The sequence below is a fragment of the Budorcas taxicolor genome, chromosome 11, assembly GCF_023091745.1.
Source record: "Budorcas taxicolor isolate Tak-1 chromosome 11, Takin1.1, whole genome shotgun sequence".
NCBI lineage: Eukaryota > Metazoa > Chordata > Mammalia > Artiodactyla > Bovidae > Budorcas > Budorcas taxicolor.
Window position 1 is genome coordinate 8381972 of NC_068920.1, and position 142510 is coordinate 8524481.

General features: G+C 51.8%; 2 protein-coding genes across 2 annotated transcripts in view; both read left to right on the top strand.

The window, feature by feature from the left end:
• Window positions 1-60716: 60716 nt before the first annotated feature.
• DUSP22 (dual specificity phosphatase 22) lies at window positions 60717-102591 on the top strand. The gene is made up of 8 exons (XM_052648692.1): window positions 60717-60749; window positions 65226-65259; window positions 69934-70016; window positions 87153-87202; window positions 95433-95507; window positions 97634-97805; window positions 100621-100693; window positions 102545-102591. The coding sequence occupies exons 1-8, from the start codon at window positions 60717-60719 to the stop codon at window positions 102589-102591; spliced, it is 567 nt and encodes a 188-aa protein (XP_052504652.1).
• A 35953-nt stretch (window positions 102592-138544) lies between these two features.
• IRF4 (interferon regulatory factor 4) overlaps window positions 138545-142510 on the top strand; it is a 13831-nt gene continuing 9865 nt past the window's right edge. Inside the window, exons 1-4 of the mRNA XM_052649446.1 lie at window positions 138545-138760; window positions 139755-139941; window positions 140704-140792; window positions 141440-141584. Coding sequence (XP_052505406.1) covers window positions 138545-138760; window positions 139755-139941; window positions 140704-140792; window positions 141440-141584 — 637 coding nt within the window. The remainder of the gene's footprint in view (window positions 138761-139754; window positions 139942-140703; window positions 140793-141439; window positions 141585-142510) is intronic.

Genomic DNA, 142510 nt, shown 5'->3' on the forward strand with positions numbered 1-142510 from the left:
AAGACTGACAACCCTTCTATGACACTTGTGTTGGAAGAAGGGCAAGACAGAAGATGTACGCTAGAAGTTGTTCTCCAGAAACCAAAGGACAAAGGTGCCCAGTCACGTCCCTTCCCAGTGTCTGAAAGCAGAGAGACTCAGCCAGGCAGTGAGGGGTGGTATGTGGACCTAGTCTTACATCCCTGCTGCCGGGTGGGTCCAAACCAGTTTCAATGGTTTTGAAGTGAAACTCACCTGGGTGTATGTGGTTCGGCCTCATTAGTCGGTCAGGTTTAGATGCTCCCCTAGGTCAAAGTGAAACCCTCGAACTGGTGCCTTATAAGAGGCTGACCCTTATAAATTATGCAGTGTGTGCTTCAAATTCCCATCACCTGAAACAGGGGGACTCTCACAGCCCAACAGGACCCCCTTGCAGCCAGTGACCTCCTGGAGTTCTGAGCTGACAAGATGACTTTGTGTTTAGTGCTAACTCAGGGGAAGGCAGCTTGGACCCCAGAACAAACCCCCTTTACTCTAGACCCTGCCCGCTTTAACAGATTTCCAGTATTCAAAGACGATATACGTTCATCGAACTTATACCCAAAGGAAATCATTAAAACTGTACATATATATATATACATACACGCACACAGTATACATGTCCGCACGCATATGTGTGGTTCTGAATCTTGCTTTTTCACTTAATGACACAACTTGAAGACTTTTCCCTATGGTCATATTCAGATCTGCCTCATTCTGCTTCAGTTCAGTTCAGTTCAGTTCAGTCGCTCAGTCGTGTCCGGCTCTTTGTGACCTCATGAATCGCAGCACACCAGGCCTCCCTGTCCATCACCAACTCCCAGAGTTCATTCAAACTCACGTCCATCGAGTCGGTGATGCCATCCAGCCATCTCATCCTCTGTCGTCCCCTTCTCCTCCTGCCCCCAATCCCTCCCAGCATCAGAGTCTTTTCCAATGAGTTAACTCTTTGCACGTGGTGGCCAAAGTACTGGAGTTTCATTCCTTCCAAAGAACACCCAGGACTGATCTCCTTTAGAATGGACTGGTTGGATCTCCCTGCAGTCCAAGGGACTCTCAAGAGTCTTCTCCAGCACCACAGCTCAAAAGCATCAGTTCTTCAGTGCTCAGCCTTCTTCACAGTCCAACTCTCACATCCATACATGACCACAGGAAAAACCATAGCCTTGACTAGACGGACCTTTGTTGGCAAAATACTGTTTCTGCTTTTAAATATGCCGTCTAGGTTGGTTATAACTTTCCTTCCAAGGAGTAAGTGGCTCTAATTTCATGGCTGCAGTCGCCATTCTGTCTAATAGCTGCAAAATACTCCATGGCATACATATGCAGCGATTTGTCTAGTCATCTATTTTAGGGAATAAAATAGGCTTCTTTGTAAGGCTTCTTTTTTTCGGCCTTAAGAATGGTGCTGCAATAAACAGTCTTAGACATGGATATTTACAGATAGATACATAGATAGATAGATAATATTCACTTAAAAATACATATCCATGCGGTATATAGATTTGCCTTGAAAAGAACATTGCTTTTTAAATTCGGCAGGAATTGCCCACCAAAATTATCGTAACAATTTACTCTCCCAGCAGCACTGCAGGAACCCTCTGGGTAACCCTCACCAAAACTGGACTTTATCAAACTTTATTTGGTGCCATTGTTGGCACAGATGACCATTTGCATTGCATTGCTATTTTGATTTATGTCTTTAATTATGTGTGTAATTGAGAAATCTCTCCCGTGTTTGGTTGCTGTATACATTTTTATTATTATGAACTGGCTGTTGATACACTATTTTTCTGTAGAATTCTTCACTTTTTTTTTACTGATATAACAGCTCTTTGCATAGTAAAGAGAGAAGCCTGTGATCTACTGCGTGTTGCAAAATTTCCCCAGTAAATTGTTTATCTTTTGGCTTTGTGTATTTTTTAAGTAAAAGCTTAAAACACTTTTTTTTTGCAAAATTAATCACTATTTTTCTTTATTAATTTTGGCCTTCCTTTATCAAGATTATTTTTGAAATCAGCCATCTTTTCTTAGAACTCACAGTTATTACTAATTTTAACAGATCACAAAAATTTTAAAGGTGATTATATAGTCTCAGTGGCTCCTGGGCAATGTTCCTGTGAAAGTTTTAGCAGTTGTAAGCAAGCTTGCGTCTTAAGTGACCTTTTTTCAAGGATGACAAAGTCAAATGCCATTAGCTGCCTGTCCTTCCTACCATGACTTTCTGAGGAAGCTGAATGCCAGTTAAATGGTTATGTGAACATTCATGGTAACAACTATCAATTTTCCTAGTTTTCTTTAATTATGAAAGATTCCTGGGCTATTACGGTCCTAACTGAATGTGCAGTGTATCTTATTCAATGGTGGTGTCATTTATTTTTAATTGGAGTGATATTTCTTTTGCTGAAATACTTTGACAGTGTCCTCGGGGGCACACTGAGCATGCTCAGGCCCCGTGTCTGTGGGAAGGAAGGGGGAGGACAGGCTTGGCTGGGCAGCAGCATCTGCATTCAGCTCCTCTCTGATGCCCTGGGCCCACGCGTCCCTCCTTTGGAGCACAGCTGTGGCTCTGGAGCTTTAGAGATGGTCCAGGTCATGCTAAAGGCTGTGTGCTGGGAACACACACCACACAGCGACCGGGAAATGGTTCTCAGTCACTCACAGCAATGCTGTGCCACTTTTTCCATTTCTTTCCCATAATTTCAGTCCTTATGTAACGAACCAGTATTAATTTTACTTTTTAAAACGATAGTGGATGTGGGAAATAGTTAAATAACGATGGTGTAGAAATTCAACTCTTGTTGGATGAACAGAGAAGATTCCTGAGTTCGTTCATTTTGAAGCCAGTGTGGGAGGGTGAGAATACATGAGCTGACAAGGGTCCCTAAGGACCCCTGGCGGTCAGATGTCCTCATGGCCACTGAGGCGGGTTCTGCAGTGTAAGCCACGGGCCGGCAGGGATGCCCAGCAACCACCAGAAGCTGGAACAGAGACGTGGCCTTGCCAACACCTTGGTTTTGGACTTCTGGTTTCCGAAGTGTGGGACAATGCATTCTGTTGCTTTAATTTACCCTATTTGTGGCAGTTTGCTGTGGCAGCCCTGGAAGCTAATATACTCAGGCTCCTTAAGTAGAAAGTTTGACCAAATCCTCCCAGCCAGGATTCACACTGAGGTGCGCCTGATCCTGAAAAGACTCGTGTTTTTTCTCTACTCCACTCTCCCCACGGGGCCAAACGAGGGCTGGTGGTGGCTGGATGGTGCACCCGGCCTCCCCTGCGCCAGTGAAGACACCGCAGAAGGAGGCAGAGAGGAGAAACCGCCTCCGGGATGGTACTGCGTCTCTGCGCTTGGCAGTTCTGCAAGCAGGCTCTTTCTCCGAGCAATGGCTGACACACTAGAGTAACTGTAACTCCACAGTCTGGCTAAGAAATATTTATCTTAGGAATACAAATCAGCTTAGGAAAGGCTCAATAATAATAATAAGAGCTGTAGTAGAAGAAGGGTCAGGTGGAGAGCTTGCAAACACCGTGCTGTTTATGGCACCTTGTCCTCTAGCTAAGCCGACTTCTCAGTGTTTCTTTTATGAGGGACCTGAGTCCCAGGGAGTGTAAGTGACCTTCCTAAAGACACACAGCAGAAAGCCGGGCTGTGACTCTTAACCCTACGAACTGACTCTATGTCAAGCGCTAACCTGATAGAAAGTTGTCGTAAGCGCTGAGCATAGGAGACAGCACCGAGGGCCAACAAGGCCAGTGCCGCAGGGCTTCCGGACTAAGCGCTTGCTCGCAGCTCTTGGGGAAGATGCGCTTGTTATCCAGACTCTTGGCCCGGGAATCTTTTCTTTCACTAATTTATGTTGGAGTATAGTTGATCAGCAATGTTCTGTTAGTTTCAGGTGCACAGCAGAGCGGTTCACTTATACACACACAGGAGCCTATTCCTTCTCAGTTTCTCCCCATGTCAGCTACTGTAGAACATTGAGCAGAGGCCCCCGTGCTACACTGTAGGCCCTTGCTGGTTGTCTGTTTTATACGCAGCAGTGTGTGCGTGTCAGCCCCAAACTCTCGGTGTGTACCCCACGCCCTTCTCCCCTGGCAACCAGAAAGACCCAAAGGGAGTGGCTGTGAGGAGCTGGGGGCTTCCCTCGGGCCCCAGCCTTCAGGGAAGAGGGGTGGGGCCGGGCCTGAGGAACGCGATGGAGGAAGGAGGCAAAGCACCCCTCCTGCGCCCCCCAGCATTCATATTAATACTGACTAGTCCCTAATATCCCCTCCTTCCACAATATCTGGGGTTTGTTGTTTGGGACCGAGTACCCCGACATTTCCTTCTCTCCTCCTCTCTATTCCCCTAAAGCTAAACGTCACAGAAACGGGTAGCACTTGATGAGAGTGGAGTCGGGCAGGGGGAGATCCCTGCAGGTGGACGAGAGCTGCTGGCGCAGGCCCTGGGGGTGAGGGGCCGGTCCTCGCGGGGGTCCCAGGCCAGCCATCCAGGGTGCCAGAGCTTGCTCCACATCATCAGATCTTACTAACACAAGGGTGCAAAGCGATAATCCTCTAGCAAAAAGAAATGCCAACAGAGACTATTTTATTCATAAATTTCCTTCTCTTTTCCACAGTGAAACCAGGAAAGCCTAAAGAGGTTTTAAACTCAGGTTTAAATCAAACCTCTGATCAGTGAACGTGAATAATTTCCCATTTGAAAAAGAAAGAAAAACGGAAGGAAAAAGCTTTTGGAAACTTCCCTGGTGACTCGATTTTCCTTCACCTGTGGTGCTCTCTTTCTCAAGGCCTCATTTTCCATTTTTCAGACATCACAAAGCAGAAAAGAAACTTATCTCACATGGACCCATCCAGGACGAGGAACCCACCCACACACCGAAGGCTGTAAGGGGGATTGTGGTTAATCATTTCACAGAGAGAAACCTCTTTCTGGGGAGAGCAGAGAGAGAAGAGGTTGAAATATTTACTCACTTGAGACTGACAAAATAAAATTCGAGAATTGGGGTCCATAAGACCAAGAGGGACACAGAACTAATGAGCAAACAGCGAGATAGACTACCCCACCGGTACATGCCTCTCACAGCCCCACTGCCCTCTCCACGCTCCTGGAAGCCCAGGTCTCTGGGGAATTTTATCTGGGAGGTTGATAAGGAAACAATAAGGTTCTGGGAAGAACTGTTAAAACAAACAATTAAGAGTTTGCACTTCTGACCTCAGGCCTGTGTGGACAATAAATGGAACTTACTGTAACCAGAAGCAACTTCTGTTCGCAGACCCTGTGTCTTGCCTTTGGGAGAAACTTGTTCTCAGGCAAGGCAGGCCCTCACCCCTCCCACCCCAAGACTGATTCAGACACAAAGCAAAGCTCTGCTTCCAGCCCCGCTCAGCCGGGCCCTCCACGTTCAGGCGGTCGCCCTGCCGCCGGCACGCTGAGACCTGCAGAGGCCTGGCTTCTGTCTCCGTCTTCCCAGATGTGCTATTTCTATCTTTGCTTTCTTGGTGATTCCCTTTTACCCTCAGTCTCCCTAGACGTCACCTAGGGTTTCAGAGGAAAGTATATTGTGGCACAAAATGCAGTGGGAACTGTCTGCGAATCTGGCTTTTTGATCCTGTAAAGAGAGAGAAATCCAAGTTGCTGCCAGCCTGCTTGATTTTCCTGTCTTTCATGCTACTGCAAGACTCCAAAGCATCAGCTAAAAACGAGTCTTGCCACAGAACCAGTAGAAGACAACTTTCCCTATAATATGGAAAAGCAAACACACACACAGCAGCTCTCGGTGCTGACGCTGCAGCCCCGTGGGGGTCTCTTTACTCGTGGTAGAAATATAAATGGCACACAGCCCCTGTGATGAGTAATGTGGCAGTAGGCGACCAAAAACCTTACATGTTTCGAACACTCATCAATTAATTCTACTTGGAAAAAATTTTTAATTATATGTTCAAACTGACATGTATACCCCCAAATATGTGTGCACAATATTTATTAAGTCCAGTGAAGTGAAGTCACTCAGTCGTGCCCGACTCTTTGCGACCCCATGGATAGTAGCCTGCACCAAGCTCCTCTGTCCATGGGATTTTCAAGGCGAAAGTACTGCAGTGGGTTACCATTTCCTTCTCCAGGGAATCTTCCCAACCCAGGGATCGAACCCAGGCTTCTCACATTGTAGACAGACGCTTTACCGTCGGAGCCACCAGGGAAGTCCAATATTTATTAAAGTATTGTTTAAATAGTGAATGATTCAAAACCATTTGAAAATCCAAAAATGGACTCACTAAATATTTTATGGTATTTTTTTACAATGAGAGAAGTATGCAATCATTAAAATTTGTCGTAGATCAATACTTAACCACATAAAAATGTCACTGATACATTGTAAAGTTCATAGTACAAAATAAGATTCATAGTATTGTTTTTATAGAAATTTATATTACGTGATATGAATAAAGCAAAGACAAAAAAATTCCCTTAAAAACTAAAATTTATCACTAGTATTCCTAGATTATGATAAATTAAACTTTTTTTCCTTTTTCTAAAATGCTCACAATGTATTTTGTGTCCGTATTGTATACAATTATAACCTTTTAAAAGAAATTCACTGGAGGGCCAGTTATAATAGTTTTTATTTTTTAAATACTTTTTAGTATTTTGTTCTTCATCACAATGTTCTCTCCAACATAAAGCCCATAGAAGGCAGCACAGTGCTCAGTTCTACAGACTTCATTCAAACTTGAAGAGTACACTTCACAGAAATGAAAACCATTTGTGTTTCGCACACCTGTTGTAAACTGGAGGCTAAAGATAACAGCTCCTGCTGAATTCAAAACAAGTTCACAAAAAACAAAAGCAATCTCCTTAAGAAACAAACAAAACCCCCACCATCTACCACATACTGTTTCAGTGAACGTGAAATTCATTTTTTCTGGTTGATTGTCCAGTTTCTCCCATGATTCTTCCTGTAAAGTGATCACTCAAACTAGACAGCTTTTACTGATCACTGGCAACACTGAAATCCAAGAATATAGAAACTGCACAAACCTAAAACCAAACCTGCAAAGGACAACTGAGAGGGCGCCAGCCGAAGAAACTGCGTGTGCACAGAAGTGCCGTTTCAGAATATGAACTATACACGCTTTTTCCTTTATGAGTCTTTATTATACATGTGTATACATATGCATGTATGTACACATAAGAAAACAATCATCGCTGGAGTGTCTTCGTGAAGTAAGAGGGAGCTCTGACTATATATCATTACATTGCTATTTATTAAGTTTAATTTTGGGAAGAATGCACTTCACAGAAATAAAACCACTTGATGCTGCAAAATGGAAAGACCTGATGAAGCAGCATGTGTGTCTGACCTGAGTGGCAGCGCCTCTGCTCCCTGCTCCGCCGCACCCCCGCACACCAGCGTCTCCAGGAGAGGAGCTTCTGTACGCCTGGTGACCGACTCTGTGCAGCAACCACCCAGAAGGCACCCCTGATCCCCTGGCTCTGTAGGCCAGGGGGTCTCGCGTTCCCGGGTCCCATGAGACTGTGACAGCTGGAAGGGCAGTCCTTGGCAGACACTGCCCCCAGGGCACTATCAAGACCTTAGGCTGAAGCACACCCCAGTCTTTCTGAGAAGGAAGCCTATTCAGCTGGAGGGGTGGGCTCTGGTTTGCAACATTCACAGGGACCTGCACAGATGCTCCCAAGGAATGGAGACTGGTGGATACAGTCTTTGTACTCTGCCTTGCCCCAGATCACAGCATGTTACAGAGAGGCGTTTACACCCTTCTCCAGAACCCTGGTTTTTGTGGCTACTGCCAGGGGCCACCTGTGCTTTTCCTGGCCCTAATGTCCAGCAGGACTTCTGCTTCCAGGTGCCACAGGACTGTAACCAGCAGCAAAGAATACTTAAACAGCTACCACCCCCAGGACACAGCAAGAGGCAACAGACCCAGGAGCTCAGTCTTTCCAGGCAGAGGCCATTTAGCTAATCCTCATAGCTGTAGCTGGAGGGGCTTCTAATCCAGCACACATGCAAGGGCTGACTGATACCTCCGAGGGTGGGCACTCGGCACGCTCGCCTTCTGTCGAATGCCAGAGAGCCAGGGAGCTCTGACACGTGTCAGGTATCCCAGGCTTTGTGTCCACACCCTGGCATTTGCAGCTGCCGCTCAGGAGACGCCCTTTTGCCTTACTCTGTTGGCTGGGGCTTGCATCCCTGGGCCTCACAGGACTGCAGCAATCAGAAGGAATATTCCAAGAAGGTTGCACCACTGGTGCCCTGCACAGAGAGCAAAATGACAGAGACCTACTTCCTTGTCCTGAAGCTTCAGCTGTAGAGGCGGGCACACCTGGATCCGTGGCCATGCTCACGGGGGACCTCAGGTGCGGGTGCCATCCCTGTGCTCCCCCTCTGCCTCATGGCAGCTCAACAAGCTCCCCGGAACAGGGCCTGTGCACCCACCTGGAGCTCACCTCCCTGCAGCTCAGCAGACTCACCCAGAACGGAGCTTGTGCACTCACACGGAGCCCCAGCTTTGGCAACTGCGGCCCAAGGATCAGCTCCGGATCTCCTGGCTCCAAGGCCAGCGGGGCGCACAGGACCATATATATCTGCGTTATTTCAAAGCTGCTACCTGATGGCCTGGCTTCCAGACAGCCTGGTCTAAGTGTTGGCCGAGGTCAACGCTGAGCAGTCATGGCACACCTTCAGCTACTTGGAGATGTTAAAATACAACAGGTGCGTGGACGGTCACAAAGGCTTAGAGATACCCAAGGGCATGACTAAATGATAAGGTTCTCCTACACAAGGCCAGCCCTTTAAGACTGGGAAAAGCAGCTACTCTAACTAATGCGTAGAAACCAACAGGGAGTCGAGCAAAGTGGAGAAACAGTGGAATATGTCCTGAGTGAAAGGACAAGATGAAACCTTAGAGAAACACCTGAATGAGACAAACACAAGTAAATTACTTGATAGTGAATTCAAAATAACGGTCACACAAATGCTTTCCAAACTTGGGAGAAAAATGGATAAACATAGTGGGAATGTCAACAGAGAGATGGAAAATGTTAGAAAGTTCCAAATATATGTCACAGAACTGAAGAATGCCATAACTAAGTGAAGAAAAAATCACCAGATGGATCAACAGTTACTCGAGGAAGCAGAAGTAAGGACCAATGAGCTCAGAGGCAGGCCAGGGCCTTATTCACGCAAAGAAGCGAAAAGAGGACAGAATGGGAAAAACAGTGAGGACAACATCAAGCGAACCGACATTTGCATCACAGAGAGACCAGAGTGAGAAGAGGGAGAAATGAGCAGAAAACTTCTTTAAAGAAATAATGGCTGAAAACTTTCCTAACCTGAGCAAAGAAACAGAAATCCAGACCCAGTAGCCCAGAGATTTTCAAAGAAGATTTACCTAAAGAGACCCACGCTATAGACACATTCTAACTGAGACGCTGAGAACCAAGGCTCAGGGGAGTGAAGAAGCCCATGTTTCAAGGCTGAGCGGTCAGCTAGCCTCACAGCCAGAGCCAGCGTCTGAGTCTTCTCATTTCTAGCTGAGAAACACTCGCCTCCACCATCCTCTGCTAGATCGCATCTCAGAGCAGAGACACAGCTCCCCTACCTGGAAATGCTCTCCTCTGCATCACCTAGGCGCTCGAGGCTCTTGACTAAGTACTGCTGCCCAGGAGAGGAAGCGCAGTGACTCGGGGAGCAAGCCCATCACAGCTCACAGCTGGGAGTGCTGAGGAATCTCAGTGAGTATCGTGACCTCCCTACACACCTTGAGTTACCATGCCATCATTTCAGCATCCAGTTCAGTGGCTCGTTTCTTTGGGCAACACTATGAACAATGGCTTATAACTTCCTGTTACTTTAAAATCCACCTATTGATCTCCCCTGGTTGATTTCTTTGTGGCCTTTGACCTGGAGTTTAAAAATAGTATCAAAGGACCTCTCTGGTGTCCCATTGGATAATAATCTGCCTGCCAACGCAGGGGACACCGGTTCAATCCCTGGTCTGGGAAGATTCCACACGCCATGGAGCAGCTGAGCCCGTGCACCGCCACGACTGAGCTGGTGCTCCAGAGCCTGCCAGCTGCAGCTGCTGAGCCTGCGTGCTGCAGTTCCTGAAGCCTGGGCACCCAGAGCTTGTCTTCCGCAACAAGAGAAGCCGCAGCAATGAGAAGCAATGAAGACCCAGCACAGCCACAAATAAATAAAGCTAAAAAAGAATTATCTTTAAAAAAAATCTTATTAGATACAGTAATTCCTATACTTGGACCAATTCCGAGAACTGTGTTTTCCAGAACAGAGGATTAGTAGGGATTGCTTTGGCCTAAGTAGAGCCGAGCGTGCAGTGAAAGTGTTAGCTGCTCAGTTGTACCCAATGCTTTTTGACCCCACTGCAACCCCATGGACTGTGGTCCATCGGTCTCCTGTGTCCTTGGGGTTCTCCAGGCAAGAACACTGGAGTGGGTTGCCATGCCCTCCTCCAGGGGATCTTCCCAGTCCAGGGCGCAAACCGGCATCTCCTGCACTGTAGGCGGTTTCTTTACCATCTGCAGCACCAGGGAAGCCCTGTGTCTGGAGAAACAGTGCCTGCTATTGCCTGTGCCAGTGGCCAGTGGTCTGTCTGTCATCACAGAAGGGGGACATCCAGACATACACTACAGACCAGCCTCCAGGAGAGGGGAGGAGCAGAGCGACGGAGGGAGACGCTCCTCTCACACGGATTTTCTTCTTCTGTGCTCACGGCAGAAAAATGGTGATCATCCCCATGGTAGAAAAAAGGAAACAGGGGCTTGGGGAACTCATAACACCGCAGAGGAAGCCGAGGGTCGGGACCTGCCTCAGCCCCCTCACCTCTGACGAGAGCCCGCTCTCCCACAGGCCCGGGCGGCCCGGGGCCCAGGCCCATGCGACTCTGAGGACCCACAAAAATAAAATCAGAAGAACCAATAAATAATGGTAAGTGCGTAATGTCGACTCCAACCTGGACTTCACCATTGAATCACCACAACCATAAAATAAGTTTCCAAGCACTTACACGCCAGGGAGCCACAAAGGCCACAGCGCCCTGCACTGCATCTCAGAGGGAGCCTGTGCTTGATCGGAGGAGGCGCTGGCCCTGGACCCAGCCCCAGGCCCTAGCAGCTCCTGGGCGCCCAGGCCTGCCCCGCGGCTTTCTCATCGTGCTATCATGAGTCCCCCAAGCCCCTGTCTCCTTCTTTTCTCTAAGACGGGGATGATCAACAATCTTCGGCTCGGGGCTGCTGAGGATAGAAGAAAATACGCGTAGGAGGAGTAGCACCCCGCCTCATCCCTCCACGTCTCCCCTCTCCCAGCAGGCTGACCTGCAGCGTTTGCCGTGGATGTCTCCCTTCTGCGACCTCAGACAAGCTGCTGGCTGGGGGCACAGCTGTCAGCAGCAGCTGCCTCTCTGGGTCTCAGGTCGTCTTCCTCCCTCTCTCTAGTGAGCACATTCGGGACATCCCTAGAACCTCCCTGTGATGATGGCCACTTCACCACAGAGGAATTCACGTCTCCTGGCTTTTGCATAAACACAAGCTAACCTCCTGTATAGAGTAATCCACCTTGAGCATGTTTTTAAAAATTAGCTACATAACAGAGTTACTTCAACAATAAGAGACAGAGGAGAAATATATGTCCAATTAGTGGTGAAAATAATCAAGATTGATACATTCTGTAGTATCCTGAGGCCTGTCTTGCTCAGCTATTCATTTGTCATAAATATTTGTAAAAGATTTTCAAGTGGGGAGAAAGTGGGTGAATATATGCTGCAAGTGATTCTTGTCCACACAAATGCAGTTTAATTGAGCCCTTATTACAAGGCAATTGATCATTTTCCAAGAGAAGAACAGTTATAAGACTATTTGCATTATACACCACTCACTTTATAGTTCCTTATTCCCTCACTGCCTAGTTCTTAGAATTCTCCCTTGAACTGGTTGTAACATCTTACTGGTTCCCTTGTTTAATCACTGAGCACAACAAGACCTTTGGTGCACGTTCATTTCATATTGTGAGAGTCTCACTTTACTTTTCTGAAAATTATTGACGTATTTTGTCACCATTGATGAGATAGCTCTTGCCTCCTTTACACAATCTTATCACGTTCTGACATGGACCAAAGCCTAAAACAAGGTCTTTAAATCATAGGCCCATGATAGGCCTAGACTATCTGACAGAAGGAAAAGATGTCAAATAAAATAAGTGTTATAAGAGGAACGGCCTTGCTACAAGACATCTGGAAACCCAGCCTCTGATCACTGGTTTGAGATCATCAGATACAGGTACTCTGCTTTGATGCATGTTAGATGCGTGTGTGTGTGGCTGAACTACGTGAAGTTTCTATCTTACAGGTTGAAATGGCCAAACATAAGCACAGCCACAGCATTCAGTCATGTCTATGTACACACAGGTGCTCACAGCACACATTCATACAGAGCCAAGCCCTGAACAGCAGCGGAGTCTCCTGGGCTGACTTCGGAAAAAGCAGAGAACCACATGTCTTTGTGTTTCTCTGTTTCTTTAAGCTCTTATTTCTGAAACTTTCAGTGAAATGTCAAGAGAAGAGGCAGGATAGTATTGTAAGAAACCTATTAATCCAGGAATTAAAAGACTTTCAGTCTAACTCTTGCTTGAAAATGTATTCATTCCATTAGTACACATCACCTTAGAAAAACTGTCTTTGATGCGGAAAGATCTTAGTTTCTCTAGAGTACCTTTTTGATCGTCTGTTTTCCCTGAGGATCTGGAATGAACATGAAGTAGAGCTGGAGCTTGAAACTCTGCTTTACTTTTGGTTGGTTTGCCTCAGGTTTTGAAGAAGAAGATTCTTCATATGAACTTTTGTTCTGATTGAACTCCTTCTGCCTGAGAGGAGAGCGGCAAACACAGACGCTAACCGAGACCACCGAGACAGGGCTGCGGTGGTCCTGAGTTTGACGCTCCTGTATTTTCGTTTCGCAGAACACTTGCCCCACACAAACACGCTCGCCCGCATCCATCACGGTGAGTATGCCACCCGAGACAACAGTGGCTCAGGTGGCAGGGGGCACCGTGTCCTGCTCATGATACCACAAGTAGCCTTGGTTCAGTCGCGGCAGAGACTCTCACTGAGTCATCTGCACCTTCTCGCCTTTTCAGCAATGCATGTGACCTTCAAGCACAGACCTTAGAAAAAGGACTAGGTCGAGGGTAAGACAAAAGAGAAAGAGTAAGCACTCCTTAATATAATGGCTTCACTGGGGTGTTATTTGCATCTCATATAACTCAACCTTTCAGAGTGTTATAGCCAGTGATTTCAGTGCGTTCAAGCGGGTGTGTGATGATAGCCACTCGTTTAGAGCAAACCTCTCTGACTCATGAGCAGTCTCTCCCTGTATTCCTCCCCCAGCCCCCGACAGCCACCAATCTACCTTCTGTGCCTGTGGACTTGCCTAATCCGCGTACTTTATGTAAATGACTCACGCCGCGTGTGGCCTCTTCTGTCTGACTCTCTCGCTCGCTGTGTTTTCAGGGTTCATCTGTGTTGCCCCAAGTATGAGCATTTCATTCCTTTTACGGCTGAATAATGATTCATTGTGCGAATAAACCACATTTTGTTTATCAGTTCATCCATCAATGGACATTTGAACTGTTTCCATTCTTCAGCTGTTATTTTAAAAATGCTACTACTATGAACTTTTATGTAGGTGTATGCTTTCATTTCTCTTGAGTATCTATCTAGGAGTGGGATTTCTAGGTCATGTGAGAACTCTGTATTTACTTTTGTGAGGAACTGCCAACTGTCCTCCTGAATACTGTCTATCCAGATCCATTGTCCAGTTTTAAAAATAGGATTAGTTTTCTCTTTACTGTGAAGTTATAAAAATTCTGTATTTATTGTGAACACAAGTCCCATATAAGACATATGGTTTGCGAACAATTTTTTCATTGTATGGATGGTCTTTACACTTTGATGGTGCCTTTTGAAGAACAAAAGTTTTAAAATTTGATCAACTCACCTATTTTTTCTTTGTTCACTTGTGATTTGTTGTTGTATCTAGGAAGGTTTTGCCTCATTCAAGGATATAAAAATGTACTCCTTGAATTACTTCCAAGAGTGTTATAGTTTTAGCTCTTAGATTAAGCTTTTTTACCCAAATGGAGTTAACATTTGTATATAAAGTAGGAGGCCAACTTCCTTTTTTGGTATGTAGATAACCAGTTCTCTCAACGTTATTTGATGAAAAGGTTTCTCCTTTAAATAATTTTGGCACCCTTGCTAAAAATCGATTGACCACAAAGTGAGGGCTTATTTGCAGACTCCAAGTCCTTTCCATTCATCCCTGTGTTTACCCTTATGCCAGCACCACACTCTCTTGCCTTCTGCTGTTTTGTAATGGGCTTTTAAATCAGGAAGATGAGATCCTCTTTCAAATTTGTTCTCATTTTAGAAGATTGTTTTGGATATTCTCTGCCACTTGATTTCCATATGAATTTAATGCCACAAAGGAAAGCCAGCTGGGATTTTGACAGGCATCACATTGACTCTATAGATCAATTTGGGGAATATTTTCATCCTAACAATAGATATTGGGTATTTCAACCCATGAGCATGGAATGTCTTTCCATTAGTGTAGGTCTCATTTCATCTTTTGGATGATGTTTTGTAGCTCTCAGTTTGCAGGTGTTATATTTCTTGTGTTAAATTTTTTCCTACGCATTTTATTCTTTCTGAGACTTCTAAAAATTGAATGATTTTCTTAGTTTCATTTTCAAATTGTTAATTGCTAGTGTATAAACCGATTACCTTTTATATACTGGTCTTTCACCCAGTAACCTCAACGAGCTCATTTATTAGCTCTAACATTTTGCTTTGTGACTTACTTAAGATTTCTGTGTAGAGGATTGTGCCATCTGCAGATAAAGACAGTTCTAATTCTCTCTTCACAGTCTGGATGTCTTTCACTTCTCTTTCTGGCGCGGTTGCCCTACTGACCCTCCAGTTCAAGCTGGACACACGTGGCGGCAGCGGTCATTTTTGCCTTGATTCTAACCTGGGGGGAAAGCATTCAGCCTTTTACTGTATAGCATAATGTTAATTTTGAATGTTTATAGAAACTCTTTATAACATTGAAAATTTTCCTTTATATTCTTAGGTGTTTGGAGCTTTTCTTATGAAATGATGCTGAATTTTATAAAATTGTTTTTCTCCAACTATTGAGACGACCATGCTGCTGCTGCTGCTGCTAAGTCACTTCAGTCGTGTCCGACTCTGTGCGACCCCATAGACGGCAGCCCACCAGGCTCCTCTGTCCCTGGGATTCTCCAGGCCATGAAGTTTTGTTAATTATTTTTTTTATTATGGTGTATTACACTGATTGCTTTTACAATGTAAACCAATCTTAGATTCCTTGGATAAACCTTATTTGAATTAATCCTTTCTATAAGTTACTGGACCTAGTCGTTAGTATTTTGTTGAGGACTTTCCTGTCGGTATCCTTGAGGAATTATTGGTCTATAGTTTTGTTTTCTTTTCTGTGGTGTTTTTTGTACCAGTGTAATACTGGCTTCATGGAATCACTTGCAAGTTCCTTCATATCTTGTATTTTGAAAAGTTTGTCAGAAGTTGGAAATGGTAATGCTTTAACACTTGGTAGAATTCCTCACTGAAGCCATCAGAGTCTATGTGTTCATTGCGGGGAGGTTTTTCAGTCACTAATTCAGTCTCTTTACTCATCAGGTGCATGTTCAGATCTTCGTCCCTTCTTCCGTCACGTGTCCGTCACATGCATGTTCAGATCCTCGTCCCTTCTTCCGTCACGTGTCCATCACGTGTATGCTCAGATCCTTGTCCCTTCTTCCGTCACGTGTCCATCACGTGTATGCTCAGATCCTCGTCCCTTCTTCCGTCAGTGTTGGTCGTTTGCTTCCGGTGCGCACATGTGAAGAGAAAACCTTAATTTGAAACCTCTTTCTCTCCCTCCATCTACCTTGTTAATTAGGTTCATCTCCCCTACCGTGACTATAGAAAGAAAGGGAAGGAAAAAATACTATTTAAATATTTCAGATTCCTTTAGATTTTGCTGTGGTTTCTCTTCATATACAGGGCCTCCTTTTAGCTACTGCTCCTTGTCTTGAAAACTACTCAACTGTAGACGAACAAAAACACTGGGGTAGGGGAGGGGGAACCCATGGTGGGCAAGAGACGCTCCAGTGAGATCTGAGTCTATTTGCCCTAGCCATGTGGGTAAAAAATGGGCACATCAGATTTCACTAATGGGCCAGCCCACGTGGGCATTTTAAAGCTCTTACAGTGAGCAACTGTTAGAAAAGATGTTATGATTCATACTTTCAGCAGAATTGAGAACATGAAATTCTCTATTTCCTTCCTCTTTAGAAGTGTCCAGAGGAAGAGAATACTGCTTCTTCTATGAAAGTTAATTGCAAGTTTCCTTTCTTTCTGAATGGAATGTCACATTTATTGATGGTGAGTCACTTTCACAAAGAACTAGGTAAAAGAATATTACAGTTCTCATATAATACCAAGGTAATTGAGCAAAGAGGCCTTATTAGAAGGAGATGAATTATTTTCCCCTTATTGCACCTTAAAAAGCAAAAACTAACCACTACCACCACCACCAAATACTCCTCAAACTTGTGTTTAAACTGCAGTGAGAATAATTGTGTGTGACCCTAAGATAAATATTCATTTTTAAACTCAATTCTATAGTTTCTCTTACACTTTCTTAAAGCTGCCACTCTTTTGCAGTTATGAAAATAATGCTCGCTATGATGTCTAAGCCTCTGAATGAGGCTTTCACGTCGACTGTCAGTCTTGTTCCTCTGGCGCCTGTGTTAGAATTTTGCCTCGTTTATTTACTTATAGACGTTACTTTGAAATCAATTCAGATTTATGGAAAAGTTGCAAATATAGCTCAAAGGGCCCCCATTTTCCCTCCACCAGATGTACCCAGGTGTTACTATTTTACCAATCTATTTTGCCTATGCTCATGTTTTTTTAAAAAGCAGTGAACTCTAGGATGGATTATGGAACAAAGGTTCTCATTCCATCAAGCAACAATCAACTGCCAACGAAATGTAAAGCGTTAACAAGGCCATTGGCTGCTGTTCAGAACTCATCTCCAGTTCTCATGATCAGTTTTTTTCTTGTTTTCCTTCTTTCTTTGCTTCTTGAACCCTGTTTCAGAAAGTCTGAGGACACGTGTTCTCATTCATTTAATAAACATTGCAGGACCTGAAAATGTCAATTATTTCACAACTGAAACTAGCACAAGTTTTAGCCTGTCAAGCTGACACTGTAAGCTGCACACAGGAAGCCCACATTTATTGTGGAATGTAAACAAGGTGTTATTGCTTCTTGTATTCTACAAAATAAGGTTAATACTCACTTATCAGCACACAGAGCTTAACTCGGATATTAAACAAAATAAACAGACCTTTGTTTTCTACCTGACAGTGACAAAGTGACTGTCACAACAGCCAGAATAACAGTAAAGCAGAGACATCCTATGTCATAAGATGTTTGTTTTCAAGCAACTATATGCTAATAAAATTCAAATAGTAAATTTCTTTTCCTTTAGATTAAAAAAAAAAAAGATGTCTATTTCCTAGTTTGCGAGAAACAATGACCCTACTTGGAGACCATAATTACTCTTTCTTTTCCATTTTCTTTCTTGTCCATGGACATTATCTTCACAGAATTAGATTATTCATAATCCTTGGTTCATGACAACTCACCATTGGTCCGTATCTTGTTGTTGTTTAATTGCTAAGACATGTGCGACAATTTGAGACCCCATGGATTATACCTCATCAGGCTCCTCCGTCCACGGGATTCTCCAGGCAAGAATACTGGAGGGGTCAACCATTCCCTTCTCCAGGGGATCTTCCCAACCCAAGGATCGAACCCGCATCTCCTGCGTTGCAGGCGGATTCTTTACCATTAAGCCACCAAGGAATCCCTGGCCCACATCTGGCTCTCTTTTATTAACTTACTCACTCATGTACTTTTAATTATATAAAAACACCCATGGTCCCACTGCCCATCACCACCAGTACAGAAGCCAGCGATTTGGCGAGAGTAAACCCCTAGTGCTCTGGCCGTCTTAGGAATTGTGCCACCACTCTGTCATTCCCTTGCCTTTCTTTTTAAAGTAAACGTTTTCCTTCCTTCTCTTGATTAAGGTCAACTTATTATACTTATTTTGAGTTCTTCCTAGGTTTCACTCAGATATGCCTTTCACATAATTGTGTGTGAGAAAATGTTTTTGTTCATCACTGCTGAAGTAATTAGTTCTTCATTTATTCTCATGACTGACAAGGGTAGAGGAAAAGCCCCATCTCACTGGACGATAAAACCAGAAGGTGCTTCTGTGAGTTGTCCTGTTACCTCGTGTTGGGTCTGCTCATCACACACCAGCTTTGGGCAGCTCCTCCTCCCCCGCTGAACAGCATCTGTGGCTAGCCAAGCTCAGAAATGGTCAACACCATGAGTTTCCTTTTCAGGAGAGTTTCTATATGATGGCTGACTTTTGAACCCACACTGAGGAAGTTTGCAAGGGAGGCTGGTTTGGGGGCTATTGTCTGTGTCATCCACTGGGGTCAGTGGAGGCTGGCTCAGGTGGAGGGAGGCGCAGAGCTGGGGAAAGCACACCGGCTCTGAGCCTGGAGGCGTGAGTCGCAGGTTCAGCCCTGCTGCTCACTAGCTGTGCGACCTTGGCAAATGGTTCTTAGCTCTCTGGGCCTCAGCTTCCTCTTCTGTAGAATCAACACTTACATCCGAAGATTTCCAAGGGCCTTTTCAGAGAAGGAGCCTGGAGAAGGAACGGTTAAGCAAGCTGCTGAGAGTCTCGAGGCTCTTCTTTGCAGAGTCAACGTTCGGCCCCTTGAGTCCTGACAATGCAGCAGGAACACGGGGAAGAATACAGCGCTGTGGCTCCTGACTCAGGAGCTCAGAGTCTGGCTGCACTGGGAGGTACTGTGAAAGGTAGCTTCCAATCTGCATTACTGAGCAAAGATCTGCTCACGGGCAGAGCGTCGTGTTAAGACTGCTGATGTGAGCAGCAGAAGCACATTGGCAATACCTTAATCGAAAGAGGGCGCCTGTGCTAAGAACACAGGGTATGGAGTGCTTCATGAATCGTTAGCTGAAATACAATTTGGGAGCCAGAAAAGTCCAGAGACATCAGCTTGGTTGTAGGGGACACCCAGGAGACCACCTCTGTCCATCTTTATCTCCGATTCTCCTGTCAGCCAGCTTCTTTCTTCATTTTGCCAGTAGCTGCCACTTGACAGAAAATAGCTTTGACAATCACCCTGTTTTATATGGAAGGAGACAAGCCTGTTTCCTCTGGGTCTCAACTCTGAATTCCTAGGAAAGAACTGTGGTGGCCCACTTCCATCCAATCTACTGTGGCCAAACTGGAGTGGGGCTTAGGGAGGTTATATCACCCAGGCATGCCTCGAGTTCTTCCTCCACAAGGATGGGATATGGAGACACGCCTGCGAAAGGCCTTCTGGCGTCAGCTCTGAGATAGGCCCGTGATCAGTGCCGTCACGCACGTGTCCATGGGGCTCCAGCCCAGAACGGGTACTCACTACATGCTTTTTGAATGAATGCGCAAATGAATACTGCCAACTAAAAGTAAACATTTAAGGAAAGACTCACCGAGAGAACCTCATTTTTTCGCTTTAAAATGAAACTAAAAGAATATCAGCCTAAGAGAGTAAGCCACATGATTCTGAACTAGAAGTTCCTAGAGGGCAGTGAGACTTGACACTGCACACGTGGAACACTGTATGAATCCGTGTGATGGGAAGAAAGGCTGATCACGGCCCTTGGGACGAGCATGTGTTGTCTTCAAGGCATCTAACGAAAAGGAAGTGGGAATAGAATGACATCATTTCTGAGATTTCCGTGATTTGGAGGGCTTTCTCAAAGCTTGTTACATTCCTTTAAAAATGCAGATACTGGAAAAAGAACAGCCAAGGCAGACAGGGAAGCCTTGCAGCTTGTCTTCTAGTGGTCATGACCTTAAAGCCGAGAGAAGGCCACAAATGGAGACCTGTGGCCCTTCAGAGCTGGAATGAGCCCAACCCCACATCTCACTTTGCCCTAATTTTATAGAAGAGACTCAACTATTGACTGCCAGCTAGTGGCAGTGACCCAGCCTGGTTTTCAGGAATTAGTCTTTAGCAGCCACTGGTTTTACATGTGTTCAGTACTTAACAGCTGTCCTACTACTCAGAGTAGAGAGGAGAACCGAAGGTAAGTGCATAAACGAGGGCTGTTAGCAATCCGGTTGTTGCTGACATAGTCAATAGAACTCTGGCCCTGACCTGCACATGCTCAGAGCTGAGCATCATGTTTGCAAGAAGTTACTTGCTGTGTATTAGCTATATTCGTGCTGCTACAATGGAGTCGGACACTACTCAAGTGACTTAGCACTCATACTTGAGTACTCTCATTCTCCCTGGCCTGTCTAGCAAAGGCTTTGTTAAGCCAGGCCTGAGCCCTGTGGGCCCCTGTGTAGGCGCTCAGAGAGGGTCATGGGTCAGCATTTGTACCGTCAGCCAGCTGGTCAGCATACGAACATGCTGCGGTAGGAGAGCTGCGATACTGGGTGAACCCTTGTATTTACCTTTACAGACCGAGAGAGATGTGTATATAGATACGTGCTTACATAACGTATTTATATAGCTGTATATATTAAACATAGAGACGTAGATACATAAACATAGAGAGATACAGCTTGCGGCAGGGTATCCTTTCCCTAGAATGTATCTGTTTTGTACCTCATGGGGCCTTTTAGAAGGAAGGCATATTTGGCATTTTATTTTTAAAAATTTAAAGCTAATCACCTTAAACTAATAATTTCAAAGTTAACTTGGATCTAAAATTCATTGGGGAAGGAAGCTCATGAGAAATGTCTCTGCATGAGAATGCTCCCGTTTACAAAGTCGAAGACGTGTTTTCCTCCAGAATACTGAAAGTGTTCGCAAAACACACATGTCCTGGAGAAGCGGTTTCCTTTTAAAATTTTATTTTGCTCCGACTGACATCAGGGGCCTAATGTATGGGAAGCCTCCCCCTGGTGAGGTGACTCTGCCTCTGATGCCATCGCCACAGGGGAGAAACTCCTAATTTCTCTCCAGGAGGAAGGAGCAAGTGCCCAGGACAGAGAACCACTCCCCGGAAGGGACACCGTCTAGTGCTCAGTTGAATTTGTTGGCTTAAAACTCAATTTTTCAAAGCTTAAAAACTGAAACTACTGCTATAATTAGTGAAGTAGGTACAAAACAAAGACTATATTTGTAAGGTAAGCGTGGAAAGCAAATTTTATGGAAATGGAAACAAAAGACGTGGGCCACATCTTTTGAAAGCAGCCCAGAAAATGTTCTATATCTTAAACTGTTATAAGAGAGTCAACATGTAAAAGGCCAACAGTATTATGTACTTGACTATATGCACACGGTATGTAATTTATATCATTACTTAGTATGTAATTTGTATCTCTTTAAAAAAGGCAGAACAAACTAGCAAGCCAGCTAGTGAGCTGTGTAGAGAGCACCTCTCCGCACTTAGGATCAGCTTTAACCAAGCCCATCTCTGCTCCCGGCTCCAAACCACCCAGGTACACAGCAACTCCACTTGGACACTTGTCTGAAGGCAACTAGTAGGGTCTGCCCGGCTCTTGTTCTACTTTTATTGTTGAGCAGAAATGATTCTTACCCACTCTTGAATCCTTGACTTCTCTTGGGTTGGTTCCACCCCTCAGGTGACAGAACTTGGAAGGGGACTCTGACCGTGTGCACTGTGCCCCTTCTGCCTCCTTCCTCAGCACGAGGGGCTCACTGGAGGCCCCTGCCCCCCCAAGCCCCGCCCCCGCCCCTGCCCCTCCTCCCTGACTGTCCTGCAGGGACATGCCTGCCACAAGAGGGGGACTCTGACATCGCCTGTGACTGAACTGGGGGCCCGTACTTGCCTGCAAATAAAAGCGGTTTCTTTATTAATATATCAGCTCTTCTACCTGATTTCTTCATTGGCTCAAGCCTCAGGTGGGAACGAAATGTGCCAACTATCACATTCCTGCAGAGCCTGTGACACTTGTCTTCCAGGTGAGATGGATGAAAAGCTCCCCGCTTCTCTGAAACGAAAGCTGGCATGCTGGATTTGAGCCCTGCTAAAGCCTTGTAGAATTATTACTTAGAAGTACCAGCTTTTAAATATCTTTCATTTTTGAGGAAAATTGAATCCACTATTGTTTTTGATGTTTGAGAATGCTACTATATCACACTCAATTGACAAACAGACACAGAAGCCAGATGTGGGTCAACGTGTTGGCTTTGCTACTCGTACGGTCAGATCAAAAAGATCGGCTTGCACCCAAAGCCCAAATGGCCTTCAAGCTACCACACACCCACAGGCAGAACAGCTGTAGCCTCCCCCGCAGGGCAGCACCTGGCGCCTTGGGCCCCGGGAGGGGGGGGACAGGTGCATCCTGTGGCCAGGCTGTTTAAAAAATGAGAGAGAGAGAAAGAGGTGCAGGGAGGGAGAGAGCGAGAGCACCCCGAGGGGAGTGGGGGGGGGGGGGGTGAAGAGAGCTGTATATGTTGGACCTGACCTGTAATGGCAGCACCAGTAGCCATCATCGTTCAAGAGCCGGGAAAGGAGAGAGGAGAGGGGGAGGGTTCTCTCCAGCACTTGCGAAAAGCTGGGTTGAGGCAGGGATAGGTGGGGACAGGGGCATGTCTCTCTTGATCGACGGTTTCAGTAGGTCACTGAGAATGTTCTCGGGGGCCAAAACTGAAACTAGGCTTTGCCTAGCACTCCTTTGCTCATGTTGCCTCCAACACTGAGAGTCCAGCAGAAGGTTTAAATAACGATTGGGGAAGACTGTGCGTGCGTGTGAATCTGCCTCCCTGTAAACCTTCTGCCACCCACACCGTGGCCTCGGCAAAGCGGCCATGAGTCCAGACCCCGCCTGGGGCCAGCCTGGGGGCCAGCCAAGCCCACAGGGCCGGTGTCCTTCTGTGGGCGTGGAGAGTGTCCCTCTTCTCCTCTCCGTTGCCCTGCGGCACACCCTGCCGACTCTCCTGACTCTCCTTGTTGCTTGTCTCTAGCGTCCACGCTGGTAGTTCAGAAGCTGAAAGTAGAAGAATTCCATTCAAATGCTAGAATTCTCTCCGCACTTACCATGTGCTATTCTAGGCGCTAGAAGTGCTGCCCTAAATAGAGCGGTCCACATTCCAGCTCAAGGAAGCGCCGCGAGCGAGAGGGTGCTCCCCGGAGACGACTGCGCGTGTGCGCTTGCCCTCTACATGCTCTCACACGGACCGTGCCACAGTAAGACAGGGTCGTTTCCTTCGAAGATACTCATTGAGACAGTTCTTCGAGGAGAGACTGTCGTAAAGAGGCATGAGTGGCAAGTCACAGGCAGCAGCACGGACGCACGCAGCTGAGCTACTGGCCACTCAGGCTGTGCGGCAGGCACTTTCATTTTGAAGTTCCGTATGTTTCGGGAAGTGTATTAAAGCCACAAACTGGCTCCTTTTTAATGGTGGACAAGAAAGCTTGAGCTCACAGCTCTGCTTAGTTTTAATCAGATAACCAAAAGGGAACAGTAACAGATTTTGGCTTTTTTTTTTTTTTCGGATAAAGACAAGTTTGAGAGGAAGACGTTTCAAACTTCTTTTATAACCAAGTCACTGTGTTGGTCTCTGTCCAGTGACAGTTGCTTCCTGGAGCCCACTTCCTCCTGCTGCCTATGCCTTTTGCCCTTACCAGCTCTTTATAAACACCAATTTATTTTGTAATCCAAAGAAAAGACACTCACCGTACAGCAGCCTGCTGTGAGTGTGTGGATTTATAGGCTCAACATGGGAGGAGCCTGAGACTCATGCAGTCCAGTCGCACCTGCAGCACCGCGGAGAGATGGCCCCTATCACACGTGCTGGCTGCAGGTCCCCCGGGAGCAGCTGCACTTCTGAGGGGGAACGACTACTCCCCACTGCTGTCTAGATGGGCTTGTTAGGAAGTTCCTCCATATGCTGTGATTAGAATCCACGTCCTCGCAGCTTCAACATGTGAACCGACTCAGACCTACGTTCTCCTGGCGTGTGGACCCTTCAGAACGCAGCAGAGGCTGCAGATAGGCACTGGTGGTGTGTTATTCTTTCTGCATAAGGTTTAATTTTTAGAATAGTTGCCAACACGTAAACGTTGAAAGATTTCATGTAATCCAGCTGCTCTTTATAAACTGGAGAATCAGGTAACCCCAGGTCTTCAGCAAGCTAGAAGAAATGGATAAATTCCGAGATAAATTCCTAGAAACATACAATCTTCCAAGACTAAATCATGAAGAATTAGAAAATCTGAATAAACCTATTATTAGTAACAGAATTGAATGGGTAATTAAAAAACAACTCCCAACACATGAAAGCCCAGGTTCAGATGGCTTCACAGGTAAATTCTACCAAACACTTAAAGGAGAACTAATACCTATTATTCCCAAATTATTTAAAAGTGGAAGAAACACTTCCAAGCTCATTTTATGAGGCCAACATTACCTGGTACTAAAACCAAAGAAACCACACACAAAGAAAATTACAAGCCTATATCCCTGATGAACACAGACACAAACATTCTCCACAAAATATCAGCAAACTAAACTTCAACAGTACGTTAAAAATCATATATGATCATTAAGTTGGATTCATTTCAGGGATGTAAAGTGGTTCAACATTGGCAAATCAATCAATGTGATATACCACATCAAGAAGTTGAAGAATAAAAACCATTTGATCATCTCAGTAAAGGCAGAAACAAAGCATTTGACAACATTCAACATCAATTTACAATAAAAACTCTCCAGAAAATGAGTTTAAAGGGAACATACTTCAACATAATAAAAACCGTGCATTATAGTTGAGTTCAGTTCAGTTGCTCAGTCGTGTCCGACTCTTTGTGACCCCATGAATTGCAGCCCGCCAGGCCTCCCTGTCCATCACCAACTTCCGGAGTTCACTCAAACTCATGTCCATCGAGTCAGTGATACCATCCAGCCATCTCATCCTCTGTCGTCCCCTGCTCCTCCTGCCCCCAATCCCTCCCAGCATCAGAGTCTTTTCCAATGAGTCAGCTCTTCACATGAGGTGGCCAAAGTACTGGAGTTTCAGCTTCAGCATCATTCCTTCCAAAGAACACCCAGGACTGATCTCCTTTAGGATGGACTGGTTGGGTCTCCATAGTCCAAGGGACTCTCAAGAGTCTTCTCCAACACCACAGTTCAAAAGCATCAAGTCTTCGGCCCTCAGCCTTCTTCACAGTCCAACTCTCACATCCATACATGACCACTGGAGAAACCATAGCCTTGACGAGATGGACCTTTGTTCGCAAAGCAATATCTCTGCTTTTCAATATGCTATCTAGGTTGGTCATAACTTTCCTTCCAAGGAGTAAGCGTCTTTTAATTTCATGGCTGCAGTCACCATCTGCAGTGATTTTGGAGCCCCCAAAAATAAAGTCTGCCACTGTTTCCACTGTTTCCCCATCTATTTCCCATGAAGTGATGGGACCAGATGCCATTTTTCTGAATGTTGAGCTTTAAGCCAACGTTTTCACTCTCCTCTTTCACTTTCATTAAGAGGCTTTTGAGCTCCTCTTCACTTTCTGCCATAAGGGTGATGTCATCTGCATATCTGAGGTTATTGATATTTCTCCCAGCAATCTTGATTGGTCATCTGAGTTAAATTCACCCATTCCAGTCCATTTTAGTTCGCTGATTCCTAAAGTGTCGATGTTCTCTCTTGCCACCTCCTGTTGGACCGCTTCCAATTTACCTTGATTCATCGACCTAACATTCCAGGTTCCTATGCAATACTGTTCTTCACAGCATTCAACTTTACTCCCATCACCGGTCGCATCCACAGCAGGGCATTGCTCTTGCTTTGGCTCCGTCTCTTCATCCTTCTGGAGTTACTTCTCCACTCTTCTCCAGTAGTATACTGGGCACCTACTGACCTGGGGAGTTCATCTCTCAGTGTCCTATCTTTTCCCTTTTTCACACTGTTCATGAGGTTCTCCAGGCAAGAATACTGCAGCAGTTTGCCATTCCTCGCTCTAGGGGACCAAGGTTTGTCAGAACTCTCCACCATGACCCGTCCATCTTGGGTGGCCCTGCCTGGCAAGACTCACAGTTTCATTCAGTTTTAGAAGGCTGTGATTCATGTGATGAGTTTGGCTCATTTTCTGTGACTGTGGTTTTCATTCTGTCTGCCCTGGGAGGGATAAGGATAAGAGGCTTGCGGGAGCTCCCAAGCATCCTTACCACAAAGTTACCCCTCCCTTGTCTTTCTTCTCTTTGGAAGCGAGCAATCAAGCAGAGCCCATGCTAAAGAGGGGTACGGGGCAGAGAGGAAGAATTACCCTAACCTCCTGGAAGGCCAAGTGTCTACATAGATTTTTTTTCATTCTTCTGTGTATATGTAAGATTCTTTTCCTTCTTTCCTTCCTTTATTTCTTCAGTTATTCATTCATTCAACCACTTATTTATCTTAGTATGGAATCACAGATATTTACTTCACACCTTGGGTTACAGTCCAATTCTATGTTATTTATTCTGTTGCTCAACATACTCCTTTCCTAATTTTGAACCAGTCAGTTGTTCCATGATTGGTTTTAGCTGTTGCTTCTTGACCTGCATACAGGTTTCTCAGGAGGCAGGTAAGGTCTTCTGGTATTTCCATCTCTCGAAGCACTTCCCACAGTTTGTTGTGATCTACACAGTCAAAGGCTTTAGTGTGGTCAATGAAGCAGAAGTAGATGTTTTTCAGGAATTCCTTTGCTTTTTCTATGACCCAGCAGATGTTGGCAATTAGAATGGAGATAAATAAAATCAAGAACAGAAAAATAGAAAGTCAACAAGATCAAAAATAGTTTTTCCAAAAAAATGACAAAATTGGCACACATTTAGCTATACTGACAAAAAAAAAGGGAGAAGACACATATAACTAAAACCAAAAGAAAAAGTGGGGACATATATTTTACAGAAATAACAAAATTATAAGTGAATACTCTGAACAGTGGTAACCAACAAATTAGATAACCCATACACAAAAATTAATTCAAAATAGGTCATGATCTAAATATAAGGGTGAAAAGAATACAACTTCTAGAAAGAAAACATAGGAATAAATCTTTGTAACCTTGAATTTGGTAATGAATCCTCAGATAAGACACCAAAAATGCAAGCAACAAGAGAAAAATAGATAAATTGAATATCAAACATTTTAAATTTGTTCATCAAAAGGACATTATCAAGAAAGTAGAAGACATGCTACAGTAAATGGGAAAATATTTTCAAATCAGTGTCTGATAAGGGATAGATATACAGAATATATTAGCAACTCCTACAACTCAACAGCACAAAAACGGAAGAATAGATAAAATGAGTAAAAGGCTTGAACAGACATTTCTCCAAAGAAATACAATATAGAGAAATACAACTGGTCACCCAGTTCAATTACTTCGGTCACTCAGTCGTGTTCAACTCCTTGCAACCCCACGAACTGCAGCACGCCAGGCTTCCCTGTCCATCACCAATTCCTGGAGCTTGTTCAAACTCACGTCCATCTAGTTGGTGATGCCATCCAACCATCTTATCCTCTGTCTTCCCCTTTTCCTCCTGCCTTCAATCTTTTCCAGCAACAGAGTCTTTTCCGATGAGTCAGTTCTTCACATCAGGCGGCCAAAGTATAAAAGCAAATCAAAATGGGCTACCACTTTACACCTACCAGGATGACTATAATTTCTAAAATAGAAAATTACAAATTTCAGCAAAAACGTGGAGAAACTAGAACACTTTTACATTGCTGATGGTAATTTTAAATGGTTCAGTCATTGTTGAAAACAGTTTGGTTGCTCTGCAAAAGGTTAAATGTAAAATAGAATTACCACATTATCCAGGAATTCCAGCCCTTAGGTATATACTCCAAAGAATTGAAAACAGGAACACAGATAATTTATGTCAATGTTTATTGTAGCATTATTTACAATAGTAGAAAGGTAGAAAGCATTCAAGTACCCACCAATACATGAATGGATACATAAAATGTGGTATATACATTCAGTAGAATATTATTTGGGCTTAAAAAGACATAAAGCTCAGATTCATGTCACAACACAGAAGAACTTTGAAAACAATATGCTAAATGCAATGTCACAAAAGGACCAAAAAAATCACATGGTTACTCTTATTTGCAGTGTCTAGAGTAGGCAAATTCACAGAGATAGAAGTAAATTAGAAGTCATCAAGGGCTGAATCAGGGTGGAGAGCCAAAAAGGGGTTATAGCTTACTGGGTTCTGTTTGGAGCAATTGAGAAAGCTTGGGAAATAGTGATAATGGTGGAAGAAAATTGTGAATGTAATCGATACCACCGAACTGTACACCTAAAAATGTTTTAAATGACAAACTTTATGTGTATACTTTCCACAATAAAAAAAAAAAAAAGAATAAAAAGTGGCCTCAAAAAAACAAAAACACCAGTGGTTAATGTGTCATTTTTCCACTTGTAATTCTCAGCTGCTATTTGTAGTAAAGGTTTTAAACAAGCAACACATATTTGCTTATATACACATATGCAACTGAAGTGTATCTGGGACTCCATACAAAATTTGAGGACATGGGCTGTGTTTTGAAGGGAAGCAGAGAAGAGATGACAGGAATGCTTTTCATTATATACTATTTTGTTTCTTTGAATTTACTATTTGTTTCCTTTAAATACAAGTGGATCACAGTGAAGCTTCTGAAAGAGAAGCCTGCCTTGTGAGCAGTGAGGCATTAACTCAGCGGGTCCGGGTTATCCAGGCTTGTGCTTCTCAAAGGAAGGTCCAGCTACTGCTGGCCTCCTGGGAGTTAACTTCTAAGTTCTGTCAGTCCAGACTGCCTGAGGCCTCACTAAAGGGCTTATGTTGATATTCAGATTTATAGTTGGGGCCTTGAAACATGCGGTAATAGCTTGACCTCTGGAAGGAATGGTCATCTGAATTAAACGCACCCATTCCGGTCCATTTTAGTTCACTGACTCCTAAAGTGTCGATGTCCACTCTTTCCATCTCCTGCTTGACCACTTCCAATTTGTCTTGACTCATGGACCTGACATTCCAGGTTCCTGGGCAATATTGCTCTTCACAGCACTGGACGTCACTACCATCACCAGCCACACCCACAGCTGGGCACTGTCTTCACTTTGCTTCATCCATTCACTGTTTCTGGAGTTACTTCTCCACGTGCCCAATACGCTCTTCTCCAGTAGCATATTGGGCACCTACTGACCTGGGGAGTTCATCTTTCAGTGTCCTATTTGCCTTTTCATGCTGTTCACGGGGATCTCAAGGCAAGAATACTGAAGGGGTTTGCCATTCCCTTCTCCAGTGGACCACATTTTGTCAGAACTCTCCACCATGACCCATCTGTCTTGGTGGCCCTACACGGCATGGCTCATAGTTTCATTGAGTTAGACGAGTTGGGCAAATTTAATTCAGATGACCATTATATCAACTATTGTGGGCAAGAACCCCTTGGAAGAAACGGAGTAGCCCTCATAGTCAACAAGAGTCCGAAATGCAGTACTTGGGTGCAATCTCAAAAATGACAGAATGATCTCTGTTCGTTTCTAAGGAAAACCATTCAATATCACAGTAATCCAAGTTTATGCCCCAAGCACCAATGCCAAAGAAGCTGAAGTTGAACAGTTCTATGATGACCTACAAGACCTTCTAGAACTAACACCAAAAAAAGATGTCCTTTTCATCATAGGGGACTGGAACGCAAAAGCAGGAAATCAAGAGACACCTGGGGTAACAGGCAAGTTTGGCCTTGGAGTACAAACTGAAGCAGGCAAAGGCTAACAGTTTTGCCAAGAGAACACACTGGTCACAGCAAACACTCTCATCCAACAACACAAGCGATGACTCCTCACATAGACATCAGTTCAGTTCACTTCAGCTGCTCAGTCGTGTCGGAATCTTTGTGACCCCCATGGACTGCAGCTCACCAGGCTTCCCTGTCCATCACCAACTCCTGGAGGTTGCTCAAACTGATGTCAATCAAGTCAGTGATGCCACCCAATCATCTCATCCTCTGTCATCCCCTTCTCCTCTAGCCTTCAATCTTTCCCAGCATCAGGGTCTTTTTCAATGAGTCAGTTTTTCATATCAGGTGGCCGAAGTATTGGAGTTTCAGCTTCAGCCATCAGTCCTTCCAAGAAATATTCAGGGTTGGTTTCCTTTAGGATTGACTGGTTTAATATCCTTGAAGTCCAAGTGACTCTTTTTGTGACCCCATGGACTATATAGTCCAAGGAATTCTCCAGGCCAGAATACTGGGACAGGTAGCCTTTCCTTTCTCCAAGGGATATTCCCAACCCAGGTATCAAACCCACGTCTCCCGCATTGCAGGTGGATTCTTTACCAGCTGAGTCACAAGGGAAGCCCCACATAGAAATCACCTGATGGTCAATACTGAAATCAGATTGATTATAATCTTTGCAGCCAAAGATGGAGAAGCTCTATACAGTCAGCAAAAAGAAGACCTGGAGCTGACTGTGGCTCAGATCACGAGCTCCTTACTGCTAAATTCAGACTTAAATTGAAGAAAGTAGGGAACACTACTGGACCATTCAGGTGTGACCTAAGTTGAATCCCTTACAATTATACAGTAGAGGTGGCAGATAGATTCAAGGGATTAGATGTGACAGACAGAGTGCCTGAAGAACTGTGGGTGGAGGTTTGTGACATTGCATAGGAGGCAGGGATTAAAACCATCCCCAAGAAGAAGAAATGCGAAAAGGCAAAAGGTTGTCTGAGGAGGCCTTGGAAATAGCCAAGAAAAGAAGGGAAGTGAAAGACAAAAGAGAAAAGGAAAGATATATCCATCTGCACGCAGAGTTCCAAAGAATAGCAAGGAGAGATAAGAAAGCCTTCCTCAGCAATCAGTGCAAAGAAATGGAGGGAAACAATCGAATGGGAAGACGAGAGATCTCCTCAAGAAAATCAGAGACACCAAGGGAAGCTTTCATGCAGAGATGGGCTCGATAAAGGACAGAAGTGGTCTGCACATAACAGAAGCAGAAGATATTAAGAAGACGTGGCAAAAATTCATAGAAGTACTCTACAAAAAAGATCTTAATGACCCAGAGAGCCACAATGGTGTGATCACTCACTTAGAGCCAGACATCCTGGAATGTGAAGTCAAGTGGGCATTAGGAAGCATCACTATGAACAAAGCTAGTGGAGGTGATGGAATTCCAGCTGAGCTATTTCAAATCCTAAAAGATGGTGCTGTTAAAGTGCTGCACTCAATATGCCAGCAAATTTAGAAAACTCAGCAGTGGCCACAGGACTGGAAAAGGTCAGTTCTCATTCCAATCCCAAAGAAAGGCGATGCCAAAGAATGCTCAAACTACCACACAATTGCACTCATCTCACATGCTAGCAAAGTAATGCTTAAAATTCTCCAAGTGAGTCTTCAGCAGTACATGAACCAAGAACTTCCAGATGTTCAAGCTGGATTCAGAAAAGGCAGAGGAACCAGAGATCAAGTTGCCAACATATGTTGGACCATAAAAAAAGCAAGAAGATTCCAGAAAAACATCCACTTTTGCTTTATTTACTATGCCAACGCCTTTGACTCTGTGGATCACAACAAACTGTGGAACATTCTGAAAGAGATGGGGATACCAGAGCACCTTACCTGCCTCCTGAGAGGTCTGGGTGCAGGTCAAAAAGCAACAATTAGAACCAGACATGGAACAGACTGGTTCCAAATTGGGAAAGGAGTACGTCAAGGCTGCATATTGTCACCCTGCTTATTTAGCTTGTATGCAGAGCACATCATGTGAGATGCCAGGCTGGATGAAACACAAGCTGGAATCACATTTGCTGGGAAAAATATCAATAACCGCAGATATACAGATGACACCACCTTTATGGCCGAAAGCAACAAGGAACTGAAGATCCTCTTGATGAAAGTGAAAGAGAAGAGTGAAAAAGCTAGCTTAAAACTCACCATTCAAAAAAGTAAGATCATGGCAACCAGTCCCATCACTTCATTGCAAATAGATAGGGAAACAATGGAAACAATGACAGACTTTATCTTTTGGGCTCCAAAATCATTGCAGATGCAAGGATTTCATGCAACTGTGAAATTTAAAGCTGCTTGCTCCTCGAAAGAAAAGCTATGCCAACCTAGACAGCACACTGAAAAGCAGGGACCTTACTTTGCCGACTACGGTCCGTCTGGTCAGGGCTACGGTTTTCCCTGTGGTCATGTATGGATGTGAGAGCTGGACTGTGAAGAAGGTGGAGCGCCGAAGAATTGATGCTTTTGAACTGTGGTGTTGGAGTAGACTCTTGAGAGTCCCTGGGACTGCAAGGAGATCCAACCAGTCCATCCTAAAGGAGATCAGTCCTGGGTGTTCTTTGGAAGGACTGATGCTGAAGCTGAAACTCTAATACTTTGGCTATCTGATGGAAAAGACCCTGATGCTGGGAAAGATTGAAGGCAGGAGGAGAAGGGAATGATAGAGGATGAGACGGTTGGATGGCATCACCAACTCAATGGATGAGTAAGCTCCGGAAGTTGGTGATGGACAGCGAAGGCTGGTGTGCTGCAGTCCATGGGGTCGCAGAGAGTCAGACACGACTGAGCGACTGAGCTGAACTGAGCTCATCAGCAGTTACTCCCCATCCCCAGTTCCTGCCCCCCAGCCTGAGGCAACCACGAAGTCATACTTGGTGTGTAGATTTGCCTGTTCTGGATATTTCATGTGAATTGATTCACACAGTATTTATCCCTTTACGTCTGATTTCTTTCACTCTACATAATGTCTTCAAATTGTTTTCAGAATTTCCTTTTTGGATTTATTGCGAGTGTGTAGAAAAGCAAATTATTTTTGTGTGTTGATCTTGTATTCTGCAACTCTGTTGGAATTATATGTTAATTCTAACAGTTTTTGCTTCTCACTCTGTATGTATGTGTAAAAATTATAGCATTTTTGACCAAAAAATCCTATCATCTGTGAATAGATGTTTTCTTTCTTCCTTTCTAGTTTGATTATTTTTATTCCTTTTCTTGACTAACGGCTACGATTATATTATGGACCAAATGCTCCCCCCAAATTCATATGTTGAAGCCTTAATCCTTGATCTTCTGATATTTGAGAGGTAATTTGGTCATGAGGGTGGAGTCCTCATGAACGCAATACAAACCCTTATTTTCTACAAAAGACACAAGAGAGATTCACTCTCTCTTTCTCTCAGCAATGTGAGGAGGCAATCTGCAAACCAAAAATAGAGTTCTCATCAGGACGCAAATTGCCTTTGATCTTAGATTTCCCAGACTCCAGAACTGTTAGAAACAAATGTCTATTGTTTAAGCCACTGGATTTATGGTATCCTGCTCTAGCAGCCCAAACTGAAAAGAAAAAAAGTTTAAAAGGCCAGAACGTACAATCCTCTGCTGAACAGAAATGGTGAAAAGGAACGTTCTGGTCTTGTCCCTGATTTCAGAGGAAGAGCTCTCAGTATCATGCCATCGAGTGTGAGCTTAGTGGTGCATTTTTCATATATGACCTTTATTGTGTTGAGCAGTTTTCCTCTATTCCTAGTTTGCTGAGTGATCCATGAAAGAGTGCTGGATTTTGTCAAATGCTTTCTCTATGTTAACTGAGATGATCATGTAATTTCCCCACATTGTGTTAATGGGTGTGCTGCGTGAAAGATGTTCATATGCTGAAGCATCTTTGCATTGCAGGAATAACTACCACTTGTCCATGGTGTATAACACTTTCAGTATGCTGATAAGATCAGTTTGATTATATTTTCTAGAAGAGTTTTGGATCAGTATTCATGAGGGATCTTCATCTGTAGTTTTCTTTTCTTGTAGTGTTCTGTGGCTTAGGTATCAGAGCATTGCTAGCCTCTCCCTGATAGCTCAGTTGGTAAAGAATCTGCCCGCAATGCAGGAAACCCCAGTTCAATTCCTGGGTTGGGAAGATCCCCTGGAGAAGGGATAGGCTACCCACTCCAGTGTTCTGGCGTCGAGAATTCCATGGTCTGTATGGCCCATGGGGTCACAAAGAGTCAGACACGACTGAGCGACTTTCACTTTCATTTAGAATAAGTCTGGAAGTCCTCTCTTCTGAATTCTCTGAGTTTGAGAGGGATTCGCGTTATTTCCTCTTCAAATGCCTTCTCGTCCCGGGCTTCTTGGTTGGGAGACTTTTTATTACTGATTCAGGCTCCTCGCTAGCTCCGTCTCTATTCAGATTTTCTATTTCTTCATGATTCAGTCTTGCTAAGTTTTGTGTCTCCAGGTTTTTGCCCATTTCGTATAGGTTCTCCAGTTTGCTGATGTACAGCTGTCCGTGTGCCCTCTCATACTCTTCGGTATACCTGTGGTTTGGTAGCAATGTCCCCACTTTGATTTCTAGTTCTAGTGATTTGAGTCTTTCTTTCTGACTTACGCCAGCTTGCTTCAGGTTTGCTGATTTCGTTGATCTCTTTGAAGAACCAACTTCTGCTTCATTGAATTTCTCTATTGTTTTTCTATTCTCTATTTTATTTATCTCTGTTCTGATCTTTATTGTCTCCTCCCTTCTGCTAGCTTTGAGGTTAGTTTGCTCTTCTTTTTCTAGTTCCTTAGAGGATAAATTTGGATTGTTGATTTGCGATCTTTCTTCTTTTCTAATACAAGCATTTACAGTTATTAATCTTACTCTTTGCAGTCCATTCACTGCTGCTGTAGCTGAAGTGTTCTGTATATTATGTTTGGCAGATCTGGCTGGTTTATTGTGTTGTTCGAGTTTCTATTTCCTTACTTATCTCCTATCAGGTTGTTCTATTCATTACTGAAGATGGGAAATGAAATCTCTAACTGTTATTGTGGAACTGTCTATACCTCCCTTCAGGTCTGCCAGGTTTTCTTCGTAGATATTTTGAGGGTCTGTTTTTAGGTGTGAAAATATTTATAATTGTCATATAATCTTGCTGTATTGAAACATTATTACATAGAGATTTCTTGTCTCTCACAGGCATTTTTGATTCAAGCTTATCTTGCACGATGTTAGCATGTGCTCCCGAGCTCTCCTGGTTTCCGTACATAGACTATCTTTTTCCATCTTTTCACGCTAAATCTTTTTATGTCTTTGCATCTGAAGTGAACCCTGGTAAGCAGCATACAGTTGGATCATGTTTAAAAATTCATTCTGCCAATCTTGTCTTTCCTTTGAGAGTGTGATCCATTCACATTTAGACTGTTTACCAGTCAGGAGGGGCTTGTTTCTGCCGTTTTGCTGCTCGTTTCTGCAGGGCTCACTGCGTCTTTGTCCTTCGTTTCCTGCATTACTGTATTACTTTGTGTTTGATTGAAACAGTTTCCTTCCTTTTTCAGTTTCCTTCTGTGCACACACTATAGCTGTTTTCTTTGTGGTTACCATGGGGATTACATTTAATATCCTAAAGTTTTAACATTCTAATTTGAGGTTACACCTGTCTGAGTTTAATACAAAGCAAAACCTCTGCTCCTATACAACTGTGTTCTGAGTTCCTGTCTAACATCCTTTTATTTCAACCTGGGGGATTTCCTTATCATTTCTTGCAGTGAGGTCAGATGCTAATAACCCCCCTCAGCTTTTGTTTATCTGGAAACGTCTTAATTTTTCCCTTATTTCTGAGGAAGAGTTTTCCTAAATGTAGAATTCCAAGTTGGCAGTTTTCTTCTTTCAGCACGTTGGTGGTCTGAACTCATTGCCTTCTGGTCTCCAAGGTTTCTGGTGAGAACTGTGCTAATTTTGTTGGAGGTGCTGTGTGTGTGTGATGAATAACTTCTCTCTTTTACTTTCAAGATACTCTCTTTGTTTTTATCTTTCAACAGTTTGAGCATAACTTGCCTCAGTGTGGGTCTCTTTGAATGTATCCTGCTTGGAGTCCATTGAGCTTCTTGGATCTGTGGATTCTTATCTTAGTTCAAGTTTAGGAAGTTTTATATCATCATTTCTTCAAGTATCTCTCTGTCCCTTTCTTTCTTCTCCTTCTGCAATGATGCCTCTGTCCCTTTTCTTGATGATGTTCCCCAGATCCCTCAGGCTCTATTCCCATTTCTTCAACCCTTTTCTGTTCCTCAGACCTGATAGTTTCAGCTGTCTTTTCCTCAAGTCTAATGATTCTTTCTTTTGCCTGCTCAAACTTGCTTTTGAATCCCTTTAGTGGGTTTTTCATTTCTGTTACACTTTTCAACTTCAGCATTTCTTTCTGTCCCTTCCATGCTTCATGTTTCTTTATTGACATTTCTATTTTGCACACACATTGCTTTTCCTGACTGGCGCACGTCTTCCTGTAACCCTTGAGCATCTCTAAGAAAGTTGCTCTAAGGTCTGTGTCTAGTAAGTCTGCATTTGGTCGTCCTCGAGAACCGTTTCTGTCCATTTAGTTTGTCTCTCTGCACGGGGCATACTTTCCTGTTTCTTATATGCCTTGTAACTGGTTGTTGTTGACACCCGGCTATTTGAGCCTTATTACATGGTGGCTCTGGAAAGGAGATCCTCTCCATTCCCTAAGGCTTGCTGTTTTGTCTTTTTCCTACAAAGAAAAGCAGACAAACTTTTGAAATATTGGGACCACTATATGCTAAGCACTGTAACCTTTACATATGACTTTTTGTTGCTGAAAACTATTTGCAAAATGGAATGAGATCTTTTCCTTATGTTAAAAGTGTAACAAATCCTTGACAGTTGCTAGATTATTTTGAGATATTTTCCATTTCCCCAAATTTGCAACTATCTTTGTATCATAGCAGTTGAATTTCTTTGGAGGTCATCTCACAAAGAACAAAGCTTTAACCTATTTATGGTGATAAGTAGAATACAACAAACTGTAAATGAAATTTGTGTGCTTATCAGTGGTAAAGTACACATATCAACTAAGTAACTTGGTTCTACACATTGTAAAGCAAAAATGATTCAGATTTCCCTCAAAAAAATTATACATGACCATGAATTGAAGACCTTTGACATCTCTCATATTTAATCTTTAAGCCCCATTGTACAAATGTTGACCATAAATAGCATTTATATTTTTTCTTTGTTCATCTTAATTTTGTCTCTCTCCCTCCATTCCTCTGTTCTTACCTCCATCTCTCTCTTTTTCTCTCATAGTTGAAATAATCTGAGCTGCTTATTTAGGGCAAGCTTTATCATTGTGCTTAATTTTAAAAAGTCATGGCAGCCTTAATAAATTTAACAGAACCCTTATATTCTGTACATAAAAACAACTGCCAAGCACTCACCATGTGCAAGACACTGAGTCGCTTCCATGCTTCTCTGAACCTGCATACGCAGTGCAGCCTCCCAGGGGATCTTTCAAAACTCAGACGCCCAGGCCGAGGCTTGGACCTGCTGATCCAAAGGCAGGTACTCAGTGGATTCCTGAGTTCCTAGCTACACCAACCTCCTTCATACGCATCTCTTAATCCTCGCAACTGTGTGAGGCTGTATCTTGCCACACACTATGCTTGAGGTGATTGACTCCCTTCAGTAAGATGCCAGGGTTGCAGGTGTCCTTTTCTTGTTCTTGATCTTAGATAAAAAACTGTCAGCTTTTCACCATTGAGTATGATGTTAATAGAACTCCCACACAGGTAAACATACTGAGAGGTAAACAGGTAACTGCAAAGGTTACCAATTCTGAAATATTAGTGTAACATGTTATTCACATGCTTCATAGTTTTGGTAGCATCATCGCTACACATTTCTAGCACAATAACTGTAGTTCTCTTAAAGTGAGTTAAGTGAGATGTAAACATTAGCATAATTCTGAATATGTCTCAATGTCATTTGGTAAAACTTTTGGTACTGCATTGTGTTGGCCACCAACATCACATAATAAAACCGTGACACAGTCTTCTAGTTAGAATTTCAAGTTTAAGTTTCATTCATGTTTACTTTTTTAATGTAACAGACATCACTTGACTAAAGGTTTATCCCATAATTAACATTTCTCTAGAATAGTCAAAACACAAGGTTAGATTTCCAGCCGTATTTCGTCTACACTAAATGTCCCTGATTTCAGGGTTGTAATTAATAAGCCCAGTGTATGCATCTGACCTAACATGGGCCAATCAAAGTTTTTCTCCCAGGCATTTAAAATCTGGAAATGAAAACCCAGATGTTAAGAGTTCCTGGAGGAGAGTTACATTATCGCACTATCTCAGGAAAAGTTCACAAATTCCTGTTGCTCGGGAGTGCTCCTGTTCCTTGGACACATGCTGGATATTTCTCTCCTGACTATTGGTTGCTTCATTTTTGCTTTGAGTCTGAGATAACTCATTGTTCACTGCCTAGTCAAGAACCCTCCCTCACTCTTCTTTGCTTAAACCCCTAGATCTCTCTCGTGACCGTCTCGCGAGGCGGTCTCCCGCGTGACTGTCTCATGAGGTGACTCAGAGTTGCTCTAAGACTTTCCAGACAATGTAGTTTGTCTCCACCAGATAGTCTATCTTTCATCCTTTCTTGCAACAAAGGTGGCCATTTGACCCCATACTGACCAAAGATGCATGAGAAAGCCTGAAGGAGAGATTCTGTAATAATTCCCTCTTCTTTACGGCCTAGAAAGCAGATGCAGAGCCCGGGCTGCAGCACCAGCAGCGAAGCCAAGACACTGAAGGGGGTGGAGTAGAAAGATGCGAGACGAATTCCCTGACGGACCACCCAGATCTAACCTCACTGCCTCCAGACTCCATCTTATCGCAGAGAAATAATTTCTATCTCTTTAAATCGCTATTAGTCATGTTTTCCATGTTGCTTTACACAGCAAAATGCACTCTGCTGCTGTGATTAAGGCTAAAAACCTTGGAATAGAGATATTATCCTGACCCAGCCTAAACATGTGAGCCCTTTAAAGTGGAAAACTGAAAGAAGAGTGTTTCAGAGAAGCGCAATGTGCAGAGGACTGGCGTTACTACTGCTTTGAAGATGGAGGAAGGGATCCAGCGATCCCCAGAAGAGGAAACGGTCCTTTGCTTACAGCCAGAGGTGCTTCCCTGATGGTTCAGATGGTAAAGAATCTGCCTGCAGTGCGAGAGACCCGGGTTCAATCCCTGGGTCAGGAAGATCCCCTGGAGAAGGAAATGGCAACCCACTTCAGTGTCCTTGCTGGAAAATCCCACAGACGGAGGAGCCTGGCGGGCTACAGTCCATGGGGTCACAGAGTCAGACACGACTGAGCGATGTCACTTACAGCCAGAGAGAAAACACGGACACAGGTTTCACAACTGCAGGAACTGACTGCTGCCAACTAACCGAAGAGGAGACAGATTCCCCTCTGCAGCCTCCAAAAAGCAATGCCCCCACCAACACCTTGATTTCAGCCCAGTCAGACCTCTAACCTACAGAACTGTGTAAGTGGTGACTCGTTAAAGCAGCAGGAGAAGATTAGTACATACACATAACATCTCAGTTCAGTTCAGTCGCTCAGTCGTGTCCAACTCTTTGCGACCCCATGAATCGCAGCACGCCATAACATCTCAGTAAATTCAATTTATCTCCCCTAGAACTAAAAGAGTTTTTGTAATTCAAGAATTTAGGTTTCTTAAATTAAGCCTATATATTCTCTGAGTTAAAAAGAGAACACGCTCTCCCGACACGCTCAGACACGTGCCCAGCATCATCGTGCTTTTCTCGCTGTCATTGTTGGTCTGTACTCTAAGACAAGGGAATTTCTACGTTGCTCTCTGCTATTCTTCAGAATTATATCTGGAATTGTGGTTCCTCTTTGCTGCTTCCTCCATCAACTTGGATACACTCAGCCAATCAGAAACAAATATTTGGCAGAATTAATTAGAATCACAGTAGATGTCTAGAAATAAATGTATGAAATGAAAAACAATAAATTCTAAGCTGTGATTATATTATTCAGCTCAACATATGGATAATTCATTAATATTATTAAAAATAACTTTATTATTTAAAAACGGTCATTTGAATTCCATGTGGGATTGTTCAGTAATTATCTCTAATGAAATGCAGAGTAAGCATGCATAATACAGAGAGTTCACGCTGGAATAACAGTTGAGTGCTGGCCCCCTGAAGCCACACCGCTTGATACAAATATCACTCTTTCCACTTACTCAGCACATGATTATACGGAGTTAGTCTCTTTCAAGGCTTCCCAGGTGGTGCTTGTGGTGAAGAACCCACCTCACAATGCAGGAGACATGAGAGATGCAGGTTCCATTCCTGGATGGGGAAGATCCCCTGGAGGAGGGCATGGCAACCCACTCCAGTATTCTCGCCTGGAGAATCCCACGGACAGAGCGGCCTGGCAGACTACAGTCCATAGGGTCACAAAGAGTTGGACACAACTGAAGCAACTTAGCACTCATACACCCTCTTTTAACTTTAATTTTTGATCAGTTAAAATGGGAGTACAGTAAGTGAATCATAGACCTGTAGGCATCAAATTAATAACCCATACTAATGCTAAAAACTATGTATTGTGTATGTAAAAACAATTTTTTTTCTGACCACCCTACCCACACATGACCTACCAAAGATATGCAGAACAATGTGACTCCCTGGGAAGGGGGAGAAGCCCAGTCCCAGAGCCCCAGGCACACCTTCTGAGACACACTGAACCAGGAGGACAGACTTTCCCGTTTTGAATCCAAAGGCAGCAAGCGCTAAGGAACAAGAAAGAGCTGTCTACCCCTGGGAGGTGGCATATTTACACAATTTTTATTGTTGGTGTGAAACTCAAATTTAGCTCTATTTTTATGGCTAAATCTGGTAACCCCGTGTGTTGCAGTCCCTGCCCTCTCCCAGTGGCAGGAGATCCTGGTACAGGGTCCTGGGCAGGACTGTCTTCTGTCCTTCCCCCAAAGACAGAGGGCTTTATTTCTAAACCTTCTTCAGACACAATGCATGTTCACTGGTGTCCCAGGGCTGACAATGTTTCAAAGCTCTCCCTGTGACATAGAGCTTCAGTCACACAAGGAAGAAAGATCTGGATGGGGCTCGAGGTTCTCCTGGAGTGGAAGCACCCCCTACTCCATGTCTGCACCCCCGCGGGGAGAGGGGGCTCTATTCAATCTCCTGCCCCTCCCGCCCCCGATCGCACTGATGGGAAAGTGGTGAAAGTCCGTGGGATGAGCCTGCAGAAGGGCATAGGCGCTCCTCATATCCTTTGGAGCCTTCTGTTACAGAAAGTATAGCTCTTACCTACCTGTCTGGGGCCTGACGTCTTTCCACTGTGTCCCCCCACTGGTGGGCAAGTGCTGGTGTCCTTCTACCCTTGAAACGGCCTACCTTTCCTTGGATTCAGAGCTGTTTGGTTAACCTATAACCTCAGGTCTTTGATGGGTTCAAGGAAAGTTATAATTGTACAGTTTATCTAGATCTCACTTGTTAGAGTAGGAGAAACACTCCTTGTTTTCCGGATGTTTACAACTCCTTGTCCTTCTGTTTTTATTAGGACATTAAAAAGCACACAGCATTTTATTGTAATAAAGAAAATACAATACTTAGTACCTTATCTTTCTTATTAGCCAACTATATATTAGGGGCATTTTTTCACCAACAGTGTAACCACACAAAAGCTTCTGCCAAGGGCTTTTAGGAGCACTGAAAGCCATTTCTCTCACACACTTCTTGGCTCCAAGGAGCATATGCTGACCACAACTAGGGATGTCAGAACTACCAAACCGCTGAGGTTGAGATGGATGATAAAATAAATGGTTTCAAGTTAAAATCTCATAGAGCCATCCTGAAGTCTCCTATTCGGAATACACAGGCATTCTTCCTATCTCTGCGAGTCAGTATTGCACAGTTCGCCTCCTCGCTGAGCGCTCCTCTCTGAGCGGATTTGAAATGTCGCTCGAGCAAGACACCTCCTGCACAACGCGCATGATTTGCTCCCCGTGGGGCTCAGAGTTGCCTCTGTCTGCTCTTTATGCCACTGCTACTGTCTTTTTTACAAAGACACTATCCTTGGTCTTTAACTCTTTTGGCCGTGCTGGGTCTTCTCTGCTGTGTGAGGGCGCCCTCCAGCCGTGGTGAGCGGGCTTCTCACGGTGGTGGCCCCTCTAGCTGCGGAGCCTGGACGCCGGGCACGTGGGCTTCAGCAGTTGGAGCACACGCTCAGCCGCCTCATGGCATGTGGAATCGTCCCGAACTAGGGATCAAACCCGTGTCTCCCGCAGTGGCAGGTGGGCTCAACCGCTGAACCACCAAGGCAGTGCCCTCGCTGCTGTTCCCTGCAACATACCTGGCTGCGGCTTCTGAGCAGCTCAGCCGTCACTCGTGTTCAGTGGGGAAACGAGACACGTCGCGCACGCATTTGTCCCATCCGCTTTGGGTCGCTCTTTTGCTTCATTGCTATAACTCCACCTGCTATTCCTGGAAGACTTTATTTTATCCAACTTTCACTACTATCTTTCCATCTCCCAATCCCTATTTTTAGTACTTTACGTAAAATTGGAACAATAGTTTCATGTTTAAAAAAGTATTGAAATAACATGCTTATAACTATGACCTAATCATGGTGGTATTTGCTTACCACTCAGAACAAAGGTAGGAAAAATAATCACTTTTTAGAGCAACCAAAATGTCGTGATTTATGTTGTAAGATGCAACAAAAGTTACCACTGGGTTTCCCATATTTCCTGGTGTAATTTAGCTCTGTATTTTCTACCTGGATGACCCGGAGGCATGTGAGGCTCAGCATACCAGACGGCAGTTGTTGCTGCCCCATCAGCACTCTTCCTCCTGTGCTCCCACCCTGCGAATGGCATCACCGCGTGTGCACACACCCTAGCTACAAGCCTGGGGCAAACCTTTGGTCTTCAATTCTTCCAATTTCCTGCATCTAAGTCTTCAAGTCTTATGAATGCTCCCTCCTCCCCTTTCCCCAGCCAGGCCCCACTGCAAATCTTTATCGAAGATTCTCAGTATTTGTCATCTGGCAATGGCCTTCTAAGAGATCTCCCCATCTTCACTCTCACTTGCTAAAATGGTATCTTCCATAAAGCCCTCAAGATGCTCATTTTAAAATCCAAAACCTGCAAAGGGTCCCCAAGTTCTCTGAGGAGCCGGCACTTCCTGGCATGGCATATGAAGACGCCTCTAAGCTGCCCGGCCCCCCTTGCACTGGTGTCTCTAAGCTGCCCGGCCCCCCCTTGCACTGGTGTCTCGCCTCTCTTTTCTTTGCATTCCTTGTTGTCACCTTGCTAAACCTCCTCAGATCCCCAGCGTGCCACTGTCTCTCTTGTCAACATGACTTTTTGTCTATAATACCCTCTTTCAGACTGTCCTTCACCCAGGCTTCATCATCTGGCTGACGGCTACCAGGATGCAACTTGGATGGGCCACTCTTGAGCTGGGCAGGCTTGAGGCAGGATGAGCTGTTTGCTCAGCCTCTTGTCTGTAAGAAGGGAAAGCAATGCCAGCCTTTCTGCACGGCTAGGTTGAGCTAGAAATAGTAAATGCAAGGGTCTGGTGGTGAAAAAGCAGCACACGTAACTCAGGCTGCGGCGGAAGAAATCTAAGTGCTTTACGCATATTAGCTCCTGTATTATTCCCACACTCAGTTCAGGAGTCACCTCCTCCATGTAGCCTTTCTTGAGTTCTCAAAACTTGATGAGATGTCTTTGCTGATCATTTTCTATTTGTCCCCTGAATCCATTCTCACCCTTCTCTGTCCTGCAAAGCCCTGGGAGAGTACACATGTGGAGAAGTCACGGGCTCCTTGGCCGGCCTCCAGGTTGCTTTTTTTAAGCGAGATCACAGAGCTGTTGGAGAGAGCGGCTAGGGTGCCTTTCCCCACGGCCTCCCTGACAGTCACGGCTCTGCCGTGGCTGCCTCCTTCCCTATTAGTTTGCTGGAACTGCTGCCATATCGAAGCACCACAGCCTGGACAGGCAACAACTGTCATTTCTTCTAAGAGCAGGACATCCACGTCCCACAGTTCTGCAAGCCAGAAGTCCAAGGCAAAGGCGTCAGCTGGGCTGGTGCCTTCTGCGTCCTCTCCTTGGCCAAGTTCTCCCTGTGTCCTCCCCAAGAAGTACGTCCCTCTGCATGTCTGTGTCCTGGTCGCCCCTTCTTATGAGGACACCAGGCATGACTGACCCTCCCACAGGACCTCATTCTACCTTAATCACCTTTGTACAGACCCTCTCTCCAAACACAGTCACATTCTGAGGAGCTGGGTTGACTTCGACATACAGCTGGGGAGCACGACCCAGCCCACAGCACCTCCCCGCCTCAGCCCTAGTCAGGTGTCCTGGCGTCGCGGCTCCAGCCTCCAGTGGGCTTCTGGCGGCCTCCCTTTCAGGCGCAGGTGTGGCAGCGGCGCCCCCATGCTCCCCCCTGCTGCCAGCATCTGCTGTGGCCCTCAGCCTGGGTACACTGTCACGAGACAATTCCTCACTGTGGCCTTATGAGCTAGCCAACTGCATTCCATTTCCTGCTGGGACGCTGATGTGGTGCTACTCTGGGACTTCCCTCGCCTACCCTCAGCACTTACGTTACAGTATGGCAAGTGTTGACCCCCTGTCCGTGTTCCCTTTGGAACTGCAAGTTCCTCGGGGATAAAAACCATTCCTTTTAAATTTTGTACCTTTGGGTCTGTACAGTAGGTGATCAAAGTCTGCTGTGCAGTTTAACCACTGGCTGATGCTCCCTGCTGACTTTCCCTTATACCCTCTTGCAGTCTCACTTCTTTAGAACACTAGTACATCACCCCAGGCTACAGAAACAGCTTCTGAATGGATCTCACCCTTTCCCATCTCTTCCTCCATCAGTGCTGAGGACAGGCTAATCTTCCTAATCAGTGATGCTCAGTGGTGTCTATACTGTCCTAACCTACTCTGCCCATCACCACCAGCCGCCTTGCAACCCAGAAAAAACTTCTACTGCCAACTTCGGCTGCTGCTCACGAACCTCTTTCCACCTGAAGCAGTTGCCTTCCTTGCCTTCAGCTTGAATCTCACCCAGCCTTCTAGGGTGGATGTTCAGGACATCACTGTATCATAAGTACTGGCCCCAAACTAGATGAGCTTGGACTGGGAGCAGGGCTGAAGGGCTAGGCTGTGGTGAGTTGCCCTTCTGGTCACTGGTTAGGGGGAAGGTGTGTGAGTATCTGAGGACGGGCTGGATAACAAGGGAAAGCCTGAGACAGTAGGTGTATTCTGCTACTGCTTATCTGTGTGGCCCTAAGAAACCACTGTTCATTTTGGTGCCTCAGTTGTCCAGCAGCTTAGACTACAATCTGACGGTCTCCAAAGGCCCTTCAAGTTCTGCAATTCGATTTTCTTCAATATACACCAGATTTGATTTGCTGATTTAGCTCATGATAAACTTCTGTCTCTTAAGGCCACATTTCCCTCAAGAAAAAGGAAAAGAGCTTTCTCTTCACAGGCTGAATGTTTCCCAAACCTGTATGTTGTATGCCGCTTTTATTTATCCGCAGTTTCTATAAGTCCAGTCTTGTCTTGAGAATGGTACCTGTCAGTTTTGGCTCATAAGCAAGAGCAGTCTAGGGCTGCCCTTGTTATGTCCAGTCCTGAGGGAAACACATCATTCCATACGTTCCAACACTGTTGAAAATAATATTTTATGAACTGAGAGTTTCTGAATGTGGCAATAAGACAAGCCCTAAATAACCAGAACCTCTGAGCTTGAAACGCACACAAGTGTATGTGTTTGATGAGAACTTGGACATGAATGTATGTGTTTGAAGAGAACGCGCACAAGAGTGCACCCACTTGAAGAGAACACGCACACGAGTGCACACGCTTGATGAGAACGCACACACGCGTGTACACGCTTGAAGAGAACGCGCACACGAGTGCACACGCTTGAAGAGAACGCGCACACGAGTGCACACGCTTGAAGAGAACGCGCCCACGAGTGCACATGCTTGACACGCTTGACGAGAACGCGCACACAAGTGTACACGCTTGAAGAGAACACGCACACGAGTGCACACGCTTGACGAGAACGCGCACACAAGTGTACACGCTTGAAGAGAACGCGCACACGAGTGCACACGCTTGACGAGAACGCGCACACGAGTGCACACGCTTGACGAGAACGCGCACACAAGTGTACACGCTTGACACACTTGAAGAGAACGCGCACACAAGAAATGGGAAACGGAAGGACACATACTTTCACAGAAAAGAAGAGTCAGCTGAGGCAGTTCTGAGCACCTCCTCTAATCTCCTAAAAGCAAGCTTTACAAGCTCAGAGTATATCACGTTACATGGAAATCATTTATGTATTAAGTCCCTATTTCCAAATAACTTATGAATGAATGTGAATTAAGGATGGGAACAGTTTTGTTTTTATTTCTGTATCCTCAGCTTCTGGCACAATATGTAGAACACAGTAGGTTTCCAACAAATGTTAGTCGAATGAATGAACATGCACCTCAGAGCCTGGAAACGGGGCCGCAGAGGACACGTAAGACGGTGCTACCTGCAGAGCAGTGACTGGGCTGAGGACAGAGACCAAGCAGTGAGGGGCTTGAGAGGAGAAAGAAGATTATGAATTAAAACACTTCTGTACCCAAACCTCCTGCTTTATGAAAATCTAACCACTTTTAGGAGTCTGTTTCCCTTGAAATAAATACTCATTCAAGCATTGCGATCTCTTCGATTTAATATTTTAAGGAAAATCTATTAGGCTTTCAGGGTTGCTCCGAGACAGTTTCTGTGGAAAATACTCAAATTGAACCTAACACAACTATTGATTTGTTTCGGGAAAGATCAATATGTATTTTTCTTCAGGGAGAAATACCACCATCGACTTTTCTTTAACCAATACTTCCCTTCTGGCAAGTGCCAGCTGCCAATGACGAGGGCAGAGGAGAGACCAGTGCCTGCTGGAAGCCGCCAGACCCACCCTGTAGTGGAGGAAGCAGGGCTCCTTTCCAATGTGGCACACCTGGAGCCATCTGTAAACAATTTAAACCAATTGCTTAAACAACAATTAAGTACTGTCTCTCATTTAAAGCCAATGTATATTTTCCCAAACATACCACAGATCAAGGGTCACCAGCTGTCCTGCGGCCAAGGAGTAAAGGGTTCCCAGGACGCAGGACATTCTATTCCAGAAAGAAGGGGACCCTGGGCAAACTGGACAAAAGGGTCCACTCATGAAAGACACTCTATCCTGAGTACAAGGACCAAACTTCTCCTCTTCTTTATCTAACAACTAAACATTTTATAAATAAGAAAATGTTTAAAACTAAAAGGAACAGAAAATGACTGATACAAACTAAAACCAAGTATTTCTTCAGAAACTAGGTAAAGAGGGCTAAGGGATTATCACCTCCACTCTGCGAAACTATGCAATAACTAAGCACAGTCTGCCCACCACGGAGGAGGCACCTCACCTCTGAGCCCGTCACAGTCAGCTGTGCGACTGGTGATCAGAACAACACTTGTACTGACTCTGAAGTCCTAGAGCTGCTATTACTCAAGGAAAAAACCACACACGTACCTTTATAACAGAAAGAACCTTCATGCGCGGCTTGAATAAAACAACCACAAAGCAGAGGCCTTCCTGCCCCACTGGCTTGGCTGTTCTGACTGCAAGGAAAACAGTGAGATTTTAAAAGCAAAAGTTCACCTTATATTGTGCATTTTCATGATGTTCAACAGTTTGCAATAGCCTGTAATGAAACATAATCTGAATTTTTGTGTGTGTATATATATATATAACTGAATCACTTTGTTGTACACGTGAAACCAAAACATTGTTGTAAATTCTATACTTCAAAAAACTGGACATGTTTTTGAAAGTACTGCATTGAGGAAAGATGTCCACAGATCACACTGTCTTAGGATCAGTTATCTGTGTCTCTAACAGACAGCGCACTTATCCTCGGTTTGCTCCACAGACTGTGATAAGCGGGAGGGGACTGCCATTTAAAAGTCACAAAGTTTTCTCTGTTTAGAGACAGAGATCTCATATCCCCTTCAAAACTGTGCCTTTGATAGAGTTAAAGCACCATCGTGGACGCTTTAAAAACAAAAGTGGTAAAATAAGCACCCCCTTGTACTTTGGAGCAGAATGGGAGAGAAACGGACGTCAATACAAAGTCAAGTGCAAGTGTTTTTAGATGGAGAGCTGCTCCAGCCTGTACAGTGTGCACGCTGTGTGTTGGTGAACCAGGGCATGCGTGGCCACAGGCCCCCTGCCCCCGTTCAGGGGTTACTGGATGTGAGAGAAATACACCCTCACTTCCTGTTAACTGAGCACGGCCCGTTCTGCAGTAACCCTACCCTCCCTGCAGCAGCTGCTCCTGTGCTAGCGGCTGTGCCTGCCATCCGGAGTGGACGCGCTGCACAGAGAGGGCGCGCGGGTCTGGCAGGGCTGGCAGAGTGCAGGAGACAGCACTGGGAGGCGGCTTTGAACGGCAGCACGCCGCGCTGACAGAACCCGTCCTGTCTGGGTGGAGGCAGGCAGCCTCCTGCAGACCAAGAGGTGGTCAGCGAGAAGTCACCAGTGCCTTGTTGTGGGTAAGAAAACGATCCCGGTCTGTCATCTAACCCGAGGAGCGCTGTACGTATAATGGTCTTTCCGTAACACACAGGGCTTTAAAGATGAATGACTAATCAAAATACTGACAAATATTAATAAACTGTCAACAGAGTGTTGAACAGTGACACCATTATGTAATATGAAATGGACTTCCCCCTCACAATAAGTGAAATTTCTCTTGGGACATTCCATCCTCTGAGGAAACCCCCTTCTCCCTCCAGCCCCCTACCCAGACACCTTTTAATGTCTTCAGATCCATTCAATTTCTGTTTCACATAAAAGGGGAAGAAAACAAACAAACAGAACTGACCAACACGAGCTCTTCAGTAGGGAAGAGCTGCAGAGTAACATTTAGCAGATGGGGGGCAGTTTCTCTGAAGGGGAGCAGCGTTTTCCTTCTCTCTATCGCTTTGGGCTGCCCCAGGCCCCAAAGGCATTTGAAGAAGCAGAAGTGTGCCTCCAAGAGGGCAGCTGGATGCGTAGGTGTGGTAAATGCAGACCAACGGGACCCTCTGACTCGGGACACTCAGGGAATATCCCTCTCCACTGGATCGCAGTCATGTGGCCACTCTGAATAGGATTTCATGAGGGTTCGGAGATCATGAAAATAGAACTGCAGAGAGTGCAGCTGTCTGTGTGCCCAGATGAGCTAGCGTGAGAAGCAAGGCCCAAGCTGTCAAACATGGGTGAAAAAGACAATTATTCGACTAATCTAAAAAGACACTCGTTGTTCAGATTTTGTCAGATACTTTGGGCTGGGACCATCAACTGTGAAGACTTTTTTGGTTTTTTCACCATGGAAAGTTTTGAAGGACCTGTTTGTTGTCTCAGGTAGACCATCCAGATAGAAGGAAATGCAAACCATCCCAGGCAAAAAAAAAAAAAAAAAGGAACCACAGCCAACCGGCAAGATGATGTTCATAAATCAGGAATGCTTCCTAACCAACGCTCAGAGAACAAAGGATGTCAAGGGCAGAACTGCAGACTGTACTGGGCTCTGCCGACCACAGCTATGGCTGCAGATCGGGAGGAAGACCACAGAACTCTTAAGACACTGCGGGAAATGCCTCCCCCTCCCTTCATCTCCTCCTTCGCCTTCCCACTTCTGTCTCTTTCTCTCCAGTAGACACAGCATCGATTTCAAGAGGACTTCAGTCACTCCCAGATCACAGCCATCCCACTTGGAAACCCGCTGCTGTAGGGAAGCCGCGCCAGGCAGACTCAGCATTGGCAGAGGGGCTGGCGAGTCAAGGGATGAGTTACTTGTGAGCCTCACGGCTGGGTGACTGCAACAGCCTCTCAGTCACATTTTCTCTCCTTAGTCAACAAACATCTAAAAGCTTCCCCACACAGCAGGGCTTATTTCAGGAGTTGGACACTGAGACTGAGGACTGCTCCCGTGAAGCGTGCAATTTTGGAAACCTAGTACTACCTATACACAGACACACGTGCTATGACCACCGGCTGACAACACCATCAGCTTCCTCCAGCGTTAGGGACCTGGGCTCTGTCTTACTCCCCCTTGCCCGATGCTCTGCTCTATAATCTGCCGAACAGCTGGCCGTCCTCTGCCAACTCCGTCGGGGACTCCATGTGTCAACAGGCTCCCAACTGCATGCATGCCAGGGGCCCCCCATTTACCTCTCCCAGGCTCTCTCGCACATCTCTCTGCCCTGCTCACCTGCCTGGGTGTTCATTCCTCTTGCTGTCTTCCCCTGACACCACCCTCTTCAGAAGTCAGTGCTCTGAGATCTGAGGTCTCCAAACTTCTTAAGTGGAAGGAGGAAACCAAGCTCATATTCAGGAGAGTGTGTGGAGGGCTGGAAATCAGTGGCCTTTTAAAGGCTGAGGTCATTGAAGGGCCCATCCTCATGGTCAAGCAGTGAACTGGATGCCCACTCTCTTTCTAGACAGTTGGAGAAGCAGAGAAAATGTTTTGTATTTTTGCTTCAGTAGTTATAGACTCCACTTCCTTTTACTTCTGTCCACAATTCATTAGGTTCCGGCTTTTAAATAAAAAACTCTCAGTCATATTTGGCTAATTAGCTTTTCATTTTAACTTCTTCTTAATTTGCTCTAATCTGACAATGTGGCCTGAGGCTTCTGCAGAGGACTGACATCATCTATTAGTGTGTATTTAAGTGGTTATCAGTGGGAGAGACAGATGGAAAGAGATACCGATAAAGACATTTCATCCCTAAAAGATATCCCTGTAACCCCACTGCACAGAGGGTAGTGGCAGGAGGTGCACCTGCTCTCTGGGGCTGGAGGCCCTTCCGGCAATCCTCTGGGGGAGGGGGCCCCTGGCACACAGGAGTAGAGGCCAGGGGCACTGCTGAGCATCGCACTGCACACAGGACAACCCCACAAGAAAAAAAAGATGCAGCCCCAAATGTCAGCAGTGCCGAGGCTGAGACACTCTGGACCACAGTACATTAAAAAAGCCAGGGAACATTACTTAACTACTTCCCGCTCGCGCCAAGGTTTATCTCAATTCTCTGAACTGTCAGTAACACCCCAAAGGGCTCGGCTGCCTCTAATGGCTGAACTTCTGCTTGTGGTCTTTTACCCACTCCCACCTTAAAGTTCAAAGTTATTGCTCACTGAACTCACCACTAACTGGTTATCCTTAACCACATGTGCATGGTTCTGGTTGGCCCACATGACTAGTAACCGTTCCACATTACGCACACATGAAACCTTCGTTGGGGAGTTGCTGCCAAAATCTGTGATGCTGGCTGTGCTGACAGACACGGAAATAGCAGGAAGATAAGTAAAAGCAAAAATCTTGTGTGGCATGAAATTCCACTAGGCTTATGATGCCTTAACAATTTATTAGAGAACACAAAGGAACAAATTCTACCTTAAATGTGACAAAAGTCAGCTTCTTCTAGGCGTCTTTGTCTTTCCCTTCTTTCCATTATCAGGGGCTCTAAGGAATGAGGAGGAAGACAGGAAGGAGCCTGGAAATTGCATGACACCAGCTCAGCTTGAGAGCTGAACCTGAAAATCTCTGGTCTACGAAAATGAAAAGAGAGAACCAGGACCTGTCAGAATGGGCCAGACTTTCTCTTTTCCTTTTCTTTAACTTGAACTGCAAGACAATGGCGATTACTAGGTGGGGTCAGGTTCAAGGAGAAGGTGGATGCAGTATGGGAAGACTCATGGAAAACCTTCCCCAACACACACACACTCACACACTCACACACACACTCATGCACTCACACACTCACTCACATACACTCATACACTCACACACTAACACACACACTCACACACACACTCACATACACTCACACACACACTCACACTCATTCACTCACACACATACACACATACACTCATACACTCACACACATACACTCACACACACACTCACTCACATACACTCATACACTCACACACTCACACACACTCACACACATACACTCACACACACTCACATACACTCACACACACTCACACACATTCACACACACACACAGACACACGCACTCACACACACTCACATACACTCATACACACACATACACACACTCACACACTCATACACTCACACACACACATACACACACACACTCACACACACTCTCACATACATATACACACAGACACACGCACTCACACACACACTCACACACTCACTTATACACTCACACACACATACACACACACTCACTCACATACACACACACTAACACTCACACACACACATACACACACACACTCACTCACACACACACATATACACACACACACACTCACACACACACTCACACACACTCATGCACTCACACACTCACTCACATACACTCATACACTCACACACTAACACACACACTCACACACACACTCACATACTCACACACACACACTCACTCATACATTCACTCACACACATACACACATACTCATACACTCACACACATACACACACACACTCACATACACACTCATACACCCACACACACTCACACACACATACACTCACACACACTCACATACACTCACACACACATTCACACACACACTCACAGACACACGCACTCACACACACTCACATACACTCATACACACACACATACACACACTCACACACTCATACACTCACACACACACATACACACACTCACACACACACTCTCACACATATACACACACAGACACACGCACTCACACACACACTCACACACTCACTTATACACTCATACACACACATACACACACACTCACTCACATACACACACACTAACACTCACACACACACATACTCACACACTCACACACACATACACACACTCACTCACACACACACATTCACACACTCACACACACATATACACACACACTCACAGATACACACGCACTCACACACTCACACTCATACACTCATACACACACACTCACATACACACACACACTCATACACTCACATACACACACACTAACACACACACACATGCACACTCACACAAACACACACACACTCTCACTCACACACACACTCACTCACATACACTCACACTCATACACACACACACACACACACTCACAGACTAACACACACTCTCACTCACACACACACACACACTCACACACACACTCACACACACTGTCTGCCTCTTCTGACTTCTGATGCTAATACTGTCACCTTTTCTTACTTAACCAAAAATCAGAATTTGAAATGCGCTCTGGGCATATGAGTCTTGTAGGCCATACTGAATGTAGGCCAGAGTGCCACTTCTGACGGTTAGGAGGCAGCCAGAGCTGGTTCTGAGCTTAAGAAAGATTGTTAAGCACCTGATCTGAGCTAGAAAAATAAATTTATGAGAAATAAGAGAAAGAAACTGTTCCAAGTGAATGGCAGAAGAAAAAGTGGGTGTGGACCTGTCATTTATGGGCAAAACACTGACTTATGAATTGTGATTTCACAAGTTCATCTGACTACTAGAAGCAACAACAGCACAGCAGAGAAGGAAAATAAACGTCACTCATTGATTTCGGGGTAGGATCTTTGTAAATTTTCAGGAGGGGAAAAAAAAAAATAACAGTTCAGAAAAGTTGATCATCTTGCCCAACAGCACTCTGAGATTTAGGATCAGAGGTTGGTCTTGGGATTCCCCAGGCAGTCCAGTAACCATGCTGTGCTGTCTACACAAGAACGGTGCAGAGTAGAGGAGGAGCTGCCCAGGTGATTAGGAGGTCAGAGGGAAAAGAGGGTGTCAAGGCAGGAGGGAAGGAGCACTCCAGAAGCAAAGGGCAGGGAGGGTGCTGTCTGGTCTGGATGCCATCCTGCCCACGGGGGCCATGGTCGCAGCACGCGGAGGGGGCGCTTCCTGCACATGGGGCTCTGGCGCCCGCTGTGGCCCAGAAGACATCGACAAGGAGGGAGATGACTACGATGGGGTCTGCAGGCTCTTTTCAAAGTGTCAGCATTCCTCAGAATGACACAACTGCCCTCTGGAACGTGTTACCTTATTCAACAAGCATTTACTGAGCACCTGTTTTGTGCCAGGGACTGTTCCTGGCCATATGAATAAAACAGACCCTTAAAAGACAGGCCCTTTTCCTCTGGAGGGTCTTCTAGTGAGATATAGGAAAAGGAGCAAATAAATATGAGAATGTCTGATCATGTTAAGTGCTATGAAGAAAACTGCACAGGGTAATATGAGAGGGACTGGAGGATCTCCTTTGGACGGGGTGGTTAGGAAAACCTCTTTAAGGAGGCGGCATTTGAGCTGAGCCCTCGAAGAGAAGAGCCAGTGACAGGTGAGACAGCTGGTTAGAGAGCACAGCCCATGCGAAGGCTCAAGGACAAGGTCAAGTGATCATGAGACCAAGGGTGGCAGGTTCAAGGAAACACAGAGAGTCCCTGTGGCTGTGACTCTGGGAGGGAGGAGGAGCAGATGAAATGAGGTCATTGGGGTGAGCTCAGCCATACCAGAGGGATGCATCTGTCCATTTAACAATTATCAAGCATCCACTAGGTGCAGGGCATTGCTGAGGATATAAAAAGGAAAGATGAAACCCCTGGTTCGAGGGTTCTGTCTGCAGGGAAGAAGTCAGGAGTTTAGCAGGCGTGCAGAATACTTACACAGTTGTGTTAGAGAGTATTCCACTCCAGGCAGAAACACGATGTGGACATGATCGTGGTGCTTAGCAAGGGAAGGGGCTTTCCAGAAGCACTTGAATCAACACACCCATGCACCTACACGAGCCAGTTTATAATCTGAAGGAGGGAACGCACTAGCCGTCCAAAGTCACGGTATGAGGTCTCGAATCCGGACATCTGCTCCGCTGGGGTCGGGAGGTGAGGTCATCCCAGAGATGAGTCACCGAGCCCACCTTTCGCCACCGGGTGAGCCTTCTCGGTCTTCGTGGGTGGGGCAGGGCCGTAGGAATCCCCCCACCCGGCCTAAATCGGGCGCACTCAGAAAACCCAGACAGGGGAGCTGCCAAGCCCAAGGCTCTGATTAGCACCTGATTCACCCAGGCAGTCAAGGCTGGGCGGCGACTGCTGGTAACAGGCCCCCAGTCTCCCCGGGGAAAGGCCTGCGGGAGTTTTGGTGACCGGGATCCCAGGGGAGCCTCCGTGACACCCCCCACCGGGTAGGGGCGCGCCTGCGTGACCACCGGCCCCGCCCAGACTCAGAACGCGCGCGGCGGCGGCGGCGGCGGCGGCGGCGCCCTGGCCCGGGCCTCCGCGGAGCCCCGGTCCCCAGGCCCCAGGCGCGGCCGCCGAGGCGCCGTCCTTCCGGAGGGCTCCGACCCCAGGAGCCTCGTCCCCGTCCCCGCCCACCACCGTCCCCGGGAGACGACTCCCTTTGCCCTGGCCCAGCCTCCGAGCAGTCGTGCCCACAAGCCCGGGGGTCCGGCGCGACAGGCGCCCAGCCCACTGGGGGGCGGTGGGGGGACGTCGCGAACCCCGTCCCCCAGGGGCGCTGGCGCCTCTGCCTGGCGCCCGGGGAGTCCAGGGGCGGAGGGCAGGCAGCAGCGGAGCGGTCGGGCCGGCCGGGCGGTCGCGAGCCCAGCCCGCGGTGCGCGGGCGCGCGCTCCCCCGCGCCCGCCGCGCAGGCCCTGAGTGCGCCCCGGGCGCCAGACCGCGCGGCCGCCGTGGGGAATGGGGCGAACAAGGTAACGGGCCCCGCGCCCCGCGCGGCCCCCGCCCCGGCCTGCCTGCGCGGGGCTCTCGCTGCGAGGGGCGCCCTGCGCGCCCGGGCCCAGCGGGCGGGGGCCGCGTGCCAGCGCCGCGAGGCCGGGCCGCGCTTCCGGGCGGGCGGCGCCGGGCCGCGCGGGCAGCGCGGTGGCTTCTGCCTGCTTCCCCCCACGCCGCTCTCCCCCCGCTTCACCCCCAGCTCCGCTCCTGAAGCATCGCCGCCCACGCCGCTACTGAACAGGAGGGGATAAGTGTCTCCTCTTCCGTAATGCCTTCCCCCCAGGTTTCTTACCGGGTGCGGACAACTTTCCTTGCGGACAGAAAAGTTGACAGAGGCCTAAATCCTGGGGTGCCTGTAGCTGCCCGGGTGTGGGGCACAGATTCGAAGCTGCCTGGCCGCGGTCGCGCGGCTGCCCCCCGCCTCTGCTCGGCCGGCCCTCCCTGCCCAGACCCCCACCCCGCTGTGCCTGCCGTGCGGGGAGGGGGCCGGACTCCAGCGGCCTGGGGCAAACACGGCGACTGCCGGCTTAAAGGAAAGAACACAGAGCTTTTTTTAAAAAAGCCCTCATCGAAAGCTGTCTGTTCTCGGGTGTTTGAAGCGGGCCTGGATCAAAGGGTGGACTCTGTCCTCTTCTCCCCGCGGACCCCACTCACCCAGGGTCCTGCCGGGGGCGTCCACGGCCGACTCGTGGGCCCCGGGTTCCTTCGGTGTCCGCGGCCGAGGCAGGCAGGGAAGGTGCCGCAGGGAGTACCCTGTGTACCTGCCTAACTGCTTACCTGCCACGTTCACCGTGTCATTGAGACTCAGTTTACAAAAGGGCGAGTGTGCGGTTTAGGTCCGCATACCAGAGGATTTTGTTAACCAGGGTCATACCTTGCGAGGGCTTTTTGGGGGGAAGGCGGGTGACAGTAATCAAGTTTGGAAAGAGACTGCTTCTTTCTTGGATAACTACTTGCATTATGTCTCCATTAGCACTGGAAGCCATCGGCACCGTGAACTTTTTTGTTTTTTTTAGTGAAAGCAGAACCTCGAAGGGTCCTCTGCGAGGGTGTGGGGTCTGTTTGCCTTCCCATTAGTTGTGATTATGCCTCAGGTTTATTTTGGTGTTTTTCCTGGTTTTCTCCACTTGAGGTGTTCACACCCCACCTTTTTCAGCATTTAATTTGTAGTATTTTTCTATTAAAACTGAAAGAACATACTTAGGGATACAGATCATTGCCTAAGTGTCCAAAATTATTTTCAGATTTTTAGCCAAAGCTGTCTTTTTCATACATGATTGTTACCTTTCAAAGAAAGCAGTATGTTTCTTATTAATGTTATGAACATAATCATCTTGTATTGTAAGTAGAACCAGTATCTCCAAGGTAGAGAAGGGGAAACGTGGGTGAAGATTTAGAAACACCTTTACGTCAGTGAGTTTTTCTTGTGTGCTCACTGTTAGCCAGGTGCTAGTTGTGGGGGCCAAGGGAGGGTGCCGTGGTGAATGACACAGACAGGTCTTTCATGAAACCTTCAGTAGAGACCAGCAGTTGCCCAACAGAAATATAATGTGAGCTATGTGTGTAATTTAGAATTTTCCAGTAGCTACATTAAAAAAGTAAAAATAGTTAAATGATATATTTTATTTAACTGAAATATATGGTGAATATTGTCATTTCAACATTTAACTAATAGATAAAATCACTGTTTTGTATATATATTTTTTGTACAAAGTCTTCAAGTCTGGTGTATATTTGATGCTTAAATGACATCTCATTTGGGATCAGCCACGTTCTAAGTGCTCAGAGTCACTGTGGGTAATGGCTGCTATATTGCATGACAGCGTGTGTATGTGTGCATGTGCATGCATGTGCACGTGTGTGTGATTTGAGAGAGAGAACAAACACATGGTCGGGAGGAGTGGAGACCCCAGAGGATAGAGAGTCAGAAATAGATGTGATGAGCACAGCCTGGAAGCAGTGTTCAGTGCAGGCCAAGGATCATGTGGAGTAAAGATGTTTAAGCTGAGATCTGAAGAACTGCTCAAAGTTGCAAGATTGTTCAGTGGCAAAGTAGGCTGCTGGAAGCCAGAAATTAAAAGCCTTAACTAGAACTTGTTCGTATATTATTGTGTAACTTGGAACTAGGCTTCGTTTCCTCTGTAAGAAAAGGAGTGGTCTGCAAACCCAGTGGGAGTAGTGTAAGGTGCTGGCCATAGAGAGGCCTTTCTGAGAACATTCAGAGCCTGGAAACACAAGCCCTTGGAACTGAAAACTTGATTTGCAAAGTGTGTGTGGGTCCTGAGGTGCCTGGCACAAGATTTATTTCCCATTTCACAAAAATCGGTCATCCTTGGCAAGGAGAGCTTATGAGCCAAACAATGCAGATTCTGTTCTCACTGTTTTGAACACAACAGGTTTTATTTCTGACCCATGTCCCTGTGGAGGGTCTTCTCATCGACGCGTGCCAGTCTGCTATGTGGCAGAACATTGTACCCATGCCAGCTAGGTGTACATAGCATTCTACGCAGCTCGAGAAGGGCAGGGGAAGAGGCGTTTGCATTCTGTGCAGTTAAAGATGATGAGGAGACAGAGAAAAGAGTGCAGCAGTTGTTGACCTTTTTTTGAGTCTCATATTATGTGCCTGCAGCCCTAGGATGTCAGTATGCCTTATCTGACTGTTTGTGCAGATTGGGAAATGGTCACTCAGATTAAGTGGCATGACTAAGGTCCTAAAGCTAGGAAGTGGTGGAACTGGTTTTGAACCCAGCTGCCACTGATTTTGATGATAGTAGAAGTCTTTACTTTAAACTAGAATGCCAGTTTAATCCAAGTGATTTCTAAAGACGCTGGAAAATAACCTGAAAAGAGCTCCCCAGAGTCCCAAATTAGTTGTAAAATAGGAAAAAGCCATCTCCTGTCTTCCTTCATGTTTGATATGGATAAAGAGGAGATGGGAAGGTTAGGCAACCAAGACTGGCCAAGGTGTGTGCCAAGGCCTGTTTTGAACTTCACCACGTAGGGTAACTCATCGAACCCCCAGACCGCCATTCCATCCCTAGGCATTTACAGGTACCCAGGCCAGAGTCACCCACTGGGTGAGTGGCAGAGCCTGGACTCAAGGCCCGGTGGCCTGGCTCTTTTCTTCATACCGACTGCCTAGCTGTGCTGCTAAAGGCAAGTCTGGCAAGTGCCTCAAGTAGGATCAGGTTAAACTCAACAGGTTGCTGCAAGCAAATGTGTTTCTGTGGAGTCTTTGAAAATTCCTAGTTGAGTCCAAGCTCTCTCTAGGGTCTGACCACATCTTTTGGGGAAGGACCTGTAAAGAAAAGTCCTCATTCTCATGTTATTAGTCTTAAGTACAATGATAACTGATTAAAAACAACAATCAGATCTCTCTGGCTAAGCATCATACTAGAGAAACGTGCACGTTTTTATCTTGTCAGCCAGAACCAATGACCTAACAGTGGGCTGGAGCATTGCCCTCCTGGGGAAGCTTGTGAGCACCAGGTTTGGCTCAGTTCATCAGTCCTGTTCAGGGACCTCTTTCCTCCTCAGTGCCCTGTCTTCCCTGAAAGCAGCCTACCTGGTAGAAGTGATGCCACCCTAGCCTTTCATGGGAGACTTGCTCTTGGCAGTGGGAGGTCGACCCTTCCCTGAGTGCATTGCCTTGCTATGAGAAGTGCACTGTTGCGAAAGAAAGGGGCACAGCTGTCAGAAAGCCTGATGTGGGGTGTCCACCACCCTGCTGTTCCGTGGGTGTGTTCTTGAAGGAGTCACTCAGTGTTCCTAAGCAGCAGTTTCTTTATTGCCCTGGATTAGTAGGGATGGTGGTTTGCTTAGCTAGTCTCCTTATTTGTTTTAAAATGAGTACAATGTTGCCTCCCCCAATTACTACCCAGATTCTTGGAGAAACAGATGAGAATGTACAAGACAGTTTCTGCAAACTGCAAAGTACAGATTACTGTTGCTTAGTCGCTAAGTCATGTCCTGCTCTTTGTGACCCCAGGACTGTAGCCCACCAGGTTCCTCTGTCCATGGGATTTCCCAGGCAAGAATACTGGCATGGGTTGCCGTTTCCTGGAGCAGTCATCTCAAATGAGATCTGAGTGACAAGCAGCCATCAGGTAGACGACGGGGCACCAACGCCCTCATCAGAGGGAAGGGACTTGCTCCCTTAGAGCCTAGGACATCCTCACATGGCATGCACAGACCTTCTTTGATCTGTCCTCACTTCTCACCATGGGGTGATGACTTCACTCCCACTGTGTGCTCAGTTCTGGCTTGAGTCCCAACTCGGTGATGTCGCTGATCAGCCACTTTGCCCTCCCTGGGCCAGGAGGAGCCTGAGTCTGCTGGAACATTGTTTCATTCCATTTTCTCTTTCTTTGTCCTTAGGGATTACCAGCAGCAATTATATTGGGGAGATCTACTGGTCAAATATTTAGAGTTTTAAGTTTGAGTTGAGGCTGACTGATGTAGACATTTAAAATTTATGGGCTTTTTAATTCTCCTTGAAAACAAAAATGTAGCTTCTCTCCCTGTCAGTGCCCAGTTCTCCAGCTTTCCTGGATCTTGTTTTGTAGCTCTATATGGAAGAAACTACAGAAGTTGGGATTGAGCAGTTGGCTCAGATGGTAAAGAATCTGCCTGCAGTGCAGGAGACCTGGGTTTGATCCATGGGTTGGGAAGATCCCCTGGAGGAGGGCATGGCAACCGACTCCAATATTCTTGCCTGGAGAACCCCATGGACAGAGGAGCCCGGCAGGCTAAGTCCGTGGGGTCGCAAGGAGCCAGACACAACTGAGCAACTTAGCATGCAATTTGCTTTCTATTTCCAGCGCTTGAAACTAATTTACTCTCCCGGTCTGGAAAATGGAGTTGAAAGTTTACTCACTCAACTCTGTCCTCCCTTTACAATCAAAATATTTGAATGCATATAAATGAGCAGCTCGCATGGTTTCAGGTGAGTTGCCTCCCTGATGTTGGTGAGGGCAGACCTCTGTCCTTGCCGGCGCTCGGCCCTGGGCGCTGATCTCCTTCAACCGTCCCACGCCCCCAGCCGGCGCAGTTGGCACAGTGTTGTCGGCCTCGACCTTCCCAGAGCAGAGGGGCAAAGCAGGATCTCTCAGGCCTCACCCACAGTGGTTTTCTGTCTCTCTCTTCTTTGCCTGGCCCCTCCCACCTGGCTCATGTTGCTCATCCATTCACTGAAGAGACGTTTCCCTAAGCAGAGATCGGCTGATCATGGAGCAGCGGCTCAGGGTTAGAGAAAACGTATTCACAGACACGACGCAGACAGCATACAGGGTCATAGTCATTTACCCCAGCATTTGAGGGTTTCAAAAATAAACAGTTGACAGTGTTTGAAGATGGAGATGTTTCCTATGAGACCTAGATGCTGGAGCTGGGGAGCCTGACTTGTGTCTCTGCCTCATCACCTCGGGGTGTGGGGCGGAGGCTAAAGGTGTCGAAACCCCCATCCCTGAAGGACAGCCCTTGTTGAGGTATCTAATTTCCCAGAGCTATTTGGAGCCCTGGGAAGAGTTTAATCTGGAGTCACACGGTCAACTTGGCACCTTGAAGGCAGGTTCAGGAACCCTTTGGGGGACAAAGCCAAAGGTAGGGGGATCTCTAAGAAGCTGTGTCAGTAGATCAGATGGGAGCTGGACAAAGGCCTGCACCACGGTTTCCAGAGGAGCAGACTGGTTGGGATTCCAGGGAGGTGTGGAAGCCGGTGCTGACCCGCTGTGGAAGCCGCCCCCAGAGGAGGGCGGACTCTCCCGATGGTGCCGGCGGGGCTGCTCTCCCAGGTGGGTGGGGCTTTGCTGCCCTGTGACTTGCTTGAAGATTTGTGCAGTTTATTTACATTTGTGCATTTTTCTGGGTTGAAAGGCCTACCAGATGCCTAGTTGTAAGCAACAGAATCCAAATGAGTCTGCTTGAGGTGAAACAGGGCAGAAGGCCGGGAGGGCTGGAGAACCAGATTCAGGCAACTCTGCCAGGAGCAGATCCTAGGACTGGTCTGGGGAGAGCATCTCTGCAGCTGCCACTACCAGTGGGCTCTGTGGGTTCTGCCAGCCCTGCGCCCCCGCTACCAGGCAGGGTGCTGGTGGGTGCTGCGCTGTCTCTGCTCCAGCCCGGAGCAGCCACGGAGGCCTGCTGCCGCTGAAGCAGAGAGCCAGTGGGCTGGAGGCTGGTGCTGCCTACCAGGCTCCAAAGTGGGGTCTTCCAAGTCTCGGAAACCAGTACACAGCTGTCAGTTGCAGGGTTTGTAACTCTCAAGCAGACCCATGGGATGAAGGGCCCCACGCAGTGAGGGTCTCTGCCTTCTCTAGAGAGAATGCTGGGAGCATCCCAGGGTGGAGCTGCTCGGGGAGCCCGGGCTGTCTGGCTTGGTGGGGACTGAAGAGAAGTGGGGTCCTTCAGGGGCAGGAGGCCACGGTGAACGTTTCCGTTTGGCCTCCGTTTTCTTTGGAAAGGGTTTGCCATCGAACATTTTGATCTAGAAGAGGACCCAATGAGAATGTGACTTTCAAAGGTTGATTTGATGAAATAGATAAGTTCAGTGGCTACTTCTGCAGCCTATGAGGTTCCAGACTGGGGTCCTTGGCCGCACAGCCAAGGGCCAAGGGCTGCGATGGGGCTGAGGGTAGTGGAGTGCAGGGGGCTGAGCATTGAGAGGAGAGCTCCAAGGGGTTCGTTCAGCAGCCGTAGAGTCGTGGTTCGAGGGTAGCAGAGCCCAGAGGTGAGATATTCACACGCCCCTGTTTCTTCTGTTTAAAGATAATATGAAACGTATTTGCTTTTGTTTAGTAGATAAAATAGTAGAAGTACAAAGAAGAGAAGGAAAAATGGGTCATAAAATCTTTTCCCCAATTAGGCCCCTTGAATTTCTGAAGAAACTGATTGGAGTAGTGTGTGTGCACTATATGGAAACGTGTGCTTCCTGACCTCCAGACCGCAGCACCCCATCGGGGTGAGCATCAAGGAAGGCATTCCTTCATACTCAATTTGATGTTTCTGAGATACAGTAAATACGAATACTTCCTTCTAACCGCCCTGCACACCCAGCATCTCGGTGGCATTTGACCTAGAGCCCTGGACACCTGCAGGGCTGCCCGTCTGTGCACCCTCCGTGTCACCTCCTCCACGCCCACTCCCAGGAGAGACCCACCTCTCGCAGGGCTGGCCATCTCCACCGTTCCGCTGCCCATCCTCCTCTCTCCCGGCCCACTCCTCTGGGACATCAGGACCCCACAAAGGTCCTTGGGGACCCTAGAGGGGCCACAGTGCCCCCTCCTCCCTGGGCGAGGGGCTCAACAAGGAAAGTGGGACGTTGGCAGGCAGAGCCTGTCTTGGTCAGACTGCGTCCCCAGTGCCCAGAGGGTGTCCATGTGTGGCTGGAGCTCAGTAAACCGTCCGTCCACTGGAGCCCATGCGGCTGCTCTGGGGAGGCAGACCTGCTCTGCGACTGTGGTGTGGTCTGTTGTAACTGGCAGCTGTTCATGGTCAATGTCATGAAAGGAAAATAATTTCAGCACATTACAAATGACAATGAAGATTTTATTCAAGACATTACAAGTGAAAGGTGGGGTGCACTGCCCCCAGTGCAACAGGGGCAGGTGAGCGGATGGAAGATCACTGACGGAACTTGGTTAGGTGCCAAGGGTGGAGGAAGAGGAGCTTGGCTGATACTAAGAGCGGGTGGATGCTTGACAGCTGGCTTAGCAGGATTCTTTGCTAAGTGTGGCCAAGGACCAGGCCTGCAGAGGAGACTCAGAGGAGCCTGAGCAATGCTTGGTCCGGGAGGCTGTCTTTGTCCCCATCAGTGAAAAGAACTGTGCTGGTTTTGCCCTCGAATGTCTCATAAAGACAGGACACGCCCTGGGGGATGGGAGATGGTAACGACAAAGCCCTGCACGGGCAAGAGCTGCCAGGGAGCGCAGTTTGAGCCGTCTCCTGCATGGGCGTGCACTGCTCTTCCATCTTAGAGCAGGAATTGTGAACTGTCTGCTCCACCCTTGCTCCCGGGAGAATCCCGCAGACTGTTTCAGGAGAGGCCTGCTGAGCGCTCTATCTCCTTGGCAGTGGATGCCGGGGTTTCCTCTGAGACACGGCTCTGTATTTCCTGGTTCCAGGGAGAATCCTGCCTGCCTCAGTCTGTGACTTCAGGCGGCAGCAGACGCCCTCAGTCCCCTGGGGTGCTTTCCAAGCCAGTTTTGGCTCCCAGCGTGTTGAGTCAGCCAGACTGACCACAGGGCCCAGTGCCCACGTCCCTTCTGGGTCTTGCCTCTTGTCTGGAGTGATTATTAACAGAACCTCTTTTCACTCTCATGAGTGTCCCGTCTTGGCCAATTAGTCCCACGGTTGCCAGCACAGATGCTGAGCCTGTGTCCTAGTAGGTTCCCGCAGTCACTTTTCGGCAGCAGCTGGATGTCAGGAAGGTGCTCGAAAGAATCCACACAGCTGATGAACATTACTGCCCCTGCTCTCAGCTTTCTTACCAGGAGTGGAGAGAAGAGGGAGTGCGAAGCCGAGAGGAGTGTTTGGTGGTGGCTGATGGGGGTGTCGCCAGGGCACGGGGCTTGCGGTGAAGTGTCACCACGGCCAGTATGCTGTGTGCACTTGGAAATCACATTGGCGGTGTAGCTTCCCGGGAGGTGTCTGCATTTGAATTTCAGAGTTTCCATACAGAGTATTGCAGGGCAGAGTTGGCTTCGTATTCTGCAAAGTGGAGGGTACCTGTGACCTGCAGTCACCCATCCTCACCTCAGATCTGCTGAATCTCTGTCGAGCCTAGGGCGTTCCAGAAATCTGATTCTGGCTTGAGAACCTTAGAAGAAGTAGACATTTTGGAGTAAATGTGTGTTCTTCTTAACTTGCACGTTTAGACAGTTCACTCATTTAGCAACTCTCTACTGAATGGTCGTCATGGGCTAAGCCCTGGGCTGGGCTCTGGGTCTGCAGCCCAGCAGAGGGGACTGCCCTCCACCTGGTGATGCCCACGACAGCATCACGTGAAGGGAGCACAGAGGATGGGGGCGCTGAAGCAGGAGCCCCCCAGACATGGGGGTGGGGCTCAAGTCAGGCCTCCGCAGGTTGTGAGTTGGAGCTGAGGCCCAAAGGATGAGGGGCAGGAGGGGAGGGACAGCAGGTGCGAGTCCTCAGACGGCGGCGGCTGGGTGCTGGAGCCGGAGCAGAGGGGCTGGGGAACAGGAGCCAGGACGGGAGGAGGGGCCATGGAGACTCTGGTTTGGGGCTGGACTCAGAATGTGGTGAACACTGTGAGGCCTGGAGACAAGGAGACCTTTGGGTCTGTCTGAGAAGCTGCTGGGAGGTAGGTGTGGTGGGCACAGGCCTCGGGAGGGCCCAGCCTCTGTGTCGAATGCCATCAGCCTGAAACCTGTAACACTCCTGTCTGGTCTGTGTCTCCCCATAGATCCTGCCTGGCCTGTATATTGGCAACTTCAAAGGTGAGTTCTCTCTGCATTATTGTGGTAGAACATGCAAGAAACTATTAGATAAGCCGTTGTAACCTTTTTTAAGCGGCAGTTCAGCGGCAGTAAGTACATTCTCACTATTGTGCAGCCGTCACCCGTCCCCAGCCCGCTTTCGCTTCCAGCCGAGTCTCTGTCCTCACTAGACACTACCTCCTGTCCTGCACGCCAGCCCTTGGAAACCACCCTCCCGCTGCTTGTCTCTGAGTCTGACTGCTCCGGGGCCTCGTGTGAGCCGGCTCGTGTGGTCCTCCTGTGACGGGCTTACTTCACGGAGCTTGACGTCGCTCTTCCGTTGCAGTAGCTTGCATCATAATTTCCTTCCTTGTTAAGACTGAAAAGTAGTGTGCGGATGAGCCACGCTGTGTCTGTCCTTCACCTGTGGATAGACACGGGTGTCTTTTGCCAATGGTGAGCTTGCTGTTTTAAAGCTCAGCTTTATGCTCTCATGCGTGACGGAGTCGAGGTGTGGACTCAGTGTGTGCAGTCTGGTCTGGACAGGACCACCACCAGTAGCCTTATCCTTGTACCCCAACATCTCGGCCCGTGGCTCAGAGAGTGGTGTAGAGAGCCCTGCAGGGTCCACCTTGACCTCTGACCTTCATTGAACTGTACAACATGTTGGAGTTTTATTATCAAAAGAGGATGGCTAAAAGGCACATTTAGCAGTATTATAACTTGTTTATCATCTTTATCACTTTTATTTTCTAGTTAGTAATACATTTTCAGAGACATATTTTTTTAGTCACCTGGGGAAAATAACTGGCAGTTTCATCTCTAGCCGATTATTCTTATCACACATTTCTCTGCAACTTCTTTGATATTTACTGATCTGCTATTAGCTATTGACTTTTCATTTTTAGCTTATTTGTCTCAAAATGCTCTGTAGTTGCAAAGGTGAGTAGAAAGGCACAGAGCAAAGTGTGCGGGGAAGGGAGGGGAGAGGGGAGGGGGAGGGGCTGGCCCCACCGCCTGTGAGTGGGGTGAGGGCGGGTGTGCTGTCATGGATGGGCCGGACACAGGCAGCAACAAGCCTGCCGTGCTGGTGGGGAGTCCCTCCTCACCACGCCTCCCTCTCTGCACACACGCCTCCCTCTCTGCACACACGCACTGGAGCACACTCGTGGCTGTTTCCTGTAAATCTGCAAGTTCAGGTTCACACTGACTCTTAGAACAGTCTCTGACACCTCTGCCCTGATATTCACGTCCTCTTCCCCGAGCACACTGGACTGACAGCAGCTCATTGCTGCTAGAAGGTGTTAAAAATAGTCCTGGAGTTCCTGAATTAGTAAGCTCTTCTGTTCTGAGAAAGCAGCGAGTGCTTTGTGGCAAGTAGGCGAGTTGGGCTGGAATGCATGAACATCTTTATGGTTATTTAATGAGTTGTTATTAATGGTTTCGTGGGGAGAGGAGAATGTCTTTGAGTTTGGAAACAATATGGAATTTAGGATAAATTCTTGGATGTAGAATTGCTGGGTGAATATTTTTACAAATCAAAAACTGTTATTGCAGATTTATTAAGCCCAGCCAAATTTAGGACTTCTGCCAGGTGTCCCAGCACACTTGCAGACGGCAGGCCTTGGTCTGAGCAGCAGAGGACTGAGCTCCCCTAAGACTCCCTGCTCACGGAGAGCTTGTGTGCGTGTGGTGGGCGGGCTGAAGCCCCCAAGGCCGGCCCAGCTGCACGTGTGCTCCTTACCATAGTGCCTGTGGCTGTAGACAGCCGGGGGTATGCCGTCATCGACAGTGCATTTACACGTGTGGACAGACACATGCTCTTGGGAAGAGCTGTCCCAAGGTGTGTGTGTGCGGATGGCACCACCGCAGAACAGAAAGGCTGGGACTGGACCGGGAGTGCGGGCAGCAGCAGCGCCTCCGGGGCCACTTCTGTGCTTTCAGGGGCCCAGCAGGCAGGGTTCTGATCTGTGGCACCAAGTGTGGTTAGGTTCAAAGCAAAGTGATTTTGGCTTCAAACCACCTTTTTTGTTGTTGTTTACCTTAATCTGTGTTACAAGTGTATATTCATGGGGCGATGAAAATAGTCTAAGTTTAGGTTGTGGTGATGGTTAGATAATTCTGAATATACTGAAAACCATTGAATTGTACACTTTAAAAGGGTGAATTATCTCAGTAACACTTTTTTTTCCCACTTTATTTTTTAAATTGAAGGATAATTGCTTTACAGAATTTTGTTGTTTTCGGCCATACGTCAACAAGAATCAGTCATCGGTGTCCCCTCCCTCCTGAACCTCCCTTGCATCTCCCTCTCCACCCCACCCCTCTAGACTGTCACAGAGCCCCTGTTCGGGTTTCCTGAGTCACACAGCAGATTCCCGTTGGCTATCTGTTTTGCATGAGGTGCAGTAAGTTTCCACCTCACTCTCTCCGTACATCTCTCCTTCCCCACCCCTCACGTCCTTGGGCATGTTCTCTATGTCTGTTTATCCACTGCTGTTCTATCTCACTAACACTGTTTTTTAAAAAAAGGAAAAGAGAACATATATATAAACAATTACTATGGATATAAGTTTGAGCAAACTCAGGGAGATGGCGATGGACAGAGAAGCCTGGTGTGCTGTAGTTCATGGGGTCACAAAGAGTTGGACACGACTTAGCAACTGAACAATAACAAAACAATTATTGATTTTCCAACTTCGTTCCTGGGTGGAGTCAGAATCTGGAAGATCCTGGCCCACAGTGTCTCCTCCAACTGTGCAGACCCTCCCCAAGACCCTGCCACCCCAGCAGCTCTGAACGCCTCTCCTGCTGGCTGCCTCACCTTGTCTGGGAGCCTAATGCTCCAGCTTGACCGTTTCACTACTTGTCCAAAATATAGAGGCTGGTGGGGATTGGAAAATCACATTTGAGTTAAAATGTGGGGGATGCCTGTCTCTGGACCCTAAATAAGTCCAGTTCCTGCCAAGTTCAAAGCTCACCTAGATCACAACTTGGTGTAGTTGGAGGCTGGGTGGCTGGATGAGTCCCCATGTAATGGATTGAGAGGCTGTTTGAGGTGGTTGGAGCAATTAAGAGAGTCAAAATAAAGCCAACATTTTTATATTACTTTTAAAGATTATTTTCCTGACTTTAGAAGTGGTATATGCTTATTGAAGAATATTTTAGAACGGTGCTTCTTCGTTTCTACTATTACTCACTAAGGCTTATTCGGAATGTGTCCCTGCTATAGACCTTGAACTAAGTTGGAGCCCAGGAATCTGCCTTTTTTAAAAAATCCGGGAGGTTCTTAGGCATGTTGAGCTTTTACCGCCATCTGTTTTGAACACACACACACGCAAACGATAAAGAAGAAGCAACACGCGTCTCTGTCTCTTCGGATGGCCGCTGCCTCTTCCCTGCAGCAGCCGCCCCCGTGCTTGCTGTCCCTCCGCGTTCACAAGTCGAGTCCGTATTGGGCTTGTAGTTTGGCGCCTGCTCCCCCTCTCCCCTGTTTATGCTACATCCTGAGTGCTTTCTCACAGCGCTAACATTCTCCAGAAACAGAATGATCAGACATCCGGTCCTCAGTCATCTCACCCTGTGTCACTTTAGAAAACGTGTCCCGGGGCGTGGGCCTCCTTGTCTCCCGCGGCACCCTGCTCTGTAGATTAGCAGGAGTTCCAGCTTGAGGGGATTCGCGTGGCTTTCTTCTCTGGGTAGGTTCATAGGAAGGGAACATAATTTGGTATCTTCTTCGTTTCATATGCAGATAATTTAATAGCCAGATGACTTATGAATTACTTTGTTTGGACTTTCCAGAAAGTATCCATTTTTAGTTTAGCATAAGTGGATACAGTTGTTGTAAACCACCTCACGCCTGCATCTGGGCCCGTTCCCTGCTGCTGGACATTACAGTCGGTTAGTCTCTGGCAGGTTCCTGTATCTTAGATAGAAGATTGTTTTGTATTTAATTTTACCCTAGATTACTAGTCATTAAGAGGTAATTAAAAATATTTGAAAAATCTTTCTTTTTCCATGTTTCGTGTGAATCGCTACCGTGAGGGTGTGCAACTTAATGAGCATCAGCTACAGCATGACTTAGTGGTTCATTTCCTTCAAACAGCAATAATCATCATTATAATATTTATCAGTCTACGTACTTTTCAAGTTCTATATGACCACTTTGTATCAAGAGACTTGTCAGTCAGAAATAAACCGAGTTATCTTCAGAATACCTAAAAGCAGTAACTCTAGATTCCCTTTGTTGTTCAGTCGCTAAGTTGTATCCAACTTTTGCAACCCCATGGACTGCAGCACGCCAGGCTTCCCTGTCCTTCACTGTCTCCTGGAGTTTGCTCAAACTTATGTCCATTGAGACAGTGACGCCATCCAGCCATCTCGGTTGTCCTCTCCCCCTCCTGCCCTCCGTCCTTCCCAGTATCAGAGTCTTTTCCAGTGAGTCAGCTCTTCGTGTTAGGTGACCAAAGTCTTGGAGCTTCAGCTTCAGCATCAGTCCTTCCAGTGAATATTCAGGGTTGATTTCCTTTAGGATGGACTGAGTTAATCTTCTTGGAGTCCAAGGGACTCTCAAGCACCTCAAGCACCACAACTCAATCACAAATTTCTGAGAAAGAAACCTGCAAGCAGCTTGGTGCTTTTTCCTTAAGGAGTAATTCGCTTGCAGAAACACTGGACGCCCCCCTTTCGTGGCAGATGCCAGAGATGCAGAGCAACCGAGCAAGGACAAGGTGGCGCACGCCCTGTCTGTGCACGGCAGCGCCAGGCCGATGCTGGAGGTGAGGGCGCAGGCCACGCACCCGTCCGTGCGGGGCCCCTGGGCGGGGGCCGGCCAGGCAGCGTGCGCTCGGCAGCGACAGCTCCGGGCCCTGGCTGCGCTGAGCCTCGCTTGGCCACGCCTGGGCCTGGGCCTCGGGCTGGGCTGGGCCGGCAGGGGGTGCTTCTTGTTCTCACCACCCTCCTGTTATGTCACCACCTTGACTTTCTCGGCTGAACGCCGAAGAACAGGCTGATGCAGTGTTTCCCGCTAGATTTTAAGGACATCTAAAACCTATTTTCATTCCTTTCAAAATCACCTCCTGTTTTAGAATCCCAAAGATTTCGTGCTGCTCGTTTCCTGCCTTCTTTTTCCATTTGCACTCAACTCTCATTTGCGCCTCGGAGGACAGAGATTTCCTAGTGCTTCCTAGAGATTTCCTAGTGCTTCTCTCTGCAGACAGTCAGTGAAGAAGCTGTTGTTGTGTTTCAGGTTTTAAAGTAAGTAGGATGTGTCTGCCTGTACACTGATTCCAAAAACATCTTCAGTTTTACCCTAATGGATGGTTTGAGCTGTTGGCTGGGGGCACAGTCTCTCACTATTTATTAGCCTTGACAAAGCCCAAGCTACCTCTTTTCAGAAAACAGTGTGAATATGGTTGTGCAGTGTGTGTGTGTGTGTGTGTGTGTTTCTATTTCAGGGTGGGGTATTGGAAGGGAGGTGTGGCTCATTCTGGAAGAGCCACATTCGTGTGGCTCATCATTCAAGCAGGTTTCACTAAAATTCATATTATACAAGAGTAGGTAATATATTCTAATTTCAAAGGTATCAGTTTTACCTGGCCATTAGAGCTGCCGGATTTCAGTCAGTGTCCAAAAAGATGAGAACTTGGAGTAATAAGCAGTTCAGCTGGCATCGCCGTAAGAGGGCCGCAGGAGCCGAACAGGCTCTGGCTCTGGATCCGAGCTCGCAGTTCCCTCTGCTGCTTTGGCTCGTGGTTTTGTTAAGGCCCTATCATCTGTGCTGCAGCATGGTTTCATTGGAAACCACAGCAACAAAGCATCATTGTTTCGGAGGCTGACATCTCCTTTGAAAATAGGTATCCGTTTTCCATGTATCAACAATAGTTTGTTAAACACACGGCCAAGCGATGGCCTCGGTGATAAGCTAAATGTAAGCTGGTCATGACTGACTTCCTCTTCAATCACAAGATGAGGCTTAGGTTTCCTTTATTTTAATAAACTGCATCAACGTCCTGCCTACCCTGACCCTCCAGGCTGCCTCGTGGCGTTGTACCCCACTGCCCACAGCCGCCATCACATAGGAAGCCAGCCAGGAGTCTGTGCCACCTCCACTTCTGCCCACAGAGCTGGCCTTCAAGTCTCGGAGGAAAGAGCCCCACCCTCGCTTGTCCCACCCCCACTTTACACACAGGAGCAAGGGCTGGAGGGCTGGCGAGTGGAGCCCGTGCGATTGCACCCTGGTGTAAGCAGAACACTGCTGATGTAAGAGTGTCAGTGCCCTGGGCAGACTGTGTCCCTCACCAGCCGTGACTGCGTGTCCTCTTTACTCTCTGTGAGAAGCAAGGGGCGCTGTGCCTTTTCCCCATGAGACTGCCTTTTTCATCCAGAGATGTCCTGTTTCAGGCCTTGGGTGCTGTTATTATCTCACTCAGTAAGTACTTTCCTGTGATCTCATGTTGCTTCAAGTTAGACCTGTTTTATAGCATAACATAGTTTGTCACTGTCCTTCTTATTTTATTCATTTTTAACTTCACGAGGGATTCATGAGTATGTTCTTATTTTAAACATTAAAGCAATAGATTCTCTGATTGCACAAGTGGGAAAAACAGGCATTAAAGTGATGTGAGTGAGCCTGCTCGCCTTCAGGGAGTGGACAGAGGGAGTCTGCCAGGGTCCCGAGAGCTCTCGACCTTCCCTGAGCCCTTTACCTGACGCGTGAATGTAGTCGTCTCTCTTAAATCCCAAACTCAGTTCCAGAAGCCCTAGTCTCTCTAGGCTGAGACGAGTCTGGGAAGTCGTCTCCACGTTGTGCTCTCCCTGACCCTTGGAGAAGAGCAGGACCGGGATGGGGTCAAAGGGACGAGCATGTGCCGTGCTGAGAGGCAGCCTGGCGAGGGCAGGCGGGACAGGGCACAGGAGACGACAGGGCCGCTACCTCCTTCCCTGTGTGGGGTCTTCAAGGCCCAGAGTGTTTATGGGATGTGCCCCAGCTTTCTCTGGGCAGACCCAGGCTGGGGCGGGCCAGACGTAGGGAGGCAGTTACTGTCTAAAACTGAGAGGTTTGGGTCCTGACACATCCCAGTGGAAGCTCTAGGCATCTGGAGACTCTGGCTGGGGGAGTGCCAAGTCATGCCTCCTGGCGGGGCCCTGCCTCCACGGGACCACCTGCTCATCACCAGGGCCCGGGAGCCCAGCCCGCACAATGGCAGCGTCCTGGCTGCTGTGGCGTAACCGGACCCGGGGCCTAGCACATCACCTCTAGCAAGTGGCAGAGCTCGGGAGGGGCCATTGCCTTGTAGCTTAATTTCAAATAGGAATTAAGCCCAAACCGTAACTATAACGTTGAAGGAGGAACATCCCTTCCTCTGACTCCATGTTGAGGGCCGGGCAGGGGAGCTGCTTCTGCTGAAAACATTTCCCTTTTTTGTGAGATGTGTCTTCAGTGCCTACTGGTTGCTCCAGATTTGAGGGGGTGGTGAAAACTGCTGTCACAAAGACAGCGCTCTTTCAAATCAGAAACCCCATGTTGTTTGTAGGTGCTGAGGAAGTAATATTGAGCAATGCAAGGTTTCTCCCTTCCCCTGAGAAAAGAACCAGAGGCCTGTCTTTCTAATGTAAGAATTTCAGAGTTTGTTTCATTTTTCGTGTTGGTATTTAACCAGAGCACCTGCAGGAAGCAACTATTTTCCACTTTTAACAAAAATACTTTTAAAGTATTCTCATTCCTTCACTGGGCTAATGACACAAAGAATTCAATTTTAAAGTGATTTCTATTTTCAGATTAAATAGAAAAAAGTAGTTTGCATACGTATATTCACAAGAGGGCATGTGTGCGTGCCGGATAGGTATTTTGAGCTTGAGTTCAGCTTGGATATTCTTCCCATTTTGAGTTGTGACTTGTATTTTGAACCGTTTATGCATTTGTTTTTGTTTTCAAGATTAGGATGTTTTCATAGGCCAGCATTTATTCCTGGCGATTCCGTTTTATATCTTCTTTAACACAAAAACCATTTTTTTGAGGTGTCCGGGCTCAGAATTTAACATTGTTGGTTCTGTTTGCAGCTGACCACTTCTGCTGGCTCTGATCCTTCCTGTGTCTGTGTGTCTGTACATATAGGTGTGTGTCTCCCAGAGACGCTGGGTCTGTGTGGACGGTGGTCCTGAGTGCCTGAGGGGCTCCTGGAGGGGCTGGCCCCCTGCCAACCTGTCTGTCTGGTGGCCGCCTCTGTTTCTCGCCCTCAGAGGCTTTGCTGCCTTCCCAGATGTATATAAGCCCATCCAAGGTGCGCAGGGGCACTTGAAGTTTAAGAAACTTGCTTCTGGGGCCACGTCTCTCTATCTCCCTCCTCTTGCCCCCGACCCCGACGAGTCCTCCCGTCCCGCAGAGCTGGGCCCAGCTCTCGGTCTGAGAAGGACACTCCAGGGCCCACCAGCCTCAGGCCTGCTGCCCTTTCCCTGTAACGTCTGCAGTCGTCAAATGGCGTCTGACCCCTGTCCTCCTGTGCTGGTCCTAGGCCACTGCGGGCACTGGGTTTCTCGGTCTCCCCAGCACTCAGCCCAGCTCTCGCTCTGAGAGTGCTTCTGACAGACTCCGTGCCGAGTGCTTTTCAGCTTCACCGCCAGGTGAGAAGCCATGTCTCTGGGGTTCTGTGACTAACTTCAGGGTATGGAAGAAGAGTGGAGTCTCACCACAGCGCTCTGTGAGGTCAGAGGTCGGGTAGCGCAGGGCTGCCTCCCCGGGCACCCCCACTGTCAGGAAGCCCGGTGTGCAGATGCTTGGCATGCGCAGTTGGTGTGGCCTGCAGTCCAGAAGAGCCTGTTGCTAAGCTCCCGCCACCAGCTGACGCTCCTGTAACTCTGACGGGTCTGTCTCTGTGGTCTTCCAGCTGCCTTGGGTCTGCATCAGAAGCCTGGTCCTACAAGGACAGTGCCGTCTCATATACGGACAGTGGGTGATTAATTAAAAGAAGACTTCCCACAGCAAGGCAGGTGAGGTGGGGGCAGAGTTCTCTGAGACCTCATCTCAGGCCCCGGGGGCTTGGAGGCAGACCGTGGAAAGCTGAGAGGACTCCCCGGGCTCCAGGCCTGCGTTCCGATTCACAGGGAGAACTGTGAATTCCCCTTGTCTTCCTCAGAGGCTTCCTAGGCAGAGCCAGCTCTGCCCTCCTCCCAACCTGGTGACCTTGCCAGCTTGGCTCTTAGGACCCCGAGCCCCTTCCTGTCCATGACCTTCACGTCACGGGAACTATTGCCACGAGCCAGAGCCTGTTGGACGCCACACGCCTCGTCCCAGGCACACGGGTGCAGGCAGGAGGCTCCCTGCGGGTCTGCTTGTGAGCCTGTTGGATGCCACACGCCTCGTCCCGGGCACACGGGTGCGGGCAGGAGGCTCCCTGCGGGTCTGCTTATGAGCCTGCTGGACGCCACACACCTCGTCCCGGGCACACGGGTGCAGGCAGGAGGCTCCCTGCGGGTCTGCTTGTGATCAGGAAGCTGGAGCTGGCCCTCACACCCAGCAGAAAGGCCCTGGCCAGTGGTGCTCTGTAGAAAAGAAATGCTCTGCAGCCATTCAAAAAGAAGAGGAGGGCTTATACGTATGCAGAGGAAACAGTTAACTGCTAAGCAAAAGAACCAAGTTGTGGAATAATACCCACACTGTGATCCCATTTATGTACATTACACATTAATAATGTACTGCTGTATGTACAAATATGGGGCTTCCCAGGCGGTGCTAGTGGCTAAGAACCCGCCTGCCAACGCAGGAGACTTGGGTTTGATCCCTGGGTCGGGAAGATCCCCTAGAGAACGGCATGGAAACCCTCTGCAGTGTTCTTGCCTGGAGAATCCCATGGACAGAGGAACCTGGCGGGCTGCAGCCCCTAGGGTTGCAAAGAGTTGGACACAACTGAAGTGACCTAGCACGCATACACGTCCATATATGTGTGTAAAGGCACAGATAAGAGTTTGCAGGGACCGTGTCATACTCCTAGGATTGACAAAGGGGAGTCAGTTAAGAGAAGAGGGTGGGAACACAGAGTGTCACTTTTTTCTTACTTATTTTCCTCAATGGGAGGGTCTTCATAGTATCTCTTTGGATGGAGGGATCATGAAAGGAAGATGAGCAGGTGGCCACCTCTCAGAGTCTGGACCAGTGAGAGGCAGGCTGCCCTTGGATGTCTAGGCATGGCTGGAACGGGCTCTGTGTTTGGCAGCAGTGTCCCCCATGGATTCACAGGTACATGTGTGACCTCAGACGTGCTGCGTGCTTGCCATCTGTGGCCAGTGCCCACAGAGTGCCTCTTTCAGACGTCCCGATCTTCAGGGGGACAGCCCGTGGCACACCTTCTGACTACATCCATCTTATTTTCAGCATCAGTTGTGTTTCCCTTCGACTGCTTCAGTTGAGTGAGTTGATGCCCTTTTGGAGCTCACGGATCCCCTGGTGGCGCAGGTTGGACCCTGGGCAGGAAGTCCTGTTCGGAGTGGCTGGCGTGGATGAGTTCGGTCACTTACTGGCATTGCCACCCGCCACACTCTCGTCACTGCTGCTGAGGTTCAGGGCCTTGAAAGCTGCTCGCTGTCGGGCCTGGGGCAGCTCTCAGCTTGACAGCCATCGCCATCTCTCCACTGAGTCCTTGAGTGTCGGTGACACGACCTGCACTGAAGCCTTGCAGGTTTCATGTGTTGAGGTAAATTTGTTTGAAGCCAACCCCAGACTTAAATAGAAATGACTCAAATAGAAATGATTATGGTAGGTATCGAAAACTGTCTAGTAATCTCTCTTTCTTAAATCCAGCTGTGTCTGAGTTCCGTGTGTGGGGGCAGTCAAGTGCAAAGAAGGCGGCCCCCCACCACGCCGGTCCCTGGCTGCTGGCCTTCTGTGTCAAGTGGAGGTCTAGAGCTGGAATTCCAGCTTGGGTGGGCCAGAGGGGCAGAAGGCGTCAGGGGTTTGTTGGCTCTAGAGAGGAGAGAGGCCTTCTCGTCTCTGAGTGAGCGCGCTGTGCTAACTGCCTGGCCCCCTGCAGCCCCTGCCCTTCAGCTGTGGGTGGTCTCTTGACTTCGCACGCTTACTAGTCAGCCTCTCCATGCAAGTGAAGACTCGCACAGCACTCTCCTTCCTAGACTTTCCTCTCAAGGCCCAGTTTTATGAGCATCTCCTGTTGCGCCCCCTGCGTGCTCAGACCTGAGATTTGTGCCAAATCTCTGAGATTTGTGCCTCCTCGTGCGGGGGTGGGGGTGCGCCTGGGTCAGACCCCTCCCAGTCCTCTGGGGGGTATGACGGGTAGGATCTGCCGGGACTCGCACACCAAGGGCTCAGGAGAGGTGAGGACCGTGCCCTCTGCCTGCTGCTCCAGCTGGAACGGCAGCCTGGATGCACTGCGACAGGACGGCCTGCAAGAGCCGGAGCAGGTGGCCGGGGCGCCAGCTGGTCTGTTTGTGAAGAGCCTCGTTCCGTGGGCTGGAGGCTGGGAAGACTTTGTGAAGAGGAGTGATGAGGCAGCCTGGCAGGACTGGTATGTCCGGTTCAGGGGGAGGTGTGTCTCAAGTGGAACCAGCCCTTCCTGAATGGTCAGGAAGGGGGAAATGAGCCCTGGGGCCGTAGGACACGTGTGGATGGCGGCTGGGTACCGAGTGGCTAGGGTGGTCAGCACGGTGGGACTAGGGTGGTGCCATCTTCAGTTCTCTTTTTGGCTAAATTGGGCGTTATTCCTCGCGTTGAGCAAATGCTGGTTAAGTGCATAGCTCGTAGCAGGGATTGGATATAAAACACAGTGAGAAGTAAGGTGCGGCCCAGCACCAGGAGATGGGCTTGGAAACCCTAAAACCATGCAGACTCGTGCCTTCACTGCAGAGCTGAGGGGCTGGGGCTACCTCCCGACCGGGTCCTGCGGACCTCGCCACGGGGCCGGCACCATGGAGCGACCCCGGAGGATGAGGGGGCTAGCTGGGGAGGGGCAGAACCTGGGGTCCGGGCAGCACCTGCGGGGGGCCCAGGTGTGCAGGCATAGGCAGGCTCCAGGACGCCAGAGGGCTCAGCTGAGCAGGTCTGCAGGGAGCCAGGCTGGAGGGGGCACAGGGATGATCAGGGGAAGTTTCATTTGTCAAGCTGAGGAGTCTGAGCTTCATCTTGTGTGATGCAGTCAGCAAAGGTTCACGAACAAAGTCAGGTGACACACTCAACGTTTCCTTCCCAGGAGGTGGGAGTCGGTAGAGCTGAAGGACTGTCGGCGATCAGACGGAGGGCATGCTGCACTCGTGCCTGAGGCTGATGGAGCACACGCTCTTGTCTTAGAAGGGCCACAGCCCGAGGGGACTCCCTTCTGTGGGGACTTACCTTCGTGGGGCCTCAGTCTCAGTGCAGCAGACCGGAGGGAGCCCGCGTGTTGTGGCGGCCGGTGGTGGGCCCATGGGCGTTGGGGGTGTCACAGGCTCCTTGGGAGAAGGGCCTTCAACTCTATAGTCAGAAGTGTGAATGAGCAGTTAAAGGTGGTTAGTTGGTTAAGACCCAAAGCAGAGTTAAACGGCTCTATGGGGGCTGTTGTTGTTTTTAGCCACAGGAAAAATACTGATTTAAATGTAGCCTGGCTTACTGAAGACTGGTTTAAGCAAATCTGCTACCCGCAGGTGCTCCTCTAACTCATTCTTAGGTAGCTGATGGCCCTGGGCCCTGCGCCTGCCAGGCCTGCAAGGGAAGCGGGCCCACCTGGCCCGAAGCTTGTGGGGAGCAGCGGCCCCAGACAGTAGGCTGGCCTCGCTGTGGCCGAGGTCCTGCCGTCCCCTCTCTTGCTCTGACTCCTGGGATGGTTCGGAGCCTGCTTGTGCCCTGAGGCAGAGGCTGGTGTCGGGCCCCAGGTCTGGATGGAGAGACTGTTCCTCGCCTTTCAGTTGTCACCACAAGGAGCACAGATGTCGTTTCAACATTCGTAACTGGGCAGGGTGTCTCCCCCAGCTCTGCCCTCTCGTCCGAGGGAAGACCAGTGAGTGCGTGGTGAGGGGGCGGCGGCTGCTGCAGCCCTGGCTGCCAGAGTGGACGCTGTGCGTCTGGGTCTGAGTGGGAGCCTCCTCCTCTGGAGCGCCAGCTGTGGACCTTGTCCCAGCTACAGGAACCACGGAGCCTGAGAAAGGAGAGGCCGTCCAGCGTTGCTCGCCTAGCTGGGAGGGATGCTCCCCGGACCCGTGTGGTCGCCTGGGATCGGGGCAGCAGAGTGGAGCCCGGACCTCAGCTTCGGCCTTCTGGTCTGGGGAATGGTCCTTAAGCCAAGACATTTAAAGGTCATTCCAGAATGTGCTGGCTCTCAGAGTAGTTGGGGCCTGGCGATAATGGGCCTGGTCCAGCCTGAGTTTACCTGTTCAGCCAGACCAGTCCCCCAGCCTCCAGGTGGAAGCCACACCCAAATCCACAGATGGACCCAAAGCGACTGAAGTCAGGCTGCGTCCATACAGACGCCCTGACTCGCGCTCCCAACTCGTGCGCCTGAGCTGACCCCTCCCCACGCTCCTGCTGCAGCCCCTGCACTCGCTCGGGCTTCTTGACCAGTGCTTTCCGCCAGGCATCTTTAGGTCCTGCCCACCCCAGGGACCGCTGGCCTCCCCACACTGTTCTCCCCCTGTGCCCACTGCGAGAGGATGCAGCTGTCAAAATAAAAATAGCCGTCAGATTGCTTTCAGTGGCAGCCGGTGGGGAGGGAGGGAGGGCCTGGTGAAGACTGCCCTTCAAGGAAGGCCTGGGACGCTGATCAGCCTTAGAGCCAAGTGAAGAAGCCCCCGGTCCTGTTGGGGGCTGGGCACCCACACTGCAGTGGGACCCATGCGCCAGGGAGCTCAGTGGCCTCTGACCCCCACACGTACCCCCCTGAGAGAGAGAGGACGCACTTCCTGATGCCCAGGGGAGGCAGGAGTCATGGGCTCAAGTACTGGCCGGCACCGCGTTTGTGTGTCCTGATCTGACCCTGCCCCCACAGGACTGGCCAGCTGCCAGGCTAGGGACAGCAGCCTGCTCTGGGTCTGTGTTTACTCACCCTTTCGGGGGTCTAATCCCACTTGGAGGATGCGACGTCATGCCCAAGGGACCTGGAATGCTGCTTAGGAAGAACTGCTCAAGTTCTGAGGCTCGGAAATGCGCCGGAGGACGTGCGGCAGCCTGTAGGAAGGTCTCGTCCCGTCGCGAGGGGTGGAGTCTGGACTCAGGTACTCAGTTACCTGTGAAAGGGGCACAAACAACATCCCAAATGCTCTGCTCCTCCCCGAGGCAGGAGCCAGCACCGTCCTTCCTGCAGAAGGTGAGAATGGTGGGCCTCGTGTAGTCCTGGCGGCTGGCACACGACCCTCCAGGCCCCGCTACCTCTCTGCAGCCTGATCTGTGCTGGCAACAACACATGCCTTGTTCCTTCACCAGCACTTCCAGCCACTCAGCATGTCACACATTGAATCTTATCTCCTTGTTTAAAAGAGTCCTGTGCTGGAAGGAAACCCCTCGGTCCCTCTTTCTAGGGAGCAAGGCGCGGGGCTGAGCACGAGCGGTAGTTTGGAGTCGGGCGACCCCGCCGTGTCCCCACGCCTCCCGCACGAGAGACGAGCTCCCGGTTGTCACGGGACTATGGGAAGCGTCTCCATCTGAGCAGGGCTCGGCACACGTCCGTCAAGGGCCAGGTGGTGAGTGCATCAGGGTGCTCTCTGCCTCCCCTCTCACCCGTGTCGTGACAGGAGCCACGGGCGGCACGCAGATGGCAGGCGAGGCTGTGTCCCGATGCACGTGGGCCTGTGTGTCAGCTCTGGTCCTCATGGCTGGGTGGCAGGGTTCGCAGCAGGCACACCTCAGTGACAGAGCCTGCGTGTTCCTGGAGCCCACATCAGGCCTGAAGCTTGGGGCTACTGCGTCCCCAGTGCAATGCACACCTGAAAAGTCCTGAGCACCCGGCCTGCCTCCACTGCAGGGACGTTTTTCCACGGTTAGTGGGTCCAGCCCATGCGTCCCGTGGAGCCATTCAGAGCATGCAGGACACGCACACAGAGGCTGTCGGGCTGCCTGGCTGGGGCTGTGCATCCTGCCAGCCACAGGGATGCTGGCTCCCTGGACACAGGCTCTCAAGGCACGCAGGCGTTTAAGATCCAGAAATGGATCCCCTCCCTTCTTTCAGTGACCCATTATTGATGATGGCTGGAGAGAGAGGAGCTAGGCTGCAGCAAGAACCGAGCAAGGACCCAGCTTGACGGGGACGGTCTGACGGGGAACCCGATCCTCCCACGCCACCACTGTCCTGTCCTGGCGGCAGTTAGGGCAGTCTCTAGAGTCCGCCCGGGGCAGAGAAGCAAAGCAAGGAGGGCTTTCTGAGGAAGCATCCCGCCCCCCAGACTCCTGAGGGAGAGAAGGACCCACAGGGCCTCGGGAGCACAGGACGCCTGAGACACGGGCAGCCAGGTGGTGGGCTAGGCGAGCTGTCGGGGGCAGGGGGATGGCGTTGTGATGGAAGGTGGGGCTTGGGAGGGTCTTCTTCGCTTTGCTGACGGGCTGTTTGACCAGCCAAGATGGACGGCTAGATGAAGCTCCGCCTTCGTGTCTTTTACGGCGGACTGTCCACTGATCACTCCCAGAGAGAGCTTCATCCACGGCAGCTGTCAGCGTGGCCGTGTAGAGTCAGCACCCGTTAGGTGACCCTGTAGAGTTGCTCGGTTTGGGGAGATTTTGCCTAAACTGTTCCGTTTTCATGAGTCACGTCAGGCACACCCCCCAGCAGGAAGAACCCAGAAGAGGGTTGGGTGGTATGCCTGGCGTGGCCTCCCCATCGCCCACCCGTGAGGCCCAAGGAGCTCGGACACACCAACTGTGCCCACTTTAGCAAAAGGAGTTTGAGCAAAAATGAGCACTTGGCTTCTCCATCTGTGGACCTGGCCAGTCAGATGCATGTCATCTTTTGACTAACCTGAAAGAAGCCAACAGGTGCTGGAGGGCTCTCATTTGCATCTTCTCTCACAAAATCAAACTGAAGGCTAAATCTTGTCTCTCCACTCTGACCTTCCCACCCCTCCCCACCCACCGGGCACCACAGAGTTCTTGGAAGTTGTTATTTGTGGTAGAGTTTCCTAAATTTAGCCGGCGCAGAACAATCAGTGGCCAACGGGGACGTTAAGAAAATGCATCGTCAGTTTAGAGCCGGGACTTCAGACGTTTTTATGTGCAGCTAAGGGAGGATTGCCTTCTGCGTGGCTTTCTACAGTAGTTTCTCTGAGACTTTTGCTGGGGTATCAGCAGCTAAACAGAGAGGTGGCGGGACCCCGCCCTCTGGACCTTCCCTGCTCAGTGTTCTATGCTGACGTCCAGATGCAGTCTCTGTGCATATAATTTGTACTATTTCTCCTTGAAACACTAGCTGGGGACAGTTCTTAAACTGAGGAGAAATACTAGTCCACGTGCCAGGACTTGGGTCTGGCTTCCACGTATATGAATGATCTGGGCATCCACGTGGGCTTTCTCCACAGTGAGACTCTGCCAGGGTGGGGGGCGGGTGAGCAGTAACAGACCGCGGGGCCGTCAAGCCTGGCCCGTCTGTCCGTAAGCAGTTTCAGGTCAGCAGTTGCCATCTTTTGGGCCTGTGACCTTTAAGAGTGTGCCCAGACTGATTTTTTTCAGGGTTTACCTACCTTTAGGTTTATATAAAAGTTCAGAAGCTGTCAAATTCATAGGGAAAGTAGAAGGTTCTGAGGGGCTGAGGCAGGGTGGGAATTAGGGTTTAGTGGGGAGAGTTTCTTTTCGGGAAGATGAAAATGCTCTAGAGACAGATGGTGGGAATGTGAACGGACACATGTAATGCCAGTGAGCTGTACGCGTAAAATGGTTGATCCTGTGTTACGTATATTGTACCGCACAGCAAGTGGAGACCGTGTCTCAAGGAGACAGACTTTTTTTAAATTAGTGGGCTTGTTTCTGATCAGGTGTGAGACAGTTCAAGCTGGATTCTTTCTGGTGTTCTGCCTCTGCTCTGGACTCAGCGTTCTGGGTGAAACTAGCTCTCCTGGGGTCTCAGCGTGTTTTCTCAGACTCTGCAGTGCAGCCACCAAGCGAGCAGTCGAAGGAAACCTGGTCTTTTCAGGGGACCCCGTGCACACCCGTGCTGCTGCTGACACTGCCTGGGAGAAATGAGAGAGCGAGACTTCTGATTATGTCGTTTTGCCTGTATTTCCCGATATCCATCCCATAGGAGTTCCTTCGCCTCCCAGTGACGTTTCCTCGTAGGTTGTAGGTAGGCACAAAGGAGTTGTGTTCTCTAAGGGGTCTCTAAGGGATCTCTTCTCTCTCTAAGGGGAGAGAGAAGACAGCTCTGCAGGGCTTGACTTTCCTTTGAAAAGTAAAATGTCAGCAAGGTTCTTCAGAAGACTCTTACTTATGATGTTTCAGAAAGAAAAAGGCAGTGAGTTTTAGAAATTGTACTTGAAACAAGCGAGAGTTTGATCCCTTTACTAGTCCTGAAATCAGACCCTTGGCCCTGCTTTTCAAGTACTTGCCTATGTATCATTTTAAGTATCATCTTTAGTTTCAGGCCCCAAGAAAGGCGAAAACCCTACTCTTGGTGGTTACTATGCTTGTTGAAACAGAAAACTGAAAAGCATTAGAACTTTTGAGAATACAGTTAGAAAGCTCTAACCTTTTGTTCAAGACGAGCCTCTGGAATGCTTTCTGAACTTCCTTCTCACTCAAGTGCTAAGTCCTGCTTCTTTTACAACCTAACACAGAAGCTTCATCCAAAACGCTGTCCTTGGCAACCCCACCTCACTCTGCCTTCTCCCCTGTATTTCCCTACATTGTGCCACACTAACTGATGCCACTTGCATTGTGAACATTCAGCACATACGTTTTTTGCCTTTTCTTCCCTCTGGCTCCCATTTTGTCAGTATTGATGCCATTCTCAGGACATGTGAGGACATTCAAAGTGTCATGGAGCCCAGGGAAACCTGTCTTTGCACTTCAGGGCCGCTCTCTACACTGATGGTCTGTAACTTGACATTTATCAGCTCCAAAAAAGCTTAATGTTAATTGCCTTTCCACCAATCACTTTTTGGAAATACTGAATTGTTATTTATTTGGTAAGAATTTTATTTCAAAAAACATAATTGATTTTAGGGTTTTTAAAATAATAGGGGTCATATGAGGGAGGAAATGCCACCTAACGCATGCTATAATAATGGAAATATTGGTGCTATTTCTATTACGAATTTTTCAGATTGCTGTAGAATTTTGCCCTACAATAAGATATCCTTTCTCTTTTGCTAAACTTCCCATAGCTTAGCTAAACACACCATGACCCTTATTCCTATCTCTGCGAACTCCAGCACTACAGAGTGGGCCTTTGTTTAGGTCCAAGCAGATGAAGAATCTATTCCAAATCATCCTGAAACATTTGCAGAGCCCTGTCCTCTAATATTGGATAATCTCAAGTGTGTCCAGCTTTCTTGTGAGCGCTGAGGCCCTTCAGGCTGCCAGCACCCTGGCTGCTTTCTGAATTAGTAATTAACTGAACTGTACACGTGTGCAGGCATCACAAGCCTTCTTTCAGGCACCTCATGCTCTGCACTCTGGCCTCCAAGGAGATGCTTTGTGCTTTGTTAATGACTAAGCCAGGATAAGCAGACGTCCTCGGTGGTGCGCACTGGAGCCTTTTGGGCAGTTTTGGCCCCTTTCTTTGCTCCATTTGCATGGTTTGCTCCCTTCGTGCTGGAGGTCACGGTGAGCGGCTGGGGCGGGCGGGCTGGAGGGCTGGAGGTCACGGTGAGCAGCTGGGGTGGGCGGGCTGGAGGCTGACACCTGTGCCCCCCGCACGGTGTGGCTCTGGTTATCATGGCCACCAGAATAAGGCTTGCATTTCACAATAGCTTTCTTTCCTTCTACTATGCTTATAATAGGTCTTCACCGTGTTCTCATCATTCACCAGACATTAGTAAGTACCTGCAGTGTGCCAGGCGTCGTTCCAGGGAAGGCTATTATTGTTGTCATTGTCTTTGAGAGAACAAGATCTTATCTTTCCTATTTTCTGTGCCTTTCTTTGAAGCAGAGGGTCCCCAGATTTGTGGCCAGGGCTGCTTGTCCCTCCGCAGATGCGTCACAGACGGGATGCCGTAGCGGCCACACGCCCATCCCAGCTGGCCCGGCTGAGGGCCCCGCGGGGCCAGGAGCAGTCTCAGCCTCTGTGGGGCCAGAGGGGGGGCCCCGGGCCATGTTGCCTGGTTTTCTCCTGCTGTGTGGGGCCGGCCCCTTTCCCTTCGTGCCTCAGGTACCACCAAGGGGAAGGAGACCCCGTCAGGGAACCTCGAAGAAGCAGAGTGCGTCCGGCACACCACACTGGCGTCGAGCGTGGGCCGAGAGCTGTTCAGCCGCCTCCTTCTCTTCCTCTCCTCCATTTCCCTCTCTCCTCCAGACGCATGGGCTGGGCTGGCCCTGGATTCTGCTGGAATCGAGGGGCTGTTGGTGGGAACATGTAGCGGGAGCTGTCGCCCTGGTTCCTAGGTACCAGGTACCAGGACCCTCTGCGTGTGGCTGGGTAGCTAGCCGCTCAGAGCAGCAGCGCCAGGAGCACGGCAAGTGGAGGCTCTGGAGGACCGGTCGGCAGGGAGCGGGGGACGCGTGTGGGAGGGGGGCATCTCACAAGCTTCTGGGCCCGATCCACAGCCAACCCTCCCTCAGGAGCGAGAGGAAAAGAGTGAGCAGGTCATTTCAGTGGAGAATTACGAGCTGACCAGCGAGCCCATGTACGCCACGGCTTGTGCGGCCTCGGGGAGGGAAGGCGTGAAATGACGCCTCCCGCAGTATCATTTCCTTTTCGCTTCTCCTGCTCTTTAAATCAGGGCTCTCGACGTCTGTGGTCAGGAGGTGCATTAGAACTTCAGGCAGTTGCCTCGCCTTTTCCAGTGGAACAGAGGAGCCCAGGGAGAGGGGACAGACAGAGGCAGGAGACAGCGGGCGTTGGGGGGAGGCGGGCAGCCTGTGGCTCACGTTCTTCCCTGCAGCTGACCTTGCGTTTCCCCTTCGCCTGTGGGGCGCTTGGCCCCCTGTGATGTGCTGCTCTGTGGATGAGTAGCAATAAAACTCATCTTCTTTAAAACCCAGAAGGCCTTTGTTAGAAGCTGTAATGATTGACTCAAAATTTAAAATGTGTGTATGTGAGAGAGAGAGATAAGCAGGAAAAATGTTGTTTCTGGCCTCTCTAATGGTTGGAGACAGGCAGGGGAATTGTGTCCCCTAACCCTGGTGACTCATTTGAAAAGACCCTGATGCTGGGAAAGATTGAAGGTGGGAGGAGAAGGGGACGACAGAGATGGTAGAGTGGCATCACTGACTCAATGGACATGAATTTGAGTAAATTCCGGGAGCTGGTGATGGACAGGGAGGCTGGCATGCTGCAGTCCATGGGGTCGCAAAGAGTCGGACACGACTGAGCGACTGAACTGAACTGAACTGAACCCTGGTCTTAGTTGCAGACAACAGTTTCCACTCTGAGCCATGTCAGCAGAAAGGGGCCTTTTAAGAAAAAGTCCAGGCTTGTGGTCTCCTCAGAAGAGCTGGACAGACAGGCTGTCTTCTGAAGCTCCAGGGACAACATGCAGGCCACAGTGCACAACTGCCCGTGGTGACCTGCTGCCACGCCCACCCGGCACTCCCCACCCAGGGACTGACTCACAGCACGCCATCATGACAGGGCTTCCGTTCCTCCCTGCCCAGGCTGCCACCTGCACCTGCTGAACAGGTGCTCTTCACCTGTCTGACTCTTCCCGTGACCCGTGTCCAAATCTGCCTCAAGCAGGTGTGTCAGACGACGAAACCAGGTCCCAGGTCTGCACCCCAACAGCAGAGGTTGAGAGACAGTCCGTGTAGCTTCTGTGTCAGAGGGTGGGGTCTACAGCACCAAGGGCCACGTGCCCCTTACAAGGCAGCACGGGCAAGCACAGCACGAGGGCCCTGAGCGTGTGAGCCGACGCTGCAGTTTCAGTGCCAACTGCAGGAGTGCAGAGGTCTTAGAAATGATAGTCTGGCTTAAATGCTGAGGGGCCCGTGGTTGTTGGCACGACGACTCGCCGTATTTCTCCTTCATTTACTCTCAGGTTGGCTACTTTTCTAGTTTCTGGTATGTCCCCCCATGGATTTTTTATGACATGGTGGCTATATTCTGTTTGATTAGGCTATCATGAGAAAAAGGTTTAAAAGTGGTTTATTCATTAAGAAGTCTTCATGGAGCCATATTGCTTTGAAAAGTTTGCTGAGATTTCGGAACTCTGTACTTTCACCCGACACTGTAGAGTTTTGGAACTGTACCTTAAGTCCCTTCAAAGAAGAGGTTTTATTAAAATTCGAGTTCAGCATGATTTTTATAGCACGAATTTGCATAAACATTTTTATAGATTTTTATAGTGAACAATATGAAGTTCATTTTTTTTCAAACTGAGTCATTCTTGTAAAGAAATTATTTGGGATATAAACTTTTACAAGCAAAACAAATCATTTCCAGAGTGTGAAGGTCCAAGCGCTTCTCCAGTGACTTATGCTCTCCCTGTCCTGGGACTGACACACAGCGCGTCGTCATGACGAGGCTTCTATTCTCAGTGCTTCCTTGCTGGCCATTCAGGGTCTCCGGTGAAACAGATTTAAAAATGGAGAATATGAACGTGCGTCGGAGGGGATAGTTTTGAAACTCAGCAAGTGGACACTTACTGAGAAGTACTCTAATTATTTCGCTTTTCGTGTGCATATGGTCATGGAAAGTAACCAGGAACCTTAATTAAAGTTTCCCCCCAGTTCCTTGGCAACAAAGGATGAGTGAAAAACTTCTCCTTTTTATTTTTTATATTTTGACCCGAGTAAATAGTTCCTTTAAATATGTTTCTCCACTAAGTATCATCTTTTTATTATATATATTTTTGTCATTCCACAGGGGGTTAAATACCTGTGCATTCCAGCAGCGGATTCACCATCTCAAAACCTGTAAGTTGGTTTCTTTCTGTATTATTTGGACATGTTAAAGGAAAAGGATGTGCAGTCACAGAGCAGAGGAACCTTGGTGCCTGGCAGCTGCCCTGCTGCGAACAGGAGGCCCTCCAAGCCTGAGCTCCGGGTGGCCAGTCCTTCCACTGAGCAGCTCTGGCGGTGTGTGTGTAAGGGACTCATTTTGTAAAGGGTGTCTCAAACCATGCTTTAGCACGCTCACCTTTCCCTGTAAGCTGTTGCATTCTGTGCAATAGAAGCAGAACATGAGCCGCAAATGCAAGCTACACATGTGATTTTAAATTTTCTAGGTACCACATTAAAAAGTAAGAAAGAGAGAGGTCACAGCAATTTGAATAGTACGTTGTATTCAACTCAGTATACCCAAAAGTACCACCAGTGCAACATGTGCTCAGCATTTTACGGATAAGATATTTTACATCGTTTTATTCATACTGAGTCTTCAAAACCTGGGGTGCTGTTTACACTTACAGCACTTTCCATCTGGACCAGCTCTGTCTCAAATGTCCAGCAGCCCCACGTGGCCAGTGGCTACCCCAGGGGCCAGAGTACTTGGGAAGCTTGTCTGAGTTGAGAGACCAGGCTTTTCTGATTAGGAAGGTCCTGCCCTCTCCTTCCCACAGCTGGAAGCATCTCCATCCAAGGAGAGAGTCATAATCGCTCTCCTTTCCAGATCCCCGTGGTCATGTGAGGCCCGTGGGGCTGGGTTTGGGTGGATGGGGGACAGGGATCACAGACCCACGAGGTAACAGCTGGGACACCACCCTGCTCGGTGTCTGGAGGTAATGTGGGCCAGTTGACTTTTTACTGAGCCTGGATTTGAGCCAGACAGCTGAGAGGCTCAGGAGCTGAGGTCATGGCTGTCCCAAACGTCCATTGACCAACTCGTTTTTGCTGCCTGTTTTCAGTCAGACACAAGGACCCTTCCAGATGACACATAGCTGTGTTTCAGCAGGAAGAGCCTGTGTAGTTTGAGGATTTGGGAGTCCAAGAGCTTGTCGGCATTCAGCTTTCGTGGCTCTCAAGCTCTATTGCCTACAAGTCCTATATTACAGAAATGTAGACCGTAAAAAACGTACCCCCTGAAGGTTGTCCACTGCTGAACATCAGCCAGCCTTGGTTTTCCACTGCTGGAGAGCAGAGACATCTCAGGTTATGCCAGAATTTTGTGAGATCCTACCTGTTTGGAGAAGGGGAGAGCATAGTCAGATAGGCTGATGTGGGGAAGACCAGGGGTTGGGGCAGGGCAGGTGGTGCAGGTCAGACCAGGAAGGGGCAGGGGAGCCTGGGTGAGGGGCAGCAGTTCCCACCCAAGGTCGTGTTCCCACACTGACTCTCCATGTTTCACAGGAAAAGTCCATCTTTAAGATTGAAGATGACAGAGGAAAGACTTTACAGGGTCACTAGGAAAACAGTAGTAGCCTGGATATGGGAGGAGGAGAAGTATCAGAGAACTTCCTTGGTTACTAGTCGTGTCGAGAAACAGAAGTGGTTGGAGGGCATGGTGTGTACGGAAGGAAGTGAGCCACTGCCTTTCTCTCGAGACCACAGCAATCTTCTGCCCATGTTTTGGTGGCTATTTTTAGAATGGTTGCTCTGGTCTTATCTCAAACTGAGATTCTGACATGCTGTTGAACTTGTCAATACCTGACTGGCATTCTGACTGTTTGGAGGAGTGTGATTGCCGCACCCCTCAGCATTTGTATTCAGGGCAGATGGCCGCTGTGCTTGGACCACCCTGCCTGCCAGGACTCTCCAGCTTTGGTGCTTTGGAGGGGGCAGCACTGGGCTTGATGTCCAGGGGTGAGGACCCCGACCCTGCCCTGTGCAGACATTAGAAATCTCAGGTTCAAGGCCAGCTCCATCAGCCTTGGGCAGGTCGTTCTAGGCCCCTGAGCCCCAGTTCTCTCATCTGCAAAGGCCTGCCTTAAGCATTTGTGGAGATAAGGCCATGTGTGGAAGTCTTCTCTGTGACCTCCAAGCTCTTTTGAAAACAAGAGTGTGTTTTTGTTCAGAGTGCATTGGTGTGGCCTGAGAGTCACAGGAAGGGCCATTCTGGTGCTCGGGAGGATGTGCCCCAGGAAGGCCAGGGACTGAGGCTGCCGTAGCCTGTCCCCTGACTTCTGGCATCTCCTGGGTCTGCTCAAATCTTCTGGCAAAACCAGCCCAGCGACAGTCAACCTGGGCCCAGAGGACTAGCTCGTAAGATTTGAACTAGTTCTCTCCTGTCCCAAACATGTACAGAGGTCTCGTAAGATGTGTGATTTGCCTTATTTTAACTCTGCTTGTATCTGGATGAGAGGGTGGTCGACAGGTGTGTGCTGCAGTTGGAAAACGGGGTCCAGACCATAGTTCATCAGAGACGGCAGTATGCTCATAGGCTCGCAGGCATGTGGGTGAGTCTTTGGGGAAATGTTTATTTTTGATCCATATAATAGCAGAGCTTACACACAAGCAAGGCTTTGGGTGCATAAGTGTTCATGGCTCTGTAGATGCGTCTTGCTTTAGTGAAGTCCTGTGAAGATGGTGAAGGTAGGCTTGGAATCCGAGTGTAGCTCATGTCTGAAGAGACAGCCTATGGAACACCTTGAGTTTCTCCTTGCCTGTTACAGGTGTTTCATTGGAAAGCACAGCCTGCACTTTACCGGTGAGCATGAATTTGTGATACAGAAAGTCCGCTAACACTGCCAGGCAGAGCCCTTGACTGTGTGGCCTCCTCCCTGAGCTCGTTACTCCCCAGATAGGGGAGTTTGTGAAGGCTGACCGTAAGCCTTCAGTTTCTGTATCCCTGGCCAGTGTAGACAGTCAGGACACAAAGCCTCCTCAGGCTCTGGGACCCGGCTAGAACCAGGGCCCTTCAGGTGAGCAGTTTCTTCTTGGTGCCTAAGAGTTCTTATATTTAGGGACAAAATACATTCTAGAAAACTGTATTGCTCATTCAAACAGATTTTAAAAGTTGTTTCCAACTTAGGATAGGATTTAAGGTTAGTATCCTAAATCTTTCCCCATACATCCCTGTAGGAATTCTTCTTGCTACTTACGTCAGTCAGAAGGCCATGACCTTTGGAGAATCACTGCTCTCAGTCACTGCAGAGGCTCCAGAAAGGTCAGTTTTCTGGCTTGGCCATCTCCTCACAAACTCCCCCTCTGATCTTCCAGGAACTTAAATTGCAGAAACCTGGTTTGAGATGACAGTTAACACACAGAATTTTAGCTCGGTTCCCCCAACCACCCTGCCTCGCAAAGTCAGGAAACATGAAAGTTCAAGGTCTCACAGTGGCGACAACCCCAACCCAGGCCAGTGTGTTCTGCTTGATTTGCAGAATCAGAGGCATCTGGGCTTTGTCTCAGACACACACACCTCCTGCCAGTGCCGACGTGCAGTGGTTGAGTGAACCGAGGCTTCTGGGAGTGTTTGCTTTTGCTTTCTCCGTGTGCTTCCTCGGGCGAGTCATTGTAACCTCGTTCTCTCCTCTGTGAAATGTCTATCTCACACAATTTCTGTAGCTTTAGGTGAGGTGGTGAAAGTGTTTACAGACCCTAAGTGTCTCCAAAGAATTAGCTTCCGTTTCCCGCTTTTTCAGGAAAGGAGTGTTCACGTGTCTTGAGAGGGAGTGGTTGGAGGTATCACTGCTTGTTCATTCTTGTTTTAATATTTTTCAAATTGGTGCCTGTATTTAGACACCATAAGAGAAGGGTTATCATTTTGTCTTCTTCGAGGAGCTGGCAGGTTTGCATCTTCACAGCAGAGCCTTGATGACAACAGAGGCTTGAAAGTCAAGCAGGGTCTAAATTTCTTGGGGTTTTCGTGGGGAGAAGAGGCGCCAGCGAAGCAGAGAGCTTGTAATAAACAGCAGTAGACCCTCCTTGTCTGTCCCACCGCCTGTCTTTCTGTGTGTGTTCCCTTTAGTTTAGCTCATGTCTCTTATACTTCCAGCTCTCTTTCTCTCATTTACATTTTTCTTTGCTGTTAAAAAGCGGTTTTGCACGATCAGAGGTAGGCGGGCCCTGGAGTACTGTCCTATTTCCAGACAGAAATGCACATACGTAACTCCTGAGGACTTTGTAGCAGAAAGGAGAAATGTGTAGAAACTACGTGTTGCTTTCTTTGTAAGATTTCACCTATTCAACTTAAAAACCTAGTTTTTAGTCTTAGACTGTCTCTTGCTTTCTGGGGGTGAAACTGTTCTTTGTGAAATGAAGAGATAGTACGTGGTAGAGAGGGTTTTTTGTTTAATTCTTTCTAAAACGACCTTATCTGGCGCACTGACATGCACACCACGCGTGCTTCGCCTGACTTCGCTCAAGTGTCGGCGGTGCAGGAAACGTAGGACTCGGGGACTCCTCGACAGAAGCACGTTGAAGGCCGCGAGGTCTGCCGGGTGGGGAAGTGTCTCTGTCCTGCTCACCTCGGCTGCGGTGAGAGCTGCACGGTCAGTGCAGGGCCCCGGGGGTGGCGCCAGGGCTGGACGGCTCTACAGGAAGAAGAGCTCGCTGACCTGAGCCGACCCTCCAGAGCCGGCGCCCAGGAGAACACGCCACCCACGTGCTTTGTTTTCAGCATCTTTTCTGAGGAAAAACCCCTGAGGATGCTGGCCTTTCCTGGGCTTTTTCTCCTTTGCTTTCCTATATACATACTGCACACACTTGTATACACACTTGTACACACACATGCACACATGTACACATACTGTGCACACACACTTTTGGACTCTGACGAGGGTCAGGAGAAGCAGCCTGGTCTGTCTCTGCTGGCTTTGGGGTAGCCCAGCTGCCCACATGGTGCTGAGCCAGACCTCCCCCAAGCAGAGTCCTTCCCGCCACAGACCCCTCAGTGGGCGCCACAGCCCACAGGTCCTGCCGTCTTGGAGTGAGAAGTGACTGTTCAGGTTCAGAGGATGCGCGTGGCATGGCGTGGCACGGCTGTGCGGCCCCGTGAAGGTCAGGAAGACCCTGCTGGCTCTGCTCTTGGCCTCTGGGTGGATGCCCTGGCCATGAGGAGGGCCAGCACTGACCGCAGAGGAGGAGCCAGGGGTGGTGGCCGCTGCTGGGCTGTTTGCCAGCCCCACAGGTCCGCTGCACTGATGGAGCTGCACACTCACGTGGGCATGCTTCCTGTGGGTGCACCCTGCCGGCTCTCCGCCGACCGAGCGCACCCCACATCTCTGCGCAGAAGTAAAGGGACAACGTGGAGACCAGGAATAGGGAACCTGCCGCCTGTGGGGGTGTGATTCCATCTGGGCTTCTGCTTTGATCTGGGGTTGAGCAACGCGAGGCCTGAGCCCTGGGGATTTCCCGCGATGGGGGAGGGGCTGCAGTGACCAGGCCTGGGCTCCCGTCATGAGCTTCCTCGGAAATGACCCACCCTGGGGGCCCCGAAAATGCCTGCCTCCTGGCTTTCCTTGGAAGAGGCGATTCTAGGAATGTCTTCTCTGGCGCGGCCTCATGCCCAGTCCTGTCCATGAGTCAGGTTTCACAGTGGGGCTCTGAGCAGGCCCTCCGTCGGCGTCCTGACTCTCCTGCCCTCGTTCCGACGCGGTGGTGGGCAGGAGCCATATGTGGGCTTTTCCTGGACTTGACACCTGATGCAGACAGAGGTGATGGAAGAAAGGCCAGTGGGACCCTCCTCTCACTTCCTCATCTGGGGCCCCTCACATGCTTGCTCTGGGCTCAGGTCAGTCTGCTGACCACACCCCCTCCCTAGGGGTTCAGGAAGGGGGCTCAGCTGTCATCTGTGCAAGATGTCAGTGACCTCACAGGGCTGACACGTCCACAGGAGAAGTCTCTGGCCTGGCGTGGCCTTCACGGTGTATTCTGAGGCCATCCATGTCCTTCACAAGCTCAGGCTACTGTGTCTCGTCTCCTGACTCCCTCTTCCGTTGCTGGTAGGAGGCCCATCCCGCCCACGGAGGACCACAGAGCATGGGCTGCAGTGTGGCGAGTCCTCTCGGGAACCCTGGTGCTGCAGCGTGGCTGGCCTGAGAGACAGGCGCCTGCTCTCGGCCGCCAGCTATAGCAGGCATGGGCCTGGGGTCTGGGCACACGGCCCGGCTGTGGACCTACAGTCAGAGCTGCCCGTCTGCTGGCCTGTCTGCAGGGGAGGCCGTGGTCAGTGGAGCCACTCCTCGGCCACAGGAGAGGCTCAGTGTCCTTAAATTGTGGACTTGTTGATGTCAGGTAGATGGTACTTGGCTGTACATAGCAGGATTGACAGTCTTTTAAGTTATAAAGACATTGATTTACTTCGCTCCCTGCCCAAGACGCACAGGGCAAGCGCTCCAGGTCTGGGCAGTAGCTCCCAGAGCCCCCGTTGCACCCTGAGGCCTGTCGCCTGCGGTCACAGGGCAGCTGGCACAGCTTTGGGCATCAGCTGGCCACCCAGCACCCTGCAGGAAGCCTGAGGCAGAGACCCTCCTTTTGTCAGGAAGGGAGCCCTCCTGGAGCCCAGTCCCAGCCTCCCCTCTGCTTCTCTGTGGCTGGAACTGCTCGGAAGATGGGAGCTTCTGACAGCCTGGGAGGGTGCAGACGGATGAGCCTCCCCCCTTCCCCCCTCCGCCCCCAGCCTCAGCACTTGCCATCAGAAGAGCTCATGCTCAAGGCAGGTTTTACCTGAGATACAGGATGGATGCACCCCACCCTGGACGCTGTGCTCAGTACTGGGCAGCCTGGTCCCTGGGGCCACCACACCCCTCCCTGCCCTCTGCCCGGCCCCTGCTCCAAGGTCTCTGCATGTCGGGGTCACCACGGTGTCTTCCCTTGCTTGTCTTACACCATGTCGGTTTAGGGGTGGCGCTTTAGTGCCCAAGGTCGCCATGTGCACTCACCCTGCGAGCGTGTGTGCACAGGGAGGTCAGCAGAAACACCCTTCACCTCACCCTGCCTTGTGGTCTAGTTGGGTCTCCACTCAGAGTCTGGAGTCTGTGGCTGGGACCCTGGCCCCTCCGCACATGGTAGCCTCAGGCCATGTGAGAGATGCCTGCACCGAAGTCCTCTGTGCCTGCTGCCCGGATCCAGGACACTCAGCTTGCTGAGTTTCTTCTGCAGTCCACACCTGGCTGTGTCTGTGTGCCCCGCCTGAATCCCCTGTTCCTCAGATTCATTCACCCGGTCAGCCTTCATGGAACCGCAGACCTGTGTGTGGCTGCGAACCACGTTCTATTCCTCTCTGAATCTCTCCAGGCTTAGCAGAGTCCCTGCTGCACACTCAGTGCTCAGTAGCTGGTGTGCTTTCAGTCCACGGGCAAAATCCACTTCAAGGCAGGAGACTTGGGAAAGCACAGGCTCTGTAGTTCCCCTCAGAGTTTTCCTCGACCCACCACACGGTCTGGATGACACTGCTGGGCGTGAACCGGGGCGGGAGAAGAGGGCTGCTGAAAAGTGAAAGTGGCTCAGCCATGTTCGACTCTTGCGACCCCATGGACTGTAGCCCACCAGGCTCCTCTGTCCACGGGATTCTCCAGGCAAGAACACTGGAGTGGGTTGCCATTTCCTTCTCCAGGGGATCTTCCCAACCCAGGGATTGAACCTGGGTCTCCTGCACTGCAGGCAGACTCTTTACCGTCTCAGCCGCCGGGGAAGCCATAAAAGCTAAGGGTCCGGAGAAAAGATCGCAGGCTCACGGTCACGTGGGGCCTCAGAGTCTGCGAAGCCCCGTTGCTTTGTGTTTCTATGTCCAGGCCTGTGAAGCCCAGTTCCCACTTCCCAGTAAAGCTAAGGGAAGGCAGGTGACGTTTCCACACCACACGTTCAGTCAGACCCCTCGGGCTTGGGGGCTGCAGTTCTGCCCCAGCCTGGAGGATGGGCAGTCCAGACTTCCTCCCAAAAGGTCAGACGTGAACTGGAGAGCCCACACTGGGTGGGTACCTCCCTCACCTGGTGGGTGGTGAGCAGGTCACTGTGGGGATCACCACCCTGCTGGGTGTTGAGGGGCCCAGACTGACCGTGGGGCTGGGCCGGACCTGCCCCCAACGTCCATGTGGCCCCTGCATGTTTCAGGGGTTCCTTGCAGAGAACTTCCAAAAATCCCAGTGGATGGGCCGTCCCCCCCCCCAGCCTCAGCACTGCGGGTCAGATTCAAAGCCCTGGACAGTGACTGGGATCTGGACCTGTGGACTCAAGACCTTTTCAAGAACCCTCAGCGGGTTTTTCTTTTCCTCATCTGTTGAGTAAAGTAGAGAGATGTCACTTCTCTCTTTTTTCCTCCCCACAGGACGCGACATTTCAAAGAAAGTATTAAATTCATCCATGAGTGCCGCCTCCAGGGCGAGGGCTGCCTGGTTCACTGGTACGTGTGTCCCTGCCCAACAGCGAGGGCCTGCTCTGCCCTGCTCAGGGTCTCCCTGAATGTCCAGCACCCACCCACCTCACCCCGGCTGCGTGTCAGCCATGGTTGGCTTTTGTGCAAAGAGAGCCAAACAGTTGTTCCTTCCTTGTCACTTAGCATTTTCATTTTCTCAGTTAGGTTTTTGCAGGGACTGTCAAGGTTACTGGAAGAAAGGAGCCCCTTTGCCAGCCTCTCCCAACATCCTTTCAGAACTTGGCTCTGCTCAGTAGCCATTCAAAGCACTGTTTCTTGCTGGAGAGTTTTGGCTGCATATGTGGGTGTTTAGCATTGCGTTACTGTCACACCAGAACAACCATCTCTCCTCCATTTACAGATTGGGGCTTTTATGTGTTTGGAGCTCGTACTTGGCTTTAAGCAGAGCTGAACAGACTTTTAAAATTCAGCAGGTCTATGCAGCTGTTGCCTGCATTCACACACCGTGTGTGTGGTATAAACACATACACCTGTGTACACGTTCTGTGGTGAAGGCTGCTGCTGGGCGCAGACCCCAAGGACAGTGCCCCCTGCCTGGCACAGCCAAGCGCTCAGAGCCCTGCGGGCCCTCATTGCATCACTGCCAGCGCTCCTGTCATTAAAGCACAGATCAAACAGGCCCCCTCGCTCCTGAGTGAGGTTCATTCTGGGTTCACGAGGGAATCTCAGTCATCTGAGTTCCCCCAAGGAAGCTGCTGTTGCGGGGAAGGCTCTGCAGAGTCGCACAGCCCACCTCTGGGGGTGTTGCTGCCCCACGGAGGGCTGAGGGGCCTGCCGGTGGACCAGGGGAGCCTCATGGAACCCCCAGTCGGGCAGAGGGCACTGGGGGACTGCCTGTTTTAACAGTGTTGTTCTGCAGTCTTATGCACTTGAAACTGTGGATTTTCATTTTACTTTTAAGAAGAGCAGGATGTGTAATAAACACAAAGGGCAGGTTTGTGAGGTTCCCTTGCATTTGCTCCAGCACTCTGCAGTGCAGCCAGAGCTGTTTTGGGGGGTGAACATCTCCCCAACTGCACCCCAAGAGGATGTGAGTTTTTTAAAAGATTTATCAGTATTTCTGATATACAGCCCAAGGGAAGAACCACTACTTGAGAGTGGTTTTTATTGTTATTTATATTTGAATAAGTGCAGGGCTGATATTCTAGGAATTCGTGTTTCATTTGGTTGTGTCAATCTGAAGATAAGCTTTTCTAAAAATGAGAAATTTGCTGAACTTCCCCATCTTAAACCGTTGCTGAGCACTCCAAGTCTGACGTAGCACAACCTCTCTGTGACCGCCTAAATTTGCATGCACATTTAAAATTGGTCCCCTTATTCAGCCTGCTGGAGAAAACTGGCCATTATCACCTGCAGAGCGTCCCCACCCCCACCCCCCAGAGCACGTGGAGTGTGCCACGCGGGTACTCTGCTTGGGTCTGTGGAGATCAGAGAATGTTGGGTAAGGGCGTCTGTATTTAATGAGTTTTTTAAGTGATAACCATTATGTGCCTAAGAAAGTGTTAGTCACTCAGTCATGTCCGACTCTTTGCGATCTCATGAACTGTTGCCCAGAAGGCTCCTCTATCCATGGGATTTTCCAGGCAAGAATATTGGAGTGGGTTACCATTTCTTCCTCTAGGGGATCTTCCCAACCCAGGGATCAAACCCGGGTCTCTTCCACTGCAGACAGATTCTTTACTCTGAACCACCAGGGAAGAGGTACCTAAGAAAATCAGACTTTAAAAGTGTGAAGCTGTCTGAATGGCTGCGGTTATAACTGACTTATTGCTGGGTTCCTGGACCCTTCAAGTTCCCAGATGTCCTCTCGCTACTTTTCTGTCCAGGGAACGGGGACTATCTGAAGGGGAGGTCAGGAGAAAGAGAATCCTAACACGAAGTGTCTGGAGCCAGTAGACAGCCGACCGAGACTGAGGCCACGTGGGGGAGGAGTGCCCGAGACCCTAGTGTGGTAAAGCAGAGGGAGCTGGTATGCGTCCGAGTGATTTCCGAGGACACACTGGCTAGCTGCCCACTCATAACCGAGGACAGGCAGCTTCCCAGATGAGTCTGCTGACTGCCCCTTGCCATACTGTATGGCTCTCAACTTGCAGCCTGGCGGGCGTCTCCAGGAGCGTGACCCTGGTGGTCGCCTATATCATGACGGTCACCGACTTTGGCTGGGAGGACGCCCTGCACACCGTGCGCGCAGGCAGGTCATGTGCCAACCCCAACCTGGGCTTCCAGAAGCAGCTGCAGGAGTTTGAGGAGCTCCAGGTCCACCAGGTAACTGCACTCCACCTTCGCCCCCAGGCGGGATGGCTCACAGTCTCCCTCCAGCCTCTCGCGGCCGCCCCGCCTTCCACAGACCCCAGGTTAGCTTCTGCTTCTCTGCCTGGGGGTCGAGTGCTGTCACCTTGACCAGGCTGGCTTTCACGTCCTCAGGCCAAAGCCTAGAAGTCATTCTGTCGCTTGGCGCCCACTGGACACCTCAGAGCTGACTGAGGCCACGTGCAGGCCCCGCACCGCTGAGTGAGGGCGCGGGGCAGGCCGGTGAGGGCGCCAGCTGGTGAGGGCGCCAGGCGGGCCTGTGAGGGCGCGGGGAAGGCTGGTGAGGGCGCGGGGGTCCGGGCCTGTGAGGGCGCCGGGCGGGCCTGTGAGGGCGCGGGGGTCCGGGCCTGTGAGGGCGCCGGGCGGGCCTGTGAGGGCGCGGGGGTCTGGGCCGCTGAGGGCGCGGGGCAGGCTGGTGAGGGCGTGGGGGTCCGGGCCTGTGAGGGCACCGGGCGGGCCTGTGAGGGCGCGGGGGTCCGGGCCTGTGAGGGCGCCGGGCGGGCCTGTGAGGGCGCCGGGCGGGCCGGTGGGGGCGCGGGGGTCCGGGCCGCTGAGGGCGCGGGGCAGGCTGGTGAGGGCGCCGGGCGGGCCTGTGAGGGCGCGGGGCGGGCCTGTGAGGGCGCCGGGCGGGCCGGTGAGGGCGCCGGGGTCCGGGCCGGTGAGGGCGCGGGGGTCCGGGCCGGTGAGGGCACCGGGCGGGCCGGTGAGGGCGCGGGGGTCCGGGCCGGTGAGGGCGCCGGGCGGGCCGGTGAGGGCACCGGGCGGGCCTGTGAGGGCGCGGGGGTCCGGGCCTGTGAGGGCGCCGGGCGGGCCGGTGGGGGCGCGGGGGTCCGGGCCTGTGAGGGCGCCGGGCAGGCTGGTGAGGGCGCCGGGCGGGCCGGTGAGGGCGTGGGGGTCCGGGCCTGTGAGGGCACCGGGCGGGCCTGTGAGGGTGCGGGGGTCCGGGCCTGTGAGGGTCCGGGCCTGTGAGGGCGCCAGGCGGGCCTGTGAGAGCACCGGGCGGGCCTGTGAGGGCGCGGGGGTCCGGGCCTGTGAGGGTCCGGGCCTGTGAGGGCGCCAGGCGGGCCTGTGAGGGCACCGGGCGGGCCTGTGAGGGTGCAGGGGTCCGGGCCTGTGAGGGTCTGGGCCTGTGAGGGCGCTGGGCGGGCCTGTGAGGGCGCCGGGCGGGCCTGTGAGGGCGCGGGGGTCCGGGCCTGTGAGGGTGCGGGGGTCCGGGCCTGTGAGGGCACCGGGCGGGCCGGTGAGGGCGCGGGGGTCCGGGCCGGTGAGGGCGCGGGGGTCCGGGCCTGTGAGGGCACCGGGCGGGCCTGTGAGGGTGCGGGGGTCCGGGCCTGTGAGGGCACCGGGCGGGCCGGTGAGGGCGCGGGGGTCCGGGCCTGTGAGGGCACCGGGCGGGCCTGTGAGGGCGCCGGGCGGGCCGGTGAGGGCACCGGGCGGGCCTGTGAGGGCACCGGGCGGGCCTGTGAGGGTGCGGGGGTCCGGGCCTGTGAGTGTCTGGGCCTGTGAGGGCGTCAGGCGGGCCTGTGAGGGCACCGGGCGGGCCTGTGAGGGCACCGGGCGGGCCGGTGAGGGCGCGGGGGTCCGGGCCGGTGAGGGCGCGGGGGTCCGGGCCTGTGAGGGCACCGGGCGGGCCGGTGAGGGCGCGGGGGTCCGGGCCGGTGAGGGCGCCGGGCGGGCCTGTGAGGGCGCGGGGGTCTGGGCCGCTGAGGGCGCGGGGCAGGCTGGTGAGGGCGTGGGGGTCCGGGCCTGTGAGGGCACCGGGCGGGCCTGTGAGGGCGCGGGGGTCCGGGCCTGTGAGGGCGCCGGGCGGGCCTGTGAGGGCGCCGGGCGGGCCGGTGGGGGCGCGGGGGTCCGGGCCGCTGAGGGCGCGGGGCAGGCTGGTGAGGGCGCCGGGCGGGCCTGTGAGGGCGCGGGGCGGGCCTGTGAGGGCGCCGGGCGGGCCGGTGAGGGCGCCGGGGTCCGGGCCGGTGAGGGCGCGGGGGTCCGGGCCGGTGAGGGCACCGGGCGGGCCGGTGAGGGCGCGGGGGTCCGGGCCGGTGAGGGCGCCGGGCGGGCCGGTGAGGGCACCGGGCGGGCCTGTGAGGGCGCGGGGGTCCGGGCCTGTGAGGGCGCCGGGCGGGCCGGTGGGGGCGCGGGGGTCCGGGCCTGTGAGGGCGCCGGGCAGGCTGGTGAGGGCGCCGGGCGGGCCGGTGAGGGCGTGGGGGTCCGGGCCTGTGAGGGCACCGGGCGGGCCTGTGAGGGTGCGGGGGTCCGGGCCTGTGAGGGTCCGGGCCTGTGAGGGCGCCAGGCGGGCCTGTGAGAGCACCGGGCGGGCCTGTGAGGGCGCGGGGGTCCGGGCCTGTGAGGGTCCGGGCCTGTGAGGGCGCCAGGCGGGCCTGTGAGGGCACCGGGCGGGCCTGTGAGGGCGCGGGGGTCCGGGCCGGTGAGGGCGCGGGGGTCCGGGCCTGTGAGGGCACCGGGCGGGCCTGTGAGGGCGCGGGGGTCCGGGCCGGTGAGGGCACCGGGCGGGCCTGTGAGGGCGCGGGGTCCGGGCCTGTGAGGGCGCCGGGCGGGCCGGTGGGGGCGCGGGGGTCCGGGCCTGTGAGGGCGCGGGGGTCCGGGCCTGTGAGGGCACCGGGCGGGCCTGTGAGGGCGCGGGGGTCCGGGCCGGTGAGGGCACCGGGCGGGCCTGTGAGGGCGCGGGGTCCGGGCCTGTGAGGGCGCCGGGCGGGCCGGTGGGGGCGCGGGGGTCCGGGCCGCGCCGGGTGCCGCCCCGCTGTCGCCTCCCCAGTTCCGCCAGTGGCTGAGGGAGGAGTACGGCGAGAGCCCGCTGTGGGACGCCGAGGAGGCCAGGAGCATTCTGGGTAAATACAAGGAGCAGGGGCGCGCGGAGCCCCCGGCGGGCGCGCGGCACTGGGCCGGCCTGCTGGGCCCTCCCCCGCTGGCCTACGGCAGCTACGCCCCGGGAGACTTAGCCAGCACCGCTGACGCCTTCCGCCGACCTCTCGTCACTGGCTGGCCTGAGGACCGGACGCGGGTGTCCAGTGGATCCAGGCTCCTCTCGAGAGCCCCGAGCCGCCCCCCAGCTTCTGTGCTGCCAGACTCTGCTGACTGTCATGCCCACGGGCGAGCCGGGGTGTGTGTGACACGGGTGTGTGTGTGACACAGGTGTGTGTACACAAGTGTGCAGGGTGTGTGACACGGGTGTGATGTGTGTGTGCACAGGTGTGGGATATGTGTGTGAGACATGGGTGTGGTAGGGGTGTGATAGCACATTTGCACACAGGTGTGGGTGTTGACATGGGGGTGTGTGTGTGACACGGGGGTGTGTGCACACGGGGGTGTATACATGGATGGGGGTGTATACATGGATGTGTGTGACCCGGGGGTGTGCGTGTTGGGGTATCATCATGAAGGCCACACTCCCCAGACTGATCTTGTGGCCTTTCCTCGTCTGAGACCCACTGGGCGGCATTGGGAGGTGACTGTGGAGAAGCTCTTCTCCAGAGCATCCTGGGCCTGCGAGCAGACAGCGAGGAGACCCCTGCGGCCGTGGGGGCAGCCTCCTGAGGGTGGTCCTGGGGTGTGGAGGGGTGAGCAAGCCTCCCTCTTGCCAGCCCTGCTCAGCCCTGCCCTTCTCAGAGTCCTACTTGACTCTGTCCACCTGCACTGGTGTGGTGTGGGGAGCACCCCAGACGCCCGCCCTCAGCTCTCGTCCAGCTCCCCCCTCCCGGCCTGCTGCCGCCCTCTTCCTGGGCCTCTTCACAAGGCATGCATGCACCTTTGGGATTTGGGAAGAAAGAGTAGTTATCAGGCACGGTCACAGTTTGCATTTATTGGGAAGAAAGAGTAGTTATCAGGCACGGTCACAGTTTGCATTTACGAATATGTTTAAATGCCTGTGAACTCATTAAGCACCTCTGTCTGCCGTGGATGTGAGATGATCTCAGCTACCTCATTAAATGGTCTCTGAAAAGCTGTTTCTCATCTTTCCAGTTGTCTCTGCAGCCTTGTGCTAAAGTGTGTGGTCGCAGTTGCTTTGGAAGCCAGAGGGAGAGGAGTGCGTCTCTGGGCTGCTCGAAGCTTCCGACTCGGGCTTTGGGAGCGCCTGGTGGTGGGTGATTCTGACGCCGGGCTGTGCTGGGTGAGACCCACAGTGTGGCCTTGGGTGTGGCCCTTTGTGTCGACCCACGTGGTTTAAGCACTCAGAGCTATGCGAAAAAACATGCTCGGCCTCTCCCTATAAAGCTTTCTCTGAACCCCACCACGGAAGGAACCCTGAGTAAGAACAGCTTTCCCTGCCTTCAAAGGGTGGGCCCAGATGAACCCCTGGGCCCCACACGTGTGCAGAGGGCAGGCCCAGATGAAGCCCTGGGGCCCCACACGTGTGCAGAGGGCAGGCCCAGATGAAGCCCTGGGCCCCTACATGTGTGCAGAGAACGGGCCCAGTGAGCCCTGGGGGCCCCACAAGTGTGCAGACCCCAGCTGGACAGCGGGGAAGGGAAGCCTGGCTGCGAGTTCCCCACCAATAGCCGAGACAGTTTGCTCTAAAGTAATTTTTTCCTTAAGCCAAAAAGGAATGTGAATATGTGAACAGGAGTGTTTAGGAATCAGCGTGAATGCTTCCGTGCCTGCTTAGTGTGAATGTCCGGATGCATTCTTGCCCCTGAAATGCTGTTTCAGTGCTTGTCCCCTGTGGCGTTCTTTCTCCACAGCCACCCCAGGCATTCTGAGGTCCTGGCCCTTTCTCAGAAGACCATAGCGCACCTGAGACACTGCCAGAGCTTAGGTGCTGCCGGAAGAAGAGCAACCAGAGTCCAGCTTAGGTGTCCAGACGCCATGTGCGAGCACGCACTTCGTTGCTTCACACTGGGAGCTATGCACCCTCTTTGACAGGAGAACAATTTTGGCCTAATTCCTTGTTTGCTGGAAGCTGTGCTGCCCCCAGGCTGTCTCAGGGCCCTGCCGGGCGCACCCTGCTCCTCGGGACTGTCTCTCGGGCTGTGTGGCCCCAGGCACCTCCCCATCCTCAACCCCGGGTATGGAGCCCACGTGCTCCTGCCACAGGCACCACGAGGCGGGTTTGGGGGCTGCCCTGCTGTGTTTTAAGGCCACTGCCCTCCTCCAGAAGGGAGTGTACTGGTAACAGGAGACGAGAGCTCCCTTCCCCGAGCAGCGGGTGCCCTGTGAGCAGGGGGACATTGGAGAGGGGGTGCGCCGGGCTCCTCAGGGACTTCCCCTCATTCCAAGCTCGGCTTCAATCCAAGAATGTTAACTGGTGTGGACAGCAGTTTAAGACAGTTTCCCAGTGTTTTCTCATCTAACTAGCGGGGGGTGGGGGGCGCGGGGGTTGGGTGGAAGGAAATGTGATTTTTGCTTAAAGGAGAGGTTTGGCTAAATGGAGGCAATCGAGGGCTCGTTGGCTGAGGGAGGCTTGGCCCGTGCCCTGAGTGTCCAAGGCCGACGCGCTCCTGCCATGGGGTCAGAGAGCACCCTGTGCCGGAGCAGGCCTGATAGGTGTGGGATGATGGGTGTTAAAAATGCTAATTCTGACTCGGCAGGCCTGCCCGGGGGACGCACAGCTGGTCCCTGTGTAGCTGCTGGGCCTCGAGGCCTGAGGGTCCCCCAGGACCCGCCTGTGGGTGAGGGCAGGGGCAGAGCCTCGGAAGACCCGGGCTGAGCACAGGGCGTGAGGAAACAGCGGCAGGATGGCTCCTGTTGGGACCCCGCTGCTCGTGGCGCCAACAACAGCCGCCTAGTGACTGGTGCTCTGCAGGTCACACACTGCCCCGTGAAGCTTGTAAACCACAGAGCAGATATTTCATTCACTCGAGGCTCAGAGAGGCCAAGGAACTCACCGGAAACTGCAGATCTTAGTGCGCTTTGCCTGAGCCTGGTCTTCTGGTCCTGAGTCAGTGTCAGGGTGAGCGGGAGGAGGGAGCAGTGCCCCAACCCTCAGTCTCAGGGGCTTGTGAGGCTGGCCCAGGGCCCAGGGGAGCTGGCAGCCCCGTGTTCACTCTGAGCACAGCTTCCGGCCTGCTCCCCCAGCCTCTCAGGGGGTGGTTTGGGGCGTGGTGGGTGGTAGGCAATTCCTGTCCTCACCAAAAGCTCATAGACATTTCCACTGGGATGGTGTTGACCACACTTAAATGTTAGAGGTAGAGGCCCTTCTCCATTGAAGCCCAGACAGGTATTTAGTTTACATGGAAGGGGAAGGTGACCCACCTGCCTCAAGGCGGAGCAGGTCGTGGCCCTGGCAGCTTCCTTAGGCTCTCTTTTCTGTGATCTCCTCCGAGCGCAGGTATGTCCAGCCTGGTCTCAGAACTGTGGCCGATGGTGGAGGAGGCCTGCACTGCTTCTGTTTGTTCAGTCTCTTGCTGGTTCACTTGAGAAATGCTTGTCCATCCCGGTAGGTGCTCTGGGACCCAGGCAGGACGCACAGACCCGCCCTGAGTCTCAGAAACAAAGGCTGGTGGTGCTGACAGTTGGGAAGCCGGCCATGAGCACTAGTGTAGGTGCTCCTGGCGCTCTGTTTGGGAGGAAACAGGCCATCCCGGCGCAGGGTGAGTGTCGTGTCCTGGGAAGGCGTCCCAGAGACGGAGGCTGGAGCCCAGGTGCAGGAGTGGCTGCACAGGGGAGGGGAGTCTGGCGGGGCCAGCACATAAGCAGGAGAGAAGGCTCGGCCACTGTGTGACCGGGCGAGTGTGGCATGCACGGCGGTGACCGGGCAGACGCAGGCCCAGGCTCTCCATCTGTGTGGTGCTGCCATATAGCGACTGGTTGGCTCAACGAGCCCTGGAGCTGCAGGGCTGGTCCCAACATGGAGCCTTGCGAGCGTGTGGACGCCGTCCTGTGGACACTGCGGGGGGCTTGCCAGGCGTTCTGGGTGAGCAGGCACTGTGATGGGTGTGGGGGAGGGTGGACAGGCCACGGTGGGGACTGCTCAGGGGGCCGCTATCACGGCTGTCCAGGTGATCATCACAGCCCGGGGCGGGGCTGTGGGTGGAGATGAACAGGCCCAAGGGAGCGAGGGGGCTTAGGGAGGCTGAGGGTGGGCAGCTGCTCCGGGGCTGGGCCTCTGGGTCAGCCCTCTGGGTCGGCCTCTTCCGCAGTGGGCTCTACCGCGTTGAGGGCAGACTGAACGGGGCTGCCAGCCTGCGGGGTCGGCGGGGCTGCCCCCGCTGGGACCCAGCTTTGCAGACGAGGTGCTTAAGTCTGTCCATGAACCCGGAACTGACTCCCAGGAGCTAGACTTGTGATGATTAACATCCAATTTAGATATCCAATTTATTAATTTATTGTGAAAGAGAAAATACTGGGTTAATAAAGACTTATTTTACCCCCTAACTAGGTTGTCTTTCATTACCGGATTTTTGGGAGCCAGTGTGCTCTACACCTTAACAGACACGATGCTCTAAGTTAAATATATCTCAATAAAGCTGAGAAAAAGAGTAAAGCATCTTGTGAACTGGTCCTGAGACATCACCCTGCCCTCCTGATGTGGTCCTGACAGATGCTGTTGCCGTGGCGCCCGGGAGCACCTGTGCAGCCTCCAGCCGCAGAGGTCTCTGTCTGGCCCCCGGCAGCCGCCCCGGTGCGTGCTCCTCTGCGCACACTGGCTCTCTCAGGGTGCCTCTCTAACCTTTGTCAAGCAAGCTTCTCCCTGGCAACGGTCCCCGCAGGGCCTTAGTATTTATGGCGTGCTGGCTCCCCAGGTCTGTCCCAGCAGGGACCCCCGCTTCCAACTTGCGGGGCTGCTCCTGTTGCTGCTGCTCAGAGACAGCCTGCGAACCCCTGTGTGTGCACTGCTGTGTCTTAGAGGGCTCCCCAGCCTTCAGGGGCGTCACGTGTGCAAAGCCAAGGGTCGTGTCAAGCCCAGGTGGCTTGGGCAGCAAGGGGAGATCAGAGCTGCTCATGACCTGCCGCCCTGCACACCAGCATCTAGTCTTGAAAACAGGGAAACACTCAGACACAAAATCCTGTGGTCCCATGTTAGGCGACCCCTCCCTGCCGACACTGAGTTATTAATAATTTTATCAAGAATGTGCTTTCAACATGCCTGTATTTATAGATGTGCTTAACAAGAAATCACCGAGACCTCGGAGGGAAGTTCCTCTTCCCTTTCCTTTTCATTGCCCAGAGGAAGGGAGAAAAAAGAACAGCAGTCTCTGACTTGTCCCTGAGGCTTGAGGACGTTCACTGTCCCTTCTGAGGATGCACTGGGGTCTCCTTGGGCTGTCAGGGGCTTGAATTCAGGGGTGCGGCTGCATTTCAGGGGCACGTTTGCCCTCTCATTTCCTCCCAGCTGCAGTGACGGGCTGTGACATTTCGGCCAGGAGCGGGGTTAGCATTCTCTCCCACCCCCGATGCCCCCACCTCGACAAGGGCTGCAGGGCTGGGCTGGGCTCGCCATCCACGGCTGAACACCTGCAGGTCTGGGGTATTTTGGCTCCAGGTGAGGTCGATTACGAGGAGATAGCCTTCTGCGGTTCCCTTTCCTAAAGCCTATGGTTCAGTTTGAGAGGATGTGAGGGGCAGCGTCGACCAGCGAGGGAGCCAGGCCGCCCGTGCGTGGACAGCCTTACGGCGTCCTTCGTACCAGGCCTGTTTAGGAGACCCAGGCACAGCGGGGGGCTGAATCGGGGGAGCAGCCCCTCTCGGGGTGGCAGGATGGTTTCTGGAGACAGTGCGGGTCACGCCAGGTGTGGTTGGTGAGCTGGACCCAGGCAGGCGCCCAGCTCAGGCGCTCTGTGCACACAGCTGTGCGCTTCCCTCAGAGTCCACTCGCCCCCGGACGCGGCAAGACCAGCACAAAGAGGAACCACGCTCCCTGGCGAGCGGGCCTGCTCCATCCTCTGCCAGTCACTCTGGGTTTCCCCGGGGCACTGATGGCAGCCTGTTTAGAACAGAAGAATCAAGAGGCCTCCACGTGTGCCCCAGAGAAATGCCACCTTCTGCTTTGCAAAGGGTGCGCCCTTCACAGCAAGAGGCCGCAGGCACCCAGCTTCCTCAGAAGGGCGTCCAGAGAGGCCCCTCCTGCGGGATGTTCTGTTCCCCCGGTGTGTGTGCAGCACACAGCGGCCGTGACAGGGCGGCAGGCAGGAAGGCGTGAGGCCAACTCCGTCTTGGGGGCGCAGGGGGCGTCTGGCTTCCCACGGCACAGCGTCCCCTCCTGCCTCGTCCACCGCCGGGAGCTCGGAGCTGCGGGTCCTGATGTGTAGTTGGGGTGGCGGTGGTGCGGGGCAGGGAGAGTGCGGCATGGGCTGGAAACCAAGTGGCCGGCAGGGTCCTGGAGTCTCTGGAACACCTGGGGAAGCCCCGAGGAGGCAGCTCCCTCCCGTGGAGAGCCTCTCCATGGGGAGACTGGCGTGAAGGAAGCCCCCGGGAGAGCTGGGGTGGGGCTGGCCGGCGCCCTGCTGCCCTAGGGACCCCCTTGTGCACCCTGCCTCCCATCTGGAGGCCAGCGTGGCCAGCCTCTGGAGGGCCAGCGGCCACTGAGCACCTTGTGTGTGGTGCTGCCCTGAAGGCACCCCTCTCAGCAGTCCCGTCACAGGGACTTTACTGTTACCCCAGGTTTTGGAGGAAGAGGCAGATTCTAGAGAACTTGAGTGTTGCCCAGTCTCAGGTCAGAAAGTGGCTGTGTGAGCCTGGAGCCCTGGAGCCTGACCAGCCGCCCCAAGGTCGTCTCCCTTCTGAACACCAGCGTCCCTGGAGGCGCGGGCATCCCTGCTGGCGTGCTCTTAGGAGGCCGTGTGGGGAGCGGCCAGCACCCGGTGAGACCTGTGGTGTCAAGAAGTACGGAGGGCTGCATCCCGTCCTGACTCCCAAACCCGAAGCGCAGCCGCCTGGCGGGCGTCCTGCTCGCTGTGGGCCAGACTCCGTCCCCCTGGCCAGGCCCTCCACAGGGGAGGGCCGGTGACCCCGTGACAGGACGGAGGACGCGCCCCCGGCTTCTAAGAAGTGTAAGTGTGGGCAGCTGGTGCTGAAAGTGGGTTCCGGAGAGAGGAGCCCGGTCGCCTGCACGCTCTGCGCCAGCAGCGTGGTGTCGGGAACCGGCCTGTGACTCACCGCCCTCATCTTTAGAAACTGTCCCTGAAGCATCCATGCCTCCTGGTGGGGCCCCGACCTGTACTTTCCCGTGGCTCACCTGGACGAATGACCCCCTCCAAGGGAAGGCCAGCAGGGTCAGGAGTCATCTGATGTCTGCTGGGAACCGTCCCCTGCCCCCTGAAGGTGGGGCAGGACCTCGGTCAGGCCTCGGTCAGCCCCGGTGCCCACCTGCGCAGGTGCCCGGGATTGCCTGGGGGAGGGGAGGAGCACAGCTTGGCAGCCCTGCTTTCAGAGGCTTTTCGGTTGATCTGGAGACAGGAGGCAGTCACTCCAGAATGTTCTGTGAACAAACACGCTTAGAAGCACAAGTGCAGGCCAAGAGGGTCCCCGGTGCAGGGTATGCTGGCTGTGGATGGAAGCTGGGGGAGGGGCAGTGACGAGCATGCGGGATGGGGGTGGGGGGACAGGGGCTCGGGCATGGCTGGGCCACCTGAAGGCAGACGTGTGGAGGCTGTGACTCACAGGCAGGGTGGGCTGGAGGCAGGGACTAGAGCTGTTGTGGGGGTGGATGTCCCATGGGATGCCCACAGGCCCTTCCCAAAAACCAATCCACCAGGCAAGGTGGTGGGCGCAGGTCAGTCCCCGGCACCTTGACGTGGCGGCAGGCAGTGCCGGTTTGGCTTCCCCAGAGCAGAAAACGTCAGGTGCCAGAAGTGACTGGCGGGGCAGCCCCTGCGGACAGAGGGCTGTTGGGCCGCAGAGGTTCAGGTGGGAGAGCCCAGGAGAGAGCATGGGCACCCTGGGGCACCTGGCGCCGAGGTGTGACCCTCAGAGGAACTTCTGCACGGAGTCCCCGTCGGGGGCTGCCGGGACTCCTCACCCGAACTCCAGGCTCCAGTCCTGGCGCTTCCGGGCTGCGTGGTCACCGGATGCCCCTGGCGACCTGAGTGCCCGCCCCGCCCCCAGCACCGGGACTCGGGAGCTGGGGTCCTTGCGCCCCGGCCGCAACCCCGCCACTCCTGCTGGAGGGGGAGACACACCGGCTGCAGAGCACTGATGACGCGTGCCTCGTGGTAATGAACAGCCACGGTTCGTGTGTCTCCCGTTACCACCGAGAGCCCGCAGTCCTGAGCCGGACGAGCACCAAGAGACCCCTCCTCCCAAACTTCTGTGGGTGGTCTAGGTCTCAGTGACCACTGTGTGTGTGCCGCAGATTAATAAGATGATGGCAACCTCAGACATGGTCGTTTTAAATACATACCCTTTAATTAACAGTGTCTTCTACATGGACGCGAACATGGAGAACTTCCGACTAACAGACAGCACCGGCAGAGAGAGAATAAGCTAGTCTTAGTTTTGTCCTTTTCTTTCTCAGTAAATTCAGAAAATGGCTTTCCTGGTGGCTCAGACACTAAAGAATCTGCCTGCAATGTGGGAGACCTGCGTTCGATTCCTGGGTGGGGAAGATCCCCTGGAGGAGGGCATGGCAGCCCACTCCAGTGTTCTTGCCTGCAGAGTCCCATGGACAGAGGAGCCTGGTGGGCTGCCGTCCACGGGGTCGCAGAGGGTCGGACAGGACAGAGCCATTAACACTTCACTTTCAGAAAGACTTGGGATCTGAGCCCCGTGGGGGAATTTGGTCCCTAAATGCAGAGTAGGTTTGAAATAATCAAGGGCAGCCCCTCTGTACAGTTACCTGCCTAAACGACATTGGGACCAGGAGGCATTTGAAAGCCACCAGAATTGGTCCCAAAGAAGCACAGTAGCTGCTGCGTTCAGTAGTGTCCGACTCTTTGTGACCTTTTGGACTGTAGCCCACCAGGCTCCGCTGGCCATAGGGTTCTCCAGGCAAGAATACTAGAGTGGGTTGCCATATCTTCCTCCAGAGGATCTTCCCGATCCAGGAATCGAACCCAGGTCTCCCACATTGCAGGTGGATTCTTTACTGTCTGAGCCTCCAGGAGAGAACTATGGACTTGCTGTTAATGGAATTTGACATCAAATGGGATTTCTATGAATCTCTCCCAATCTTATCCTTTTAACACTTTTCCTATTTGTTGCTTAACATAAAAGAAAAATTTCAAAATTAAAGCACAAGTGGTCTGTGATCAATGATGAGTAAAGATAGGCTGAAAATCTGACATGAAGAGAAATTTAGCTTTGACACAATCATCTACAAATTTGCAAAAGTTAAAGCTTTAAAACAGATTGTAATTACTCATTAATGTGAAGGACCAACACAGAGATATATATGCATTTTCCCATTTTTCAAAATATATTTTTATTGCAATTGAAAGTCCATGACTTTTTCTATCCTTTTTACTGTGACGTTTATTTTAATTTTGTTCCCGTTTACTTGTTGGCATGATGATAAACGTAAAATTCAATAAGAAGTTTTTTACAGCACGTTTCTCTTCTGTCCCGTATTCTTTTTTGTTTCATTTCGTGACCGTTCCTGGCTGTCACGTGGAGACTCCTGGTCGTCTGTGCTGTGTTAGGGATCCGAGGCCCTGAGACTGTCAGTGTTACTTCGGCCTGTGTCGGGGGGGCCAGTCCCATTCTGATCTGTATTTTTCATATTTCCTAATAACTGGGGCGTGGCCAACGTGATTCCACTTCACTCTCTGTAGAGGCTCCAGTGAAAAAACTGAACAGTCTCTGACTTCGCCCATGTCCATTTTTTCTGGCCCTTTCTTCAAAGACAGTTGCAGTGCACTGCTGCTCTCTGAGGGCCCTGGAGAGAAAGCTCTCTGCTTCCTGCGCAGCGTTCTCCTGTGGTGTCCCTTCCACTCAGAGACTCAGGTACAAACACGTACATTTCACAAGAGACTCAGGTACAAAAACGTGCATTTCACAAGAGGCTCAAGTACAAAAATGTACATTTCACAAGAGGCTCGGGTACAAACACGTACGTTGCACAAGAGGCTCGGGTACAAACACGTACATTTCACAAGAGACTCGTGTACAAAAACGTACATTTCACAAGAGGCTCGGGTACAAACACGTACATTTCACAAGAGGCTCGGGTTCAAACGCGAACATTTCACAAGAGGCTCGTTTCACAAGAGACTCAGTTACAAAAACGCTCATTTCACAAGAGACTCAGGTACAAACACGTACATTTCAGAAGAGGCTCAGGTACAAAAACGGACGTTTCACAAGAGGCTCGGGTACAAACACGCTCGTTTCACAAGAGGCTCGGGTACAAACACGCTCGTTTCACAAGAGGCTCGGGTACAAACACGCACGTTTCACAAGAGGCTGGGGTACAAACACGTACATTTCACAAGAGACTCGTGTACAAAAACGTACATTTCACAAGAGGCTCGGGTACAAACACGTACATTTCACAAGAGGCTCGGGTTCAAACGCGAACATTTCACAAGAGGCTCGTTCCGCAAGAGACTCAGGTACAAACACATACATTTCAGAAGAGGCTCAAGTACAAAAACGGACGTTTCACAAGAGGCTCGGGTACAAACACGTACGTTTCACAAGAGGCTCGGGTACAAACACGCTCGTTTCACAAGAGGCTCGGGTACAAACACGTACATTTCACAAGAGACTCGTGTACAAAAACGTACATTTCACAAGAGGCTCGGGTACAAACGCGTACATTTCACAAGAGGCTCGTTTCGCAAGAGACTCAGGTACAAACACATACATTTCAGAAGAGGCTCAAGTACAAAAACGGACGTTTCACAAGAGGCTCGGGTACAAACACGCACGTTTCACAAGAGGCTCGGGTACAAACACGCACGTTTCACAAGAGGCTCGGGTACAAACACGCACGTTGCACAAGAGGCTCGGGTACAAACACGCACGTTTCACAAGAGGCTCGGGTACAAAAACGGACGTTTCACAAGAGACTCGGGTACAAATACGCACGTTTCACAAGAGGCTCGGGTACAAACACGCTCGTTTCACAAGAGGCTCGGGTACAAACACGTACATTTCACAAGAGACTCGTGTACAAAAACGTACATTTCACAAGAGGCTCGGGTACAAACGCGTACATTTCACAAGAGGCTCGTTTCGCAAGAGACTCAGGTACAAACACATACATTTCAGAAGAGGCTCAAGTACAAAAACGGACGTTTCACAAGAGGCTCGGGTACAAACACGCACGTTTCACAAGAGGCTCGGGTACAAACACGCACGTTTCACAAGAGGCTCGGGTACAAACACACACATTTCACAAGAGGCTCGGGTACAAACACGCACGTTGCACAAGAGGCTCGGGTACAAAAACGGACGTTTCACAAGAGACTCGGGTACAAATACGCACGTTTCACAAGAGGCTCGGGTACAAACACGCTCGTTTCACAAGAGGCTCGGGTACAAACACGCACGTTTCACAAGAGGCTCGGGTACAAACACGCACGTTTCACAAGAGGCTCGGGTACAAACACGCACGTTGCACAAGAGGCTCGGGTACAAACACGCACGTTTCACAAGAGGCTCGGGTACAAAAACGGACGTTTCACAAGAGACTCGGGTACAAATACGCACGTTTCACAAGAGGCTCGGGTACAAACACGCTCGTTTCACAAGAGGCTCGGGTACAAACACGTACGTTTCACAAGAGGCTCGGGTACAAACACGCTCGTTTCACAAGAGGCTCGGGTACAAACACGCACGTTGCACAAGAGGCTCGGGTACAAAAACGGACGTTTCACAAGAGACTCGGGTACAAATACGCACGTTTCACAAGAGGCTCGGGTACAAACACGCTCGTTTCACAAGAGGCTCGGGTACAAACACGCACGTTTCACAAGAGGCTCGGGTACAAACACGCACGTTTCACAAGAGGCTCGGGTACAAACACACACATTTCACAAGAGGCTCGGGTACAAACACGCACGTTGCACAAGAGGCTCGGGTACAAACACGCACGTTTCACAAGAGGCTCGGGTACAAAAACGGACGTTTCACAAGAGACTCGGGTACAAATACGCACGTTTCACAAGAGGCTCGGGTACAAACACGCTCGTTTCACAAGAGGCTCGGGTACAAACACGTACGTTTCACAAGAGGCTCGGGTACAAACACGCTCGTTTCACAAGAGGCTCGGGTACAAACACGTACATTTCACAAGAGACTCGGGTACAAACGCGTACATTTCACAAGAGGCTCGTTTCGCAAGAGACTCAGGTACAAACACATACATTTCAGAAGAGGCTCAAGTACAAAAACGGACGTTTCACAAGAGGCTCGGGTACAAACACGCTCGTTTCACAAGAGGCTCGGGTACAAACACTCACGTTTCACAAGAGGCTCGGGTACAAACACGCACGTTTCACAAGAGGCTCGGGTACAAACACGCACGTTTCACAAGAGGCTCGGGTACAAACACGCACGTTTCACAAGAGGCTCGGGTACAAACACGCACGTTTCACAAGAGGCTCGGGTACAAACACGCACGTTTCACAAGAGGCTCGGGTACAAACACGCACGTTTCACAAGAGGCTCGGGTACAAACACGCACGTTTCACAAGAGGCTCGGGTACAAACACGCACGTTGCACAAGAGGCTCGGGTACAAACACGGACGTTTCACAAGAGGCTCGGGTACAAGAACGCTCGTTTCACAAGAGGCTCGGGTACAAAAACGGACGTTTCACAAGAGACTCGGGTACAAAAGCATTCGTTTCACAAGAGGCTCAGGTACCAAAACGTTCGTTTCATAAGAGGGGACCAGAGTCTGAAGGACCCCCTCTCTCCTATCATTGCATCTTCAGATTGCTGCCTGTCCGAGTGCATTCCAGAGACTCGGGTATACAGTCATTCTACATACATACAACTTCCTGTCTCCTCTACTGCAAAAATCACAAAGCCCCTCTGTTTGCTGTTGGAACCTAATTTAAGTGTTTATGAGGCTTTGATGAATACCAGCCATAACGCATGCCTTTCCTGGGACTTCCCTGGTGATCCAGAAATAAATGTCTTTTAAAAAATTTTAAAAGCATGCCTCTCTTCTTTGTCAGAAATTACCAAGTGCATTTCTTCTTTTTTTAATTGAACTTTCGTCGATTTACAGCATTGTGTTGGTTTCAAGTGTACAGCAGAGTGACTCAGTTTTATATATGATGCTTTAAGAAATTTATTTTCCATTCTAGGTTATTACAAGATGCTGAGTAGAGATCCCCATGCTGTTTGGTAAATCCTTGTCCCTTGCATTTCTAAGGTAGGGGTACAGCCTAGACCAGAGGACCCTCAGCTCCCTGGGGGCGGGGCCTGGCCCATAGCAGGAGCTTGAGTCCACCCCCTCTCCACCCCGAAACCCTCTTTGGGTGCTCCTCGGGCCAGCAAGCCCTCAGGCCCCAGCTCCTGCCCCCCTTGTCCCCAAACCCCAGGGCACAATCTGTGCTTCATCCTGCTCCTGGAGTGTGGGCTGAGCCATCGTCGGAGGACAGGACCGCCTGCTCCTGCTGGCCCGCCCAGGCCAAGGACTGTGCTCAGGGCCTGGTCTGCATGCGGTTAGCACGGTGGGAACTGTGGGAGTCAAGCCTGCCACGTGCCCACACCGTTCGTTTCCGAGCCCTTTCTTTAAGAAATAAATGCATAACAGTCAAATGTTTTGAGAATGGAATTTCAGCCTCTTTCTTTTTATCAAGGCCTCACAAAAAGGCAATGGCACCCCACTCCAGTACTCTTGCCTAGAGAATCCTAGGGACAGAGGAGCCTGGTGGGCTGCCGTCTCTGGGGTCGCTAAGAGTCGGCACGACTGAGCAACTTCACTTTCACTTTTCACTTTCATGTATTGGAGAAGGAAATGGCACCCCACTCCAGTACTCTCGCCTGGAGAATCCCAGGGACAGAGGAGCCTGGTGGGCTGCCGTCTGTGGGGTCGCACAGAGTTGGACATGACTGAAGCGACTTAGCAGCAGCAGCAGCAGCAGCACTAGCACCTGAATCTTGTTTTATTTTGCTTCTCAAGCTAAAAATATAATTCTGCTGACATGTTTACATCTTCTCTGTACGTAAGTTAATCAGTCAAAACCACTAGTGGCCCCACTGCACCCACAGCCCTGGGCCAGGCCCCGCCCAGCCAAGCCCACGGGTCTGCGAGGGCCCAGGCTGCTCTGTGCACAGAAAGGCCTGTTCCAGGGTCTCCTCCGGGATCCCCTCTGCAGCCGGAGCCCAGCCCCGCTTCTCTGACTGCAGATGCATTCTTGTGGCTGGGACTTTCAAACACAGCTCCGTATTATTTCTCACAGTGTCACTCCGTCTTGTCACCTTTCACTCGGATCCATGCACTTGCTATCTGATAGCCCTGTTCTGTTTCCTGGATTTCTTCAGTCACTGCCTTTCTCACAATTTATATTCATTTCTCAGAAGAGGGTGATGCTGATTGTTTGCTGTGAAACTAGCTCTGGACAAAGTTCACGGAACCAGTTGAAACGGTTGCTTAAAGCCCTGTTTCTTCTCTCCAGAGAACCATGGCTGGTCCTGGCACCGCACACCTCTCTGGAAAACATGCAGACAACGTCGGCGGGCACGCTGAGTGTGCCCAGGCTCGGCACGAGGTGCTCTGCTGTGTCACCGCGTGCAGACGTGCCTGATTTGTGGCGGCGCCCTTTCTGGCGGCACCAGGTTTCTCGGGGAAAAGTCTACACTCTAGGTCGTCTCTCCAACAGGTTCTTCCCGAGATTATGAAAATTTATCCACCCCCGCCCCCTCCCCCATGAAAGGCATCTGCAACAGCATTCAGAAGATTACTTTGGCTTGGCCAATTCTATAACGCTTCACAAAATGCTCCCATGCAGAGAGCACCTCCAGGCACATATATTCATTTTCCCAGCAGAGCCGCGTAGTGGCCGGCACCCGTGCTCAGCTAGCCTGGAACTCAGGTCCGACTGCCGGTCCAGTGCCCTTTGCTCTACATCACGTCAGAACCGATGGGCTCTCTGTGTGGGCCAAACAGAGATGGCCGCCAAAATAACTGGGCACAAAGGCTGAGGCAGGGCTGCCATAGCACCCAGCCAGGTCCCAGCGGATTGACTTATGATCTAATAAAGCAGAAATGAATTGCAGAATCGCAGGCCACAGTTCCCTGGTCTCCACGTGATCCACTCACACAGGAAAGTGTCCTTCTTCGAGGAGTGTGGCTCTGAAACTGTTTTGAGGCTTGTAGACGAGCTGGTTGTGTCAAAGACCCACTGACGAGGCCCAGAGAAGCCAGTGGGCAGAAGGGCACCAGGTAGAGAGGGCACCTGCTGGGAGAAGCAAGGCAGAGGTGCAGACAGTGAGCTAGAGGGGAGCGGCAGCGGGCGGGCGGCCCGGGAGCGGGGCAGACAGGCAGGGGGCGTTGGTCTAGGGGAGGGACGGACCAGGAGGGGGCCGCGGCCCTGGGGACTGCCCAGGAGGAGTGCAGTGCGCTGCTGTCGCGCTGGATGGGCCAGCGTGAGCCACGCGTTCTGCAGCGCAACTCTAGACCAGTGGCAGCTCCAGTCTATACCGAGGCATCAGACATACCTCAACATGCCTTTAAGACCAGAGACTCGGTCTCCTCTCGTCCAAAATTCTTTTACCGTAAAACTTAAAAAAAAAATTAGGTCTCAGGTCCATGGAAAAGAATTGACTTTTTCAAGAGAAAATTTGGATAGGAAAAGAAACCACGGGCAGTTGAAAAGTAGTTACAACCACCAACCTGAAGAGGCAATGGCAACTATTCTCACGGACGATGGTTAAGTTCGGTGGTGACTACGTCTCTGACTCTCTTAGCTAGAAGAAGCCTAGTTGAGTTGTTGAACCAGTAACCTTGCCTCCCACTTTGGTTTCTGCAAGTTTGAAACTTGAAGCGTAGAAAGCGAGCCACCAGTGTGCTCGTGACCTAGCTCGCATCACTTGGGCAGTGAGGGCCATGCGGCTCACTCCGGCCATGGCACTCGGCAACTGCCAATATTTGGAAAGAGAACTTTCAAAGTTACTCCTGAAGCTTATCTTTATGTATCTGTCAAAAAGAGGTAGGCAAGAAAGCCCTGACTTTGGGTCTGCTCTAGCAACGTCGCCTTCTCCCCCGCTGTGTTAGAACATGCTTGTTTTTAACATGTGTTTGTTGCCCAGACCCTGCTCAGCAAAACACTGCTGTAAAGTGGTGCATATTTCACAGAATATGCGTGAGACAACCTCCGTCTTTCAGCAAGTCAAAGAGAGCACTCTACACGACACTTTCTAGGAAGCCAGTGGGACTTAGTCGGTAGGTCAGCATCCTTCCTGCCCCAACCTTTGGAGGTTGGGCCTAATCAGAATTATTGATCATTCAGTTGCTTTTCCTGAGACGTTGGCAGGCGTTGTGGGGTGAACCTCCTACTAGCGCCTTCCATCGGGGCTGGTGTGCGTTCCCATGTCCTCAGTTTGCTGGCCTTCAAGCAGGGACAGGACTTCTCAGAATTTCACTGTCTTGTAACATATCAGATGTAGAATCATTAAAACAGAAAGTTATCTTTTTGCGTGAGAGGCCTTGGGGGAAATTTAAATTGTTAAATTTAAATTGAAAATGAAATCATCTCTTCTCTTCCACAAAGTCCCCACAGCTTCCAGCGAAAGGGAGTGGGGGATGAATTCACTATCATCACGTTTATCCAAAACTTGGCCACAGTGAAGTCTTGGGATAATTTACCCAGCAGCCTCCATTTCTAACCCACTGTTCATGCTTCACAGGTCCATTAGAGCTGAAGATTCTAGAAATGTCAAGTGCTGCCTCACAGAGGGTTGAATATGTATTGGGCATTTATAGTAGGCAATTATAACTTCACCAGGAAGGCTCCAAACCCCTGGGAATAACCAGGATCCCAGGTAAGGGAAAGCATTTCTGTTCCCCAAGAAGAGGCCCCAGAATTGTTTGAATAGCAACAGTAGCTGTTGTTTAACACATAGCAAAGGAGACAGGCTTTTGTTTTCTTTCTTTTACTGTGGCAGAGGTTTGAGTCTGCCATGGGGGATTCTGGGGGGTTTCAAGCCTTTTTCCCCTTTGCATCTCATGTCACAGTGGGCATGCTCCATCATGAATGCCCCCGCCCCCCTCCCCACAAAGAATGTGCAAGGTCCTACGTGCAGACCCCACGGGCCACCTGTCTTCTTCCTGGCCAGGTTGGACATGGGTGACCAAGCGTACACACTGTTTTCCATAGAAAGACACACACAAGCACTGACTACACAGCCCGTTGAGCTGCATCAGGTGCTAACAGACGGTGCAGCTGTTTGACCGGCAAAAAACACCTTGCTCGCTCTAACGGTCACTGTGGTCAGCAGCACGCTGGGGTCTGGCCTCGGTTTGGGGAGGCCACGGCCCAGAGTCCAGGGAGGCCCCCGGGATCAGGCTGCCTGTCCTTCTGCAGTGCGTTTACCTTCCTATTGTTTTGTGTTTTTGTCCGTTTTTTAAAAACAGCTTCATTGAGGTCAGATTTACATACTAAAAACGTCACTTGTCTGAGCATTCATCTCAGTGAGGCTGAGAACCCCAGCCTGGCTGTGCGGCCATCACTGTAAGCCAGACGCGCCGTCTCCACCAGCCCGCAGCCCTCTGCCCACGCCGACGCCCACCCAGGCACAGGCGTCCCCTGTGAACTGCCTTGCAGAAGTGCCGTCAGAACAGGCCCATGCAGTGTGTGGCCTCTGGGCCCGGCGCCCTTCGTGGCATAAAGGTTTGAGGGTCATACATGGTGCAGGATGTGCCGCTGTTCCTCCCCTTTCTATTGAACAGCCGTTGGTTTAGTTTAGTTTTGCTTTGCTTTTTGCCAGAGTTAAGGGTTCACTGATGATTCTCCACTGGGATGTCTGGGGGCACCGTGTTGCCATGTGTGGAGGCAGGCTGCTCCCAGCATCTGGTGGAGAGGCTGGCGATGCTGATAGACAAGCCCAACAGCAAACGTGACCTGTGCCAACACAGCAGCGGTGCTGAAGCTGAGACTCCCTGGGTTGAGCCTCAGGAAACATCCTCCGACCCTCGAGGCACATGTTCAAAGCCAAGTGTGGCCTGAGGGACTCTTCCTCTGCATGTACCACACATCATTGACATTCTGTTTGTCTAATTTATATGTATATTTAAAATATAAACTCATTTGTAAAACTGATACTATTTTTTACCATTTGGGAAAATTTTGCAATCTCCAAAAATATTATTCGACAGGTTGCATTGTCCACCAGGGAGAAAGAGGAGGAAGAGGGGTACACAGTTCTCATTTCCTGGTTGAGGTCTCAGTAGAACTTGGTTCTGAAAATTTACTGACAGAAAAGGGGCAAATGGTGTGGCTTGTATAGCTTAAATTCTAGGAGCTGCAAGAATCGTTGGGGGCTTATAATAAAGGAATTTAATAAAGGACATTAAGTTTACTTAGGAAAACTTTGCACCATAATTTTTGTGGCATAACATTGTTATCTACTCTGGTTATACTTTTCCATTTCATCTCCAGACCTTTGAATCTCAATGTTATTCTTAACATTAATGAATAAAGTTTACAAGGGGCAGGAGTTAAAAGAAACAGATCCAAAAAGCAAAACTGAAGATGTTCTTATCACCCAGCCTAACACCTCTCTTGAGAAAAAGAAATCAACCAGAATTGAAATACTTTGTTTTATCTGAGACTAGGGTCCTTGCTGGAGAAGGCAATGGCACCCGCTCCAGTGTTCTTGCCTGGAGAATCCCAGGGACGGGGGAGTCTGGTGGGCTGCAGTCTATGGGGTGGCACAGAGTTGGACACGACTGAAGCGACTTAGCAGCAGCAGCAGCAGGGGCCCTGCCTGACTTTCCCTCTCAAGTGGTTGAGGTTCTGAGAGGTGGAATTGTCTCCTGGTTGCTTTGAGCTTTGTGTGGTGAGGAGTAAGAAACAAAGCTCTCTGGAGCTTAAAAATGCAATAGGGGACTGAAGTGCTGTGAGTGGAAAAGCCGCCCCAGCAGGGGCACCTCTGGGTATCTGGCAAATAAACAGTGTGTTCCCGCCGCCCTGGGTTGCTTCCTGCTCAGACCTCAGACCACTCCTGTGTCCCCGCGGGCAAGGCAGGGCGTGGGGCAGGCTGGGTGGGGTCTCCTGGAAGCTCGCCTGCTTTCTGACCTCCCGTATTGCCCCTGGGTCTCATCAGCTCCTCCTGCCTTCACGTCAGAACTACGTGGTGGAGGTAAACTGAGGACAAATGCAACATACATGTGCAGCTGTGCACACACGTATGCACACGGGCGCCTGCATGTACAGCCACATGGCACACACGTGCGCGTACACATGGTACACTTGGGCACGGCACAGGTGCACGCTTGTATGCACACACGTATGCACACGGGCGCCTGCATGTACAGCCACATGACACATGGCACACACGTGTGCACGCACACAGTACACGTGGGCACGGCACAGGTGCGCACACACACATTCCTCAGAGTGACCATAAGCACTGTGAAGACACATGCATCACCCCAGGTGGTTATTCTGTGTCTGTGTTACAGCTGAGGACACAGGCTCAGAGAGGTCGAGTGATTCTAACAGGGCCACACAGCTGGTAAGTAGTGGAGACTAGAATGGAGTTTTCTCTAAATACAAATTCCGAAAAGAAAAGTACTACTAAAGGAGATCTGGCCTTTAAAATCTGTACCCAACATAAACAGACCAAGTGATGACAAGCATTTATATCTCCTGGTTCTGGAGGCAGAAGTCCAGGGTCACGGTGTCAGCAGATGGGGCATCTGGGGAGGCCCCGTCCCGGTTCACAGATCTCTGTCCTCGCTTGTGTCCTCTTGCGGCAGAAAGGCTGAGGCAGCTGTCTGGGTCACCTCTGTGGGGACGCTAATCCCATTCCCAAGGTTCCCTCCTCAGGACTGATCACTCCCACCCCCAAGGCCCAACCTCCTAACACCTTGCGGGCCAGGGCTGCAGACGCGAATGCATATGGCACCAATGCTTCAGACAGCCGTCCTGGGGAGCTCACCCGTGGGCACCGACCCTTCAGACAGCCGTCCTGGGGAGCTCACCCATGGGCACCAACCCTTCAGACAGCCACAGCCGTCCTGGGGAGCTCACCCGTGGGCACCGACCCTTCAGACAGCCGTCCTGGGGAGCTCACCCGTGGGCACCGACCCTTCAGACAGCCGTCCTGGGAGGCTCACCCGTGGGCACCGACCCTTCAGACAGCCGTCCTGGGGAGCTCACCCGTGGGCACCGACCCTTCAGACAGCCGTCCTGGGGAGCTCACCCGTGGGCACCGACCCTTCAGACAGCCACAGCCGTCCTGGGGAGCTCACCCATGGGCACCGACCCTTCAGACAGCCGTCCTGGGGAGCTCACCCGTGGGCACCGACCCTTCAGACAGCCGTCCTGGGGAGCTCACCCGTGGGCACCGACCCTTCAGACAGCCACAGCCGTCCTGGGGAGCTCACCCGTGGGCACCGACCCTTCAGACAGCCGCCCTGGGGAGCTCACCCGTGGGCACCGACCCTTCAGACAGCCGTCCTGGGGAGCTCACCCGTGGGCACCGACCCTTCAGACAGCCACAGCCGTCCTGGGGAGCTCACCCGTGGGCACCGACCCTTCAGACAGCCGTCCTGGGGAGCTCACCCGTGGGCACCGACCCTTCAGACAGCCGTCCTGGGAGGCTCACCCGTGGGCACCGACCCTTCAGACAGCCGTCCTGGGGAGCTCACCCGTGGGCACCGACCCTTCAGACAGCCGTCCTGGGGAGCTCACCCGTGGGCACCGACCCTTCAGACAGCCACAGCCGTCCTGGGGAGCTCACCCATGGGCACCGACCCTTCAGACAGCCGTCCTGGGGAGCTCACCCGTGGGCACCGACCCTTCAGACAGCCGTCCTGGGGAGCTCACCCGTGGGCACCGACCCTTCAGACAGCCACAGCCGTCCTGGGGAGCTCACCCGTGGGCACCGACCCTTCAGACAGCCGCCCTGGGGAGCTCACCCGTGGGCACCGACCCTTCAGACAGCCGTCCTGGGGAGCTCACCCATGGGCACCGACCCTTCAGACAGCCATCCTGGGGAGCTCACCCGTGGGCACCGACCCTTCAGACAGCCGTCTTGGGGAGCTCACCCGTGGGCACCGACTTCCTGTCAGGGTTAGTGCTGCTCGAGCCTCACCTGGAAAGGCAGCGGACGAAAGGCTTGTGTTCAGAGTGAGGAGGCTCTGCCATTTCTATCTGCTTGCTCTTCATTCCTGCCGCCTTCAGTCACGGTTTCTTGCTAACAGCTCTCTGGGGGGCTGTCTGCTCAAATCCACGTACAGGGCCCATGCTGGTCACCTCCAAGAGGGGCCATTGTCGCTCCCTAGGCTAAGCGAGGGGTCGGCTCATTTGTTTAAAGTGAAGTCGCTCGGTTGTGTCCAACTCTTTGCGACCGCATGGACTGTAGCCCACCAGGCTCCACGATCCATGGAATTTTCCAGGTCAGAGTACTGGAGTGGGCTGCCATTTCCTTCTCCAGGGGATCTTCCCGACCCAGGGATCGAACCCGGGTCTCCCGCATTGCAGGCAAACACTTTACCCTCTGAGCCACCAGGGAAGCCTTTGTGTAAACTTTGCGTTAGAACAGACAGAAGTTCTGGCATACACCTTTGGAGATCTGCTGAGAGCACAGAGGGCCCTGCGGCGCCCCGGCCCCTAGAAGGGAGCTGTGCAGGGGCGGTGCTGACACAGGCCCACTGGGCGAGAGAAGAAATTCGGACAGAAGTCACCTTCCTGTCAAAGACTGGCAGGGCCAGGTGATAGACCTTCGGGTGGGGCTGAGCCTCCGAGCTCCCCCTAATCTTGGGGGCGGGGTGCTCAGGCAGCTTTCCAGACTCCCACATGCACCCCACAGAGTCTGAACCATGAGGTGGTGCCCCCGGATGGGCAGGGAGTAACAGGGGCCCAGGGGGAGACTCGGGGTGCAAGCTCTGCTTTCTGCGCTCTCACCTCGCGAAGCGAGTCGGGGGCCAGGCTGACACAGACAGCGCGTGTGCCTGTGAGCTTGCCTCCCACCACCGGCACCAGGGACCCAGGAGTCTGCCAGGAGCCCCGGGTGTCCCCCTCAAACAGAGGCGGGGTTCACTCAGGCCTTGCTTAGAGAAGTCCAGTATCAGAGTGTCTCACATAATAGAGATACAAGTAAAAATCCTTCATTGTAGGCGAATTCAACAGTCACGCTCACTCCTGGGGCTGCCCGCCCCCAGCTCTGGACGCCCCCAGCTCTGCCCGCCCCCAGCTGTGGACGCCCCCAGGCTCTGGACACCCCCAGCTCTGGACGCCCCAGTTCTGGACGCCCCCAATCTCTGGATGCCCCCCGGCTCTGGATGCCCCCAGCTCTGCCCGCCCCCAGCTGTGGACGCCCCCAGGCTCTGGACACCCCCAGCTCTGGACCCTCCCAGCTCTGGACGCCCCCAATCTCTGGATGCCCCCCGGCTCTGGACGCCCCCAAGATCTCGACACCCCAGCTCTGGACGCCCGAGCTCTGCCCACCCCCAGCTCTGGACCCTCCCAGCTCTGGACGCCCCCAATCTCTGGACGCCCCCAGCTCTGGATGCCCCCAGCTCTGTCCACCCGCAGCTCTGCCCACCCCCAGCTCTGGACCCTCCCAGCTCTGCCTGCCCCCGGCTCTGAACACCCCCAGTTCTGGACGCCCCCAGGCTCTGAAGGCCTCCAAGCTCTCAACACCGCAGCTGTCGATGCCCTCAGCTCTGGACGCCCACCACCACCACCCCCGCCTCCGCTGCGGGCTTGTGTGTCCCCCACGAGCGTGCAGAGGAGCCCTGCCAACCTGTGGCCTGTGTGCCCTTCCCGCTGATGCCCTGAGACACACCTGTCCTGAGTCCTGGCTGCTCTGACAGTGCCCAGTTCTGCAGGGTGACTTACCCTCTCCTGGATTCTGTTTCCTCACCAGCTAGTTTTAGAAAGATGAGACTCTTGATTCCTAGTTTCCGGCTCCCCAGGCTGGCAGAAGCTGGAACTGCCTAAAAGCCTAACTCCTTCTGTGGCTCACATGCGGGCAGTGGTTCCAGAGCAATTCGCGGGCGGGGGGGGGGGAGGGGAGTGGGGGGGGGGGAGGGGTGGATAAGGGTCGGGGTGGGGGCTAAGGGGCACCTCTGCCAGGGACGGACGCAGAGGCCTCGCTCCAGGAGGTGTGGATTGGGCACAACTGTGGTTGTGAAACTAGACTCAGAACAGTCAAGTTCAAGCCCCACCGCCCCGAAGGCTGTTCCCAGCAATATGACCCGCTGTGGGGGAAGTGGGGGAAACGACCCAGGAACCCGAGATGCGTGGGGCCTGAGGAAGAGAGGGAGGGCTGAGAGCACAGTGGCAGGGCAGGCGCCCCAACCCTCCCACCTCCAGGCAAACACAGCTAGTGTGGTCGGCCAGCACATAGGAGCTTGCAAGCCACGGATTCCAACTGTCGGGTCCTAATCTATAGAACAAAGTAAGCGTCCATGAGGCCACAGTGATGGACATGAACACATAAATAGATAAACAAAGGACAGAACCAGGCAGCTCCTCCTTACAGAAGAATTCAAGCCAACAAACGTGGGAGAAAGGAGGAAAGGGCTGAATCACCGACAGGCAAACTTCACAGCAAGAGGTGAGACAGGAGAGACCTGCTTGTGGACGCAAGTCGCTGGACTTTGAGAGGAAAACAGGGTGCCTTCGTAGTCTCTTATGAAAGAAACCTCTTGTGACAAGACAGGCAACGTATCCCTCCCCAGAGACTGGTCAGTTTAAAAGGAAGAAAAGGACCGCACAGTCCGTATCGTGGCGAGCACCTGCAGCCGTGGTAACCGGCGAGGAGGGCCCACCTCCAGGAAGAAGAAGCCCCCCGAGGTGATGCTCACAGAGGACCAGGCACATCTCTATGGATTCCTGCTGAAATGCATCACCTCAACCACTCTGCACTGAGGAAACACCAGACAAGTCCTCGCACTGACACTTTCCACAAGATCATGAGCCCAAGGGCGTGAAAGGCAAGAAAACGTTGAGAAACCATAGAAAGTTCTAATGATCTGCTCCCCTAAAACCAGATGATGAGGGTTGAGATGCAGAGAAGCTCGTGAGCCTGGCCTGCGCTTGGCATCACTGGGAAGCCTTGCCAATCCAGCGCAGCGTGGCCCCAAAGTCTGTCAGGATGAAATGGGGCGTGAGAGAAAAGCGCCCGAGTGTGGCAGGTGGAGATGGACAGTTAAGAGAGTACAAACTCAGATGTCTTTTTTTTTTTCTTTTTAATTTTAGTCTCATTTGAAAAACTGTCTGAACTCTTGTTGCCTGCCTGAGAACTCGCTTCATGTAGAGCACTACTGTAAGTCCTTGGAGAAAGAAAAGAATTAGAAAACATGATCCGTGCTTACCCTTAGAACCTCGGGGGAAATAAGGCATTGCAAGACAAAGACATAAATCAAAGATTAGAATATGCCTATAGTCATTAGCCATGCACTTCCCTCAACTGCAGCACTTGCTAACTCTAGTCATTGGCCTCCACCTTGCGAGTGGACGGGGTTAAGTCACTGTCTGCGTGTCTTTGGCAGCTCTCGCCTTTGCTGCTGGGTGCAGCCTGTCTCCAGGCATGGGGAGCAGCGTTCTCGTGTGGTGGCCTCTCTCACTGGGCAGCGTGTGCTCTGGGGCGTGTGGGCTGCACTATGTGCAGAGCCCAGGCTCAGAAGTTCTGGCACACGGGGGGGGCTCGGTTGCCCCAGGACATGTGGGGCCCTCCCAGGGCAAGGGTCGAACCTGTGTCTCCTGCATTGGCAGGTGGACTTTTAACCACTGGGCCACCAGGGACGCCCTAAAGTGCAATTGTTTGAAGATGGGTGTCAATCTGTCAGTGCCTGGGCTCACAGCCTAAGAAGTGCCTTGCATATTGTTAAAGGTACTCAGAAATATTTGTTCCATGAATAAAATGTCTTACAATTTCTAAAAATGCTTATGATGAGTGGATAAAGAAATGTGTTATATACATACATGGGAATTGTTCGACATCATGGACGGACCTTGAAGGTGGATGTTGTACTCGGTGAGGTGGGCGGATGCCGAACCCGGGGAGGAGGGCAGACCTCGTACCTGGGGAGGCAGGCAGATGCAGGACAGATCCTGCATGGCCTCACTTGTGTGCAGAATCTCAAGTTGTCACACTCACAGCAGAGGGAAAAAGAGTGTCCGTGAAGGCCAGAGGAGGAGAGCAGGTGATGCTCAGAGAGCGCCGGCAGCCGCAGGCACCAGCTGCATGCACAGGTCCTGGTGTCGGTGTTGAGCCTGGGGCCTGCAGCTGCCGACGCTGTGGCGCACTCACACTTGGCTGAGATGGTTGACCTGGGTTAAGTGTTCTTGCCGCAGAGTAACAGCAATAGTAGTGGCGATAGTAATAATAAAAGGGATGGGAGGAAACTGTGGGAGGTGATGGGTATGTTTGTGGCCTTGATCACGTCCCAGATGATACTTATTCCCAAACTCAAGTTATATACGTTAAGTAGGTACAGCTTCTCACAAGTCATTCATACCTCAATATAGCAGTTCACAATTTAAATCCATAATTAATTGACTTTTAGAAGCCATGCACGTAGACGTGAGGTGAACTCTGAGGTGGAACTCCTGCTAAGCAAAGAGACAGCCCGTTAAAGGCGAGCAAGACAGACAAGGCCAGTCCAGGAAGGCAGACTCGAGAGCTGTGGGTGAATACTCAAATTCTGGCTGCAAGGAGAGTATTCTGGGATGGAGCGAGACCTGCTTTTTTCCACAGAAGACGCAGCACTCAGGCACGAGGAGCTGGAGGTGGTGGAGGTGAGACGCATCAGTGAGGTTCGAGCTTCTGATTGAAGAGAATAGAACAGGCCATTGGGTCCAAGGTCATAAGGGTGATTGTATTAGGAAGATGAATACCTCCGAAGTATTTGGTCAGATGACCAGGACTGATTCAGAGTACTGTGAGGCCAGGAGATGCTGACAAGCAGGAGAGGGATTTAGTTGGATGCCAGCGGAAGACGAAGGAGACGGTGACGGAGCAGGAGGTCTGAGCCCTGGTGGAGGAGGGGCTGGTCGGCCTCTGCAGAGGAGCGAGAGAGAGGCCCCGAGACTCAGAGAAAGGAGGGCGCCGTCGGATTTCTGCCAGGAGAATGTCCTTGGTGGTTGATTAATAAAAGTAGCTTCTTCACGGTGAAGACCAGAGAACCGAAGGTCCGCTGAGAACGCGCCGGGGGCAGCAGGCTCGCTATGCTTATTCCATCTCTGTGCACACGTGCTCAGCCGCCCCGTGTCCGACTCTCTACGACCCACAGACTGCAGCCCTCCAGGCTCCTCTGCCCATGGGATTCTCCAGGCAAGAACACTGGAGTGGGTGGCCGCTCCCTCCTCCAGGGGATCCTCCTGATCCAGGGACCGAACCCAAGTCTCCGTTGCCTCCTGCACTAGCAAGTAGGTTCTAACCCTGGCAAGCCCAGTAAACCTCCGTACTTCCGCCCAAATACCCTACGTGTCCAGAAGGCCATCCTGGAACTCTGACAGTGGTATTCTGGTTTCCCTGCTGAGAGCTTCAGTGCAAGCCAGACTTCAAACAATCCAGACAAGCACACCAGCGTGAAGATGTGTAACTAGCATCAGAGACATTGGAGGAGAACTTTTACAGCAAGAAGGAGGGGAACGTGGGACTGGCGTAGCCTGAGGGGCTAGAGAGACATGCGGGGCAGGAGGGGGCATCAAGCTGAGAGCGCCTGCCCTCGCGGGCCGCCCTCTGGAGAGCGAGCGCGGGTAACCGGCCCGGACAGTGACGGGAGTGGAGGCCGACGGTCTCTGACCTGAAGGACCGTCTGACCCAGGGCTCTTCCTGCACCGTGGTTTTCATGCTGGCCGCGCTGGGCTCCTCTCTCAGGAGGCAGGTGGCTGAGGGGCTCTGTGTCCCGCTCGCCTGTTGACGTGGGTGCCCCTAGCACCCCCTGATCTCAAGGGTTCATCCCTAAGGAGAGTCCTAGCACCCGCCCCGCCCTGCCTGCCCTCTGTGGGCAGCCCCGTGTGGCAGCTGCAGGCCAGAGGCGAGGTTGGCCCCCTGAGCCGAAGGTTCACCTTGTGGCGAGCTCTGACCTCCCCACACAGGCAGGCCACCTGTGGACAGTTGTGGGAGCAGGTCCCTGACCACACGCAGCCAGGGCAGGGCAGCGTCACAGTCCAGGCTCGGTTTGGGGGACGAGCCTCCCCAGAGTTGCCGCCTCCTCGGGGCGCCCCTGCCCTTCCCCCCGACCCTCTCCTCCCTCCCGCCCCAGCACGTGTCCTTCCAGGACCTGGAGCCTTGAAGGAAGTCGCCTTTGGGTGGCTTGCATCCGGGCCACCCCAAAGCTGTGCCAGGAAACCTCCTGGAAGGGAAGTGACAGGACCACGTTCGGGAGCATGTCCCTCCTGACCTCCACTCTCCAGCCTGAGCGCTCTGGGGACCCACCATGCCGGAGAGGCTGGAGTCCCCCCACCTCACTGCCTGCCAGGGCCTGTCTGACCGCCCCCAGGCTTCTGAGGAGGACTTCGCTGCTCTTCAGAGGACAGTCCACCCCAACGGCCCTGACCCCGCGTCCGGCTCCCATCCTCCACCCTGAACGCGGTCACCCCCCACCTGCGTCTCAGCACCCCCAGATCCAGCAGCACCCCATCTCCCGCCCGCCGAGCCGGCTCCTCCAACCCCTAGTGCCCCCACTGTGAAGTGGCCCTCCTGGCCCCCGGCCCCCTTCTCCCAGCTGTGTCCAAAGTGAGTGGTCCTGGGACCCCAGAGACAAGTGGATGGAAACGCAGTGTTCTGGGCCCAGTGCCCAAGTCTGCACCCTGGACCCCAGTGACACTGGACAGCCAGGGTCCTGCCCACACAGCGCGGGCCCCACGGCTTCCCTCCCTGAGGCTCTCATGGGCTTCCTGGCCCTTTCTCCCCGAGGCCCCCTTTGTCCGGACCACGCTCTCCCACAGGGCCCCAGCTCGAACGTCCTTCCCTTCCTCTGTGACACTGATGCCTTCAAGTTCAGGTCAAACACCATCTTTGGGACGCTGGGTTCTCTCAGTGCCGCCCCCTTCCTGTGGCCTGACCAGATTTCCTCTGGGGGCAGGCGGGCCCTCCTCCTGGCTTCCTAGGAGCCTGGCTCCAGGGCCCCGAGAATCTCAGAAGATCTCTGCAGAGATCCAAGGGATGACTCCAGCCTGAAAGGGAGAGTAGGGCCCTTACCTCCAACTTCAGGGCCCTGCTTCTACAAGCCCTGCCTCCCTCAAGGGAAGGGCCACAGCAGAGTCTTACTGAGAGAGGGGACCCTGAAGTCACAGGACTGTCCACTGCTGCGAGGGGAGGACCATCCCTGACCCCATGGAGGAGGGTGGGACCTGGACAGGTGCTCGGGCCTGGATCTTGGGGGCACCTGCTTCTGCTTCTCCGAGACCTGGTTGCACGGTGGGGGTTGCAGCCTGTGGCAAAGCCTGGGCCTGAGGTTCTGTTGCTGCAGGTCGAGACACCTGGACACGAGAACAGAAACCTCAGGATGAACAGATAGAGGGACACGGGTGGGCTCATGGGGCCTCCTCACAAAGAACTGAAGCGCCCACCCACTGAGACCTGTGCGTGATTTTCAGGGTTTCAAGAATAAGCTTTTTTTCCTGAGCATTATCCAGTTAGCTAACAGAAGAACCAGCACACTCACCATACTCACTCATACACACTCACCAACTGGGTGCTTTAATTTGAGATGCAAAGGAAAGAAATAAGGACTTTGCTGATGGACCCTGAACTTGATTTTCAAAAGGAAGAAATTTCGAAGGAACTGGGAAATTTCATGGAGCTTTTTTTTTTTTAGTAAACTTTTAAAAAGGATTTTTAATGTATCAAGATGGAGGCACAGAAGAATGGATTAGAGGACTTTCGTTATTGATGCTACAAAGTCAAGAAACAACAAAAATTTATCCCCCAGAGGGATGACATATTAATTTATAAAATAAAAATTGGTATAAATCACAAACTGGCAAAATTTTAAGCCTCCCAAAGATTCTATGAGGGTCGCCCAGAAAAAACACTTCAGAGAACAACCTGTAAGAATCCATTCACCACCTGTGACCATCAGGGACGCTGGCGACACTTGGTTCAAGATACAAGCAAAGTGCATGAGCCGAAGAGGTGTGGCTAGGGCGTGCCAGCACTGCTCCTGTGAGGCCTTACTTCTGCGGAAGCTGGCTCCTCATACAGCTGGTGATACAGACAGTATCACCCAGAACAGAACAGAGTTCGGTGAGCAGAAAGGAGCACTGAAGTTCAACTACTGGCTTTGAATGATGATTTTGCAAAGAGTTGAAGAAGCACATTTAGAAGAGAAAGGGATTTTCTGAAGGGAGTTTCAAAACAAATTTCAGTTTAAACAGGCTGAAGGACACAGACTACTTCAGTAACCCACGGAGCCTCCTGGACACGGGGTACCTAGGAGGAGCTGCTGGGGTCAGACTTCCCAGGGCGCTGGGGGACCGCACACAGCAGAGAGGACAGAATGGGGGGACAGCCGGACACTGGCAGGGCCAGCAGGGGGAGAGCAGGTGCCCGCGGGGACCTCAGCCATTCCCGCAGAGCCGCCCTGGCTGCTGGCGCCGGAGCCGCGGCAGAGTGAGGCTTATGAAGGCACCCACCACAAGCTCTCGAGAAAGGTGGAGAGCTGTCAGTGTCCGGCCCACCCCGTCACTCCCCAGGGGCCACGAGCACCCTGCTTGCCTTGTCTCCCTGGCCACACGGACCGTTCAGACCTTCGAAGGCTGGTAGTCCAGCACCCAGATGGGACTCCGCGAGGGGAGCTCCAGCCACCCCTCTGCTCCTGCTGTGGTCGCTGGACAAAGGTGAGCTGGGCAGCAAGCGCTCTGATGCGGGAGACACGGGAGGGCAGGAGGGCGGCTAGGACAGAGGGCAACTGTTTCTCAGGACCAGCAGAGCCAGGGAATCGGCACGTGGGGGCCAGGTCCCGGGGGCCTCGCAGAAAGGCCAGTGACGGGTCCGAGGCCGGGGCTTGCAGCAAGCTGTGTGGCCTCATGGACCAGCAGGTCCTGTTGACATCAGTGCCCCAACCCTACTCACGAGTGTCTGCCTCTCAGATGGAGCCCTAACACCTGTCTCACTCCCCCACTGGCACCCCCCAAGCTTGGAAGGGGCAGAACAGTGTGGTCTGTGGCGTCCTGCGCACATCTTCCAAGGAAAGACCCAGGCCTGGCTCCCCTCAGAGCCGAGAATGCACACCGCACTTCCCAGGGCATCTGCTCCCACAGCCCTGGGGGCGTGGTGGGCCCAGCGGGAGACCTGTGTCCTCAGACAAAGTCTGACTTGGCCCCCTCACACTTCAGAAACAGGGTGAAACATCCTCATTCATAAATGGCCTTAGAACATTAAAAAGAAGACATGTTCAGATTTTTTAAGCTAAACATGTGGAGAGTAGTTGAAAGAAAGTTTTTTAGTATCCAAATTAAGGTTAGCAACTCAAGCTAAAAGCAGTTAATGCACACAAAGCCTCTAAACAGCTGAGAGTCAAGGGGGTCTAACGCAGAAAGCACAGAGCAAGCAAGGGGCCGACAACTTCCCGGAGACTGGGACGAGGCTGCTTCCCAGCCCCGGACACCCCCTCCAGACCCCGGCCCAAATGCCAGGCTCCCCGAGTTCCCGGACCGTCACCCTTGGCTCCCCTGCTAAAACCTCCAGAGAGGCGCTGGCCCTCCACCAGACCCAGGGGAGCTGGCCAGGCGCAGCCCATGGTGGGCACAGGTGAGGATGAGGGGGCATGCGGGGTCCCTGAGCGGAGCCCAACCGCAACCTGTCCTGGAAGCTCTGAGCAGGCAGGAGCACCCCTTCCTACCGAGGCTGCTGCTCCTCTATCCGGAATCGATGCAGACAACATGGACTCAGACTCAGCCCCGTTGTGCCTCCAGGCTGGGCACTGAGGTCAGGGGCCTAGACAGCCTGGCCGGGGGTGAGGAGGACCCTAGCCCTGCCCGGGGGAGGCACTGGCAGGATGCAGGCCAGTGCTCCTGGATGGGCTCTGAGGGCACCAGGTGTGCGGTGCGGGGACCTTCAACTGAAACAGACGGGACTGAACCCCCAGCGGGGCCCCAGGAGATGCCGGCCACGCTTAGGAAGGAGGCGAGAGCACCAGCCCCACCCAGGGGGCGGCGGTGGGAGCGGGCCGGGACCTGCAGGTCACAGTCTTCACTACTGGCTGCCCAGGTGGCTCAGGGGCCAGCGTGGGGGCAGCTAGGAGGAATGGGGCCATCACTCCCAGAGACCATGTTGGGGAGGTGTGCCCCCGGCATCCTCTCCACCCCCGAAGCCTGCTGCCCCCACCCCCAATCCATGTGCCTGGAAGCGCCTCATTTCAGCTCCAGCTCTCTGCACCCAGGCCCCCGGCTGCCCTCCTCTGACCACCCTCCGCGCACCCTGGACCGAGAGCCCCCGCTCTTCCTGGGCCCCGGGTTCCTGCCTCACCCAGGCCCTCCTGCTTTCCATGGAGAGTCCTCACTTCCCACCAAGGGTGCAGGGGTCGTGGTGAGACGACGCTCAGAAAACCAGCACCATCTCTACATTGGGTGACCAGGAACGTTCTGGGTGTGCGCAGCTTGCTTGGCCTGAATTCTCAGAGTGGTGATGATCACATGTGAACAAGAGGCAGCCTGAGTGGTTCCAAGCCCCTGAGACCGGAGGGACTGGGTGCCAGGCAGAGTCAGTTATCACAGCCTGCCCCCGACAGGACCCGCAAGGCTCAGGGTGGCACTTCTTACGTGTCAAGCGGCAGCATGCCCCACAGTGTCCAGCTGGAAGAAGGGGTGAGCTTAAGAATAACCCAGCTGCAAATGGGAGGAACTGGCTTTTCACCTATTGCTTCAACTTTCAGAAAATTGCCCAAAGTCTTTGCAAACCATTTGCCCTGTTTTGGGCTTGGTGAAGGGAGCTGGCAGACGCACACAGTCCCTTGCTCAAGTCACGTCACTGCTGATGTAGAGTCAGGAAGACACGTCACGGGAGGCTTCTCAGAACACTGGCATGAAGAGGAGACGAAAGGGAACAGCTGTTCACACGGTGTCTTTGATTCTGTGACTTTCTGTCACATAATTGATAAAAGTCACAGACCCAGTTTCCTGTGTGCCTGGCAGGGGGTTGTTCTCCGTGCCTGCAGGCAACAGGGTCCCAGCCAGGCCTGGGCTCTGGGAGTGCTCCAGGCTGCTCTTGTCTCATTGAAGACGCTCAGGCCACTAAGTTAAGTGGAAAAGGGTATACAGTCCTGCATGAAAAAAGACCAGCTTTAGGGGTACTGTTGATATTGCCAAGGGGTTTGTCACGGTGGAAAGTCCAGCTCAGCCCCTTTAGGCTGGGTGTGTGGTGGCAGCAGCCTTTAAGGTTCCTGTCTTTTCCATCCAGAGCGTTCCACCGCAACGCCTGTGCTGTGGAAGTGGTTGATAAGGTTAGACTTCCCAGAGGATGAAATATTCGCGAGCAGGATGCTCTGAGTGTGGAAGGAGCTGTATGGAGAAGAATGAAGTGGAGACCAGAGGTTAGGTCAGTGGCTTGAAGAAAAGGCCGTTTTTCTTACTCTGAACTCACTGTAACCTGAAAGGCCACTGGTTCTAAGAGCAGACGAGGAAACAGCTGTTTAGGGTTGGGAGAAGTCTCCCTGGTCCCTGCGGCCAGCCTCTGCAGCGGGAAGGCTGCCTCTCCTCTCTCACCGGAGGGGGCGCCCAGCTGCCCTGGGAGTGCTGCCCCCGGCGGACAGACCCGCCTGGGAGCCGTCTGGACAGCAGCCAAGGCCATGCAGGCGGCGGGGAGGATGGAACGTGGCCGAGGGGAGCCGCGGGGGTCTCGGAGGGCCGTCTCTCTCTCCTTACCTGGGCACGGCCTGGGTGCTGCCCGCCCTGCCCCCGGGGCAGCTGCAGCTGGAGATCAAGCGAGGAGGAGTCTCTGACGTTTCTTTGGATGTTGACACGTAAGTGATAAGAGTCTTGGGTTGAACACGGGGTGTGCCGGGTCTGGGTTCCCACAGGACGCTGGGAGGCAGGAAAGCCACGAGCGCCTCGCCTCTGAACTCGAAAGGGAAAACCTCAGTCAGTTCAGACGTCGGGAGTCGGAGCCGGGGCTGCTGCCTCCGCGCCCGAGCGTCGAGCTGTTAATGACACCACACAGTAGCATTACTGCCTACAGAATCCAGCCCCATGCCATCAGAGCACCGTGACGCCTTAGTGGCACAGTGTACGAGTCCTGTGACGCGTGCGCACAGCCTCGCTAGAGGGCCAGGGCATGCTGCGCAGCACTCGCTAGAGGTGGTGCCGTGCTGTGCCAGAGGAGGACGCTGTATGTAACTGAACTACCACACGGCATGCACAGCCAGTCAGTTCGGCTCGGTCGCTCCGTCGCGTCCAACTCTCTGCGACCCCATGGACTGCCTCATGCCAGGCTTCCCTGTCCATCACCAACTCAGGGGCTTCCCTGATAGCTCAGTTGGTAAAGAATCTGCGGGATAAAGGAGACCCTGGTTCAATTCCTGGGTTGGGAAGATCCCCTGGAGAAGGGAAAGACTACCCACTCCAGTATTCTGGCCGAGAGAATTCCACAGCCTACTATATATTTCTGATAATACAATAATACCATAAAAATACTGTCCTACAGGATGCCACGGTCAAAGGTGATAATTAGCACTGCATATACAAACAGCCACAGAGTGTGAGAGGAGATATTTATCTTAGATGAACTTCATCATAACAGCCAAGCATCTCAGTATTTTCCTGGATTTCTATGAGTGCCGAACCCACTGCCCTACAGACGCTTCCGTGGCCACACGCAGCTGCACTGTTTGAAATGCACCGTTGCTCCCTCCCTGGGCCCCCCTGGTGGCTCAGTGGTAAAGAATCTGCCTGCAGTGCCGGAGACGTGGATGCGATCCCTGGGTCAGGAAGATCCCCTGGAGAAGGAAACGGCAACTCACTGCAGTAGTCTTGCCTGGAGAATCCCATGGGCAGAGGAGCCTGGCGGGCTCTAGTCCACGGGGTCACAAAGGGTCAGACACGGCTGAGCAACTGAACAACAGTTCCTCCCTGCTTGAAAAATAAGTTAGTGAGAAAATAGTTTTATCCAAAACAAGGTGTTTTTTTGTATCTAGTATGGGTTTTTCTAAAATACATTTCTTGCATGCAAATGCATAATTTTAAAAGATTGATTTCTAAATTACTGAATTTAGGTAAATTCAACTTTTCTTATGGTTTCTTTATGATAAATGTGAAGCGAAAATCGAGCTCCTGCGGCCCCATCTACAACAGCACTGGGACATCCATACAAGTGGCGGAAGTACATACCCCCTCACAGAACACGCCGATGGGCTGTTTAGGATACACGTCCGACCAGCTGATCTTTACAGGCTGCGCCACTTGGAGGGGCATCTAGTCTTCTCTGAGGGGCACTCTGATCTCAGGCGTGTGGGGGAGGGCCAGTCTGAACCTTCTCTCCCTTCTGTTTCAGCCGTGACTAAGACAGGGAAGTCTGCAGTGAGCAGCTAACTGGTGAGGCCAAGCCCTCCCTCCCCACCTCCTGCGGCAGTGAGGACTTCGAGAGTTCAGTGATTAAAACACACGATTCTCTGTATCCACCTCATCATAACAGAAAATACCACTTCTGGTAGATCAATATGACAAATGAGTAAGCCAGAAGATGGCGTTGAAGGTTTGCAATCACATTTTAAAACAAGGCCGACGTGGTTTTCAACGTCTGAAAGTGCATGAGGGGAGCGGTGAGATAACCGAGTCGCGGCAGAGGACACGTGTGCGAAAGCGCAGAAAGCTCTAGTTGGCGGTGTTTGTTCTCAGCAATCGTCCTGTTGCTGCTGAGCACGCTGGGGAAAGCAATCCACTGGTTAGAGCGCAAGGCAGCTGGGAGGCGGCCATGTCCACTTTGTTGGCTGAGGTATCCAAGTGCTGAGCTCAGTTCCTGGCAGGCAGAGGGGCCCCAAAATGTCTGTTGAATGAATGAATCCATGAGAGAAGAAGGGAAGGAAAACCGCCGTGACCAGAACTTTCTTTGAAAAATACCTGCTGTTTACTACACAGACTCTGATAGTGGAAAACTTACTTGAGTGAATAAAAGCATAGCATCCTGTTAATTTCTGAGAAAGCCGTTAGTTTGAGGAAAAGCTCACCCACTCTGTGCCTCACGGCTGTTTTGCTCTAGGCTGGCTTGGTTGTTTCTTTGGATGGGAGACAGTGGCCCAATATTTAAAAGAAAAACTGAGAAATAAGAGAAATCAAAAGTTTTTCAAAAGTAGCGAGTTGACCTAGGGTGGTGGTGGCCTAAAATCATATAGAAACCAGTGATCTGACGGTTTACCTGAAATTGGTGTCTACACAAACATGCTGAAGCATTCAAGATGCTGGGGGGCGGGGGGAGCGGGGCGTAAGATCTTGGAACATTAAGTAAAATCCCTTTGTTTAAATATTGTTCTTATTCTGGCCATTTAAACTCCCACTTGTAAATTGTTTCTCCCACGTTGAGGTTAAAACTATGCCCCTGAGAGGTGGACCTGGACACTTCTTCCAGTTCTTTCCTGCTGCCACAACGAAAGCTGTGGGGGTGCTGTCTCAGTTGCTGCAGTCCTCCAGTTGAGCCGACCAGCAGGCTGCGAGCATGTCAAGCGCAGACAGCGTGTGAGCGCAGTTTATAGCTCAAGGTATCTGGGCCATTTCCTTTTTTCTTTTCAATGAGTGTGATGTTCTCTAAACACGGCGGAGGGGCGGGGCTCTCGGTGACAGCCAAGGGTGCCCCCCACCCACCCACGGTCGGTCGACACGGACAGTCCTGTCTTTGGTTACGAGCTCTGCAAGCCCAGTCCCCATCGCACCAGATTCCCGCTCCTGCACGCCCCCACTTCCCGCCCTGACAGCGCCGCTGTAGCTGAGCTCCTGCTCAGCGGTCCCGCCGCGGAGACGAGGTCCCCTCGCGCCTTGCCCTCGGCAGGAAACCGCCCGAGTGAGGTTCCCCTGGCCCGTGCGCCCGACTCGAGGTGCGTCCCCAGCGCCGCCTGGCCCCGCGCCCTCGGCTCTCGGTCCGCAGCCCACTACCCCATCCCGCGCACCCGGCTCCCTGCCCAGAGCCCCCAGACCAGCCCCGCGCGCCCAGCGGGGAGCCGGCCCTCCGCCAGCCCGGGTTCCGACCCGGCCCCGCGCCCCCCGCTCTGCGTCCGCAGCCCCTAGCCCAGCTCCGGCCCCGCGCGCCCGGCCCTCCGTCCGCAGACCCCGCCGCACCCCGCGCGCCCGGCCCCCTGCCCGGAACCCCCGGGCCAGCCCCGCGCGCCCGGCCCCGCGCCCGCAGCCCCCACCCCGCCAGGAGGCGCCCCGGTCGGCCCCGCCCCGCGTAGGCCCCGCCCCGAGCGCGGCTTTTAAGCTTTATAAAGTTCCTCTTTCCTACCTCCGAGGTTAGTTTCACTGCTTGGACTTGGGACTCACCGCGGCCCTCAGCTCAAGTCGGGGCGAGGTAAGACCGGGGTCGGGAAGGACCCGGGCTGCGAGCCCGGTACCGCAGGGACCCGGCGCGAGGCCAGCCGTGCGGGGTCCGCCTGGGGCAGCGCGGGGCACCGCAGCGTCGGCGCCAGGAGAGAGCACGCCCCTCGAGGGACCCCGACGCCCACCCCGTCTGCCCTTGGCCGGGGAGTCCCGAGGCCCCCGCGTCCGTGGGTCGGCCGAGCCCGGGCCCCGGAGGCCACGCGCGGGGCCGGGTGTGGTAACGAGGTCGCTGGGCCATCAGCGGCCGAGGGGGTCGTCGAAGGGACCCACACCGGGCGGCAGCCCTAACCGCGGGGGGCGGCCCCTTCCTCCCGAGGCTGCGGCTGTTGCTCCTCGCCCTTGAGGGGCTCACAGCCCCCTCGGCCCCGAGCTCGCGTCTTCCCGACCGGCGGTGGAAGAGGAGGCGCTCCAAATTCAGGCCACTAGGGGCCCCGCGCTCCGCGACCCCCGCCTTCCCGGCACCTTCCCGCCCCCGCGCTCCCCGCGGGCCTCCCCGCCCGGCGGGTGCTCGGCGCGCGGGGATCCCCCACGACGAGGCTGCGCTCGCCGCCTGAGGCCGGGTCCCTCTGCCGCGTGTGGCTCCCGGGCCACCTGGTCGTCGCTACCTGTCTGGGGCTCCGGGGCATTCTTGGGGCAAAGAGTGCGGGTTTCAGAGAGAGCCGCGGGGGAGCTGCCGCCGCCGCGCACCTGGAAGGCCAGGCCACAGGGGAGCCCGCGTGCGGAACACGCGGGGCCACCGGGGAGTGGGGGCGCGGGAGGGGGCGCGGGCGGAAACTGGCCGTAGCAGGGGGAATGGACTGTCCACGGCTTGGGCCTGGGCAGGGGAGCGGGAGTACGAGAGCAAACGGAGGCCCACGCGTGGTGGCGGCTGGATTTCGGGGGTGCGCGAAGATCAGAGCCCTGAGTCTGGGCAGCGCGCGGGCCGCGGGGGGAAACGCGAGTGGAGCGTCCAGAAGGTGAGGTCGCGCACGAGCTCAGGGGGGCGGGAGGACGGCGCGCCAAGGGCACGCGCGAGCCGGGGCGGCTGAGAAGGGCCTTCTCTCGGGGCTTGGGCGTCACAGACTCAGCGGCGCGCGCCTCGCCGCCTCCGAGCCTCTGCGGCCTCGTGGTCATTGCCGAGGGCCGCCTCCTCTCCCCGCAGCGCAGCGCGAGTGCCGGAGCGAAGCCTGGGTTGCGAAGCGACAGCGTCGGCGCGCGGGGCATGAACCTGGAGGGCGGCAGCCGAGGCGGCGAGTTCGGCATGAGCTCCGTGAGCTGCGGCAACGGGAAGCTCCGCCAGTGGCTCATCGACCAGATCGACAGCGGCAAGTACCCGGGGCTGGTGTGGGAGAACGAGGAGAAGAGCATCTTCCGCATCCCCTGGAAGCACGCGGGCAAGCAGGACTACAACCGCGAGGAGGACGCCGCGCTCTTCAAGGTGCCCGGGGCGGGGCTGGGAGGGGCCAGGGCCCGCGCGCCGACCCGCCCCGCGCCCCGGGGGCCGGTCCGCGCCGCGCGCACCGGGCCTCGTGCGGGAGCGCGGGGGTCCCGCGGCTGCTCTGGTAACTTCGCAGAGGGCGGACCCGGTGCCACGCCTGAGGGGCGCACGGTCCGCCGGAGTCAGATGCCCGGCCGCGCTCCCGCCGGGGAGAGGGGTGGGCCAAGGCTGCGCCTCTCTCTCCCTGGGGCCCTCTTTCTGGAACTTTGGGTACCTCCTCGCCTCCACGTACCGACTGTGTCTCTTCCTTGCGCGCGGGCAGCTGTGTGCGCCGCGCCGCTCGGGTCTGGTGCCTGCGCCCTCTCCACGCTGTCCCGCCCTCACGCCCCCTCTCCGGCCAGCGCTCTCCTTCGGCCTCTCTCTAGTCCTTCGGCCGTCTCTCCCTCTGTCTCACTGTCTCTCTGTGACTCCCTCTTCCCGAGTCTCTCCCTGGAAAGTGTTCTCCGTCTCTCTCCCTTCCTCTTTCTCCTCTCTCTCCCTCTCAGGGTCTCCTTTGGGCCTCTCTCTGGGGGTTTCTCTTTGCCCCCGTGTGTGTGTGCCTGTCCTGACCGTTTTCCCCTTGGGCAGTTTACCCAGTGGCCAGTGCTTTAGGGCCCAGCCCCACCACCTGTGGGCAGAGCGTGGCAGGGGGACTTCCTCAGGAAACTTGCTGGAAGAGTAAGGCTTGCCTCAGGCTCCCTAACGTCCAGAGGTGCCCTGCGGTGGCCCCTCAGCCCTCAGCTCTGTCTTTGCTTCCAGCCTAACTGCTTCCTGAGGGGGTGGGCCTTTGTGGGGTCCTCAATCTCACCCGTCTTTCATAAACACCTGGTGTGTCTCTGTCCCACATTCCTGTGGACCTGAAGCCCCTGCCGCCATTCTTTGCTTTAGAAATACAATTTCCAGATTCTTTTTTGAAAGACCTGCAGTTTAACTTTTCCCCACTTTTTCTCACCAGGCTTGGGCACTGTTTAAAGGGAAGTTTCGAGAAGGCATCGACAAGCCAGACCCTCCCACCTGGAAGACACGCCTGCGGTGTGCTCTGAACAAGAGCAACGACTTCGAGGAGCTGGTGGAGCGGAGCCAGCTGGACATCTCGGACCCCTACAAAGTGTACCGGATCGTCCCCGAGGGAGCCAAGAAAGGTGGGCTTGCCGGGCTGGGGCCGCCTGCGCTCGCGCCTCAAGGCTCCCCGTCAGGGTCCGGTTTCCCTCTGCTGCTCTGGAGCCGGCTGGCCGCGGCCTCCCGCCCCAGCCCAGCAGTCGGTTGTCCCAGCTTCTCTGGGGCCCAAGTTGAAGTTCTTGTGGTGTTGCTGCAGGGTAGCGTCTCAGGCCCCTGGTCTCTTCCTGCGCGCGCGCCGCCTGCGTTCTCTAGGAAGTTCTCCTAAGATACGGGCCCGATTTCCAAGCCCAAAACGGAAAAGCTGTTTGAAACTTTACTTATTCATCTGTCTCTCGTGATTAGCCATTTTGAGGAAGGGAAGGTTCATGATCTACATGTCGTTACCATTTGTAGTAAGAGAAGTGTCAACATTCAGACTTCGCCGTGGTCAGCTGGGCTGCTTGTTGAAACGAAGGTTCCCACTTTCCAAGATTCTGACCCAGAGCAGAGCCCAGTTTAACAAACCACAGGTGACCTCACTAGATGGACGTCTGCTGGGGGAGCGCGTGCCACGAGGCCCATCGCCCTCGGGCTTCTCGACTCGGGCTCGCTTTGTGGCGCCTTGTAGAAGCCAGTTTAATGGCCTGGACAAACAATTGCCCAGGGAATTGCAGAAAAACGCCCTGCTTGTCAGCACTGCGCTCTGCATTCTAGGAACTGGACTCAGGTATTTTTCTAAGATTTGACGTTTCACCCTGTCAGTTCCTTCTTCACACCGCGCATTTCCCTCTTCCCCAAACCCTCAGGAGCAAAGCAGCTGACCATGGAGGACCCGCAGATGCAGATGAGCCACCCGTACAGCATGCCGACCCCTTACGCCTCGCTGCCTGCCCAGGTGCGGGAGGGGCAGGGCTCCGAGCAGGGAAGGCTGGGCCTGTGAGGGGCACTTGGGCCAGGTCCCACGTGGCGGGAGCGGCCTGCAAACAGAAGCGAGCAGAACTCCGTTTTGCTGTTTGTCAAACTGCCGAGCCACGTCCCAGGTCACTGGATGGGTGTGTCAGTCTCCACCTGGTGCTGGGGTTTGAAGACAGGGAGACGAGGGTGGGTGTATCTGCTTGCTGGTTAGATTTCCCCACTGACTCTTCAGTCTTCTGGGAAACAGACCTTTTGTGGAAGCCAAAGATTTTGGAAGCAGGGCTTTGTCATGTGAAACCACAGGGCAGCTGACCCCGTCGGACTTTTCCGATGTGAATCCCAGCCCTGTTTTATCCACTTTGCTGGAAGGGAGGCAGAGCCCCCAGAAGGGCTCTTGGTTTAGCCATGTGATGAAGCGTCACATAAAGCCTCACATAAAGCGCCGCTTTACGGCACTGTCTCACTTGTGCTTTCGATTCTTCGTGGCGAGTTTCCACCACAGCTTTTCCTATAATAAGAGGATTTGGCTGCCCGCCACACAAGCGGTCCCGGAGGAGTCTGGGGGGCTCCCCCAGGCTGACCCCGAGCTGGCCACTCTCCACTCCAGCCCCCCTCTGATTCCTCCAGCAGGTTCACAACTACATGATCCCGCCCCATGACCGGGGCTGGAGGGAGTTCGTCCCGGACCAGCCGCACGCAGAGATCCCGTATCAGTGTCCCGTGACCTTCGGACCCCGCGGCCACCACTGGCAAAGCCCAGCCTGTGAAAATGGTAAGGGCAGGGCCTGTGGCCAGAGGGCCTGGCCCCTCCTGGCCTGACCTCCAGGCAGTCCCGTGGCTCTTTCCCTGCTCAGAGCTGCCGGGGAGGGCCCCGCGTGCAGTAAAGGAGGGCACGTGTCCCAGAGGACTCCGGGTCCACGGTGCCCGGCCCACTGTGCACCTGGACAGACTCGGGGCTGCGTCATGGAACCAGGGATCATGCCAGGCCCCGGGAAGCTGCCCTGCTTTTCACAGAATGTAAGCAATGTGCCCATCACTGCCCAGTGAGACTGAGGGCTGGGGACCACTTCCAGGTCCCCTGACCCCAGAGCCCAGCCACACAGGACAGGGAACATCAGAATTCAGACTGGCCGACTTTATGTTTAGTAAGCTAACATGTTTGTCCCTCCTTGAATAATCTTAAATTTTATTTTTAATCTTGGGCAAGAAGTAGTTGATTTTGTTAGTGTTCCCAGAGAAGGCTGGACCGTCCCTTAATCCTGACTGTCTCTGTCTACACATCTGTAAAGCTGGCATCCCACAGCTGTGGCCCAACCCCCCTGCACCCACCTCAGCCCACAGGGACCCCAGGGGATTTTTGTGCTGACAGATTTCTCTTAAGCAGTGGTGTGTCCAGGCAGTCATTCCTGGGATTAGAGGTGACAGTAAGAAAGGGATGTGTAAGTCCTGTGAAGGAAACACAGAAGGTCTCCACAGAACAGGGCCTGGTGCACGCTGCTCTTGGGCTGGCTGCCGTGCTCCCTGCAGGCCTCCCACCCCTCAGAATGAGGCCTCTCTCAGAAGCACCAGTGTGCCAAGTGCAGAGAGAATTTCACACTGTGTGTTCAGTGCTTCAGAGCAGAAGCTGTCAGGGCCTGTGAGTTAGTAGTTTACACAGAAATCCTGAGACCGCCAACACCTAGATCTTTTGAATGTTCT

Excerpts from the sequence above, each read along its gene's own strand:
- DUSP22 (XM_052648692.1), top strand. The coding sequence starts at position 60,717 with ATGCATATAAATGAGCAGCTCGCATGGTTTCAG. Across the intron at positions 60,750-65,225 it reads AGCAGCTCGCATGGTTTCAG|ATCCTGCCTGGCCTGTATAT; the intron begins GTGAGTTGCCTC and ends GTCTCCCCATAG. Across the intron at positions 87,203-95,432 it reads GATTCACCATCTCAAAACCT|GACGCGACATTTCAAAGAAA; the intron begins GTAAGTTGGTTT and ends TCCTCCCCACAG.